Below are 144,179 nucleotides of genomic sequence, written 5' to 3' on the forward strand. Positions count from 1 at the left end.
ATGGTGTGGTGCACTGCAGAAAAGTCGGAACGCCTACGCCACTTTATTCGCGATTACATCTACAGTTGAAATGCTATAGGACAAGAAAAAAAAAAACGCGTTTATTAACCGGAAGGTGTCAAATTCCCCCCCAAAACGTTTCTCTTTGTTACACACCGAAGCTCTCCTTGTGATGCATAAGGATCTATAGAAAAAAAAAAAATTTTTTTTAGCGAAATGCTACATTACGTAGGTTTTCGAGCCGTCAGTGTGGCTGCGCCTTCACTTTCAAGCAACTAGGGGCCATGTTGAGCGAAGCAGCTGTGCGCATGCGCCAGCGCGCGATTGGTCATCAGTGGTATCATACACAGCGGTCATACACGGAATTTTTTACTCGTTTGTGTTCCGCTTATAACTGTACAAATCATATGAAGCGAGAGTGCAAATCTCCCTTCACCTACACAGAAAAGCTCGCTTACGAAACGGTATGAAACGGTATAACGGTATGAAGCGTACGAAGCGAGAGTGCGAATCTTCGTTCTTATACACACACTCTTCTACTGACTTGCATTCCGCGTATAACGGTATGAAGCGTATGAAGCGAGAGTGCGAATCTTCGTTCGCATACACTTTTCTACTGGCTTACGTTCCGCGTATAACGGTATGAAGCGTGTGAAGCAAGAGTGCGAATCTTCCTTCACATATACACACATTTCTACTCGCTTACGTTCCGCGTGTAACGGTATGAATCTTATGAAGCGAGAGTGCCAATCTTCATTCATATACACACACTCTTCTATTGAGTTACGTTTCGCGTATAACGGTATGGAGCGTATGAAGCGAGAGAGCGAATCTTTGTTCACATACTTTTCTACTCGGCTACGTTCCGCGTATAACGATATGAAGTGTATGAAGCGAGAATGCGAATCTTTGTTCACATACATACACTTTTCTACTCGCCTACGTTCCGTGTATAATGGTATGAAGCGTATGAAGCGAGAGTACGGATCTCCGTTCACATACACACACTTTTCTACTCGCTTACGTTCCGCGTAATATGGTATGAAGCGAGAGTGCGAACCTTAGTTCACACACACTTTTTGCTCGCTTATGTTCCGCGTATAATGGTATTAAGCGCGAGTGTGAATCTTCGGTCACATACGCACACTTTTCTACTCGATTAAGTTCCGCGTATAACAGTATGAAGCGTGTCAAGCGTATGAAGCGAGAATGCGAATCTTCCTTCACATACACACACTTCTCTACTCTCTTACGTTCCACGTATAACGGTATGAAGCGAGAGTGCGGATCTCCGTTCACATACACACACTTTTCTACTTACGTTCCGCGTAATATGGTATGAAGCGAGACTGCGAACCTTCGTTCACATACACTTGTTTACTCGCTTATGTTCCGCGTATAATGGTGTGAAGGGAGAGTGAGAAACTTCGTTCACATGCAATTTTACACTCGCTTACGTTCCGCGTATAACGGTATGAAGCTTATGAAGTGAGAGTGCAAATCTTAGTTTACAGAAACACACTTTTCTACTAGATTACGTTCCGCGTATAACGGTATGAAGCGTTTGAAGCGAGAGTGCGAATCTTCCTTCACATATATACACATACTTTTCTATTCGCTTACGCTCCGTGTATAGGCACCCTGCGTATCTAACTCCGGAGCGACATGCGCGCCACCCGCGGCGGCGAGCTCGTCCCTATCATGAAGGCTAGAGCAGACGACAGCGCCCGCACTGCTCTGCCGTGCTGTGCGCGTCGTCACGAATGAGCTCTGCGCCTTTCTAGATCCCAAATTCCGCATAAATACAGCCGGCCACACTGCTGTGTTGTAAGCTGCAGCAATACGTAGAGGGATTCGCCTGCTGTAACAAAATTTTATGGCTTCCCAAAGTGGCATTGGGAGATGGAACGACGGAAGCGTTGAATTCGCCTTTTTCGTCGCGAAAACTAAGTTTAAGCTCCGTTTTCTTTCTTTTTACGCGCGTCATACTACAGAAGTAGGCACTTGTTGAAGTCGTGAAATGCGCAACAGGGACTTTTCTTCGCGCTTGTCGTGCATGCAGATCGTTCATTGCATCATGCAGCTTATTTGGTTTTATGTTTACCTCTGCAGCGAAGATGGCACGGATTGGGTGCTTCGGCGAAATCCAAGGTTATCAGCAGCTATTTTGTGGGAAATGCAAAATCGAACGAAGAATAGCACGCGTCCTACGATTCAAGTATTTGCCCCTCAGCTTACAAAAGACCAAGTGCAAGTGGTTGTTTCAGTCGCTATCACAGGAGTCGCTTTAAGTGGTAAGAATGCAGCGGTAATCCGGACCGGTTGTTACATTTCCTAAAGCTAGCAGCGCAGCAGTCAGCATGCTAAAAGCCACGAGGTAAATATATTTCTTACCTTTAATTTGATGGTATTCTATGGCGCACTGATGTTCGTCTGGGCAACGTACCAGGCTGCTACTTGAAGAATTTTTCAACCCATAACAGCTACAAATCACACCTCTACAATCAGCGGCACGCCACCAGTAGACAACATCCCTGCGGACACGCGGAGAGAGCCTTCATGAAGGGGACGAGGAACTGACCGCGTGGGGCGCTGAACGCAGCCTCTACGGTCGCGGCGCTTAGCGGATGCAGGGTGCCTATAACGGTATGAAGCTAGAGTGCGAATCTTCGTTCACATACACACATTTTTCTACTCGCTGCATCAGAAATTCGCGCCTCTACTATCTCGCACATACTCATCAGCATGCAATCGTGAGTAAGCACATCATGTGAAAGACGGCCTGACAAAGCCGCGCTTTTAACGAGGCGTTCGAACGTGCCCACGTGGCTTTAGAGTAGCGCATCTTACTCAAGGTACAGGCATTCAGGAGGGTTCGATGCTTATTTCACACTTTCATCTCAAACTGAACCATGACCTGAACTGCCCGAGTTGCTAACTCGGCCATGTTATATGGTGTCGTGTCGTCGCCCATCAACCCACCAATCAATTATACAGTGCCCAGGCATGTCACCTGTCCATTGCCGTAAGTCCAGGGGGTTGCTCCTGATTATTTCTTGCAAAGGCGATAAAGGTCGAGGCCAGAATTTCTGGAGACCGGGGCTTTTAATAGCTCTATCGCATTGATAACTCGAATGCTAAAGCTGCTCATAATGGGGATGGGGGAGGACCGAAGTGAGAAATAGGACGAGGGAGGGCCAGGGAATTTCTCAAATGGAGGGTGAGAGTAAAAATTAAGAAATGAGGGTGAGTGTGAAAAGGCAGAACAGAGGGATTTTGCCCATCTTTGTCTTGGCCTGGCGCAAATCACGGCAAATGCGCCGTTGCTTTGTGTCTTTGGATTAGGTGGTCCTAAAGAAAGGAAGTGCTACAAGATTTGCCCTATAAATTTCTCATTGAGCTTAGTATGTACTGGGCCTCCTCTTTTGTTCTTTTCGTCATGGGCTTAGTATGTGCCGAGTATTCTCTTTTATTCTTTTCCTCATGGATGACCTTTCATATGGTAGCAGAATCAGCATAATTACTCGTATCGTATTTGCATACGCGCGAGAACACTGGGATCGTGGGGAGATACGGCGTGCTTTCTAAGACACTCCGCACATTTGTTGTGAACAGTGGTGCGCAAACTGAACAGGAAGCAGTAACTGCTGCAAGCGCGCGTAACATGCATACACCGAGAAATGTGTTCCGTGAAGAACAAAAACGAAACTTTCAGCATCTATAGATGAACAAATTTATTATCAGTTCATTTAGTAACATCAGTGAATTGCACTTGGCTTCGTTAAAACACACTTTCCTTGGCGATAAATACAACAGTTGTGATGAAAGTGGGAGACCCATCTTGAAACTAGCAGTGTCATGTCGCCAAGAAATTCCTGAACTGTGGCCTATAAACGTGTATGCTTTCATACCAGAACGAAGCTATTTAGAACCGACCATGAACTCCGCTTTAATCAATGTAGATGCCTTTGAGTCTAAATGGGCATCACGGCCTTATTTGCGAGTAGACATCACCTGGTTTAACATGTTCATACATTTGTCGCTTTGTTTTGACAATGCCACGGAAAGTTATGCAAGAAACCCGAGGGCCTCGCAAGAATCGTGTGCGGTTGCCATACTTTGTTTGAAGCAGGCGCTTCAAGAAAGCTGCATAATCACACTGCAGATACGAGAACTCCTCTTCATAGTGACATCAGCACTAAAAGAGAGGCTAGCCCACTTATTCATTTGTGGTTTTGCCAGCACGATGTTTTTTGTATCATTTTTAAGCCAAGCTTTTTATTGACTGCTGCAATAGACCAAGCCAGTCGCTCAATTTGCAATAAACCAGTGCAATTGCGCGTATGGTTTGCTGATTGCACTGTAAAAAACTGGCACAGAAATATCAATGCTTAATTTCATGTGCCACACAAATGCTTTTCTATTGGCTTAAATACGTTGGTCGCTGACTTAACGCTGAAGAAAATGCATATACAAGATTGGTAAATTGTTTTAAAAAGGAACAACCTAGTCGAATTGTCCAAGATGTATACTAAAGCTGGCCTCCCCGCCCATCTATGCTCCCAGCCCACTGCACTGGTCTCCTTTTCGACACATGCTGTTCCTAAGACGGATCTCAAGCCATAACGAAAACAAATCGAAAAATAAGTCACTGGGTCTGCCCGCATATGACTTGGTTAACAATTGGACTCGCACTTTAAATAAGTTATCAAACTGTGCAAGTAAGGCATGTCGATGGCGCGAATCGCTAGGCACACACTGAAGACACAACGATGCGACTATATACAGGTGAATGAACGCGATGCCTGAGCGAAGGAGGAAAACGGCACCAGTCGAGTTCCTCATATGTCCTCTTCTATCCAAGCCACGATCTTGCCGTCCCAACCAGGCACATGGTCATCGTCGTGAAGGACCTTATGGGCAGAAAAAGATGAGATGGTAAAGTTGCAGACCTTCTTGAAAATTAATTACTTATTATTTACTACTTTCATTCATTTCACACATTCACTTACCACTTACTCTCATCGTCATTTTCGTATAATCAACAAAGTGGTACAGTCATATTGCACAACCTACACATGTGCTTTGAAAGCGTGCGATGACTGGCATCCTGCACCAGACGAGCATCACTGCTGCCAAAATTATTACCACGGGCCATGGGGTGAAACAATGGGCAAAGCATTTAAAGCAATGGCTGGAATTCAACCCGGCTGAACCTAGTTTATAGAGCAGGCACTCCCCGGCTGTCCTTTCGTGACATTCTTACCTACTACCGCGAAAATAGGAGGATTTACGCACCCCCTGCCCCAAATCTCACAATAACGCAATCTGCTCATTGGCGCAAGCTTACAAAGGCGCACGGCCCCATACCCCATCCTTCTCCAAGGCCGCTTTCCTGACCAGTTTTCTTCTTCCTGCAAGCTCTGTGGCAAACCTGGCGACTTTCTACACACACTACTCACCTGCCCCTCATTCCCTCATCCTCTTTAACCAGAGGTGGCCCTATATTACTGGGACAAGCTGCTCCCCAGTACCTCCTATAAGGACCAGAGCAAGATTATTACATGCGCTCTCCCTCGGATAGCCCTCTTAGGGCTTTTCTTTGCTTTGTAAGAGGGCCCTCCGTAGATAGAAGGGGCTCTCAAATGTCATATAGGGGGGCAACACTCGCACCCTCTGTAATACTGGCAGTAAATGTTTCTACCACCACCACCACCTAGTTTATAGAGCGGAAGCTTGATTAAGCATGGTGAGTCATGGTTTGCTGTCGTTTAACTCTCTGTCTCCGAACGTCAAGGAAATATGGCCGAAACGCTGGTTCTAGCGTTCGACTCCTTCAAGGCTGTACACGAACCTCAATGACATCACAGCCGGGTATAGAAGACACGAATGTGTTGAGGGCAATTTAAGGGGCAGGTCCCAGGAGGCGAGCCAGATGGGCACCGGTGGCGGTGGAGTGAAAGAATAGGCAGGAGACCGGAAGGCTGTGCGGCCTTGTGAGGGAATGTTGTAGCTTTGTACAGATATGTACAGGTGCGAATAAAGTTTGGCAAGTGCGTGAAGTAGAAGAAGAAGCGAAGGAGTAGCAAGCTGGGATACCAGACCTACGCGCCGCACGTGAGAAGAAGTGAGCGGCGCCGGTTCCTCGCGCCGCACCTGAGGTCAAATCCCAGCGTCAGGTCCCCTTCACGAATGGCACAAGTAGATATGACGCTTTAAACTTCCTCCGCAGCATATGTTTGAGAGGAGTTGTCAAGGAAAGCATTGGTGTCGCATTATCATCTGGTCGCCAAATCTATAAAGTGCCGCAATCGGTACCAAGGTCTTTCACCTTCAGGCAAGCTATAACAGCAACCGCCATTTTTGTTTTCCCCATAAAGATAAATCGAACGGAGGTTCGTGCCACAAAAGCATGCTTGTTCGATTCGGCCACGCAGCACACTGTGTTGTTTTTACGCTCGCGGTATATCGATCAGTAAAGAAGATGCCGGGAAATAAAGTTGACAGAATGTTGACCTTCGCACGCCGATGCCGGGAAATAAAGTTGACTGAATGTTGACCTTCGCACGCCCGCTTGCCGCTCGCCTTCACTTCCGTCCGTCCGTTTATTTTGTTTCGTTTCGTTCGTTCGCTCACTCGTTCGCTCGCTCGTTCGCTCGCTCGTTCGCTCGCTCGTTCGTTCGTTTGTTCGCTCTCACAATTTGGTTTGGTTTTATGGTTTTGGTTTGCTCACTCGTTTATTCGTTCGTTTGTTTTTTCGCTCTCTCGTTTGTTCGCTCGCACGATTTGGTTTGGTTTTATGATTTTGGCTTGCTCACTCGTTTATTAATTAATTCGTTTCTTCGCTCGCTCGTGTGTTCGTTTGTTCTATTGCTCGTTCGTTTGTTCGCTCGCTCATTCATTTGTTCGCCCTCTCACTCGCTCGTTCGTTTGTTAGTTTCTTCGCTCGCTCGATTGTTCACTCACTATTTCGTTTGTTCGCTCGCTCGCTGTCACGCTTGTTTGCACTTCGTGTTCTCGTTTCATCGCTCCTCCGTTCGTTGGTTCGCACTTTTGTTCGCCAGCTCGTTCGTTAGTTTGTTCGCTAACTGAAGCGTTCGATCGTTAGTTTGTTCGCTAACTCATACGCTCACTCATTAGGTTGTTCGCTCGCTCGCTCATTCATTCATTCCTTTGTTCGCTCGCTCATTTGTTCGCTCACTCTTTCGTTCCTCCGTTTGTTTGTTAGCTGTCCGATCGTTCGTTTGTTCGCTAGCCCGCTTGTTCATATGTTCACTCGCTGTCTCGCTCCTTCCTATGTTCGTTCCTTTGTTTGTTCCCTCGCTCGTTTGCCGATTCGCTCGTTCTTTCGTTCGACTGCTCACTCGTTCATTTGTTTGCTCGCTCGCTAGTGCGTTGTTCATTTGCTCTTTGTTTGGTCGCTCGTTCGTTTGTTTTTACGCTCACTCATTCGTTCGCTCGCTCGTCCGTTTGTTCACTCGCTCGTTCTTAACTCGCTCGTTTGCTCGCTTGCTCATTCGTTTGTACACACTCTCGTTTGTTAAAAATCCGTTTGTTCATTCGCTATTTCGTTCGTTTGTTCGCTCGTTCATTTGTTTTGTTCGTTCGGATGCTCGTTCGTACGTTTGTTCACTAGCTCATCCGTTGGCTCGCTTGTTCATTCGCGTGGTCGCTGTTTCGTCTGTTTGCTAACTATATATTCGCTCGCTCGCTTGCTCGTTCGTTTGCCCAATTTTTCATTCGTTTGTTCACTCACTAGGTCGTTCGAAATTCGTTTTTTTGCTCGCTCTTTCGTTCCTTCGATCATTTGTTAGCTCTCTCGCTCGCTCATTCATTCATCCCCCCCCCCCCCCCCGTTCACTTGTTCGCTCGCTCACTCGTTTGTTTGTTCGCTCGTTTGTTCGCTAGCTCTTTCCTTCGGTCGTTCATTCATTTGTTCCCGCTCGCTCTCTCGTCTGTTCGCTCGTTCACTCGTTCGTTTGCTCGCTCGCTCATTCGTTCGTTTGTTTGTACACTCGTTTCTATCGTTTGCCTGCTCACTCTTTTGTTCGCTCGTTCTTTCGTTCGCTTGCTTGTTCGTTCGTTTGTTTGCTCGCTAATTCGTTTGTTTGTTCCCTCGCTCGGTAACTTAATCGCTCGCTCTTTCGTTCGCTCATTTGTTCGCCCGATCATTCGTTCGTTTATTTTCTCGTTCGCTCGATCACTAGTTCGTTCGTTTGTTCACTCGGTCACTAATTATTTTGTTCTTTTTTCGCTCGTTCGTTTATATGCTCACTCGCTCTTCATTTGTTCTCTCGTTCGCTTGTTTCCTCGCTCGCTCGTTAGTTCATTTGTTTGTTCGCTCGCCCGTTCGCTCACTCTTTCGTTCACTCCTTTATTCGCTACTCGATTGTTCACGTGTTCGCTCGCTCATTCCGCTCACTCGTTCTTTCACTCGTCCGCTCGTTCATTTGTTCGCTCGCTCACTCGTTCGTTCGTTTGTTCGCCCGTTTTTTCGTTCAGTCGTTTATTTATTTGTTCGCACGCTTACTGTCTTCTTTTGTTCATTTGTTCACTTATTCCTATCGATTGTTCGCTCGCTCTTTCGTTCGCTCCTTCTTTTGTTTGCTCGCTCGTTTGTTCGTTCATTTGGTCACTCGCTCGCTGGTTCGTTTGTCTGCTAGCTCGTTCGTTCGTTTGTTTGTTTCTTCTTTCGCTCATTTATTCGCTAGCTTTTTCGTTCGTACATTTGATCGCCCGCGCGTTCGTTTTTTTTTTTTTTCGCTCTTCATTGGTTCGCTCGCTCGTTCGTTCGTTTGTTCGTTCGTATATTTGCTCGCCCCTTGTTTGTTCGTTCGTTCGCTTGTTTGCTCACTCGCTGTCTCGTTCGTTCGCTCCTTTGTTCGTTCTTTCATTCGTTTATTTGTTCGCTCACTCGCCCGTTCGTTTATTTGCATAATTGTTCTTTTGCTCGCTCGCTCGTTCGTTTGATCGTTCGTTTGATCGTTCGTTTGTTCACTGGCTCATTCATTCGACGTCCGTTTGTTCATTCACTCGTTTATTCACTCGCTCGTTCGCTCTATCGTTCGCTCGTTTCATTTTCGCTCGCTCTTTCGTTTGCTCGCTCACTCTTTCGTTTGTTCGTTCGTTCGCTCGCTCGCTCGTTCATTTACGTTTTCTTTATACTCCTTAGTGCACAAGACGACAAGAGAGAAGCCGTTCTATATTGACTTGAGGAACCCCTGTCCCCCAAACTAAGCTGTTAGCAGCGGTACAGTGAAATCCATTAAATAGTTGCCTCCTTCTTGTTACCAAAATAAATCAATGTTATCAAACAGAGCAAACGTGAGCATGCGAAACAAAATTCACATAGGTGCTTGTGCAAGCATACACACATACACAGGCCAACTTCACACTTCCTTCAGTGGCTCTTTATAAGCCTCTGAATTCGCGTCTTGCACTAGCTTCATTCTGGTAGTGGTGGTGACAACAATGTGCCCGCCGAATAAGCCTTACAATATTCACGACGACAATTTCTCGGACTGTGACCTGTAGTGAAAGAACGGCTGCGACCATTTCATAAGATCAGTATATCCAAAACGTTCAAGGGAAGCTTTATTTACACCCACAGATAAATTTACGAGTCCTTGATAAACAGCACGGACAATGCTGACCAGCAACTCTAGTTGTTTTTCAGTAACAATGAAGACTGTAGGGCAAGTCATTCACTACTTACTTATATAACTAACACCATACTACATGCTTCACAACGAGCAATTATACGCTGCGGCACTGCACAGCAGTAGGGAGCATCTATTCCCATCCATGAGTCCGAAAGAAAAGCCACCAGAAGTAAGTGTTACGATATGACGCTTAGGTTTCATGTGGAAGGAGAATGCAAGCGACATGTGACGACACATAAATGATGACCGAAGGTATATAAATCACCTTCACAGAGGTCAAGCATGGCATGGGTGTGTGCTGGGCTTGTGTAATATTGCAATAAGACTCTCTTCATTCGAGTCTGTTAATCGTCTGCTCTTACTGTCAGGTCCGCCAAGCCGTGGCGTTGCTAGAACCACATAGGAACAACGACAACAAGAATCCGACAAAATTAACTGAATCATTTTATATTGCCTGGTGACTTGCCTACCAACTCACCTCTTCTTTTACCATTCCAAACTCAGGATCAAGCGTCTTGAAGTGAAACCTGTACTGGCCGGGACGGTCAAACACTACTTTGAAGTCTCGAAGTCGGATGTCGCTGAGCCTGTTGGCAATGGTAGGGGGAGAGGAATAGAGAGATGAAAAGGGTTTTTCCCTAGTCGGAATAAACGCACTTTCGAATTCGAGATGAGGATGTATTAATTACAAAGTGGAAATCGACATGGGGCAAGTGTGCAATGCGCAGAACTGACAACCATTGTTCAAAATGAATAAATACCATTGTACGATAAACACAGACCAAAGCGGCTACCAGCCAGAGACATTGAGAAGGTTAGAAAATTTGCTGCATACATACCTTGGCGTCTGGCTTGATACGGAAATAGATAAAGGTTAGGAGAGACCCTTTTAATTTTTTTCTGCCGTGAACTCCGCTCGGCTGATAATCATTTCGAACTTTTTTAACGATCCAAGCGTTAACAGCGTTAACGTGCTGTTGACGAATGAGCACTGGGAAGTGAATGCCACCATACCTCCGATTAAAGCTATATATACCACTATAAATGAATAGGGCTTTCTCAATGTCCCAGTTGTAAATAAAAGGTCACCCTGGTTCAGGAGCTTGAACCCGAAAACATCACCACACGTGCTGTTGACGAATGAGCACTGGGAAGTAAATGCCACCATACCTCGGATTAAAGCTATATATATCACCATAAATGAATAGGGCTTTCTTAATGTTCCAGCTTTAAATAACAGGTCGTCCTGGTTCAGGAGCTTGAACCCGAAAACATCACCACACAAGAACAGTCGTTCTACCATACAGTGAAATCACGATAATGGCTTGATGGTGACAGGGAGAGGCCTAACAGATCATTAACTCGAGACGGAAACATCGTGCAGTTCAGTGGAGGCCAACTAGGTGAAGCAGAATACCGACAATGTACTGATTATGATGGGGGAGGAACATCAGCATTGCATGGATACATGCCTTTTGGGTATGGACGACAGGAACGGCGTGACCGACCGCTCGGTGTAGTAGATCACCTTTGTGCTCGGCGGTTGGGAGGAGTGGCCGAGGGATGCCGGTGACTCGATGCGGTAGCCGGGATACTCTGCACATTCGGGATGACGAAAGGCAGAGGGTGACGATCGGTCAACCATAAAGACGCCGAACAAAATGCGTGTAGGCAAGCAGGCTAAACAGCGGCAAGTGTAGCGCACTCAAGTGAGGTTATCTGCCTCATACATGCCACGCATTTACTGGTCTCTTAAACGTTTAACCTAATTCTCCTGTCCAGATGGGGCAGCGCTAAAGAGAGGAGCATTTCAGGCACAACAAACATGCAGTATTATTTATTTAAAAAGACGTAAATTGATTTCCTTTCACTTTACCCGCTTTGTTTGCCCCGATAAGCAGACAAACTAGACAAGTGTTCATATATAGAGGCTGACACGTTCAGCTACTTCTCTTAGATGCAAGTTCTGCAAAAACCCCACTGTAGTCTTCGCACTTGCACACGTTTTTGGCCCTAATGTTAAAGGGGTACAGACACCTAATTTTTGGTGCCCTGTTTTATTCTTTGCAATGATGCGTGATACGTTAACGCACAGGGATCACCATTCTGCATTGCCTGCGACCGGTAATTAATTTATAATTGTATTTCGTTTGCACCTGTCTATGTTTCTTAGAGCCGAGCGCTGGCCATGGCGTCAAAATTCTATACAGGTCACGTGAGCAGTGGAACTGCATTAAATCCGTCCTTTCGTCGTTTTGATTGATTACAAATCAAGAATTAGCCTGCCTCGAGAGTTGCAATTACAACGGGAGAAGGAACAGTGATTATACAATGTTTTCTTCGCGCCACACGTGACCAATACTAAGCTTTACGTATTAGCCGTTGACCGGCTGTTAAAACCGGAACCAATATAAATGAAGGAAAATATAAGTTATAAATTATTTAGTTCCCGCAGGTGAATACTACGTGATGATACATGTACAGTAATGTATCACTTATCATTAACAAGCGGAAAACATGCAACCCAGATATGGTGTCTGTACTCTCCACTTTGAAATCTCTCTACTTTGCATGCCGGCGTCGGAACAAGCGGGCACTTATTTTTTTTTTTTGTTACTGGGCAATGCAAGCGACCATGCAGGCGTGGTGGGATGCATGGATCACATATGTGTCAGTAGTTCTACTATTGGCATGCTGCAAACTCCTGTAGAGAGCATGTGCACCCGAAAGGGGTTTTACAACGCATGCCGACGCAAGGCGGCACTCTGTGCACTCCAGAGGGGCCACGCATAGCAGGAAGACATGCATAGATGTCTAAGAACCTTCTAACGTTGTGATTGGTAGCCGCCGAGGGTCACCCGTCGAGTCGAAGTTGAGCCGGCGTGCAGCTCCATCCCTCAGGGAACCCTAAAAGAAAGAGAAGCGGTAAGAAAAATGAGGAACATAATGATGTGCACGCCGATGTCACGGAAACTGCATAATTAGGAAGAAAATTACGAGGACGTTCAAGCTTCGCCTTAACACTTCAAGTAAACCAGGCCAATTTAACAGTACCGCGCGACCGTCGACCGCCCAGTGCAGAGGTTAATAATAATAATAATTGGTTCACAGGAAGGGAAAGGCGAAGTATCTGTCACACTTGTTTCTGTGGACACCTGAATCGCGCCGTAAAGGAAAGGAGGAAGGTGGGAGTGAAAGTGGAAAGAGAGAAAGGGGAGCCGTAGTGGAGGGCTACGGAGTAATTTGGACCACCTGGGGATCTTTAACGTGCGCTGACATCTCACAGCCCACGGACGCCACTTCGTTTCGCCTCCATCGAAACGCGGTGCAGAGGCGCCGAGTCGTAGTAAAGCGGAAATCGGGAGAGGGAACAAGCGTAGGGGCAGAAACATGCTGTTTGGGCGAATCATGTCTGCTTGGCTGTTCTGTTCCATCGGAAGCAATCTCGCTAATAAAGTTAATGTCGAAGTTCTGAGAGTGCCTGTTCTGCCTGCTGTGTTCTTGTGGCTTTGATTGAAGCATCCCAATCGGAAAAAGCTACAGAAAGTTTTCTGATGTTACGACAGAATTTCTGTGCGGTTTTTGACGGGAAACCTGTTGTGACAACAGAATATTCTGTAGTAACATCAGAAGTTTCTGTAGTTACAACAGAAAAGTGCTACAGAACTACACACAACAAAAATATTCTACAGAAAAAATACAGAACTACACAAAAGTACTACAGAATTGCAGAAAAATCTGATGGTTACGTCAGAACTACAGGATATTTTGTCGTATTTTTGACACATTTCTGTGTTTTTTTCCACTGACTACACTATATACACTTCTCCCCATTTCCATTCTGCGGGTAATGCCTCTAGAAAGTTTCTTTTGAAATTAATTACTGTGCCAAAATTGATATCCTCGACAAATATTTTTTTTTTCAAGAAGTAGAGACTGCGTATAGTTATTAGGCATGCTAAACGTTTTTCCATTACAAATGTTATCCGCACTACATGCAGAGGATAAAAACAAGTAGTGGCTGCTTCTTGGGGCGTCAATGTATATTAGCCGATTGCGGGCAGTGGTTGCGTAACACTAATCAAAATAGCCAAGCAGAAAGCGCTCACTGCAGCAGTTGGAATCGCGGGCATGTCCTTGCTCTCACTTGCCTTGTTATTTCCTAAGTCTTCCGGGCAATCGACGGTCACGCGGTACTGTTAAAGAATTGGCTGGATGTATATGCGATAGCGCCCCTAAAATTGTCTTTTAATTCTGTAAATTTTTATGTAATTTTCTTCTTTAAAATCATAAAGTTATAAAATGATCATTACTGTCACATCAGTACACATCCCAAACGTATACATTAGTATGTCATACGCACCAGAACGCGTTCACTAGGTGCCCTTCTGACACCCTTAGCACCAACCATCCTTCGTGGCCTATGTGTTGCGTGCCCGCCAAGTATGCAAAAAAAAAAAAAAAAAAACAATGGCGATAAATTTATTTAAATTGCATACATTTTCCGAAATATTTTAATTACAGGGACTTCTCTAATTTTGGCTTCGTTTGGACACTGCCCCATTTCGGGAGCTTTAATTGAATGTGGGGTTTCGGAATTATCGAGCGAGGCAATTTTGTTGTGATGTCATGACGTTGTCGACCAATCAGGATTTTTCTCGACCGCCGTCTGCGGTGGCTTTTCGGCGGTTGTTGTTGTTGTGGCTGTAGGAAGAAGGAAAAGAAAATGCATGGGCTCGCTACTGGCTCTATAACTGAGCCACCTCCGCTGCCTCGTGCAGACAGAAGGGGGGAAGTAGAGAAGAAAGGAAAGGAAGAGGGAGAGAAAGACGCGCTCCGAAACAACAGCCGTCGTCCACCACCGAAACGGTGGCGGGTGCAATGACGGCCTACAGCAGATAAAAATTCTGTGGCAGGCTAGCCACCGCCGCAAGCTGCGGTGACCTACCTTCTCAGCCCGATCAGGGGAGTATTCTCATTGCTTTTCGGCGGAACAAGCTGCATACTATATTGTATAAAGACTAAGCAAGAAAGTGGAGAGGGCGAAGGAAGGCGGGCCAAGCTGTTTACTTCCTTGGAAGTAAACCACTCTAGGTGAGAAATGTCCGCCTCTCGTCACCATCACCAGCGTTTCTAGCGCGATCATTGAACATGGAAATTTATTCTGGGTAATTGGCATCTGCATTGTCGTTGTCTTTGTCCTATGCCAAAGACAAGCGCCTGTTTTTTTTTTTCTTTTTCAGATAATTGCATGTCGTAACTTAAAATTTTCACTTTGGCATACTGATCGATGGGAACGTTATCTCACAGGACCGGGAAGTCGCCGCTCTGTAGAGTGACCACTGTGTAGAGCCGGAAGAAATGTGAGATTAGAGCGGGCGTTTTCATAGGGGGAGGAGGCGAAAGGGCCTCGTGGTAAGGCTATCGATATCACTCTTTTTTTTTTTTTTTTTTTTTACTCCAGACGAGGGTAACAGGAACAGTAATCATTTTATAACACTGTGACTGCGACAAGTATAGACAAGCAGCTGAAAGCCACGCAAGAGTGAAAAGCTCACTAACCGACATTATGTTCATATACGCTTAGCAAGACCCTGTTCCGTATTCCAAAACTTCGATCCATTGAAGGGACTACCCGCTGGCTCATGCACAAAAAAGCGGATGCCAAACTCAGCTACTCGCTAGAGCTTCGCCGCGTGAATCGTCCAGATAGACACGCATCCTTAGCAAAAAAAGCTCGATTCGGCGGTAATTCGCTTCTTGCGTTGTGGCCTGCAATCCTACAGAAAGAGAAAGCTATACGGCATCGAACGGAAAGTTCGATCATGGCTTGAAACGCACTTCGACGTCGTAGGGATTGCATAGCATCCAAGCTTAAGAGCAGCTGCCGAAAATCTTTGTTTAGTGATATGAGCAAAACATTATTTCAAAACCTATCTTAAGAAAAAATAACAGTTATATTACGACACATAATTTCGTTTCTTTAGTGTTTTGTGCTTTAGAATTGGATTGATTTGTGAGGTTTAACGTCCCAAAGTGACTCAGGCTATGTGGGACGCCGTAGTGGAGGGTTCCTGATAATGTCGGTCACCTGGGTTTCCTTAACGTGCACTGACATCGCACAGTACACGGGCGCCTTGCTTTTCGCCTCCATCGAAAAGCGGCCACCGCAGCCGGGATTGAACCCGAGTCTCTGGTCTCAGCAGTCCAGCGTCCTAAACACTGAGCCACCGCGGTGGGGATTGAAGGTTGAGGTGAAGCGTTTTGTAAAAAGACTAACATTTTGAAAGCATCTGGTACATTTTCTTGTTTGCCATTTTTCCTTGTTTTTCTACATTCTTCCTTCCTTTGAAGCTATCCTTTGTAGCCGTATGGCTGCGCTTGGGTGGATGTCAATGAGTAATTACTTCATCATTACAAATTACTCCACCTTAGGGGCTTCCCCTATATATTTGATGAACACAGTTCCCACTTCGAGTTATTGATCAATTCACTCTCGCCCTACCATCTGATCTGCTGACTGTCCTGGTTAGCTCATTTAGTAGGACGACTGCCCAGAAAGGCGGTGATCCCGGGTTCGATTCCCCGGCCAAGACAAATTTTCCTTTAACTACGAAGTTTCTGAGAAAGCTGCATAGTTTTTCTTTTTAGCCCTATGGCTGTGCTTGGGTGGATGTCAATGAATAATTACTCCGTTATTTTCACGCACTGTAATTCATGTGCTCACAATTAGTTTCCTGAACAGAAATGCGTAGGATGGCGGTGTAGCTATGTTATCTGGGTTTAACGACCAAAGCCTGCACATGAGCTCCGGATTAGTTTTCACCAGCCGAGAGTCCCTTAACTTGCACTGATGCCTGACAGTCCAATGGCGAAATGCGACCGCCGCGACCGCGGAGCGCTCTCGTGTCATTGGGCGCCACTAGCCGAATGCCACCACAAGGGCATCACCACAGGGCGGATTGAAACGCTTAATTTCTTATCAGACTATGCACGTAGCCGCGAACTGACTAGCGTGCTTTGCAGCTCTTTGCATGACCGGCGTAGCGTACCTCTCACTACGATTAAGGCCCCCACGGCAACGTGGAAATTCAGCTTTTGTTATGGCCTCTCTGCCCCAAAAATCTGGTGTAGAACATATTTATGCAACACAGTAAAAGCCGACAATGTCTCCGCAACAATCGACGACTAAAATAACTTTCTGATATATTCTGGGACAGAACCTGCCATAGGAGAGAATTTTTAACTAATTTACGAAGAGGAACTGGAAGGAGATTACGAACTCGAAGAGAAATATTTCTGATAAATGAATATTTCCAAACATAAAACGTAGCAACAGAGGAGTTATGCGTGCTGTAGGAGCAACCATAAGATGCATCTAATATAGCGGTGAGCTAATAATAAGCGGGTGGTGCTACAAAACTAGCCAGCACACCACCTAAAATAAATAAAGTAATCATATTGCAATTAAGTAACATAGAGACTAATATAATATTAAAATTAAAGGTCTACTTGTTTCTGCAACGCCTTCGGTAAATAACAAGGTCCAGCGAAATCCGCCTATTGCCTCCAGTCAGCTGAATTGGCTTCACTACAAGACATGCGATGCACCAAAAGTTGGCTTTTTTGCACAACAGTAATGTCGCGTGGAAAACGGGTACGCCAGGACAAGCACGACCTGTATTCCCCACATTATTCTCGTTACGCGATTTTAACGCCGTATTCGCTTGGCCCGCGCTTTTTGCACGACTGGCGCGCCGTTAGCGATGGCGGGAAACCGTCTGGAGAAGAGCCACTTGGAAGAACGTCGCATGCCGTTGAGGTATATGGAATGCTAAGATGAACTAAAATGCGAAAAAAAAAGAAATCAATCGTGCTGCACTTCCGAACTTTTTTAGAGAGGGTTTAGCTATTCGGTATAATCAATAATTCGTTATATTCGCTTTAACAGATACAGAATGGACTGCGTCAGCATATGAAGTCCATATCTACGCTAGCGCACGGCGCGATATCTGGACACGTAGTACAAAAAAACAGCGGAGGCCAGGAAATGAAATCAGAGTATTATAGAGCACATCGATGACATCATATTTGGGTCGATTCACAGAGACGTCACATGAGTGATCCAATCATCGCCTGTGCGTACCGTGGAGGAGCAGCCTGCAGCGGCGGCCATCTTCTCCATGCAGGTGACTCGTTCCAGCAGCGTGCACAGCGACTGTTCGATTGTGTCCAGTGTGTGCTGGTACGGGTCGTCCAGCCGGAAGCATTGGCGAAGGCTACTCAGGGCCTCCTGCGTCACACGAAGCTCCTCCCGTTGCTGCACGCAGCGGAGAGCGCGCATGGGTTATTACAAAGATGTGAGCTTAAGCAGAACTCTATTACAGTTAACCCCTTGAAAAAACACTTTGGTAGAAAAACACGCTTTCATTTCTGAAAATCACGACGTTGTGGTAGGAATATCCTTACCTTAATGTCATGAAAGCTCATAGAATACATCTGCTATTTGTACTAGCATTAGCTGAGTAAAGAAATACCTGAAACATTTAGCGCGGATTCCGAGAACCGGGCTTTATTTTAGCTTCTTGCCCACGAAAACCTTGATTATGGAAATCCAGGAGATCCAGGTCGTTAAAGTTCAGTATGTCGATCTGATGTCTTCTGACCTGAGGCTTCATTTCTCTCGAGGTGAACCGCGATGTACAGGCACATAAATGAACTTCTTAAACAGCTGTACTCTTGAAGGATTCTGTTTCTGATTTAAATGAGGGAAGACATCAAGGCTTCCCACATTGGGCTACAGGTTTGAGCATCACACTGAGGACTGCTGTGGCTGTCATTTTCCTTAACACACCAAAGAACAACGCATGAAATGACGATGCTACATACGTTATATTATACACTAATAACTGAAGTGCATTATATTGTTTGTTGTCTTTCGCTCCCTCTGCCCCCTTGCTCACGGGCGCAGTAGCCAATCGCACGTTGGCTGGCCAATCTGTCTGCCTTTCTTTTCTTCTGTCTGTATATAATTCTATCTTCCCGGTTTATTATCTCGCCCTTCCACAAATGGAGAACCAATAATCCATATTAAAGCGACCAATATGCACAACTTGGCCGTTTCCAGTCTGAAAGCGTGGCAATAATTTTCAATCATGAAATGGACGGAAGAAGGAATAAACAAATGAATGAATCGTTACAAAAAATTGCGTTACATTCTGTGAAAAACAATAGCCACCTGAAAATGACAAGGCGCAAAGAAAGATAGATGATAATTACTTATCACTAGTGTGGTGCAATTTGATGCGTTATAAAATCAGAAAAAAAAAAAGCCCTAGCCATCTGTGTCAAATTCATTTTTCTTTCTTCCTATCTATGCACATCATTCTTGGCTGCTTTTTTTCCTCCGCGCAACCATGACTCCGGGGAGGTCAGCGCGCGACTTATTCGACGAGCTTCGTGGTAGGCGACGAGTCACGCAAACGGAGAACCGTCGAATCGTTAGTCACACAGCGGGGACAGTTTACAAGCTTGCCTCGGCGCCAACAGCTTGATCCCGAAATAATGGTCTTCTCGGGCGGCTTCCCGCCGCGGAAGAGTGACTGCCTACCCACGAGTACACGATGCAAGAAAGATAAACTCGGATAAAACATATTGCGATCGTGGAGACAGTGCAGACTGCGTTGCTAATACTGCACGAGGACACTCCGTGAAGGCGAACCGGGCGATCTATGTAGCATGATACATGGCATGCTGCAGTGACTGACTGTAATAAAACAAATGCACTAAAGGAAGTTTTCAATATGTAAAAACAAAATACGACTGCGGGTTTATTGAATGCAACTGTAGCCGTTATCAGAGTTGTGTGAGATAAAAAGAACCTGTTTCACATCCTGCACCGCATCGAACTCGCCAAGAAAAACTCCAAGCTTGCGTCAACTGAAGCGTAAGTGCTTGCATTAAAACTAGTGTCCGTCCGAGTCCCAATTACCATGCCAATATTCAACGAGAAGAGTTGTGTGAACGAACCAAACTGTCACGACTCTATGACTCTATCTGACATTGAAGAAGGAAGTTCGTATTCTGTGTGTATAACGTCTTCACCAGCGTGCTTCACTGCGTACTGTGTACTTTTTTTTTAGAGGGGGGGGGGGGGGGGGGGAGAGTAGAAGGCGCGGGGGAGACTACGTTCTGCACGGACGGACATTACACATAACTATCAATAGTAATACTATCGTAATTATCGGTACCTAGCCGCAGCTTGACAAACACTCCTCAGCCAGACCTACGCAACTACCAAAGCCACAAGTTAGCTTTACCTTGCTTCCGAATGCCCTTAGCGCGTTTTTTTTTTTTATATTTCTTAAATTTCCCTTCTTTACTGCGGCTACATTGCTTCAGTAGCTTTGTTTACCCGTTCGTTTTAGAAGTGAGGGTGTACCGCAAGAGCTCAATGATTAATCTTTTCTTCTCCTTCTTTTTTTTTTTTTTTTTTTATAATGCATAGGGCTGCAATGCGCACAGAGTGGTACAGCCTAAAAATTGTTTTGCAGTGCTTTGGCTACCAGTTTGATAGTTTTAATAGGTTTTATAGGTCTTTATAGATTTTGATAGGTAGTTTTTTATGATGGTGCATAGTGCAGGCTGATAAGAAAATGCTTAAACGCGTAGCCACAACAGAAGTCTTCACTAGCAGTCGTGAAAGGTCACACAACTGTCGAATCGCGCTTCATCTGATGAGCTCACTCAGTTGCATGTAAAATATCCGCGGTCGTAGAAACAAAAAAAAAAAAATCTCTTAGGGGGTAGGGGAGGAGAACAAACTGCGCACTCACAGGAACGCAAATTTTTACTTCACTGCCAGCGCCACTGCTTGGCATTTGGCAAAGCCAAAGTAGCTGAGGCGGTACTATACAGGACACGCACCTGCGGGCGGTGGTTGAGCGGCAGGGGCGTCGTCCGGTCCAGTGGCTCGAGCGCGGTCGCGTCGTCGCGATGGTCCAGTTCCTCCTGCGGTCATTAATTACAATATCACACACGCGCGCTGGCGCGCAATTTCGGCGCTCGGCCACTGCTCCGCGCGGCAGTGGCGACGCAACTTATTGCGCAATTATCCTCCCACATTGGAACGTCTGGGCGACCGCCAGCTGCATGGATCGTGGAATGCTCTATAGCTGTGGCGCAGATAGTGAGCTCGATGTATAAAGATAGCATAAGTGAGCCAGGCAGTCCGTTCGGTCTTGGATGGCTGCAACTCCGGTGTATACAGGCGAGGGTGTGTACGTACGTTTAGAATGTTTATGAGATTGACCTTTTCCGCGTCCGAACGAAGATATTGGACTCACAACGGCCACTTCCTGCTCGCTGTCGAGCATACGCACGTAGAAAGCATAGACCGACGAAGATTAGGACAACAGACAAGAGAAAGTCAGACAAGAAGAAAATGCTGTCTTGCGTATCGCGTTAGATAAACACCGCTCGTGTCACTTATATTTTGAACAGAGAAAAGAAATCCATGTCCTAATTTCGTGACATTTGTCCCATGGTGGTATTACGAAACCTAGACACGATAAGCAGTTATACGATAGTATGCATTGCAATTTGTAATGTTACACACTACGTTATAGGCACACACGCAGTTCTTTCTTGTCTCCTTCTACGCCGATATTTTGCCTTCTGCCTTAAAGACTGAGTTCGCTCCCCGCGGCTGCCACATATAAGCCGATTTCCTTTGGCGAACTATGTAGTAGTGCACGTTTAGCCAGCAAAGAGAATAGGACTATATGCTACACTTACCTCGAGCTTAGAAAGCAAGTCGCATTTCTCCTTGAGCTCTTGTTGAAGCAGCAACTGAAAGAGCACACATAAAAAGAAATAGTAAGATCACCTCCATTCTGAAATAAATATATGTAATGCACGTTAACAGAACATATGTAAATTGCATACCGAAGAAATGTGTTCCATTATGTTCATTTTTGTTTGTACTGTTGCTATCTAAAAGTGACTTGACCCATTCCTTCATGAGCCTGAAGAAGGCTGTAGGCCTACAGTATTAATTAAAAAAAAAATGTACAAGTAATCTGATGCGAGTGCCTTTAGGGCCTCAGCAGATTTGCAGCGTTAGTTAACATGGCATCAAATTGACCGTTTATTTACTGTTTCTCTTATTGCGAATAGTTGGCGGGGGAAAGCTGCCAGATATTTTGGTTCAAATAGGCCCTACATGGGGAACTTCACATTTATTAAAGCTGCATTCCGGCACACAAGAGGACCATCATATGCGCACAAGCTTCAGTGAACTTAAAAAAAAAAAAAAAAAAGGTAACCCTTCTCTGCATAAGGAAATTTTGACGCCTATGTCAGCGAATTTGCCTTGCGCTTTTGTCGGTATAGTGGTGTCGTGAGTAAGCCTCATCACATGACGGACTGCACGTCCTAATCGCGCGGCATTTCATGTGTAAACGAGGGATGTCTCGAGAACAGAATTTTCTCATCGTTGGCACTTTGTTTTCCTTTTTATTTTAGGAGGTTATTTTTGCACCAGTCAGGAGATTAGCAAGGAAAACTATTGCATTTAGAAGTCAATAAGCTCCTTTCGACTTCAGTATCAGTGAACAGATCTTCGGCAAAAGGATCACCAAACGGGGCTTACGTTTTCTTCATGGACCCGCCTTGTCGTGTCGCATTCGGCGCCGGGAACTTTTGAGAGCACTTCATCCTGAAGGTAGAGACTCTGCACCGCAAGAAACGAACATTGGAGTAAGGTTTAGGATACCGCTGTTTAAAGCCAAGAAGAGAAAAACTTCAAGCAACAATGCCAAGCCATTGCTCAAAGTTGAAATGGAAATCCTGCACTTGTTACAGTCCCAACTGCAAATAACGTGTCAGTGACTGAAGAGTTATGTCATTCCAAAACGCGGCCAACCGGGCTTAACTGCCCTAACACCTAGCGCATACTAAAACTGTGCGAAGGTGGGGAGGGGGGGAGGGCTGAAAATGACGTAGATCTTTGCTATAACTCTGCTATTAGCCACTTAAAAATGAAACAAGGTACGCACAAGTTCGCTCACCACCGACGTATGCCAGAAAGTCGAGTCATCAACCTTGCCACATGCATTTACGTAAAAAAAGTACGTGAATGTAAACCAGACTGACTACACAGTATTGAATGCAAAAAGAAGGGGTGGGTGAAGGGGGGGGGGGGGGGGGGCTGCTTCATATTCTAGCGAATAGTTTGGACTGCCTGGAATGCCATTTGTGATAATAAAAAAATTGTCATGCCTAGCGTTAAACTGGAATGATCGCATCGACATTCTAAGATGTGCCTACTTGCGCATTACCCATTCTCGACTGCACGCCTCTTTCAAGTGGCCACATTCACCAGCCGCGGCACGCGTTGTGACTGCCGTGTGAAAACAGCCACGTGAATGCAGAAATCTGCGGTGGAGTCACTTACAGATTCTGGGTTTGAAGTTGCGTCGCACTGGACCTCCGTTGACTCCGTTGTAACTTTCGCGGCTCCCTGCATTTAAAAAGAAAAAAAAGAAAAAATAAGAAAAACTGATAACACTGTAGCCTACGAAATCAGTGCAAGATGAACATTTATTTCAAAATGAAGGCAAAGGGGCACGAGGACTCGGGGCAAATTTTTATGCGTACTTCGTGAGGAAGGCCTAAACCAACGTAATTTTCAATGTGCAAAGTCAGTTTTGTTGCCTATGAAAATAAGTAGTTTCCCAGTGCTAACGACTTCTCGAGTTCCGCTAGTTTATGTAACGAGCTATTCGTCGGTAGTGTTCTTGGTCATCCTGTGCTTCGGGCCAGTAGAGCACAAGACATAATAACGCACTTCCTATGCAGGAAGGGCATGGTCTAGGTAGGGTAAATCAAGCCACTTATAGGGAAAAATTTATTTGTGTACAAAGAGAGAGTGATAAATGACAGCACCAATTAGAAAAAAGTTTAGGACATGACGGCCCTTAGCGGCCCTGCAGTGATTTGCTTAAAATTTCAGCACTATTAACAGCGCATCCCATATGTCTGGATATTTCTGCAGCACCTCGTCGATTTGAGCGCTGTCATTAAGCCAAATTGGCGTCCTTGATTTCGAAGTGCCGCTTAAGTCCCCGGCCGAACACGGCTGGTGGTTACCGTCCTGTCACCCCATTAAGTAACCGCTACTGGTGCACGCCAACCCGACAGACATTAAGCCCCACTGCTCGCTTGAACTATTTCAAGTTGAGACCGGTGAACATGTAATAGTTCACAGTTTTCGGCACGTACATTCGCACGGTGACTGCCACCGCCTTTGTCTCGTTCGGTCTTTGACTTGTCCGAAGGCCTCAAGCTGTGCCGGCCATGGCCCCTGAGTAGCTGGAAAGAAACAAAAGACAAGGAACGTTGGCATTTTTGTCCTTAGTTGATCACCCCACGATCTGAAAGCTTCAAGAGAAGTCCGCACAGACTTCATTGTTCTAAATCTATACACATTGTGTTTATTACTGTTCATGATTTAAACACGTTTTATGTAAAATGCACCCTTAGTTACAAGACAATAATCGCGAGACCATGACCTCGTAAAAAGGGGCGCGATCATCTTGTTATTGCCTCCCGCGCCTGAAAAATGACTGTCCTTTGTTGTTATGCCGCTGAGGCACCGCAGTAAAAAGATGGCTTGGGCCTCTTTCACGTCGATAAAAGCGCAGTAAATTTATTTCCCGTGTTGCCGCAGTGAAAACAAGACAAGGGGTGAAAACGAAGAGGTGCTAAGTACGGCGGGGTTCGTGAAGAGAAAATGCAATTCATTTTACCCAACATCCTTACTTCTCTTTTTATCAGGCGCGCTTCCTGCCTATTATACCGAAATCAAAAGCACCCTTTTCTCATTGCCACGGATGCGGAGAAAAAAAGATAAGAGCTTCTAATCCAAGATAGAAGACAAAAGATAAAGCATTACACCGCCATCAACAACAACAAACGCAGACGCTGCCTCACGACAGGGCGCACCACGCGGGAGATGCATTTAAAGAGCTCCTCTCTTTAATGACTGCGCTCCGTCTTCTGGCCAGGTGGACGTCGACCTGGTAGATAGACACGTACACACCGACCGCCGCCGCCGTCTCTTCCTATCGTCTTTCCACCGAGCGTGTCTGAGACCACTTTCCGCTCCTTTCTTTGCTTTAGTTTTGCCCACGAAAGTGAAGTAACCCGCGACGGCTGAAGCACAGCGCGTTTCCCAAAGCCGCCTTGTTAAGCGCATTGCTTCTCTTCTTCTCTCCCTTTCAGCGGTGTCTTCTTCGGCGCTGCCTTCAGTCGGCCGACCGGCGAAAGCAGCGTGTCCTAAGTTGTGACGGCCGCAATTTGGGCAGTGGAGCGCGACACGCAGGGCGTTTCTCGCGTTGCGTCAGCAGCTACCGCGTCCCGACGCTATTGAATGCAGTACGATGGAAGGTGAGAGCCTCAAGACGGTCCGACGCTGTGGTATACAATAGCCGCACCTTGTCCTCCAGCGAAAGTGGGTACAGGAAGCTTCGCAGACAGTAGCCATGGCACTGATATATCTGGACTTTCGAGTCCCGCAGGAAATTTAAGCTTCCTAAGACACTTCGGTGCGGAGGTCATTATGACAGTTCTTCCTCAATTTTCTATTTCGCTACCCTGAACTAGAAACAAAGTTTGCGACCCGAACCTTAACTTCGGCAAGGCTTCAACTAATGCCTCAGGCTTTTCCAGGCGGTTCTATGACTTCACGTTCTCCGTTTGGCTTATCAACCTCTTGGTTTAGAAGCCTCACGGTAGCGCGTTTGATCCTTAATGTGAATGTTGCCTTAACTTTGGGGGCGAAATTGCAGCATCCTTAACGAAATTCATATGTACCGTCTTTGCCAAAAATAACCAGGCTGCACGGTTTGCTCCTTAGCCCCGTAGTTAAGCGTTTATAGGACATGCCAAGTTATTAATCACCTGTACGGAAAGGAAGGCCCTTACTCTTATCTATAAAGACCATTTTTTGCCTTTTGGAATAGATCAAGGGTTCCAAATACGGGTGAGAAGCAAACCCTGCAGCCTGGTTACTTTTGGCAAAGACGGTTGTTCTTTCACTGACTACAGAGAGTCAAAACTAGTTACTCATTTGCCATGCAGTATTTGAGTTTGTACAGCACGAATAACTGCTTTGAGGCGGTAAACCACTCGGCTGTCAAACCGGTTCGACTCGATCGGAATGCACGCAAGCTGTTCTAATCACTGCTTCGCCTTATTACCCGCTTATACATCTCACTGTCATAGCCGCACATAATTGATAGTAGCATGGATTTCAAAGAATAAGAGACATTGTCAAAAATCTGCCCCGTTAAGCTGCCGCATTCTCCTTATTCCAACTCGTGCAACGCCAAGCAAGCATTTCCATCAGAAGTTGTAGCACTTACATCGCAATGCCGGTTGCGTATATCTTGAAGCCACACTCGAGACACACCCTAGTCAGCAGCCACCTACGTAGCAACACTGGACTCCATGTACGATCGAGGGATAGTGGTCACGTAAATCCATAACCAGAGAATTTCGAGGAAGTACTCTACGAATGCGCGCTCAATAGACGACCACGAGAAGATCCGAAGGTGCAGGCCCTCGGAGAGCGTGGGCGGGAAATCATCATGCAGGACATGCCGAGAGGATGCGACAACGGCGTAAGGGCCCGGAAATGCGTGCCCGACAAAAGGAAAACGTTTTTTAGTGTCACTTAAATGACATATTCAAAAATACGCTGCGAATTCCTTTGGCAGTGACTCGATGATTAACCGGTCCATTCATCAGTAGCTCCGTAGGGAGACGTCGTATAGCGCGGAAATCTGAAACGTCATTGATGATCGCTTGGTATTATTTTTCGAAATATATCGTTCTCAAGAAGTGTGCCTTCGGGGCGAAGAGTGCTGATGCGGCAGTGAACAGCCACGCTGCGCGGAAGTGCCCGGATAGAAATCGCAGAACGGCGGCAGAGCGAGGGCGAAGCGAGGCCGCTGCCACCGTGGGAAGTTGCGTGTCGCGGTGGGGCCGTGTGTGCACCAACGGCCGAGGAAAGTGGCGCGCCGACGCAGACCCTGAGCGTGGTGCGGCGACAGGTGTGCATTTGAGAGCGCCACTCATTTTATACGGGTGGCGTTGGTACTCACGATGGAAAGGAAACGAGATGTGACCTTGCTGGCAAGAATTCTTCAATCGGTGTGGTGTGGTTTCATCATAATTATCACCATTTCCACCAGCCTTACTACACGCGCCGTAAGGCAAAAAACCACTCCCATGTAAATGCAAAAGGGTCTTATGTCAGCTGCATCCACAAAACTCCCGAAATATTCGTAATCTCATCCGCCCACCTAACTTTCTGCCACCCCCTGGTATACGCTTGCCTTCCCTTGAAGTCCTGTCTTGTAACCATTGAAGAGCAACTGCTATAGGTGTGGTTTGCTTCTACTTATCTGCTGAAGTGATGGTGAATGCAAGAGCGTAGTTTCACACCAGAATTTTCGTCAGTTTTCTAGGTTTCGTCGACGAATGAAACTCCATGTTGGGATGAGCGCTGTATAGCAGGCCTTTGGCTTTTTCATCTACATGTGAAAATCCAGCTTGCTCTTCTAGATATCTAAGTTCTGAAAGAAAGCCATAATAACCGCAGTAGAATGAGTGAGTGAGTGAGTGAGTGAGTGAGTGAGTGAGTGAGTGAGTGAGTGAGTGAGTGAGTGAGTGAGTGAGTGAGTGAGTGAGTGAGTGAGTGAGTGAGTGAGTGAGTGAGGGAGTGAGTGAGTGAGTGAGTTAGTGAGTGAGTGAGCAATTGAGCAAGTTAGCGAGTGAGTGAGTGAGTGAGTGAGTGAGCAAGTTAGCGAGTGAGTGAGTGAGTGAGTGAGTGAGTGAGTGAGTGAGTGAGTGAGTGAGTGAGTGAGTGAGTGAGCGAGCGAGCGAGCAATTGAGCAAGTCAGCGAGTGAGTGCCTGCGTGCGTGCTAGAATTTCCTTGTTTACCGTGTTTCTTTTCATAAGGTTTGGAATTATGTGTTTCGATAGGCACGAACAGGGATATGACCGACAGCAATTAGGAATGCTGTAGAGCCCGGTGTACAGCTGGCATCGAACTGCCTTGAGGAGCCCACCCTTCTTCGAAGTGAATATAAATTGTCCGCATTTTTTTAAGAGCTAAGGTAGCGTCAACTCTAACGCGCAGTATACAACGCTCCACAAGCAGCGAACCAAGTCGGCCGGGAAGTCCAACAACCACGACCCGCCAATTCAGAGAGCGAAGCCATAGCTCTTCCTTTTCTCGAGCACTCTTGAAATTCCGGATTCGCTTCGCCGAGGAGCTCGCCTGCTCTCCGGCCGTGTATGCACGGCACTCGGGCTGTGTGAGAAAAAGCGAACGCTGTGCAAACGAACCGCTAACTCCCGAGTCACGAGAAGGAAACACCACGCCTGCCCGCCGCGCGGCTTCACTCCTGCGAAGGCGCGGACTCTGAAACGTGCGCGTGCTCTCGCCCGTAATGTAGGTTACGCGTATTAATGTATGCGGCCGAGCCAAGCGCAAAATGCGGCAGCAGCAGCCCGTGATGAGGCGAGGCGTCGGAGAGGAAATGTCTTTCGAGTGTACGCGTGTGAAACGTCCAAGAAATGTGAAAAAAAAAAAAAAAGAAGTCGGAGAAGGAATGCGCTTAGTTTTGCGTGTACAGACGCAGGTATTCTCCGTCTCAGTGCATTATGTGCGGAAAATAAAAGCAGAATGCAGGTATAACACAAAATTAACGTAAGTGCTATCAAGTGGAGCGACTCGGGCGTAAGGGAACGGTGAAATAGGTGTAGACGTCACTTTTAAGGAAGGCGTTCACTACAAGACTCGCTGTGTCACACTCAGCGATGTTTTGTTGGCAGTGGGAGAAGAATGCTTTTTCTTCTTTTTTGAACCAGTCAGAGGCACGGAAACGGGAACGCCTTTGATGTGCACCGTTCCTTTCTCGAATGTACTACGTATGTATATTTGGAAGAAATTAAGTACACGGGACGCTTTATTCGGAACAGCCGTCAAGCTTTGCCTTACACTCATTCAGTACGTAAATTCTAAGTTGTATTTCAATAACTTCCTAAAACAATTTGCTTTTTAACTTCCTTCAGTAAAGCCTCGCGCAGGCTTCCCTTTCTTGCTTTAGGTTTGTCCATGCATGGGGTTCAACGTCTCAGAGCGACTCAGCCTATAAGGGACGCCATAGTGGAGGACACCGAATAATTTCGACCGTCTGGGATTCTTTCTGTGATATGTGCCGCCTCAATCCTGTAGGCCCGCCAGAACAGCTGTCGCTGATCTTGCGTATTGGTGCTGATGAAAAGGTCTTAGAAAAGAGTAAATGCATGTGAGCCCATAAGTCCATTGGTCACTGCAATCCTCTCGGCCCGCTCTACCAGCCGGCGTTGTTCGGTCAGCTCCGTGCGGGACAAGGCATCTTCCCAAGAGGAGAGGGTGGGGTGAGCTTTAGGTGGAATGCCGCCGGGTGGTTTTGGACAGGCCCAAACAGAATGATATAGTGTAGGTCGGTATTGTTGGCAGATGGGGCATTTTTCAGGGTAGCGGGTGGAGAAGAACAAATGTTTGTGGAACAGATTTGTATACGTGTGAGTCTGCATGAGTGCTGGGTGCGACGGTGGCAGTGTTCTTCTTTGTGAACGGTAATATAGTGTAACGTGGGTGTAAGACTGTAGAACTGTGCTGGCGTCCTCTCTGTGTATTTCCTCCTCCGCTTCCGTCGACATCGCCTGGAAGGTTACTGCTCGGGCGAGCGCGTGCGCCTTCTCATTGTTCCTTATTAAAGCGAACGGCTATCTTGTCTCACGCTTCGTGTGACTTTCACACCTGTCAATCATCCTCAGACCGCTAGCAATGAAATCAATCACTGATAACAATGACAATTATGATTTGGTTAGTGATATTCATGATTAGTCACATTTATGGTTACGGTGTCTGACGTCATACCAGCACAACAGAGATGGTGCCACTGCATACCCAAACATGCATGAACATGCCAGGCGTTGGCGGAACTCCGTGTATAACATAGCGCGTTGGAAGTGCGGGTAAGGCGCACAACGAGACCACCAAGAAGAGAGGAATGCTTTCGAATTGCCGCATGTAAGATACCCCTGAAATTTATGACACGCACTTCCGGTGCTGCTTAGGTTACCAAAAGCAGACAAAAAAAAAAAAAAATACGCGACCAGCTCCGACATAAGGAGGACTGAGCCAGTGCCTTATTTTCAAAACGCTCTTGCTGCTGATAGGGCTACGTAGCGAATCAGATTGGATTACACGTATCCGGCATTGTAGACTAGAGCGTATACCAGTAAGCACCGAGCAACCTAACAATATAGCTGCGCCCTGTTTTCATATTTCGCTTAGGAGGCCACGACGTAACGGGTGAAACCAGTTTGATCTCGTCTCGCCGTACACAGTCGAAGCATGTTACGTATGCAAGGTCCAAGCTCAATAACACTACTTTCCGTCCAAGAAACAACTCCACTCTCTCTATATCAGTGTTTTCCTTTGCCTTTTTGTTTCCACGAGCCAACGAGGTAGTGAGCCAAACGCCGCGTAGTTTCGACCATAAATTGTCGGGACGTTATCGCGCCCCATCAACTCATTTCCTGTCGTTGGAAAGCGACTGCATTTTCCCTGAAACGTAAGTAGGCTATTGACATCGATTTCCCTGCGTTAGACTTCACGCTCAGGCAGCAGTGTGCCGCGCCTGTCCTTCGTTCTCTCGTGTAAGCTACGTTATTGGCTACACCTCTCTCTCTTTCTCTCTCTCTCTCTGTTTCACGAATTTAGTATTTCTCTGTGCGCTACTAGTGTGAATGTGAGCGCTGGCCCTTGTTTACGCGTGGCAGCACAGCAAGCCAGTAAGTTGTGTATGCTCTATTCATGCACCAAGTCCTTGCTGCCCGTGTACGGTACCTAAATTAGTCTTCCTCCTTGGGAGAACTGCGCCTCTTTTTCACTCCCTCTCTCTTCGATTCTTATCTGTGTGAAAGCGGAATACAAAACGGTAGCTGTGTAATTATAACGCAACTCTCAAAAACAAAATGGAAAGCAGGCGCGTTCAATTTGCACGAGAGATCATCCTACTGATTTTATGCATTGGTTAAGCGAGTAAAGAGCAGCGGCCAGTTACAATGTTTCGTTATTTGGCTGGTGCTTTTAAAGTCATTTGCGGTCTCTCGTGCTTCAAGACAAACTTGAGCCATTCATATAAACTGCATCAAAATGAATTTACTCGATATGATGCACGAAAGATTTTTGCTGCAATGAACACGGAGCAATAATCGGTGTAGATAACAAATTTGAAACTTTTAGATGTTGTTGATTCTAAATAATAATAATAGGTACCAAACACTTCCCCGTATCTTTCGAATGCAATTTGTATATGGCTTCTTCTGCATATTGCAATTGACCCGCAAATATTATCTTTTTGATACCTCTCTGAACCGTAGCGCTCCATTTTATTTAGCAAAATGGTGTGATTTACACAGTCAAAGGCTTTGCTGAAGTCCAAGTATAGCCTTAATGCCATAAATTTATTTTCCATGTTTTTTAATGTAATTGATTCTGCGTCTCGATGGAGGCGAAACTAAGTGGCGTCCATGTGATGTGCGATGTCAGCGCACGTTAAAGATCCCCAGGTGGTCGAAATTACTTCGTAGCCCTCCACTATGGCTCCCCTTTCTCTCTTTCCACTTTCACTCCCACCTCCCTTCCTTCCCTTACGGCGCGGTTCAGGTGTCCACGGAGCAAGTGCGACAGATACTGCGCTTTTCTCTTCATGTGAACCAATTATATCATATACTGATTTCAGTACCCGGAGTACTCTTTGTGTGGAACGATATTTCCTAAATCAGAATTGATGACCTCTTATGAGGTTATGTTTAGTACAGAAACGCTCTATTCTTCTGTCCGCACGAGGCAGCGGAGGTGGCTCAGCTACAGAGCCAGTAGCAGGCCCGTGCATTTTCTTTTCCTTTTTCCTACAGCCACAAGAACCGCCTTTTCGAATCCGTTCAAGAAGAGCGGCAAAATTGAGACTGGATGACCTTTACAAAAAGTGTTTTCAGCTCCCCTTAATGGATCACTGTAACCTTAGCTACCTGCATGTAATTTGGAAAAATACCTGTAGAAATAAATATGTTAAAGATATGCGAAATCATAGGCGCGATCCCATCTAGTCCTTACTTAATGGTCTTAACTTGTAGGTCATCAGCATCCCTATCTAGGGATATATTTAAGACCTTCAAAACCTAGTTACTTCTGCAGTAGAAGTAGGTTTAAAAAATAGAATGCGGAGGTTTCGGAACACACGTATAGTAGCTGTAGAAATTTTCATTGTGTTACCTATACATGCTGAGTCATTTAAGAAATTCGCATGTTCTTCACGCCTTATTAGAGCATATAATTGATGACAATGTAATCGATGATGTTTGGTATAGGCTTCCAGTTTACGACTAAGATTAGTTTATTCAAAGTAACCTCGCTTTTATGCCAGGCTGTCATTATAAGAATACGTCTGTAGGAGTCTTCTTTCGAATACTTGTTTGCCTTAATTTATTCCTAAATGACTTGAATTCTACCTACTTACTGTGATCGCGACACTTAACGAATGGTTGAAACATTTTTTCTTTGATTTCAGTCAGATTAAGTAGGTTTCGAGTAACCAAAGTTTTTTTCGTGATTCTTAATACTCTTATGAAATGTTTTCATTGGGAAGGAGCCATGATAGGGCTTCAAGTTCCAAGAATTTACCATAAGAAGCACTGGCATCTGTAGTCGTCAATAATTTTTTCTAATCAAAACGCATAACGTTCTCTCTGAAGTCTCGTAACGTGAGTGCTGATATATCGTGATCCAGCTTCTAATTTCTCTGTTGCATCCTGTCAATCATTAAAACAATGAACATACGATCGGTCCGGTCACAGGCTACTACTTAGCAAATTACTTCGTGGGCACGAGAATTTGTGGTCAAGATGTCTAGCAGCAATGCAGACCCAGTCGTAATTTATGTTGGTGATGTTATTTCATTCCGAAGACGAGAACATTGTAAAAGCAGTGGAGACTCGAGAGTCGGGTGTCTCCTTCATGACATCAATACTGAAATCGCCACCAAGTGTCAGCCGATACTAAATGTGATTAGCATGCGAAGGCGAATTGCCAAGAAAACCAAAATCTATGGAATGCTACCATTCTGCGGCCGATACACAACGCCGAACATGTTACCATTTCGACTGCACAAAATCCATGGGCCTCAATAGCAGGGAGGTGGGTGTAGGTCTCTGTGACATATCGTTAGGCATAGACACAGCGCACTCATATATTTCGCCACGGGAACTACAGATGTAAAAACTACAAGCAGAAGTCACAAGCTCCTCCGATACTGGTACACCGAGGAAGAGCAACAAGTAATTAGAGACTGGCACTTAACTTTGTACGTCATCCTACGAGTAGACGGCAAATTAAAGAGCGCGGTCCTCCTGTGCTGTCTTTATTCACCACAGAGTACCAGTTACGTTTACTTTCAGTTGTGCCTTCACCGGAGAACTGGGCATGACGCAAGCGTCGATTTTGTGTTGAATACGCTTATTGCGAAACTAGGAAAAGAATAGTCCCTGATCCTCATTCGTCCTTGACGTTTGACGTCGCGCGGCAGCCATACACTTCTACTCTCATATCCAAGTAGAAGTGCTTTGGACTAAAGCGCCATCTACCTTTTCGTCGTGCCCATGCCGAAGGTTATTTGCCACGGTGTGTGACTGTAACCCGACTAGCTGACAGCGAATGATGCCTATGCGCTCTTCGAAGTTCTCAGTCGGAGCTCGTTCGAGCGAGCATAGTCGCCGTCTCAGCGTGCTGTTTAATTGCCTTCCGAGTGCCAGCGGCGAGTGTGCTGCGTGGCGGAGGCGTATGACCGCGGCCGCTTTGTCGCCGCGATGGATGCGACGCGGGGGCAGCAGCGTTGAGGCGGAGGCGGCATTGTACGAGCGTGCGGTCGTTCCTTTATGTGCGGCGCGTGGGAACGGCCCGCCTCCTCTCGCGACGGCAACCGCCGATCAACGAGGCCGCTTTGTGTCTCCGCACACGGACGTCCCTTGTTCTTCGCGCCACGCAGAACGCGTCCTCCTCTGCACGTGCCTGCTCTCTCAGCCTTTGACTGGCGGACCTCGTTCTTCAAACGTCACGGCTTCCGCCGTTGATACGAGCGAAATCGCGCGGTTAACCGAAGTGCGCGAACGTTTCGCGATTCAAGGTATAAACCCAGGTTGTCAAGTTTACATTTCGTGAGGGGACATCGCAAGAAACGAGAATTGATAGGAATGGTAAAGTGCACCGCTCACGGTCTGGACGGATAGCAGGGAGACCAGAGTACCCGGGTTCGAACCCGACCGCCGGCGGCTGCGTTTAGATGTAGGAGGCACGGAGAGGCGTCCGTGTGATGTGCGATGTAAGTGCACGTTAAAGATCCCAAAGTGGTCGAAATTTCCGGAGTCCTCCACTACGGCACCTATTTCTCTCTTTCCGCTTTCAATCCCGCCTTCCTTCCTTACCGCGCTGTCCAGCTGTCCAAGCCGAAAGTGTAACAGATAGGCAGGCGCCATTCCTTTCCTATAAAGGAATTAAATATTACTAAATCAGGAAGGGGATGGCTAGTTCACCTGGCTTCGCAGTGCTCCGAATAGTACGTGCAAAAAAAAAAAATCCAGCAAAAAATATAAAAAATTAGCCGCGGTTGAACTCCGTTTAAACCGAGCGCGAAGTCTTTTTTTGGCATGATTTCTCATTGTTTTGCTTTGCAGTGTAAAATTGTGAGGCTGGTAGAGTTTTTCAGAATTAAAAGTTTTGAGTTGCTTTGGGTTTGTGGAGAATTAGAAGACCCCGTATCAATCTCACTTCTCGGTGGACACCTACACTTGCAATGAAAGGCAATCACATTAGAGGTATATGCACGTCTTCGGTTAGAATTCATATCACAAACTAGCCTCCAGCTTGACTAGCAGGTAGGTGCTAAATTGAAAGCGAAATGGTATGACATCACCCCGAAAGCTACACAAAGAACGATTGCGTAACAGTTCTGATACGAAATAATGTCGGATGTACTCATTGGTAGGCCCACGGCCCTCTTTACGAATCGTCTAATGAGTGCTTCTCATTTTTTTTTTTCCTCTGCTCTGAAGTTCAAATATGGCGTAGCGTAGCTTATGCGAGTTATCACATATGCCTGCATAAGTTTGATCAAGCTTCTTTCTTTCAAACCTCCGCCCTTGAGTGTTATTCTCCTGAATATGCCTAGGACTTGTGCGGCGTAGCCTTTCAGTGTTTTTAGTATCCTGTCGTTGTATTCGTTCTCTTATATATGTAACTCTATAGTACAAAATGCGTGGGAAGAAACAGCAGAGACATTCACAGTGTCGCAACTCGAAAGGCTAAGCCAGAGAATTACAGGAAGAGTCATTAGAAATATGGTAGGCCTGCAGACAGACAGAGGAATGCAACAAAAGTCGAGCACCACACAGATATACCGAGATAAACTATCTCCTCCCTTCCTCGAAAGAGGCAAAAGAGAGCAGAAACACTCAAAAAGCCCTTCGAACCACTTTACGGTTAGACAGTTGCATACGTAGATGCGGCGAGTGGAAAGTCGGGTGCAGCGGTGGTCTCAGTAGTCGACGGCCGAGGTGCCCCATGCAGTATCGGTAGCCACTCTCAAAATCAGCAACTCTGAAACAGCTCAAGAAATTGCAATCGCGCTCGCTTGCCTAGGAACGGAAGCAAAATTCATAATTAGCGATAACGAAACAGCTATCTACAATTATGCAAAGAGCAGGATCGCACCGGAAGCGGTGAGAATCCTGACCAGAAAATAGCTGAATAGAAAAGTCAGCTTAATATGGACTCGCGTGATTCCGTTCTCTCAACGGTAGGGTCCTCTGAGCAGCGTCACCTGGCTGCAGATATCGGAAATGCTGTAAAAATTAATAAGAGCGCGTTTAAAGCAACCCGTACTCCTTCCCTAAGTGGCGCAATATTAAGCTGTTTGCCAACGTTACATGGGTTACAACACCCGTGAAGTATTTGGGTGTACCTCTAGAATTCTATGAAGACAGCAAGCCATTTTGGCGCGCCCAAGTTCAGGAAATACGGGAGAAGGCTGACAAGTGGAAAGGAGTGCCGCTGTCTATCTTTGCACGAGCCACTGTGTGTAATCTATTTTTTGTTGCCAAGGTGTGGTACGTCATGCAAGCACTTCATTGTTCTAGGTTGAGTGTTCAAAAGCTACACCGAATCTTTGCTGTGTTTGCATGGGCATCAAGCTGGGAAAGATGCAGTCGGGATAACCTGTTCCGGCCAATTAAAGACGGAGGTCTCGGGCTTGATCACTTATTTGTGCGCCAGCTTGTACACAGATTTATTTTCTTTCGCGACGTTACCGACCCCTTTTTGCGCACTGTGTGCCAAGTGAGGCTCGCGCGGGCGTTGCCCAATTTCGTTGTTGCTACGGAAAGCATGCCAGGGCGTCTTTCTAGTTTTTTCAAAGAGATTGTCAGCAGTGTTCGAATTCTGTCAGCTCGCTTCTCGACAGAATACTTAAGTTCAGTGAAAAAGAAGAACCTGTATAAAGCTGTTTGTGACGACTTCTTCCCTGTTCCTGTGTACAGAGCCTTGTATAGCGGCCGTCTAGGTCAAGACGTTCTGAAGCGTGTCAAAAGAATGCCAGTTTCTCCTGGGGTAAAGACGTTTTTCTTTAAGTTACATACAGGAACATTATCGGTACAAACTTTTTTTGAAAGCAAGGGCTTTTATCTGCCATGGGGTTCACTTTGCTTAATATGTAAACAGCCAGAGACAATAGACCATGTATTTCTGCACTGTTGGGAGGGCGTCTATTTTTGGGACGTGCTGCAACGAACTGTTAAAAAAGAATTACCATTAGACTCATACGGGATTAGATTCCTGCCAACAGAAAATAATGATGGGATTCCACTTGATACGGTTATGCTAATAGGCCTGCACAGTCTATGGCGGTCCAGAATGGCGGGTTTTCACTGTGACCCTGACGCCCGCCCTGCAAGGCTCTACTTCCGCGAGAGTATACACGCATTGGTTGAAATGCACAAATTGAAGACCACTGTGCCAGACTGGATTTTAAGAGTCGAACCACTATGCGAGCTGAAGGAATTTTAACTTGACAAAGGCAACTCGTATGAGCCTGCCGGCTTCTGTATTAAGTGTCATGCTTGATTGTAGCGCGTTTGATTGTAGCGCGTTTTTGTTGGTTTTGTTGTGTGTTGGTGATGACCGGCAATAAAGAATAAAAAAAAGTGGCGCAATGGATTAACATTACTAACCTGAGCACTTAGCGAACAGAATATATGTTCGAATCTTGTATTTGTATCTTTTTCTGAATTTGTTTTTTTTTTTTTTAATTCAACAATCAAATAAGCTACCAATATCTTTCCTGGGGGGTGTTACCCTTTAGGTTGCATCATGTGATTTTTTTTTTAAATTCTTAATAGCCACAAAACCAGTCGCGAATACAGCCACGAGACAACAGCATGACAACGCTAACACTAATTATTTTTAACGTAATCATTTCCTGCCTTTTGTGAGTGTATGTTACCTTTAGGTTGCGTTCAGACACACTTCTCGGTAACAATCGCTGTTTAACCCGCTGAGAGGCAACCAGTGACGAGAAAGAAGTTACGGGACCCTACCGTTGATAGATAGATGGATTTATTGAAAGGAATAGGCAGAGAGGTTGGCCCGAATAATTCAAATCTGGCCTGCTACTCTGCACTGGGGAAGGGGAAGGAGAGAAGAAAGAAGGTCATGATGGGTGACGATGTGGGAGAAGGCATTACGCTATGGACTCCAACGCAAGCGTCTGTTCATGGTAACGAGGCGGCACACCAGTTAGGCCGAGCTCTCTACATCCGGGTAACTGTGGAGCCGTCCGATTGCCAGAACATTGACGAACGTCTAATAAATTATACAGGCATAGTCGAAAATTATAGCCAAAGCTGAAAGCTGGTGCCACTACCGGTGCCACAACAGGCGATGGTATGGCGGCGTCTACAAAAGGGGATTACATACACCCGGTCTGTGCCTATCACGTCTGGAAAGATGAAAGACAGGACAATAAATGTAAACAATGTGGGGATAGAGCGACCCTCAACCGCGTATGTTGGGAATGCGCTAGCTCCTCAGGGGCTAAGACAAAAATAGATAGTAGAGAAGCCTGGGAAACCCTTCTGCGGAGCGAGGGCCCAACTCTGCAGAAGCAAGCCTGGGGAAAGAGGCCGCGAGGAACCGAGATGCCTGCCTCTAATCGCGGAGGTGGCGGGGAGTAGACGGCCTCCATTCTGGTGGAAATAAAAGTTGTTCGCGCGCACGCGCACGCGCGCACACACACACACACACACACACACACACACACACACACACACACACACACACACACACACACACACACACACACACACACACACACACACACACACACACACACACACACACACACACACACACACGCACGCGCACGCGCACGCGCACGCGCACGCGCACGCGCACGCGCACGCGCACGCGCGCACACACACACACACACACACACACACACACACACACACACACACACACACACACACACACACACACACACACACACACACACACACACACACACACACACACACACACACACACACACACACACACACACACACACACACACACACACACACACACACACACACACACACACACACACACACACACACACACACACACACACACACACACATCAGTGTTATTTGACTTTGCAGGGCTCTGAAGCTCCGGATTAGTTATCTTTGACACTAAAAGGAACCACGCTGGCATTCGCGGAACTATTCATTGTTTCACCCGCGCTCATGCTGCTTCACGTCCTCACCGTGCGGACGCTACCAGCGCAAGGAGGGTGTTCAGCGGCTGCAGTGCTGAGGCTCAGTGCGCGTTAAAATGTCGCGTTGAGACAAATCAGGAAGGCCATAGTAAAGAGCGCCAGGCTGGTGAAGCACAGCTTGTCAGCTAAGTTACATAAATAAGAAAATCGCGTCAGCCACGCGTTGAAGCCCCATGGCTCTGTGTCGTCTTCAACAAATGTTAACACGGTATCAACCTGGTATCTGCACGAGTTAGCCATCGCCTACATGGGCTGAAGACGTGTTGTTAAAGTCACTGCAAGCAAACGCATTTCATTTTTCTGGTTATTGATACCATATGTATTTGAGCCAACAAGAAAATGCGTATCATGCATTCCAGCTACTACTACGTGTAAAATGTATACTTCTTGTGGAACCATACCCCCGTGTATACTATTCGGGCGTTATGCTGACAAGGTTCTGGCTAGAAAAAAAACAAGCATGCAACAACGAAGTGTCTCACAGCGGCGTGGACTTGCACAGATATATGAGGCGGCCTTTCTGTTAGTGATTGCTAAATATTGCGCTGTCGGCGTTTCTTGACTCGGGACAAGAAACGAACTTGACAGCCCACGGCGCAACGATCAGCTAATGGTTAGCGTGCTCTTTCAGCATTCACTGCGAGTGAATGTGCTTCCATATTCTCAGCTTCTATCGGACACCAGAGAAAATACCGAATCAAGTTAGGGTTAGGTGCTTTGAAGAAGACAGACATCAGATGTCGCAGAATAACTTATGAAGAAAAATTAAGGAACTTGCAAAAGGTAACTAACGGATTCGATACTATTGAAAACGACATTACTCGAGTGTAACAAATCAACGGGTGAAAACCCCGACGATTCAAGGCCGTCCTGAATCTATACAAGGCAGTTGACGCGAGCTACCAGTAGTCGCCTTAATGCACACTTAATTGCACACAGGTCTCGCGTACGTGTTCATAAGTTTGTTTTAAAAACATAACATGAAAAGCACGGATGAGAGTTTCATCCCCTACATCTCCAGGCCCCTGTACGTCTCCTGTAGAGTGCCCCACGGAGCGCGCAGCAGGCATCTATGTCTCCGGAAGACTGCCATCAGCCAATCGCCATGCCGTCCCAACTCCGTCCTTGGTGCATTCCTTGCGCGCTCAGACTTATCTCGCAACGTACAAATTAAAAGGCGTCGAGTGCACGCCCTCACGCTCCCACCATAAAAAAAAAAAAAGAAACTATAGGTAAGGAAGAAAAGAGCCCGGCGCTTTACGCATCTGCTTCCCAAAATTTCCTACTGTCGAGATGTAGGTTCCTGCGGCGCGCGCACACCTTTGGTTGTGCGGAAAAACGATGAAGCTTCGAAAACTTCGTGCGAAAAAGCGTTCAACCTGGGTGGTCCAGGTTTGGTAAAAGCGGCGGTTGACTGCAGCAAGTGTGTATGCATGCGTGTTGGCAGGCGGTAGGGGAGGAAGAAGTGATGCAGAATGTGGCTCGGAACATCGCGATCAGCAGGAGCAGCCTCGATGAGGGAGGCAGCTCTCGGCGCGTTCCCTTACGTTTTCATCAAGGGCCAGTGCTTAGAGGGAGCGGCGGCTACAGCGTGGTAGAAAGCGAGCGCCCGAGAAAATGTTCCTTAGGCGCGCTGCACAAGTTTGCTTCCCCCCCCGCCATGCCTCGGCGCTGACTAGGCGGGCCTCCTAAATGATCGTGATTACGGGGGAGCCGGCGTAGATCAGTCAGTGGGCCAAAGGCAGGCTGAGTTTCTGTGTATATTATGTGTGCGTGTGAGTGCGTTGGGGTAGGAGGGGAGGGGGGGGGGGAGTAGCGAAGGAACGAACGCGCGGTGCACGATTGTTGTTCGACTATACGTCTGTATTAGAATTGCGAGTTGGGCCGAACTTCCGGCTGTCACTGGGAGGCCTCCACACACTGCGGGTAAAAGCGATAAGAGAAAAACTTTGGAGGAGAAAGGCCCGCTGTGCCGCAAACCGGATGTCTCGTAGCTCATGAAGCCCTGCAGACGTCCTTGCCGTTATTGTGACCCTCCAACGGCGGCGACGCAGCGTGGCTCTGGACCGCATATAGCGCCTTCACAGAAGTGTGGCTGAACGAAGAAGGTTAAAATTATTGATGCACTCAGGGCTGCAGTCAGTCGTACCTGTGATCATGCTGTGAGACCCAGTGAATGCTCCATGCGATCGCTGGATTCGAGGCAGTTACTTACGGACGACAAGTCTTGTATTTTTGCGCGCCTTTCGATCAGCACTCCGTCGTTACACCAGTGCCAGAAAAACTGCCCCCCCCCCCCCCCCCCCCCCTTTCTGGATCGAGAAGACAATGAGAAAGCGTGTAAGTCTAGCAACCCGTATGATTTATTTCCGTTCATCGAGAGATCCTCGGCTTAGTTGAATGGTAGTACGGAAGTGATCGCCTCAAGCCTCGTCATAAATATGCCTCTATACACTTATACAGATTTGTATCGCTCGAAGCGCACAGTGAATAGCGGACGAGAGGGAGGGTCCGATGCGCGGTTCCGAGATATCGTTGTGCGTCACTGCGGGACTTTTGCCTTACCCTGCCGCCTTCCCGATGCCAAGACGCTAGAAATATAGGTGATCGCGCCCAGGTTAGAACGACAACTTCCGGAGCAAGACTGGAGCCCCTCCCGTGCTGGGACGAGTTCGTTCAATATTCATGATCGCTTAGTACATCCGTTTCCTGTCTTAAAACTCCACGAGCGAGACGAAAAATAATAAAAGAGGGGAAACAGCGAGAAACTTAACACCAGACGGCCTTATCTCACCCGCATTTCCCGCCTTTCTTAATTTGCATCGGCAATACTCCAAAATTTACAACAATTACTATACTGCCAGCTCACATGGAAAGATTTCTTATTGAGATGAGAATCCAAACTTTTTTCGGCATAAGCGAGTTTAGATCAGTGCAGCATGAACAAGTGTTTGTACTGTCTGAATGCCAAACGCTTCCCCGCGCGGGCCTCGGTTTTGTTCTTGTGAGCTGACATTCATCCTTTCATCACCCAGCCCTTTCTCCGAGAGGTAGCAGCTCTCACTCCTTTGCCCGCTCACAAAGGGATGTTATTTTTCCCGGAGTGTAAGTCATTAAACAACCACATTTATCTATCGTGCATGGGACCATGAAGGAAAGAACTCGGGTTTGCGCCGAGGAACTACACCTCTAAGAATACAACTATGAAGCCGGTAGCAGCGCACACAAAGTTCATTTATATGACAAATTACACACCGCTTCGCCACACTAAAATCAACTAATTCACCTACAGCATAAACGTAAACAAAGGTGATATGATTATAATTGACTTTATGTTATTTTAACATAGCTTCAACGCGAATAATACTAGTTTTCATTGTAAAAAGCACCGGATAGATAGAATAGTTTTCGTAAACTGTTGTTCTTGTGCGCTTTGTGTCATCGACGTCCTTGATAAAAGCTGCGCTTGTGGCGGTAAAATCAATATTATAATCCTAATAAATTATTGTTCATTTGTGCCACCACTTCGCTTTGCACCCATCAACTTTGCACAAGGGTTTCGGAGTATATGTACAACGTTTGTGTAAACCATAGCAGCGCTACAGTTGACCTCACCAAAAATTGGACTAATCAATTGCGTTCGCTGTATTTCTGAGCTTTATTTTATCAGGAATGTGTTCTCACATCTTAGAGCGGCAGCTGTACTCAATGCAAAAGTCGAACATCTTGTTGGGCCATACATTTCACCTTCAGCCGTCCTTCAGCTCAAACCTTCAGAGTCAAACCATAGCCACATTAGTGTTATATCACTGGACAGCTTATGCCGATTAAAACTGAACTACACTAATCACGCATAGTAATTAATTTCGATTAATTAGTCCATTTTCACTAAAAATTATACTTTACCTTACAAAGAACAGTCATATACCATTGAAAAGGTATCGACGAGTAGAAAGTGAAAGTATATATTAGCGTACATATGTCATTCGATCATGGATGTAATCAGGACTAAACCCGTATAATTACTTTTTTTTCTTATTTCGCGCCACTGTGTGATCAATACTGAGAAAAAAAAAACACAGCCTAAAGCTGCGTGTTCTTACAGCTTCTTGGCGACCAAATGGCGTTAACATCGAACACGCTTCGACGCCACAAAGTCGGGGCATTAAAAAAAAAGTCTCAGTAAGAGGGTTTATTTTTTTTTTTTTTTTTAATGAACTTGTATATTTGAGACAAGCGTTCCGAATGACTGTTTATACTTGAGAACATTAGATACCCTGGTGATATTTAAAATAGTGATCTAGTTAGTGTTCCGTGTCGACTCAACTCAACTGTCACGGGAAGCGCAAGCTCTTACACCTGCGCAACCTTAGTGTGGAGAGAACAATAACCCCCCGACAGCGGTTGTACACTGCGCAGAGAGTGTTCGCGAGGGCAGCGATGCAGCGTGTTTAGCCGCTCCGTGCAGCTGCAGCCGTACGAGAACGCGACATAGTACCTTCAAGCCACGAGCCTTGCGTGGGCTTTCCGTGTGAATACGGTGAAATCGAGTGCGGCAGTAACAACAACGCGTCCGGTGTACCAATTAGCGAGGCGGGTTCTCAAACAGCGGCGCCGTTGGTTTTTGCCGTTGTTCAGAACGGCTGGATTGCATGTTTCTTCTGCCTCAGTGAACGGAAATAAGGGTTATTCGATGATCACGAAGACTCAAGACCATTCCCAAGCTAGACATGATTCTCGTACACTTAGTACGAGCTCCAACTCCCGCCCTCTGTATCGAACACGCTCACTCAGTGCGTACACTCAGCGACGAACACGTGAATAGGAGATGCGCAGAAAACGCTCGCCTTAAATTTTACGCCTTACATTTTACTCCACGGCGCGCACAGTTCGTTCGGATGAGCCGTCGCCTGAGCCAAAACTGGGCTCAGGGGGAATTCTGTCGGAATTCCGCCTTCCGTAATTCGGAATTCCGGAATCCCGGAAACGTTCCGAACGTGGCAGGAAAAATGGAGGCACGTAGTTGAGGCTGTGTCCCTTCCCTCACGAGGCGGTTCAGGTTTCCATTGAGAAATGTGACAGATGACAGATACTGCGCCCCTTATCTCTGCTACAAACAAATGTACGATTTAAGTATAGGTGTCCGCTGAAAAGTGAGAAAGATACTATACCTTCCTTTCCCCAAAAATCTACCGAAACAAAATTTTTTTTAAGGATTTGCGGAACGAAAAGACGGTCTTAAAGGCGCTATCACGTTTACTCTTAAGGTGAAGTTCAAGTCTCCCCCTCCCCCCTCCTTAATTTTTAAAATCAAATTTTTTAACAGCACCTATAGATGTCGCTGCGTGTATAGTAAAAGTGTAAAAACTCGAAACGGAGGTGTCTGCCAAAAACATGAGCAGGAGGAAATGGCACTAGCTTAAACATCCCTGTTAGCCCCATTGCAGGAATCGTTCGGGGTAAGTTAAATATCGATTTCTCAATACGCGTCTCGCATTATGAACTGCTACAGTTCAATGAGATCGATAAAAAGGGAAACATGTAGTGAAGAATCAGAAGGAAGAATCAGCATGACCTTCCAGGTCCAAAGTTTTCGTATCGATATTGACGAAAAACAAAGCATGAACACACTCATAATTTCATAACATCTAATAAGACACAGAGTGACTTCAACATATAGAATTATATACCCTGTACTTGTTATATACTCTAAACGCAGTTTGGCTCCGATATAGGTCCTCAACTTCTACGACATTGGCGATCGCTGCGTGCCGCGCCTCTGTTCGAATTACACGTGACGCGACGGCGGCTGTGCACTGATGCACACAACTTCAAAAGGCCCGCCTACCGAATTGTACTTTAAATGACGAGCCTTTCCTTCTAACAACCTAAACGCTGGAAAAGCCGTACAGCCGTACACCGACGGCATGACATTGCTTCGATGCCAATGGGTACTCGTGGAATTTTTACGTCACCATCGGCATGTAAAGGCGTCCCAGTCCGGTCAACTAAGTAAGAAAGAATTGACATTAGCGCATTAGGGCAAAAGCCTGGTGGAGGAGAGGAGAGGAGGGAGAGGAGCGGGAACTGGCGACGGCGCCACTTTCTTTCGCAACGGGCGAAGTTTATTCTCATCTTTGAGCTGTGCGCCGTCGATAATCGTCCCTTGGCGAGGCGACCTTGCTCGCGGGGCTTGGCGAAAGGGCCCGGCACCGCCCCCAGACATAAAGCGCACGCTTTAACGGCGCGACGCTCCCGTGGCGCAACAACAGCGCGGAGATGTTTCCGGAGCCTCACTACACGCTTGATCGTTACACCCTCTCTTAGCATTCCCTCTTTACATTCCTCGTTGTAATGTAGACATTGCAAGCGTGCTCCCAACAGGCTTGACGATGTGATTAAAGGGCAGGGGAACTTTTAACGAACGATACGAATATTTAATGCTTCGTGCGTGACGTCGTTCAGCAAGTAAGAAATTAAAATAATTAGGGAGAGAGACCGTCCGTTTCCGTCCCCTGGCACTTAAACTTAAAAAAAAAAGAATTACAAGAGTTCAACGTTGCTGTACTAAATATTGAGCGAAAGCATTATCTGCGGGTGACCGAGCATTCTGCTTTTCTTCTTTCTCAACCCACATATAAAGCCCCGCTTTAACCAAGCCGTATGAACGTGCCTTAGTGGCCCATAGGGGTAACGTGAATGCCAGGGTCCTAGCAGGCTGATTCTGACATAACCGTCCCATGTGAAACGAGAGACCCAAGTTAGCAGCTCCTGCCAGCCCGTGTGTCACGTGGGGTGTGACGTCACAGCGTCACGTGGGTAAACGTAACTGCAACCGGGTCACGCGAAGGCTTGCAAGTGCGAGTAGTATTGTTTTCGCATTAAAAAAAAAAAAAAAACAGCGCTCGAGGATTTTTTGTACACAATAGGGAACGGAATGGACAAATGGTCATGCAGCTCCCTTCTTCCAAGTCTGTTTTCCGAAAAGTTATCATGGTTTTTGCTTTCATTCAGTTAGTGCACCATTTCTGTTTCATGCTTTTGCCTCACTTTGACGGCAGGCAAACGACTTTGTTCTTTGTGCATGTGATGCCGGTGCAATGCAGCTTGCTATAATACCCTTGTACTGCTCGACGATTACAGCAGTCTTCAACGGACAGATGAAATTAACAGGAAGCCGCTTCGGTCCTAACGTAAAGTTCAATCATATAACGCATAGCAAAACCGAAGGTCGGCGATTCAGGCCTCTATACAAGCGGACGTTGACAACACTCGACATTTTAGGCCTTTAAGTCCGGAGACGTGCCCTACTCGTTCCGAGTTCGCCTAAGCTGAGAGTTGCTCCGCGCTTTTCACCGTCTCATTGTGGCCTGGACAGTCCTCGAGATCGTTTTCCCCATAGACCCCGTTGCATGGGCCGCGCCGACTATATTTATATGCGTGTAATAAGGGGTCCAAATAGGCATAGCCCCCTTAACGCGTGCCTCACTTTGGCGACTAATAGCAGGAACGTATGGGGACTTGCGCGCATTCCGCTCACGAATTTCTTTATTTACTTCCTCCCCTGGGGGGTCTACACAGGAACAAGATAGAGGTTGTCTCCGTTTGTCGCCCGCACCTAACAACAGCGCAATAGCCGCAGGCAGCGTGCAAGGCGCAGTTTCTCATATACGATACGGTGTAGACCACGCTCTCTCATTGTCTCGGCCCGAGATCGAGTTCTCTATAAAGGGGGGCGCGATGGAGGTGAAGGAGAGTGCCGGTGCGGGGTGGCCTGAACCTTTTGCCCGGGTCACACGACGTGCCACGGATGATCGCGCGCGATCTCGAAGCGCCGTGGATGCCGCTGCCGCAGATACAGCGTCGGGCTATAAATACGGTGGGAAGAAGAACAAGGGGATGGCGGGAGTGGGGTATGCCACTCGAAGAGACAGGGGACCGTCGTGGAAGAGTTACCACACCGATGCGCGAAGGGAGCGACGCCTGGAAGCACACGATTTTGTAGCAGCGCTATATAGCGAAGCCGTCACTGCAGACGTCCTCGCAACCACGACGGTGCTTGCGAGCACTGCTGGCCAGCACGTAGGCGATTCCCGCGTTGTTTTCGACTGCTGCAGTTGCTCTAGTTGAGGCCGCGATACGGAGCCTCACTGTGGGTCAAGTGGCGATATCCCGGCGTGTGTGTGCCCCGCCCACCTCTCGTACCGAGTTTAAAGCTGCGGCGCGAAGGTCACGCCGACAAGAGTTGATGGAAGAGGAGAAGAGGAAGAAAGTAGTAATTGAAAGACTTCGCGCTGCTGTTTTCTTTTTTTTTTTTTTTTTCGTTGTTTCATAGCTGTTGAACCGCCCTTAACAATACGGTTACATCGCTCTTATTTCATTTTTTCTAACGCCGTTTTCTTTGCATACTTCGGCTCCTCGCTGTGGGACAACCTCCCCGCTTTTGTTCTCAAAATCTAAGTATAAGAAGCGAACGGCACATAGTATGCGGCGGCTACGCAAGCTCTCGTTCTTTCTTGACGGACGAAATTATGACGTATGGGCTGCGAACGGGGTCAGCGAAGGGCAGCATTTGATCGAGCCGCGGGATGTAAATGATTGAAAAACGCTCGCAGGGCTGTATGAAGTCATCATCATCTTTCTTTTTTTTTTTTTTTTTCCTTCTATACCCTCTAAGAAGCGATGTGCCGCTCGTTATTTTTGAGTGTGCGCGGCGTGAGAGCCAAAGTCGACTTAAGATGAAATTGTGGGCGGTGAATCGCGACCACAACAGCGCGTTTTTCTTTATTATTGTCATTATCACACTGTATATCACACAGTAATAATCACACAGTATATCTCCCGTTGTATCTATATGGGGATCAGAAGCAGATCGAGGCCATGGTCCGAGGTGTACAGCACAAAACGGTCAGTTGGGTGTACCGCAAACACCGTTGTGGTTGGGTCATTTAGAGCGCCTTCACACAACATAATGCCCATATCAAAACGAACGCCTCTGACCTGCCTGCGTGAGTTGGACTCACAATTTCGAAACGCAATAGCCTCTGCGCCAAAGCATTCCTAGCCTCTTGTTCGTGGAAAGCACACGTGCACTTAGCTCCCTTTTTCCAGCTTTAAACTGCGAAGTATTTGTTGCGAGTTTCCAGATGTTTTAGATAGTACCGTCAATTACGTGGTGCAGACGTTTATGGTGTTCATACGGAGGGCACAACTGGTTTCAGCATGTAAATGAAACCACGGAAATGAACTACATTTCACAGCTTTCTGTTGGCGGCAGCGCTGAAACACACGCCTAAATTCTGATATTGAAACGTTTGATAGCCGTTGCTGTTAGCACACAGACCAGCAAATTCATAGTCGATAGCACGCACTAAATTTATTTCTGAACGAGGACTCTCACTTCAGTGAAAACGCAAGAGTTAGACTTTCAAGTAAGGGTGAATTCAAGGGAGAGCTCAGCAATGACAAAAAAAAAAAAAGTACTCAAGAAGAAGAAATATAAACTGAGCTTGTTGTGGTGTGTTGTTTCTTCTATTTTATTACACGAGACAATCCCGCTTTGAAAAGGTTAACTCATAACGAAAGGAAAGTATTTATTCCTGAAAGCAGATCATCATGCTGTATTCATTCGCATCATTCGCATTTGATCTGCCCCTTCCTCGTTTCATTTCTGCCCTATTGTTAAAGGCAAAAAAAAATAATAATTAAAGACATCTATATTTATTTCGTTCATTTTGAAGTGCACAAATGTTTGTTTTAAAATGACACCGGCAGCGTTATCGATGTTACGTTCCTCCACGGTTCGTTTCATCGTCCGTATGTGGACCCGGCTTTGGTGCCAGCCAAGCAGCCGGCAGAGAAAAAAAAAAAAAAAAAAAAAAACTAATTAACGACATACGTCGAAACCGAGTCACGACTGACCTTGCCGCGCCTAGGTCACTTCTTCGTGACCACCACTTTCCATGCAGGGAAACAACCAGTAACAACACCACAACGAACTTGCCGCGGCTTCCTCCGTGCTTGACTAGGCGCATGCACGCGTTCTTCGCTATCAACGCAGAACACAATGGCTCGTTTTTACTGACCGCTGTCGGCACGCGTCGTTCAAGAACATCTCGACTCAGCAACAGGCGAAGCACGCGTAGAAGGTACACGACAACGGGCCACATGCCATACGTGCAGGTCAACAGATCAGCCATAACCTGCATACGCTCCGCACTGGTATATATGCGACCAGAAATAACGAGTTGCCTCACAATGTTCCTTTAACCCTGTCATAAAACAATGAAAAAAAGAATACCGAAGCACGCAAAGTCGTTAGCCTTTGATCCGGGCACAATGCAAAAGAGTCAAGCAAAACTTGCGCGTTGCACAGAAAGAAACAACAAAAAATATGTTTTCCTTAACTAGCAACCTTATTCAGCTAGAACATGCAGGTCAATGACCTTTTCGTTTTTACCCCCATTCATACAATTTGTGCGCGCCGCCACCGTGGTTAGCTCCATCTGAAAACACAGACACTTATACGCATGATAAGTCGCGAGCCGAGTCGGTTGGTGACTAGCGAATGTGGCAGAAGATGCTTCACAAAAGCAGTAACATATGCTATGAGGATCTTAAATAACTGATATATATTCCAAGGAGGAAACTATTCATATTACGCGTACTTTTAATATATAGCTAAAAGAACCCTAACATGAAATACACCCTCCGCGCGGCCTATATAAATCAAACCCGGGACCTTCGTTTCAGCTCCCTAACTTCACAGATGCTGATCCATCGGTGCAGGCGTCCAGAGATTCGATTACTGCACAGTGCCATTTTCTACAAATTCGTTTCTCCGCGCTCACTTATCAGAACTCATTTAGTTCTTATTTTACGTCGCAACTTTGAAGCTGACAATGTTGTTTCGGGGCTTTTGCGGGGCATGGCCGAGTCATCGCTATAAAATCTCTTCCCGCTCTCCTGGTACATTCTTTATATGCACTTATTGGGTGCTAAATATTCAAGTTATAAGTACAACCGATCACGTACTGAAATTTATGCGCCTGTTAAAGAACTGCAGGCGGTCGAAAATAATTCGATGTAGCTACATCTCTGTCCCTTCTTTTCTCTCTACAAAGAAGATGGTGAGAGTCCTTGTGGACACACTATCGGACGGGTCACGCGAACAGCGTCGGAGAGATGCTCAGTAGAGGGGAAGGAGTATAGGGCGAATATTTGCGGCCGCCACTTTCTCGAGGCGTCGAACAGGGCCGCCGCGACGTGACAGGTCCTTAGCGGTAGCACACATAGCGCACCGATGCCGTGGGCGTGCGCATGCAGCCCTACCGAGGCGGCGATCGAATGAGTCGCTTGTTAGGGTCAGCTGGAATTTAGGTTGCGTGCGAATTGGACGTCGAGTATCACTCGCTGCTTTCGGGAATGCGACACGCAGTGCGCCTAAGATGCGGGCAGCTCGTTTGCAGGCGCCGCTGGAAGAGGTCATCCCACAATCGCACCCAGTGCTGCTCCAGGTGCTGCGGCCGGAACATAAAAGAGAACGTAACATAGGCTGCGGCAGATAGCAGCTCGGTGCATTAGGCGAAATTGAACAGGTGCGCGTGCTTTAAGCCACGCACGCGAGAGCGGTCAGGTGAGCTCTGGAAAGCACCTTCAAGCTTTGTGACCATTGTGTAGTCAAAAGCAACTCAAGTCGGCATCGAAGCTCCGTCCACATCAATGACAAACGTCAACTGTTTTCATTGTTACGTGTCATTACGGGATATTACAGGATTTTGATCCCTCTGACTTAGAGAAAAAGCTTGAAATGGTTGGTTTCTCTCACTGCTGTCATTGATTAGCGGTCTATTAGAACGCACTGCAAGGTATGGGTGGTTGCTGCCAACTGCTGCTTCTTTAACTAGTATAACCTGAGCTTGAGTGGACGTGTGCAATAAATACTGACAACCTGCACTGAATGCCTGGATAGCTAATTGCTCTCTCCCGCTATGTTCTCTCTCTGCCTTAAAGCGAGGGATGTTGTTTAGAGACACTTTCCTTTGCCAGGCCTCACCACCCTGCATAGCAATAAATTCACACCCTCGGACAGTATGTGCACCGCAAATTTCCTTGCAGCAGAAGGTCGCGGTCAATCACAGGTCGCTATGACAACATCATTATGCATCATCATCATCATCATCATCATCATCATCATCATCATCATCATCATCATCCATCATCAGCATCAGCATCATAATCGTCATCGTCGTCGTCATCGTCAGCCGAACTGTACCCACTGCAGGGCGAAGACCTTTCCCATGTTCCTCCAATTAGCCCTGTCCTGTTCTAGCTGCATCCAACATGACCCCTGCGAAATTCTTAACATCAACCTCCGCCGCTAACACATTTCCATGCAGACAGACTTTCGGATTAGGCAAACCAGCGAGCCTACATAGAAAAGAGTGCATGTAGGTTCCCTAGGACCAATAATATTACAACATGCATCCGACACAAAGCCTACTTTCTGTTTCATAAATTGTTTGTACTGAAGCGGGAGCGAAAAATTAAGGGGACGCTCACGCTTAGCCTTAAGAGTAGACGCGACGGCTCCTTCGAAAAATGGTTAATAGGAAAAGAAAGGCGCAGCACCTGAGACACTTCTCGGCGGAAGTGTCCTTCCCGTAAAGGAAGAAACGACACCAACAACATCTGATCCGAAACTTGGACAGGGCGACTGCTTTTAGACCAAGTGAGCTGTTCGGCACACGTCGTTCAATCGGCACGCGTCAGCTAATCAGATCCTCGCGTAATATCGGTGGTACAACACCTAAACTCGCGCACAAGATCGCTTCGTCACTGGTCTGATAAATGGCTCTGAATCAAGTTCCGACCAATCGTAATATTGCTCGAAGAGGCTTGAAAATTCAGCGAGCTGTTTGTGACACCCACCGTAGCTTTCAGTGGTTTGCAAACAAACTTTCAATAAACACATATTTCCGATGTTGCATTGTGCTACCGACGACCGATATATCTTAACACAGCGCGCGTAGTTTATACTAATTTTATAGCCATCGCGGGGCGCGCTCACCAAAACGGGCATTTATATATATACGTAGCTCCACCCCATTGGAACGAGCGACCTCGGGCGCGCACGTCGCCGTAATCAATTCGATAACTCTGCTTCCTCCTCCTCCCGTCCATGGTGTTCATCTTCTTTTTTTTTTCCGGGTCGCAAAGCCGCCCCATTTCCTGCCGATATCGCACGCGGGCCGGTGTGCACGAAATTTATCGCCGCGGAAAGGTGTGGGAAGTACCTCCGCAATCCCGTTTGTCTTTTCCGGTTCGTTTTCCTTCTATCGTTTTTTTAACATAATTTCTTTCTTTTTCTTTTATCGTTTTAGACAATTCTATTCGGTCTGTTTTTTTCCTCACCTCTTTATATTAAGCCCAACCCCGGTGCATGTTCCTCCCTGCCCCCTATCGGCGTAATACGAAGACAAATAGGGAAGAGCTTAGGGTGCAAAGTCTCGTCCAGCGAAAACAGATAACTTTTTTTCCTTTCATAATAAATAGCGAAAACTTGTTCTACATAGATTACGCAATGCTCATTTCTTTAAGAGCCGCAAAGGAATGAACCGCGCGCAAGGAAAAGCGCTCGGTGCTTGACATAACCCGGGAAGAGGCAAGTTAAGATCGTCTGCAGTTCTATGCTGCTTTCCGAGAGTTACGGCACTGTGCACTTCATTCAGTGCTCAGTGAACAGTGTTGGAGTAGGTGAAGCGAGCGGCGAGTTTTGTAAACTGGATAGCAGGAGAATAAATTTTTCTTTACGAAGAGTAAATATTGGGAGCTTGCCTCTGGCAGGTGACGTGGCTAGGGCATTGATTGACTGGCCGAACTTGGGCCATGGACGCCGGCGCAGTCATTGGATCTGTGCTAATCAGTGCCACTTTGTAGGCAGCTCACAGTACTCTAAGGTGTGGAGTATGTGCAAACATTAGGCATATTGATTGAATGCATTCACATTCACACATTATTGGCACATTTTAGCCTACACGGTGTGCGCGTAGAAGGCGCCGCGTGAAGAACCAGTACTTTTCTAAGCCATTGCCATAAAATACGCAGCATAGTATTCCGCTTAGCCATCACTGCTTTTTGCTGTTTTTCCCCACTCGCCCCTTCTTCCACCAAGAGCGAAAGGGCTATTGTAGCGATGTAACATCTCACGGAAAAAGCCATTGCGTCACCGTGAAGCCGTGTACACGGTGCGTCGAGAGCTGTGTCGGCATAAATAAACGCTTTTGCATAGTAATATAGAGGTTCTGTTCTATCGACATTTAATGGATTCTATCTGGCGTAGCGCACCATCCGGTTCTGCAGCAGAGCTATTTTGTCCATTCAGGAAAGTTACCGACAACTCAGTAATCTCTAAGTAATTTGTACTTCGCAACTGCAAACTGTTATAGGGCTCAAGATAAGAGAATCTGCCGCTGAACGCCGTTCACAAAATCCCTACTCTTCACTGAGGTCGTCACGTGTGCAGAAGGGGTCATCCGACAAAGAAAAAGACCAAAATAAATGTGGTTGAATGAAAAACTGGAGAAACGTGCGCGCAGTTAAATTTCGCATGCCCCCCGCTGTTGCGATCATGCTTGTCTGCTTGTTGTGTTGTGGTAGGCGCAGGTATCTTGAGGACCATCTACAAGATTCGGACGACTTGAAGCCGTACATAACGGCCCGCTCTAAGAATCGGCGCAGTGCCACAGAAACCAATAGTACGTGACCCCGCACCGCTGTTGTCGTTGTATACACGTATTCGGGACGATGTAGACACCGTAAATCTTCACCCTTGGTGCTCGTGAATGCACTCCCGGTAAACGCACAGGTCTTGCCGGTCAAAAAAGTTTCGAATTAGATAGCTGCGGGAACAGAACTGCAGATTAGATACCTGCTGGATAGATGCAAGCTATAGATGGCTACGGGCTATAGAACAGCTGCACGACAGGTACCTGAGAACTGGATAGCTGTGCAGCTAGGTATCTTCAGTCTAGATATTTGCGGGCTAGATAGCTGTGGACTGGATAGTTGGGGGTCAGGTAAATGTGAGCAAAAGAGCTTCACGATTTGAGAGCAGCAGAAATTATGGCCCAGTTGATAATGGCACGTTGCTGAGCGCGATGTTGTGATTCCAAAAAGCGCGGGGCCGTGTTTAATACGGCCGAATATGCAGACATTCAGGCTATATATTGGGATTTTGGAGGGCGCAACAAACCCTCGGATTATAGAGGTTAATCCTGACACCACTTTATTTCTCGTTCTTTAAATATAGATCCTAAAAATGCATGTATATTTTTTCTATGAAGTCAACGCTTTGACTGTTTGCTATTGTTTAAAACAAAGCCCTTTGTTTACTAAAAAAAAAATTATTCTGTGATGCGGTGCACAAAGCTCTATGCGTTTGACTTTAACTAGAGACAGTAACAAAAAAATACGCGTAGGCAGTGGCAAAACTAAGCGAAATGTTAAGGCACGTTTCATCCATCCCATGGACTTCTGACAAGTTTTTGCTAAACCAGACTGAGAATCGTATATGGCGCTGCAGTCGAGCAGCCAATCAAAAAAAAGAAGTGACAAATGTGTGCCTCATTCCAGCCAACTACACAACGTGATACACAAATCTAGGCGACAGAAGGACAAAAACCTGCGCCACACCACTTTCGGAAGATACTAGAACTTTAGCCAAAATTCTCTGACAGTGTGTGCCTGCACGTGAGGAATAAATTTCTGATAATAATTTCCAAGAAAGATTTACCCCGCGGTCACGACTAAGAACGCCGCCTGCCAGTGGCCTCACTTACGCCTGCTTTATTTGGAAAATACAGTTTATTACCTCTATTACTGCTATTCTCGGTTAGCTCTGTGACTTTCAAAGAAGGGTACGTTTACACCTGACATGTTTATTTTTTACCATTGTTGCCAGAAAAGAATTTTGTTGCCTTCTGAAGTATAAGGGTCCCCGCACAAGCATCCATCTTCAAATACCGAACGAACTCTTGGGTAATATGACATCAGCTTGCGCTTAAGGTTAGTAAACAAGTGCTTGAAATTGCGGAGCTAGAACCCAGACCGGGCATGGCTCTGTTCACTATAAACACGTCTCCCAACGCAAGTACAACATAAAAAAAGGTTGAGAAATATTTAATTTCCTGGACAGCATTTCATTCAGCATGATTAATTTATGCACTACATATGCGGCTGCCAGTGCAGTTTTCGAGTAAGCCTGGTATCTGTAGACTTTCTTCATCTTCTGCAACACTTTTCACTTAGCGCAGGATGCTGTTGTGTTAGTGTCGAGGTCACTGCGTATGTCAGCAAGATCTTTAACCTTAATTATAGTTCTATACACGATATAGTCGTCAGCACACATGCGAAACGATTAACAGAGAATGGATGCAATGACATTAGTATATTAATAAAAACAAAAGCATGCCGAATATTGAGGCTTAGGTTACTCCAGAATTTATTGAGGTGAACTGAGGCAACTTTGCTTCCAACCCCATACTCCCTCCACAGCAAGTGGAGTTCACCTATCGATTCCCATGCTACATCTGCGCAGGTATCTATTATATAATCACATAACTGTAATAACTATCCTCGAATGCTTTTTGTAAGCACTACAAAATTACTTTTCGCGGCAGCTTATGATTAAATAGATCCCTCTAGGAAACTCCCAGGCTTCTGCAATGAGCGTATCCCTCAGTACAACTTCACACCGGCTTTTCTCAGTCTTCAATCACTCTTTCTTTCTTCGCCGTTGTAAACTGATATGGAGTGACCATTTTCAGAGTTCTAATTACACAAGGGTAGATGAGATAAACTATACGGTTCCTGACATTTTTTATCGCTCCCTTGTTACAGGTCCCTAGTAGCCCATTAACTTTTCAGATCGGTCCGTTAATTAAGCATTGTTCGAAGTGCGGCAGCTTACGAAGAAAGAAAGCAAGCAAGCAAGCAGCATTGCTAAGCTCGGTGTCCTCAGTTCGGTCTTTATGGGTCATGCGAACAACGCTCCGTATAATTACCTGCTGCAATTACAAGTTCCCTCCCACACTGGGCCTTCTAAACCGTTAGCCGTGCGAGCGAAATTAAAAAGGACAATTGTCGGAAGTTGGCGGACTCGCCGAAAGCACCACACGGTCAGGCGTCCTGATTGATAGCAAGGGCGTCGTGAACGTAAGCAGCTATATTTGCACAAGCGCTCGCGACGTACCGCCGAGTGACTGCTCTTCCGTGCTGCACATTTGTCCCCCACACACATTGTAAATGGGCAGCGCTGATTCGGTGGTTACGGCGCTCGACTGATGAGCACCAGGAGACCCCAGGATCGAATCTCGCCCGCGGTGGTCCCATTTCGATGGAGGTTAAGTGCAAGAGCGCTTATGAGCTTTGCGCTCCCATCGCACGTTAAGGAAGTCGAAATTTATCCGGAGGAACCCTCAACGGAGCCTCTTTCGCTCCCTCCCATTGGACTTCCTCATTCATCAGTGCCCTAACGGGAAGGCAGCCTAACGGCTCAGGCGTCGTCGTGATATATCTGCAGCTTCGCATGCGCTGCACATCAATGAAAGGTAGGATGGAAATTGCTGGCTGAATAATGAAAACAAAAAGAAAAAGAAAATTGGCAACGTAAGTTGTACGGGTAAATGTTTTTATTTTTATGTAGGCTTTGGACTATATTTATAAACCGGATAAACATAGAATACATTTGACAACCCTTGTGAGCGAAGCCAGGCTTCGCGAAATTAAATACCATGAAATGTGTGATCTATAATGCACTACTATTAACGAAGTCATATCAATGAGGCACGTCAAGCATGGCGGTTGACATTAATCCGACAGTTTTCGTTCTGTTACTCCCCAAATCATTACCGAGCTATGCACGCTCGTAAACATCTTCAAACGGCCTTTGTTTGTGAAAAACAAGTAGTGACGCCGCTTTTAGCAAGCAGTTAAAGTTTTGATCTTTGACATGAAGTGATACTGTGACATCAAGATTGAGGCTGTCGACTGCTTCCCCAGAGCGGGAATTACAGAAGCCCGACTTGGAAATGCAAGAAATAAATGTACAAGATGCACTGAAAATTACCTACAGATGCAGAATATCAAAATTTTATCAGCAAATAGGCGGCACATGAGGTCGTTTTTAGTGCCCGTTGAGTAAACAGTGATATCACTGGAGGCTAAAAAAAAGAACCCACTGGCTTACATTGAGCCACCAATATATAAAAGATCTTACACTTGCCTCTGATCGCACGAGAGAAACAAAATGCGGAGTCGCACTGACTCGTTTCATCCCAAATCTAAATCCAACATTGCATCGAGGTTACAACAGCTAAAATCACTATACACGGTATGTGTCAGCTGTTGAACCCCGGCCGTCAGGATTATAGTGATTATAATCGATCCAACAGATCACAAGTGGCAGAGCTTCTAAGAGCCACGCGGCGATACGGAACCGGCAGCTAATGGATCTCGAATTCAGCTTTTAATGCAGCCCTCATTAATGCGTAATCGTCAGCCGCCCATTGAGCCGGTAGTACCACTGGGCCTTACAGACAGACAACAAAAAACAAAAAGAGCACCGCCACCATGACGGCTGCACCACAGCAAGCATGGTCAGTGCGCGCGCACGTACACACATGCATATGAACGTGCTCACACGCAGTATAAAGCATTGCCTTTCAGACTCAAAGGGAGAGAACAGGTAGAAGCCGAGGCACTCTGTCGGCCTTGCTAATATCAGAGCGTGCTGCCGTTAACGCCGCCGCTCTGTGTTGCGCCCCTATAATACAGTGCAGTGTTGCGGTTCCAAGAACAAGTTCCACTCTTTCGTTCACTAAGCTGTTTTCGCATAACCAGAGAGCACGGTTGCGCGGTTAGTCAGGATTTCCAACGATACGATAAAATGCCCTCATATCCGTCCTTATATCCGGCCCTCATATACGGCCTTCGCTTCGATAAAGGCAGCTGTGAGGCTTCCGCAGTGTTGCACGGTACTGACGAAGGTGAGCACGAATGCTCCTATTCATTTTCGCCGGGGAAAGCGGCGCGAGAGGGCCGGGCCGCAACGAGAACTGGAATTCAACGCGGCGGCTTGCGCAATGGTGATTCCGGTCGGCCGACGACGTTCGCGCTTGGGAATGCCGTCCCCCCTTGTCCTCATCACGCTCGCCCGCGAGCCGCAAGGACGCTGCGCGGGAAGAGCGAGCTGCAGTGACGCCCACGACGTCCTGTGCGCTTGGGAAGCCTCGTTGACTTGCTCGGTCTTAACGTCCACGGCAGCTCATACTACCCGGTTGTGACCGTTGCCAGCGCTGCAGTACTCACCGGTTGACCCGTAGCGGAGACGATGGATTGCCAGCGCTGCAGTACGCACCGTTCGACCCGTAGCGGAGACGATGGACGGACGGAGAGCCGTACTGAAGTCGCGCGGCTGTTCAAGGAACAAGTGCGGTCTAAGAGTGAACTCGGTTCGCCTGAACTGAACGCATTGACGGTCGCTGAGAACTGGCCTGTTATGCCTGGCTGAATTGTTGAAGTGTTGAAAAAGATCTCCCGTCATTAAGAAAGAAAGAAAGAAAGAAAGAAAGAAAGAAAGAAAGAAAGAAAGAAAGAAAGAAAGAAAGAAAGAAAGAAAGAAAGAAAGAAAGAAAGAAAGAAAGAAAGAAAGAAAGAAAGAAAGAAAGAAAGAAAGAAAGAAAGAAAGAAAGAAAGGATCCTTGCGGCAAAAGTAATGAAAGACTGCGGAAAGTAGGATGGCTGTGGAGTTAGCTCACGTGTCGTCATTTGAGGTGTGTTAAGGACGGGAACTGCACTTACACGTGCCCTGGCGAATCAGTGGAAGGTTTAAATAAGCGCGATTGTTTCGAATCTTTTGTAGAAAATGTAGCGGCGACTTAAGGTTTTTACACGGAAACAGAGCACGCTGCCGTGGAGAGAAATTTCGTTCTTTTCTAGGAGACGCTTTCATTTTCGCACGACACCCAGGTTTCCTTGAAAGATTTTCTTCGGGAATTTCTGTGCAGATGTTTCATGAGGTAGTCGCGATTCCGTGATTGCAGCCGACAACAACGTGAAGACGCGGCAGATGATCCGAAGATTTGTCCAACTATTTTAGATAATAGGCGCCACATAGTCAGTGTCGCAGCTCGAAGCTAGTTCTGGTTATGGATTTTCAAGAACGTGTAAACTGCTGCGGGTGATTAGAGAGGGAGAAACATGGGCAGTGAGAAGTTGAACTCTAAGATCAACGTACGAGCCCAGGCGAATGACGATCACAGGAACATGATCATATTGCCGCGTGACCACAAACTATAGGAACATATAGGGAGGGGGTGGAATGAGAATAACCTTAAATAAATTGCACAGCTTACACTGTAACTCTAGTCTACTCCCCCTCCCCCTTCCCCTGCTTTCTTTCTTTTTTTTTATGACGCATTGTTGCAGAGGTCTGGCTACGGAGTAGAAAACGAGCACTTGAGCTGGCATTTCGGTCTGTTCGTTTACACCATTCACAGCCAATCTTGCCACAAAATTGAGCGGATATGCAGGAAAACCAACTCACATGTTCCCTAGGTGGAGCAACCTTGGCCACTGAATGTTTACGTACAGAACTAACTGCGCGGTGGTTGTCCGCGCACGAAAGCGAGCTAAATACACACAAGCACCCCAGCCAGTGCATGGCGCAAACCGCGACCAAAATCACTGTGTTCACTGCAAAATATAAAAAGAGAGTTTGACAGCGAAAAATATGCCAGAAGCATCCTCTTGTGGCAGTCATTGAGGAAGACAAAGCAAGGCAAAGAGACAGATGCTGTCTTAATAGCGCTCTGACGCGGGACATGGATGTGTGGCTGTAGGAGCATCTCTGAATCACTGTCATTACACCGCTGCCGTCAACACGACCTTGCCTTTGCCCTTTGTCTCCAACTAGCCTAATGATTTTTCCTTCTCATCACACCCTGCCTACCATGAACTGCCTGCGTCTTGGTCGCTGCTGCGAGCTGTACGAATGGCGCAGTCGTCTTGCGCTCATCTTGGCTCGTTTAGAGCGCAATGTTTGTACGGCGTTACGCGGTTCAGGCGTGCCTTTTTTATCTTATTGCTGTTGTGTGAGCGCCTGTCGTCCATTTTAGGTTTTTTGTGCTTGATTCGTTATCCCCTAGCGTCATCGGCCCCCTGTGGTGCAATTGTGCTCGACGGCGGACGACAAATGGCTTGCTTGCGCACGATTACAGGCATTTCGAACTGCGTAATGATTCGGTGCATCACTTGCGCGTGGACAGCGTGTATGTGGGTCGTCACGCAGCTTCGGAGTGTTCACGCCGAGCGGAACGGCAAACATTTTCATTTCGTTACGCACACATTGCGGCAGCGGCGTACTTGATGTGTTCTTTCGCCTCCGTTTTTTTTTTTTTTTTCTTAACTGTGCGGCCTCCCGGAATGCACTCATTCCTTCAGCGACTTTGTACTCAAGAAACAAAAAAAAAAAAAAACACAGTTCTTAGTCTATTTTGTTGTTTCATGCGTGTAAGTACGCAGAGGTAATGTTAACGGTATAGCGTTAAAAGTCCCGTCAGAAAGAAAATCCGACGTTGGCTTAATTGTGAGTTAAAAATTACAGGCATATAGTAACTGGTGGCTGGCATGACCGAGGGACTCTGATTGGACGTAGGGTTGTTGGACGCCGCATGGCCACATGAAATGGCTGATTTGTCAGGAGCTGCCAACTCGGGCCTCTCCTTTCATACGGAAAGGGGAGATCTGAATCGGACTTCTAGGACGCTTGTCCCACGCTATCCGCCAAGTCAGCCAGGCCAGTTCCTTGGTTAAGCGGGACGTTATACATATGCGGGGTGGCCTTTCACATTCGACTGCATGATGAGGAGTATGCGTGAGACATTAGGCGATGAAATTAAGGGATTACTAATCGATCGAGTAGAAAAGTCTATGTACGCGAGCATTGATCTGCGAGGATACTTGAAAAACGGGGGCGCTTTCGCGTGATACACTAAAAGGCGGAACTTTGTCTTGAGCTCAGTTACTTCCCTCTTTGTTACAAGAAATTAACTGAAAAGTTTTACTTCAATCCGAATATCTATGACACGTTTATGGCAGGAAATTCTCTGAGAAATCTGACGTCTATCCGAATAATTTTAAGGCGCAAGGGTCGTGAAGTGGCATGAACAGGAAGTGTAGACAGGAAGTGGTAACAAAACTTTAACCTGAATTTGTATCAGTATTGGGACGCAACCATTCATTGTACAGCTTTCAGGCGGCACGGTGTCATTACATTCCTTCTTATTCAGCATCTACCTGCTAATCAAGATGGTGGCTAGTTTGGAATAGAGATCCGAACCGACGACGTATGTACATTCAAATGTACGCCGTTCATTATAAGAGTAAGTGTCCGCGGAGTAGGTAAAGAGCCTTCCTTTCCCCCAAAACCAAACGAACTAGAGACTTTTAACAATGCCAAACTCTGTGCCACTCCTTCCGTGCTAAAGCGCCAATAGTGGTATCACACTTCTTTGAAGGTAACAAATACATCACTGTACCTTAAGCACTGTTGCCATGAAAAATCCGCACGTCTCATACTACCTGTCTATAAAGGTCACTGGCAAATGGTATAAAGCTGCTAAAGAAAGACAGAAGCGCAACCTATATGAATTCTTCAGAAAGCTGCCGGTGACATCCTGCAGCCTCATGTCTTTTTTCAAGCTTGAGCGGCTCGAGATAGCAGTTGGTCTGAACGTGGGATGCGGCGTTACTTGCCGGTAACAGCGAAATTTCAGAGAAACTAGAATCCCCGACTATGAAGTAGGAAATTTCTAAAAAGTGCCAGAATAATTATTTAGCCGTATCGTCTCAGTGCGAAGGTGTAAAAGCAGTGCAGGCTGAAATCGGTAAACTAGTCACGCCATGAGAGTTTATTTTTTTGTGAGAGAAGCGTGTTTTCTGTTCCGAAAAACTCCGCACACACGAACTCCAAGCGACCCCGATACCGCGATTATGCGTTCATTTTGGGATTCTGAACCCAAGGGCCTTCTACGAGCTCTCGAGAAACAACTCCAAGTCCTCGCAGCGCGCAACTAAATAATAAGCACAGAGGCGTTAACCGGCGCTTCACCCCAGCTCGTGCATCGATGGGAAGATCCAAGGCAATCCAGCAGCCGAAGCCAAACACGGCTACCGGCCTGTTGGCTCGTCTGTAGCACGAGGAGGCAAATTATGGACAGCCGACTCCTGTTTGCGTTCGAGGTGGCAGCGGCATTCACGACTCGCCAGGGGCTATTACATGCTCAATAATTCTGCCCCCCCCCCCCCCCCCCTTCCCTTTCCCAGACATCTCTCGTGAATACGCTTCAGGCACGGTGTAATATCGCCAGCGGAGCGTGCACGGCTGGCCTTTAAGGGCGCGAGAATATGTGATCGCTACTGGCAGTTCTTTAATTTTTTTTTATCGTTACCGTTATTATTATTCGAGAACCACCACGGCGACTGGAGGAAAGACAAGCACTGACCTGGTGCAGCGAACGTTACATTTTTGACCTACGGCTGTGAAGTTGTTGCGGGGACGTGATGAGAAGATCGCCCACAGTGCGAAGGAAAAGTGCGGACGACGTGTGAGGGAGCAGCGGTAATTGGTGCTGATCGGTTCGTGGACAAGCCGATGCTATCTATGCCTGTGGCTCCGGGCTCACACGCGATGCAAGCGAGACAAGACGAGTGGAAGGTGTCTCGGCCAGACGCAAAACAGTCATCCCGTAAACGCCAGAAAGAGTGAAAAAGATGCGCGCGATGTGTGCGTCAGAAAGTTCGGCGAGGTAGTACGTTCCACATATGTGCATAGCTGCGACGTTCAGTATAAGTGGCAGTGGCCTAACCTAACCAAGTAAAGGGGGGGGGGGGGGGGGGGATTGGTACACCCCCTAATTTTTTTTTTTTTTTTTTTTTTTTTTTTTTTTTTTTAGCGCTGCATCTTCCATCCACCCCCTCCGTTCCGTGTTTCTTTCTTCGCCTATTTGTTTTCGACCTCCGCGTCATAACACCCTCGAAAATATTTCTGATTACGTCACTGATGAGCGGCAAGCAAAGCAGCAGCACTGTCTACTATGGACACAAAGCGAGAGTGTAAGCTATAGTGTAAACACAATGAAGGAAAGGGCTCGAGATGCGCCGAAATCCCACGCGTATCCATCTCCACTCGGGCCGGCTTTTCCGCGAAGCGACCGCCACAAGTACGAACAAGACGGATTGCCTCAGCAACATGCCATCTCCTGCCGAGCGCTGATTTCATCTCCACCAGCAATGGCTGCGGCTGAGCCTATATTGCGGTGGGTGGACTCGTCTTGGGTACAGATCGCTGTAGATGTCACGCATGTCAATATCTCGGTGCCACTGCAGTGCCGGACGAGTTCAGTATTGTTTTTCCGGTAGTAAAATGTACTAGAGAATTCCGTTTCCTAGATTGTTTTGGCATATATAGACTGAAGTTTGACAAGTACGGTGCCAAGTTTGAATCGGCAACACTCTGTCCCACATAGTTATGACCCAAACGTGAACACTTCGCATATATACTGGCACTTATTCTGGTTGCGGACCGCCTTGCACCTACGAGTAGCGCTTGGAACGTGGTTTCTTCGAGCGAGTTCGTGCCGGCAAATAGTTCCTAAATGCTTCGTGAGTTTCAGCAAAAATACGTATATTTACTCAAATCGATCGATAGTCGTTTTCTCATCAGAGCACAACAGGTAAAACGACGAATTCTGATGGTAAATTTCAGCACTGTCGATTTTTCACGAAACCGCTTCGTTGTTCTGCGGTTCACTACATCTCTTTTCCGCCATGGTGCCCCATGAGGTGACACCGCTGGCGACATTCACCAGCGCCTGCACCGACGGACGGACGCGAGCCCGTGAGCGCGGAAGAACACGTTTTTCTGTTTGTTTGTTTTTCTTTTCCGCGCGTGCCGCAACGTCACACATTTTTAGCGATGCCACTGGCTGGAGAAGGGTCCCATGAAGGGTCCTTTCAGGGCTGTTTGCCGCTTTTTCTTGACCTGTATCCGACTATATTCAGGCACGCTACGCTAAGACCACGCGGGCATATTCGTACTTAAGGCTATTAAAGCGTGCCTTTATATGGTCTTTCAAATCACACCGTTGCTTATATGGCTGTATGCGAACGAGTATATGTGATAAGTGTAAGATTAACATTTATTTAACATCTTGAGGATGTTGGGTGCGCCGGCAAAAAGCCAGTGGAAAGGATGAAATAGAGGAACACGTTAAACAATTGTTGATTAAGGGAGTAACAAGGTTCATGTACGCAACAAGGACGAGCAAGAGTAGCCGCACATAAAGGCGCTATCGGGCTTAAAGACATAGTTTACTTGTCCACCAGTCTCTCTGTCTCTCGAAAAAAGTGGGGATTGGGGATGGGGAGGGGGTCTCGCTGCAGTGTGCTGAAAAAGAAAGTTACGACGTGCCCTGCGCAGGAGAGTACACACATACTGCAAACTGTTCTCACCTATTTCGTAAAATCCACATTCCCCGGCGGCGCACAGACAGCTCGGTCTAGTCTGCACAATTTTAAGACCCATCGAACAAATCTCAGTACGTATGCATATATATACATACACCGTCTCAGCACTCTGGTCGGCCCACCACTTGCGCTATCACGAGGACGAGACGTATATACGACCACGTGGCAGCGCCACTCAATCGCCGCGAACGAACTCGAAAACTCGATTAGGCGTGCCTCGGGACATGCATGCATCGAGACGTGGCCGCTATTAACGGCAATTTATCCGCGTTGACCCTCGTTCTGTGGGCACGGGCGCGTTCTCTACTTATTTTCCTGATGGCGGTCTGCTCCGTTACATTCCCTCGGGGGAGCCTCCCTGCCCGGCTTCGGCCTCTTCACTGAACCTTCGTGTGCGTGTCTCAGATCGTGAGGCTGGTGAAGAGTTTGACGAAAGGGTCCTCGGTTCGGGCTTATAGGTCAGTGGCGCGCCGAGACAGCGAAGCATGCCTCGAAGGGAGTCGTTTGATTTGAACTCGAAGCCAGTTAGCGGTTGAAATGTTTGATTTCAGAAGGAGGTCAACATGAGATAAAGCGGCTGGCTCAAACAAAACCACAGAGGGCAGACAGTTACACAAGCGCCGCCAAAGTGGCGCTGACTGAAAGCTGTGTCGACAGAGTGGGCTCGATGATCTAGCTAAAGTACACAAGATGTGGATGGACCCATCTGCTTTTGCACTCTTCCCTTCCAGGCAGTGAAATTTAAATACTTGGTAGAGCTGTGTAAAAAGGCTTCTGCTGTCTTATCAAGTTATAATTGGCAGTCTAATGCGGAAACGAGGTGGGATTCCTTCATTCTTAAAATGGGAAGGGGGGGGGGGGGGGGAGCATCACTTTGGCAGTGCACTCTTTGCTTAGGAGCACACTGTTTCGTATTGCCTACCCTGCTTCTAACCTACCATCTCATCGTTATAGAACAGCACGCCAGCGCCGAAAGGAGCGATACATAGACTGCGGTGCAATATCTATCGGCGATAAAGTTGGCCCGATTCCGCAAAAGAAGCCCATGAAATCGAACCCTGTCGATCTCGTGCGGGAAGTAGAACCGGGAACTGCTTGTTGTCGGACACTCACTACCTGTACTGTGCCCGCAATGGAATGGGTGAAAAACAGCCTTGCCTCTCGCCGTTATCGTTAGTACTTCACGTGCCGATCTGTGCCGATCATTCACACTTAATATATGCATCGCAGCATTTACAATGCATATGCATCGTTCCTCAGAGAACAATTTCGGGGTCAATTAGCGTCTCACGCGCCTACCAGCTGCATGAACAGCGCCTATATCTGCACCGCTTAGAGGACGCTGATGAGTTTTTCTCCCCCGGATCGTTCGACCTACATCCCGGACACTTTCTCTCCGGTATCTTTCAACGCGTCGAAGGAGAGCCCAAGAGGAGGAGACAGGAATGTAGGCTGACATTACTGCAACCGAGCAAGGTATACGTGCTCGGAAAGACAAAGCTTGCCGCGAGCTAACGGCCCTGTCCGAAGCAAGATCCTAATGAAATTCTCCGCTCCGGACTAGAGCTTGGTGATTGGGGCGCCATGGCGCAAAAGTAACAAAATAAAAAAAGAGAAAAATGGTAGGCTAGGTACCCGGTGCTGCAGGGCATCCTTTCTATGGACGAGAAAGAAGAGCAGAGTTTCTGAGCCGATATGACCGGCAGCCATTGTAGAGGCGGTTGTGGCAGGGCCCGATCTACACCTGCCATCACGCGCGGCGTGCGGATCACGTTCATGCGCATTCCGGCATCGGCAGACGCAATCACATCCGAAGAACGGGTTGCAACTTGTTTACGACGAAGCCAGCTGTAGCCCGGATGGGGTTTTCTTCGTGCAAACCGTATTTAAATGATGTTAGTCATCCGGTCTTTCCGCTACGTAGCGGGGGCGTCGCAGGCCTTTGATGTAAAAACGCAGAAGCGCTGGCAAGCACACTCGGCATGTACTGTCTTTGTCAAAATGTTTATCTATTTTTACGCGAGGCTGCAATCAATGAGGCGCGCAGCCTATAGCGGACTACGCGAGATCACTTGCGGCCCTCTGCGGCTCTTTAACGCGCCCCGAAATTTCAGCACGGCGCTGTTTATGGTTGGTTTGTGGGGTTTAACGTCCCAAAGCAACTCAGGCTATGAGAGATGCCGTAGTGGAGGACTCCGGAAATTTAGATCACTTGGGGTTCTTTAACGTGCACTGTCATCGCACAGCACACGGGCGCCTTGCTTTTCGCCTCCATCGAAAAGCGTCCGCCGAGGCCGGGATTCGATCCCGCGTCCTTGGGAGCAGTAGTCGAGCGCCGTAACCACTGCGCCACCCCGGCGGGGGGGTGGCGCTGTTTATGTATTTCGCATTTATTGAAATGTTGATGCTTTCCTAGGTATAGGCTATGTGTGACAAGCCACCAGAAATGACTTTACACAGAGCGTGCTCGTATTCGCTCTCACGCAAAAGGACCGCGCGTGGGGCCTTGTGGGTAACGAGAGACGCTCGCATGTAATGAAAACAAAATGACGTTAAATGCACCGTGTACGTATGAGCCCAAACGCCACAGAACGAAACGACCGATCTCTTACATGCAGACACGTCCGGACCGTAGAGGCCAGTTTCTTCCCGGCTACCCGTCGTTGCTGGCGCTCGAGCTGTCTTTCTCACGGTTGCGTGTGCCCCGTTGGACCACCATCGCCGTTTGTTTGGCGACACAGCGACGCTCCTTTAGCTTTCTTGTTTGAAGCCCGGCTGCACCCTCACCTACGGTCTGTTTTGCCGCAAACCGTCTTATTCCTGCACCGCGGACGGCAGTCGTACATAGCAGTAATTAATGCTCCGACGTTTCAGATAAGACTGCTCTTCGATGTCGATAAGCACGCTCCTTTCTCACGACCGGTTGAGATCTCAGGCCTACATAAGAGAGAGAGAGAGAGAGAGAGAGAGAGAGAGAGAGAGAGAGAGAGAGAGGGGTACTCTAATAGTGAGAGCGTAACTTTTATCTCGTTCCACGTGACTTTTTTTTTTTAATGTGGGTGTCATTAATACCTGCGTAGTGTCGGTTACCTGTACAGTAGCCTACTTATTGACAGATCTTACTGATATTTTATTTTCGACTCACTGCACCATCATCGTGCGCAGAAGCAGCTTAATTACGCTTGCACTAACTTCCTTTAGATATTACTACATTTCGCTGCGAAATCCAAATGTCTGGTGTAAATAACAGCGCCTATTCTCGTCCAGGCTGCACGTATAGCTGTCGAGCTTATCTAATAACATACGGCTATAGCTTTCATATGTTTCCTTGAAAAGGGTAAGTAGAAAAAAATTACAAGCAAACACTCAAAGAGACAACTAGGTGGTGTTGAAACATTTCTTCCCTGTTCCGCGATTGACTATGTTTGCAATCCCATAATTTTTTAGCGAAAGTGGTCGTCCAACCTGTCGCCATTTATTAAAACATAACATCAACAGCTTTGGCTAAGTTGCATCCTTTGGTCATAGATCATTTTTATATTTGTTTGTTTCTTCCTCAAAGGCCCCATTTAAGAGGTATCACATGAGGGGGGGGGGGGGGGGGTAGTTATAAGAGAAAACTGTATTTCGATACTATTCTTGAAATGTTCAATGTGTGTTAGTGAGGCGATGTGGCGGGTAAGGTAGTTAATCCATTGCAGCGCAGTGAAAAAAAAATAAGAATCTCTTGGGACGTTGTCGGATGGACGCGCAGCGGTTCGGCGCTGGGATAAAGATGCCGAGATGACCGACAGGCTAGACTGATAAAAGCGCTCTGGGTTGATAAGCTGTGGCAAAACTAAAACTAAATAAAAATAAACAAAAATAAACAGAAAGGCGAACTAGTTTGCGGCGCAAAGCTAGATTATGAAGTTCAAGTTTGGATCTTAATAGGGTTACATTTGTGGCGACAGGAGTAATTTGAAAGAAGGAGTCGTGAAGCAGGATTTTGAATATATTCCAGTAAACTGGCTAAATTAGTTTGGTGAGGATCGAATGGGCCTACTTTTAATTCAGGTCTGACAAGCGATGTGTAAGAGCGTTTTTTTACAGAAGGGGATGCTAATCCAATGTTGTGCCGTAAGTAGCCAATGACGAGATTAGCAGGGTACTTATATGAGCAATGTGACTGAACCAGGATAGGTCACTGAAGATATGAATATCAAGGTTTTTGATAGCGCCGGTTTGAGTTACAGAACCGTAAAGGTAACAGATTGGAGATAAGTAGTTATGCCCAAGGTGGAGAGAGAAAAGTAAGGTTTGAGTTACAGGAGAACCGTAAAGGTGATAGATTGGAGATGAGTAGGTATACGCCGATAGTGGAAAGAGACAAGAAAGATTTCATTGACATTAATTTCGGGAGCCAGGTGTCGCACCACTTTTGCACTTTGAGGAGGTCATTTTGTGGGACAGCAAAATAGGATTGCTTATTTATGGAGCGGTATATCACATTCGTCGGCAGACAACTGCATGTTAGATGCTGTTAAGGTAGGTCGTTAAAATAAATTAGGAAAAGTAAGGGGCCTAGTACAGTACTTTGGGGAACACCTGGCGGGGTATTGGAAAGAGTGCATGTATTGGAGTTGGCGACAATAACCTAGAGACGACTTTTAGGAAATTGTTTATCCAATTTGGTACATAAGGGTCTAAGTTAAGGTACGCCAGTTTAAGCAGCATGTGGCTGTGCGGGACTTTGTTGAAAGCTTTCTCGATTAAAAAAAAAAAAAAAAGTCATCTGTAGGTGCGTTAAGGTCGAGGTTGGTGTGAATATCGTGAAGGAAAAGAGCAAGTCGAGGATTCACAAGAGTATACCTGACGGAAGCCGTGGTGATTGGAGTGACGTTTAAGTGAGTTAGTCTCTTTTGTTTTCCCTCCGAAAATGAATTGGCTCCGTAAATCACGCACGTATTCTATTCAACGCGTGTTGCATCAATGTTTCGTTGGCACAAACGAATCATCTTCCAGCGTTCAAACATAAACTAATAATTCATTAGGCAGAACGGTGTGTTGCGCCATTCTGATAACGTACGGTTCGCACATCAAGTAACGTTGTCGAAAGGGAAACAAAGGCATTATCAACGAGCGCGTTAGTGTATGAATAGATATGCCAGGTGCCTCAAGGGAACCGGCCACCAACTAATAAACTTTTTGAGATATGAACACGGCTTCTAGGGCACGGTTATACCAGCACTGGCGAATATCAGAAAACATGGGAATAGGGTTAATTGATAAGATCGTTAACTAATTTCTGTTAATCAAGTTCCAACTGTTAATGTTATAGGCATCGAGTTTCAATCAGAGATTAGCATACTATCTGGCCATTGCTTATAGCCCCGTCAGCTCTTAGCATTTAGATAAGGCGATTACAATATAGGTGCTGAAGCTCAACAAGCTTTGGTCGTTTCGCGCCAAAAGAGGTGCGCTTTCGAAAAACTGGAGCTCTAAGCACTGCCAGCACCGTCCATCAATGGCGCAAATGCATCGTCAACTTCTCTGGCGCACGAGGGTTGGAGCACCGCAGCGCAGGCGGGACAGAGAAAGGGACGGGCATTTGCGCCATTGATTGATGGCGCTGCAAGCGTTGCTTAGAGCGCGGAGTTTTTAAAACAGTCCGTCTTTTGGCGCGATATTACCAAAATTTGTTGAGCCATAGCCCGCATGGTAATCACGTTTTGTAAATGCTAATAACTGATGTCGCTATAAGCAATGGCCGGATACATATAAACATTTGCAACTTGGAACCGATATTGTAATAATTAAGAAAACTAATTATCAGAAGTTACGTAACTTTTTCAATAGTTAACACCATTGCCCTGTCCATCAATACTGGTTCAAACGTGCCGCACAAGCCGTCCTCACATGTCAAAAAGCCCACTTTTTTTTTTATATAAAGAAAATTAGTGTTCTGTCTCCTTGAAACGTCTGGTATAGATAAGTCTATGCATGGCTATTACACGTATTCCAACTGAGCGAGGCATGGGAATCATGGCGCATACACCGTACATTCCACTTCGTGGGCGTTGTTCTCCCCATCGCTTCTTCACAAGAGCCACCGAAACGTTGCTGAGCAGCGTGATGATGCTTCAGACCATTAGTGTCAGAAGGCACGTGACAAGCATGCGGTCATGAATGCATTTCTGTCGAGGGCAGCAAACACCGGGGTCAGGAGGAGCACCAGATGGTATGCAAAAGCAGGCGTATAGCAACAAGGAACCCGCGGACGAGGCGTGCGCCGAAAGCGAAGAGAGACCTTGGATGGATGCCCCGCTGCTGCTACACACACCGACGAAGCAGTGCCGGAGGACGACAGCAGGGCCTTGGACGAGAACCTGTCTTCCCGCTGGCGCCCGAGTAAACAGACGGATAGAGCGCACATACCTCTGGGCTCTGTCGTGTCGCGGGAAGGTGGGGTTTCCGAGCTGTTAGCGAACGTCAACCGAACCTCTGCAGCGCTACCAAAATGAGGAACTCAGGTTAATGAGCGCGCTGGCGTGTGCGTGTGCGTGTGTGTGTACGTCTGTATGCATGCGCGCGCGCCTCTGTGTGTGTGTGTATGTGTGTGTGTGCGTGTGTGTGTGTGTGTGTGCGTGCGTGTGTGTGTGTGTGTGTGTGTGTGTGTGTGTGTGTGTGTGTGTGTGTGTGTGTGTGTGTGTGTGTGTGTGTGTGTGTGTGTGTGTGTGTGTGTGTGTGTGTGTGTGTGTGTGTGTGTGTGTGTGTGTGTGTGTGTGTGTGTGTGTGTGTGTGTGTGTGTGTGTGTGTGTGTGTGTGTGTGTGTGTGTGTGTGTGTGTGTGTGTGTGTGTGTGTGTGTGTGTGTGTTGCGCCATTCTGCAGCGCTGCCTCGAGCACTTGCTTTTTGTTATGTGTGACATGGCAGGCACATACTGCATCCTACAGCACCATACCCCGTCCTCATCTCTCTATCTCTATCTCTCTCCCTTTCCCTCTACCCTCTACCCCGTTCTTAAGGGCGTACTTTACGACCCAATACAGGTTCTTCGTTTTCCCAGCGCCGGTACCCGGCGTGCAATATGTCTCGCGGATCGAGCCGTAAGATATTGCCCTGAAGGGGGGGAGGGGGAGGGGGACTAAGGAGCGCACAACCGTGTTTTTCAGATCGCAGCAAGAATCGGCTCACTTTTTTTTTTTTTTTTGTCGTCGTCCGCCCTCACTACACAGCGGCCGAGAGAGACGGTAAGTTACACAGTCCGGTGTCGCCGGCACATGCTCCGGCTAAGTGCTGTATTTTAGGCGACGTTGATGTGTTGAGTCTCTGTCGCATGGTTTCCCCCTTGTCACTTTCAGTTGCCTTCCAATATGGTCCTCTATGTATATCTTCTCCTTCGCCCGCATCAGATGAAGGGGCACTGTCAAGCGTTTATTTTTCAGCTAGCCAGCGTTCAACTTAATTCATTCCATGTGATGGTTGAGAAATATTTTAATAAAAAATGTTCCAATCCGTCACAGACTGATCGTCGACACACTCACTCACTGTGGCTGTCACTGCCGTCATCAGCGGTCGAAGGTAGAACAGGTGCCGCATCATCGCTATCCCTTTCGACCCCGTGTTCGCTTTGCCCAACGATTCCTCTGTTCTTTTTCCTTGAGTGACTACCATCCATTTCACCAAGTGGCAAGTTTGTAGTGGCGCTCGAATCGACACCAAAGTTCGAAGAGAACCAGACTGGAGGGCTATTCGATAGAAATAAACAGTCGACGTTGCTGAGCGATCATGATTCATCATGCTAGTTATAATAATGGGGCTTTGATCCGGAAAATGTCGCATTTCAGCATCAAACTAGAGGACAATTTGAATATTGGAACACAAACCGAAATTTAGGGGCGATACTCATAATATATATATATATATATATATATATATATATATATATATATATATATATATATATATATATATATATATATATATATATATATATATATATATATATGTAGTAGTAGTAGTAGTAGTGCAGTAGTAGGGCGCTTGACTACTGTGCCCAACGATGCGGGATCGAATCCCGACCTCGGCGACCGCCTTTTGATGAAGGCGGAAAGCAAGGCGCCCGTGTGCTGTGCGATGTCAGTGCACGTTAAAGAACCCCAGGTGGTCGAAATTTCCGAAGCTTTCTACTACGGCGTCTCTCATAGCCTTAATCGCTTTGGGACGTTAAACCCAACAAACCACATCACTAAGCATTATAATTCCAATCGACTTCCAATAGAATAGTTGTATAAAACTTCCCACAAATGTTTTCTTCTTATGGGCCAGCTGAAGCCTGGACCACCGGGGGGCTCCTGGCCATTTTCGGGACGAGCTGTAGCCCGGAAAACACGGTACAGGGGTCTTTTGACAGCAGCCCATCCCAAGCCTAATGAAAGGCGCCTTGATTAACCGGGGAGAGCGCCGTCAGTGGCGCACAACGCGCATTGCGCCCGCGCTCTTGTACTGCGGGGATGCCCAGCTGCTCTATTCTGGAGGGAGTGCATGGAACCCGCGCAAAGAGGAGGGCGGACGCGTGGACGTGGACTTGTGGCGCCGCGAGAATAGGCGGGCCCTTCACACTCCGGCATCTTGTTGCCGCGCTGCGCCTCACTCAACTCGAACGGCATATATACTCTTCACCGTTCCCACATAACATTGCGGTTTTCCAGATGGCGCTTTATTTCTTTTCAGCATTTATTTTTTCTGTCGCGTTTCGGTGGGGGATACGCCCCTGGGAACAATTAATACGTCCCACCAATGAAATGTGCTATTGCGATTCCGCCTCAGGAAGTGGGAAGAAGGCTGGCAGTAAATTTCCTGCACCCCATGCAAGGACGGCGCGCGGCCTCATCAATGGCGCTGGCGTGCAAGCGCCTCCAAGACAAAACAAAAATAGAACAGAGAGAAAGGGCGGCGCACAGGAATTCGTCGAATGCCGCGCCCCATCGACTGTCTCTGCCTGTACAGCATCAAAGTCTCCGTGAGTCACGTTGTAATGATAAGAGAGATAACGCAGTAATCAACAAGTAATAGTATAAGTGTATTCCGTGTGGCATCCTAGTTGGTTGTACGCTCTTAATCGTGACCCAGTATTCGTAAAGCTAGCGGTGTCCTGACAGAGTGAGATTTGTGCATTTCACGCCATTTCCGCTTTTTTAACATCATCGAGAACCACGTAGAAATTTTCGACGTGTAAATGAGTTCCATGAGCGGTGGAAAGCCATTTAGTTCTATACTGCACGGTACATTACCAGGGGCGCAGTGTGCAACGATTCTTATTGCAACTATACTTCTTTTTCTGTTCTTGACTACGCCCTGTGATTCCGCGGCTGATGCTAATAAGCAGGAACCCTCGCCGGCACAGAATCAATACAGACCTCACGAAAAGAACAGCGCACAGACAAAAGAATGCACGAGAAAATGTTACGAATCCCTTCTGGCTCTTTATCGTGAAGCAAGAAAAACAGGTAAGTGCTTTCATATTAGGATATCATTATACAGGCTGTAATACGCACCACAGGGAAGACACATTTTGGAAATGAAGAAAGCATTTCAATATTTGCTGAAATTAGTGTATCAACCTCCGCATTGTTCCCTGTGTTCCCTTCTGTCTCCTCTTTTCAAACAAAAAATTACAACGCACTGCTTTCTATTGCAGTACTAAAATACGGAACGCAAGCGAGAGATACGCCCTTCCTAACACCGCGAGGTGTTTACGACTATGCTGTCCCATAAAAAGAAAGCGGCGGTGCATTCAACGCGCCGAGATGCAAAATCCCCGGAGAGAATTCGGGCGTGCCTTACTATGAATCGTCCAAACATTTAGCGAAATATCCTTGAGAGGTCGAAGCCGCCCGCAAAACGGGGCCTGCATGATCGACTCCCTTAAAGGCTTCGGCAAACACTGTTCGTTGCCACCACTTTTCGAGCACACTTCCTCTTCTTGAAGACGTTTTATTGCTCCAACATGTGTCGACAGGCAATAATCGATCAGCTTGATTTATGACCGTCGTCTTCCTTGAACAGCGCGCTATTTTCGCCCAAGCATTCAGGCTACCGTGCTCCGGGATTAAGCATAATGTTGACGCTATCATGTCGCTACTAAAGGGGAAAACTGCGCCACTTTATTCCCTTCCCCTCATTTCTTTGAAGGGGGAACATAATTTCTTCCTCTTTTTTTTTTTTTTTTGCGCTCTATTGCTGTCAGAAGCCACTACACAAACAAGACTTGGCCGAATCGATCAAAGCAGCTCTTCAACGCGCCTAAGAGACAACGTGTGCATGGTACTTGCGGTAGCCTGGTCACGTAACAGTACCAAAATCAATATAGAGTACGACCCAAGTCCCATTTTTACAGCTGGGAACTTACAAGGCTCCAGTTTATACTTTTACGATGCAAATGACCCGATGTCAGATTGCGGTGCACGTGAACGATCCGCGCGCTCTTCACCGCGCCCAAGAATATCACGCATGGCCTGCGATAACGTTCCGCCGCATTTGAGAACCAGTGCTCCATGCCCCAGTGGTTTTGCGCGCTCACCGCATTTCGAAACGAACGCATCAAGTCCTTTTCTCCTCTCCTCAAGCATAGCAGTATATCAAAACCAGTAACCAGTGTATCGCAGTAACTACCCAAATGCGGCGAGCACGACTTAAGAGCGTCCCCGCGCACTTCCTCCAATGCGACCTTTGCTTATCAGTTATCAGCGTGCACTGTGCGCGCTGTCTAGCCGGTATGCAATGAAGACATTAACCGCGGTCCGTCCGACGAATCCTTGGCGTGCGTCCGTGAATTAAGTCACCGGACAGCGATGACGACGATATTTATTCAAAGGCTAGAAAATGGTTCTTGCATCGCGATTAACCTTGGTTCAGCGATGTATACACGAGATGTACTACAAGCGCCCTATGACTTCTTTTTCCTCCCGTACTACAAGCGCCGTATGTATAATTGTGACTTCTTTTTCTTCCCGGGTTGTCCTTTTCTGCTCGGCCTTAATGTTTTGCTGATTCTCTGCTTTGGGCTTGCCGCGGCTGCTTTCGTGTGGTCGCCTGCGAAGGCTATCACCCTTACCCCGCGACTGGAAGGACAGAGAGAGATTACCGACCAATATCTTTCCCACTCGTCGACAGTCCGCGGCGGTTATGTACGTTTTCCAGCCTGCCGCAGCCGCGCGCGCTCGCTAGCGCGAGCTTTATCTCGCATTTGTAGGCAGCGCACGTGAAAGACGAATAGGAACTGGTTCTGCGAACGTCGAGTTACATGTATGGGGGCAGTGCGAGCAACGTGAGTGCACGCCTGCATGGGAATCTTTGCAGGAAGAGTTGACGACCCGACCGCTCAGGGCCGTATTTGATCTCTGCGGATAATTAGCCATTCAGCGCGTAGAGGGCAATCAGTAGCGGTCTTTGTTCCAGCCTGGCGCGCGCGCGGCGAAGAACGGCTCAGCGTGGGCTTCCTTGAGTGACGCTGGGACGGCGACTAACTACCCTTGCATACATAGCTCGTGTTTCTCGTCTTCAGCAGCTGGAGGTATACGTGACAGCGGTTGAAGTTAAAGCGCCCCACAGCGGGTCTCTACTGCATTAACAACATTGTGCCTCACGTCCAGAGACCGAGGCAGCACTAGACAGATGACAAAGGCCACGTTTTCTGCAGGCTGCCCAAAGAACAAGCGGCCACGCTCATTATACTCTAGGTGCGCAGGCCTATAACTTTCGGTTGTATCATTGTGATGTGCGCAGCGCTAGTCTGTGTTTTTACATCCAAAGAGCTAGCTGCTCATTTTCGGTTGTGTGTATGTGTTGGGGAAAAGGGGATGAGGTAAAAGATAATTTTTGTTCCCTCTACCACATTGCTGGCCACCTATACTCGCCTGGACGAAGAAAACGCGCTGAACGCAAGCATTGCTACATCTCTTCTCGAGGTACTTTTAATCGTCTAGACATTTCTTACCCCTCTTTCCTTCGCAGTGATCAGCTTTTGCTCAAGAATAAGATGTCAAAGTGAAAAAAAAAAAACACTTTGAAGCAAAACTACAGCAGATAATATTTCGAAGCAGTGCAGCGTCGCTTCCTGTTTACGACAGGAAACTCTCACCGCTGCAGCGCCTATAAAAAAACGGTTCCTCGCCGACGGCTTCTTCAAATAAGGCAAGCCGAAAATGAAGTACAGTAAGAATGTGAGAAGACCAAAGGCGTAAAACTACCTTTGACGACCGTCCTTTACAGCGGAAGACACGCTGTGTCGAAGAGGGTGTGTGCCGTAGGCCCATCCCTTCTGATCTGAGGAGCCCGGAACACGCACTTATGAGTGCACACAAAACTCGCGCACGCGGGCTCCGACTGCCACATAGGGCGGAAAAGTTGCCTATGCGAAGGCGGCAATTTCGAGCGGAATACACATTCAGTCCGCGGAGTACGAAGTGAGAGAAGGAGAGCGCCGAAGAAGAGACCCAGGCCGCGTGACGCAATGCTTCCGCTCCTCTGTTCCACCTGGCTACACATTGCGTTTACGTCCTCGCCTCGTTTCACCCCGCCAGCAAGACTCTTGTGTACTTGTGCTCTTTTTCCTTTTCTCCTTGCCCTGTTTGCTTGGCTGGCGTCACCGACACGCTTCTGAGGCCGCGGGCGCTAGACAGCTGGTCTGCGATCAGTTTTTCTCCGCCGAAATCGCGATGGTCGCCGACCGCCGCTGCCTCGGCCCACCTGCCTTATAGGACACAGTGTAATGCATTTCCGACGCTGAGACGAGTCACTGGTTTTCTAGCCACAAATTGTGTAAGCAACCGCATCGAATATATGCGGCTGGGGCCCCTTTTAAGAAGACAGAAGAAATTGCGAATATTTGTATCTGCAATGACTGCAAGCTTTGAATGTTCATTCTTTGTTTATTTTTGTCCTGAATATTTATTATCTCATGGCACATTCATTTTAGATAATTCTCTGAGTCGTTTGTAAATTGATGAAAGTGTAGTACTGACTAGAAAGTAATCCATCAGCTAATAATTTATCCCTACCATTTTCTTTCTTAAAGACAAAGTGGATTTGTCGCACACATCCAGCCATAATAGTTGCTTCTTCTAGAGTGCTCTTTTCCCGTATCTTCGCCTTTTAGCATTTACAACACTGGAGGGCTGCAACTTCTGTTTCCGTGTTTCCGGATAGCTGCTACTTCCATAATACAATTACCATACTTTTTTTACGGTGATAGGCAGGATACAAGAAACAGAAAGCAAGAAAGTGCGTCGAATAGAAATGTCATCGCTTTCCTAGCAAGAGTATGGGTACAATTAAACGAACAGACGCACCGTACCGTCTAATTAAGACTTTCAGCGTTTCCTTAATGCTAATGCCGCTCAAAGTAGTTGTATAATCTATCCGATTGTCAGCTCTGCATTCACTTTCATGGCACCCCAGCAATTGGGCGTAACATCCTTACGAAAGAGAGAGAGAGAGAGAGCTGAATTAAATGAAAACGGCTGGCTCCAGGTGAAGCAGCTTCGCTTCACACCAAATTGGGAAACAATCACTAAACTCACAATCTCTGGCGCACATTTTGTTTCCTACACTTAAAGATAGTCGCACAGAAAGAGAGAAGATAAAGTAGCGGTGCAGTTGCACCGCTGTATTCGAATCGACAAGGTCGACGCTTACGTAAACTTTATAAGATCGTATTGCGGTTATTAGTTGCATGATAGAGATGACACTGGCGTAAAGCGGAAAGGCGCTCAGTAGAGAAACACACGGTTGCCCCGGGTACGTACTCAATGTGCTTTTCCTTCCCATTGGAATCTAATTACAAAATGCGTGAACGTTCACTGCGCTGACCATCAAAACAAACATAATAGGCCCATAAAGCAAACGTCAAAATTCTACAGGAGAAAATCATCTAGCACTCGAATTTGAAATCCTAAAACGTGAAAGCTGTGACAACCATCCCGCTCCCAGTGTTCTCGATGTTATAGCTGTGCCTGTCGATACAACGTAGGGCACATGAATCAAGTTGATCACGGCAAGGAGGGAAAACTTGCTCAGATGAAACTTGATAGACCTAATGCCACCGGACGTCCTGTGGGCCAAATAAGGATTCGACAAGCGAAAGACAGGCGTTCGAATCTTGTGCACATCGGCAATACATACAGGAAATACCACGCAACAGGGACTCATCACCGAACCGCGCACGGCCGACGCAGCCGGGCACGCTCTATCGCTCGCGCGCTTCCAGTGTCTCTGCTCGCTTAGCCAGAGACGCGACGCGGCCAGCTGTACGAAACGCGCTGCGCTGCGCACACCTACCTTAAAGAACATGTCTCGGCGCCGGTATTCCAATCGCGCCGCCTCTGCCGCCTCGACGAACTGAAAGGGGGGTGCCAGCAGAAGACGCACGCGCTAAAGACTGCCGGTGAAGGAGAGAGGCTTCCTTAGCGGCCCGCTGGCGACGCCGGACTCGACGTCGGTGCCGAGCGCGCCAGCCGCCGCTCGCGTCGGCTGTGGCGTCGCCGGCAAGGGCCACAACGGAGGGGATGGAGAGGACAGGAGAGGAGAAGTGTACATCCACCTCTCCCTCCGTTCTACTCCACGTGCGAGAAGAAAGGGTCGCCGACGCTGTGTTGCTGCGACGGCGGCACGACAGGACAGAAAGGAGCAGCAAACAGCCCTGCCATAAGTTGAACGCGTCGCTCCAGCTGCTCCCCGAGACTTTTTTGCCGCCCGAAAGACTCCGGCGACGCCACGGGGCGACGCGTGCCCGCTTCGAAGCTCTTTTTGGTTTCCGTTTTGCCGTCTCTGAGCGGCTCTGTTTTGTCCGCAGATAGGTAGGCTGCGCGGCGCGCGTGTTGTTCGGGGATTCGGATAGTTACGCGCGCCTGAATGCTGTTGTTACGTCCCTGCGGTTCCTGCACACTGATGCCTTTGTCACCTCAGCGATAGCCTCCACTCCTGGTGCGGCTTTTGCTCAGCGTCAGGGGGCCTAGCACAGGTCACGTTTTGGAGTACGCGTGCGAGACTCTCTTTCTTTTCGGTGCGAATATGCTGAATCCTGTTGCCGACCGGGGCCAGGCGTGCTTTCTTTATCTTTCTAATTTTGTTCTCGTGGCTCCTTACTGCACCTAACCGACACCCGTGCACCTTCGTGTTACCAAATATTTGGGTTAGCGTATCGGATGTTATGTAGCGCGGTGACGTGAAAGGCTCCGTGCGCTATAGAAAAGATAAACGCCCAATCACACGAAAGACGGCGCGCACATTTAAATGTCTCGCTAAGCCAACAAGCTTTGATGCGGAGATTAGCTACATTATGTGCCATTGGTGCAGATGTAAATTTAAAGAAGAAAAAGAAGGGGGGAGGGGTGCAGCTGTTGCTTCTTTATAGCCTAAAGTGTTCTTCGGCTAGCTGACCCGGCTCCTTCGCTTCTTGTGTCATTCGAGCGTTGTACATGTAATACTAGTTTCAGTTAAAAGAATTTTCTTGACAGGTTCCTTTTTCGCTTGTACTAAAGCGGTTGTGCGTGTTGCGTTGCTTGCTTTAACACCTGTGAGTTTTTAGCGCTTTAGAGTGGTTACGCTAGAGCAAGCAGCCGAAGCCGCTATCAGGGCGTTCATTAGTATTCATGTTGATGAGAAGTTTCAGCCGGCTGAAAGAGATGAGAAGTTTCAGCCAGGAATGTCGAAACTCGGTTGTATTGATGGGAAGAGGTCTCAAGCCTCACCAAGCGATAACAGCTGCTGTCGCCCTAGCCTTTTCTTTCCTTATTTACTTATTTAACTCTGACACTCATTTTCTGAGTCAGAAATACAAACTGTAAATGAAGTGTGCATATGCTGTTCGCTTGCCGTCTTCGCTGAACGGCTGTCCAATCAGTCATTTCGAGTGAGGGAAGCTTGGCGGCCTGCCAGCTCGTTAGAGCAGGTGGTCGTTGTGCTCCTGTGCGCCGGTGTTTTCAATATGTGACCGCGCAGACTCGAAGAGGGACTGCCGAATCAAGGGAAGTAGTGTTCATGGAATAAGTATAAAAACGTCGCGCGAAAGGGAAAGGACTTCAAATGCTTTGTTTTCGTGAGGTTTTCATATGAAGGGTTAACGACCCTGAACAGGTATGTAACCAGGTAAACCACAACTAGACTTTTCGCCTTCACCGGGGATGAAGTGGGCCACTGTCACCACCTCTATCTTCTCCCTGACCGAGCTGAGTTTGTGTTATGAAGGCGAACAAAATGCCTTGGATTGGATAACATAACCACTCTCTTACTCAAATGTTCCATATCACTCGTTTTTGCCACCAGGGGCAGTTTTTTATTTTGGCATTAAACTTTGAAACTGACAGTGATGCCATGTATACACCGCGTAAATCGCCTGTCAAAATGTTTGTAGCGAAAATTTTGTTGTAAAACATTAATACAGTTCGCAATGAAAAAAAAAAAAAAAAAAAAGGAAAGGAAAGAACGCCTAAGGAATTCAGCGAAGACGGGTGTCCTATTTGTAGAAAGCCTAACTGATTGAAGCACTGCTCGTGCCTCATTCTGATTCCCAGGCAGAGCCCTGGCCCTCTAATTTGGCCTTGGTTTATTCTTCAAGCCGGGCCCACCCCAGGCCCGAAAAATTACTTCTTTTAGCTGGCCCGAAAATCCAACGGGAAGCCCGACCAATACCCGGACCGGACCCGCTCTCATGAGCAGCTCGAGAGGGTAATTGCTGAATTAATACTCCGGTCTCGTTGCGGAACAAAAAGAGGCGAAGAAAACACAGACACAGCGCTCTGGCTGTTAGCATAGTTTATTCGTCCTTAGTTGTTTCTCAGCGGAAGTAAAGAACACAGAAGAAAGAACCTACAGTGCTGGAAGCGAGATCTTCAGACATTCCTTCTCTCTGAAAGTAATTTGAAAATAGAACATACTGCCAATGTATGTTGTGGAACTAATGGCTTGAATCTCAGTTCGATCCAACTTAATAGGTAAACGTATTTACCAATTTGTATCGTTTAATGCTGAGCTAGTGTATGTATACACACAGTTGTGTTCTTTTAACCATAGTTTTCTCTACTACCATCTCCGCAAGGGCCCCAGTAAGGGGGTTAATAAATAAATAAATTTGGTCTGCACAGCTCGGTTGCTTCTCGACTGGAAGCACTCGCGCGCATGTGACTTATACCGTTCATTGCGCATCGAAGGCCTTTTTCTTTTTTTTTTTTTTTTTTCGAAGCAATTTCGCACAACTCTACTTTGCGGGATGTTAAACCCTAAGTGTAAGTTTATGAATAAGTGCGGCCAACGCACGTGCAGCTCGACAAGTCCAAGCTGGAGTATGCACACCAATAGACTTCTTCCCTTATCGCGAGACTAAACATGTAACCGGACAAACGATGCACGATCAGATACCAGGCGCGCCAGCTTCGTCTTACCCTGGCAAATTCGCGCTAGCTCGGTTAGGCAGCGGTAAAGCTTTAGTAGTAATAATAAAAACTAACCTGACAGGAAAATTAATCATGCAGGAATCGCTAAATGCAAAGAAGGCGGGCAGATAGGCTGTTTTTCATGACACAAATAAAATCAGCTTGGAGACACAGCCGTCGGCAAAACAAACGGGTTACGTGTCACAAGGCATTCGATGAAACTATCCTGATTATGGCTTCATTGCAAGGCCGTGAAGAACTGCTTTACTTCCCGTTGCTCAATACCCTACCGCGTAATGCAATTTTTAGATAATCCCCAGTAAGTACTAGGCGGGATGCTTGATTTTGCGATTAAAACCGCGGAGTTGAGTGGACTTTTGCTGCTGCTCTTCAATCACAGCAGAAGGGCCGAATGACCTGACTCGTATTCTTCAACGTGACCACGCGATCACGTCTGAAGTTATTGTACAGTGAGGCGTGTTGTTTAAGATCGGTATACAAATGATGCAGTGGAGCTTCAGCCTGACTGTCCGAAGCAGCCAAATCATTCATTAGTTGTTAGCGAATAGCAAGAACATAATGTTAAGAACCTTGAATAAACATTCAATTGAAATACACGGATAAAGGAAGGAGTGGTCGCGGCTTTCTGTGGGAACCAGCGAAGATATAAACCTTATATATTGAAACAGTTCTGTACCGAAAGGACAATCCACTTGTGTGATGTCATGTCAACGCGTAGAAGACATTTAAATTGGCGCTTTCGAAGTTGCTAGTCTCTAAAAGATTGTTGAGGGCGTAAGTTTGCTCAGAAAGACCGTACAGTGATTAATTCCACCGGGCCGTCAGTGCCTAAATATATGTGCAGAAACTGTTTCCGCGAATTTCTGGGCACAGCAGTAATGTAGTGCACGCCAGAGTTGCAGGTTGAATTCTTGTTCTCGTGTACAGCGGAGAGCCATGCATGGATGGCGGCGTAACTGCAGCGCCTGGTTGTATTGAACTATTCGCAAGCGCCTGACTGGCAGAAGAATATATATAGGGACTTAATTATTGTCACCGTGTTCCATAAAGAAAGGCATATACACTCATGGGATTATTCTCTTGTGTATATCGGCGTGTCATGCGACAGCTCACTAGTTAGACGCTAATAAACATGAAGTTGTTGTTGTTTACCTCTTTTCTACAAGAGAAACGCCAATTGCACCCCCCCCCCCCCTTTCCTCCATTTTTTTTGTTTTATTTTTTTTATTATTATTATTTTATTTTTTTTTGCGCACGCGAGCCCGTTCCAGCTTATGTTATATGGAGTTTAAATTGCACATGACAGTCCAAGTAAGCACGGTTATCAACTCGACGACATCCATGGCTGTAAAATAAGGTACCTTTTTATTCGCTGACGTAGCTTCAAACCCCAAATATGTGCAAAACAACCCTGACGACATATACATATACCAGTGAAGGGCACAAATAAGGCATCCGTTATCTCACCGCTGATCAAAGCTCCAATCAAGTGGATGCAGTCGATCGCCAGCTATACGTCGATTTACGACCCACGTGCAACTAAAACATAATTTAAACACATTCGCCAGCCCCTACTTCATGCATCACGTACATAACTTGGTCACAAAGATGATGTTATCGTTCTTCGCGGTATACATACAAGCGATCGTTTCTGTGGACGGCGCTCTCGCGTTGCACCGGACGAGCAGAAACAGCGCGAACGAGGGACAGAGTCATAAAACTCGGCTCCTGCTAACGCCACGGCGAATAGCGGCGGACACGCGTACACACCACGGGGCGTGATGAGTACAAGCAGAGCGCTACAGGCTTGCAACAGCGGCCAGCATCGCGGCGCCCATAGAGGAGAACTGCCTACGCGGAAGCGCACGGCGCTGTATACCTGCCCCTGCAGCGGACCCCAATTCCACACCCACCCGTTAATGAACGCGGTCGGGTGGCCGGGTTAGGTGCGCTGGGGCACCTGATTCATCTTCTCGCAACGTCGCACGTACTTTGACCGTTATTTTCTTTTATTTGCGTATCCACGCATTTTGCTTTTCATTTTACTTCGTGCCTTGCGCGTCCCTAGCAAGGCGTGCGGCGTCAGCTGAAAAGTAAAGCCAAATGGATAAATATAAGAAAGCTGGAAACTACAGCGGCAAGAAATCATCATCGGCAGGTTGCGCCGCTGCATTGCGCCTTCTTTAGTTCTGATCTGTGCTACAGGCGTTCAGGTTCTGAGAAAAGGAGTGGCACGTTCACGTGACCACATATATATAGGTTGAGTTGCCTCCTGCGCCGAGATTCTCTGTTCTCCACATCAAGCCAGAATGGCAGAATTTGGAAAAAAATTAATAACTTTCCTGTAAAAATAACGGCCTGCGTTGAACTGTACGTATACAGACTCACGCCAATCTATTGCTCCGGTACAATAGCATGCAGGATAGCCGAGCATGTACCCTTACATCTTCTCTACGCTGCTCTGTTGCTTTGATGGAAGGGGAGGGGGGGGGGGGGGGGGGGTCACAAAGTAATACGCTGCCTTCGAAATTTTTCCCTCTGCTGAGTGATACGATTGGTGTGTCATAGTTTGAGCTGTACTGCTCGCAACTGCTCAAATCATTGGTACATCGTTTCAGGCTGTATGCGATGTTTTTGTTTTGTTTTGTTTTAATTTCGTTAAGCCTTCTCGTGTTCGGTCACACTTCGGATGCTCTCTGTGATGCCACGGCGAAAAAGCGCCGTGAAAGATAGAGAGAAAATGAAACCTCGTAGACAAAAACTGAAAAGTATATCTCTTACACATATGGATCTCAGCGAACGGAAATGTGTGGCGAAAATTTTCGTCCAGCACTGTCCCTGTGGCAAAGTAGCTTAAAACGGCGTTCGCCCCCTTCATCGTCGGCCTAAACACCAGAAAAGTACGTAAAAATGGTTGACGCGCATATAATTGCCGTTAATTTATTTATTATTGTGTTAGCAATACTGCGCCAGGTTTCAGCCCGTCGCGTCGTCCCGGGAAGGGCCACGTTTGACCTTGAGAGACCCTAGTTGGCAGCTCCTGCCAGCTCATATGTAAAGCCCCGCTTTAACCAAGCCGTATGAACGTGCGTTAGTGGCCTATAGGAGTAACATGAATGCCAGGGTCCTGGCAGGCTGATTCTGACATAACCGTCCCATGTGAAACGAGAGACCGAAGTTGGAAGATCCTGCCAGGGGACCACGGACACGGATTTAAAAATAAATAAAAAAAAAAAAGGTTAGAGAAGAAGGTACACTACATGCTGAAGCATAAGCGTAGCCATGGAGGTATTGCTAACGCAATTCAACCCGGTGAAACCAGAGCTAAACCACAGCCAATGTTTTTTTTTTTGTTTTGTTTTGTTCTTTTTAATTGCAGAAAATAGAAACGAACAGCGAATGCTTTCTTTAGCATAGCAGTCGGCACACCCCATTCAACAGTATCAATTTTTTTTAACAATCTTGCAAAACAGAGCCAACCATTGTTGCTACAAATCGAAGTTGTAGCGAACATGTGCGCGGGCACTGAGCAAAGGTAGCTGTAAGGAAACGTCAAAGACACTCGGGTCGAGCTGCGTTTGTAAATGCTTGGAACTACCAGAAAGGATAGGAATAGTCACTTCATTACAGGAGAGGCCATCAAATCTGGCGACAGACTTTACCCGAACGCAATTAGATCCTCTGGCTGCAGTCACCGCAAATTTCACTTCTACAACCTTCGCTGTGCCAAAAGAGTTCATCACCCGAGGAGGTCGCAGGCAGAGGAGAAAAGTCAAGCCGCAGAGAGCATCTCTTAACAAAAGCATTGAGCGGAATTTTCCCTTAAGCTAAGTACCGTTTAGGATGTAGTGCGACGAAGACAGAAGCGTCTCTGACATCGACCAACGCGAAGAGAACTTTCTCGCCTTTAGAGTGCAGTTGGTAACCGCCAAAAGCGCGTATTTCCTCCTCGCGTTGTCCTCTTCATCAACAAACCTTCGTTCTTCGAGCTCATCCATAAACTTCAAAAGCACATCGTCTTTTTTATGGGGCGACTTAAAAGCAGTCATCTCTGTAGTGGGTGTATTCCTGTGTATGTCGGTTTAAGAACAAAACTGTTTAAAAGAAAAAAAGAAGCAAGGAAACGGTTCCATGCAAGAGCAGGACGTTGCCCTCATCCAAGTAAAGGAATCACGTGCTAGCAACTCAGCCGCCCCCCTCTCGATAGGGCAGCGCGCGCGAGACTTATTTTTGGTGGATGGTGGTGGAAGAAGCCTGGAGGTAATGCCCCGTGGCCGCAGCCGGCGACAAGCGCGGGGCGCTGACGGCTGCTCTGTTTCACTCACTCGTCGTCGTCCTCCTGACGCTGATGAGACGCGTACACTTGCTAGACCCGGCGGGGAAGACACCCGCGCTCGCTGTAGCGAGAGCGACGAGTCTTCTTTTCGTCGCGCCGCCTGACGGTTCTCCTCCAACCTCAACAATACTCCCCCCTCTCTCTCCCTCTCTCTCTCTCTCTCTCTCCACACACACACACACACACACACACACACACACACACACACACACACACACACACACACACACACACACACACACACACACACACACACACACACACACACACACACACACACACACACACACACACACACACACACACACACACACACACACGCACCAAGCAGCGAAAAAGAGGCAGCGCTATATATAAATAGGGCGAGATATTCGTAGAGGAATATAAACATGCTGCATTAGATATAAATATGGGGTGAGAGCGGTAAAGATACAGATATTGAAAGCGATAAATGTTAGCAAAACGAGAGGTAAACATGAAGGGAAATAGAGACACGGATCCGGAATGCAAATGTTTTCGTGTGCTCGTTAGTTTTGAAATTACTCTGCTCTGGTTGTGAGATAAGCACATTCTGTTGCGCTAGCATAAGGAAAGTATAGAGTATTCTTTTTTCTGTTTATCAGTGTGAAATAGTTCACCGGGATAACTGATTTGAATGCAGAGGGACAGACAACCACATGCTGGTTGAATTCATGCGGTTGCATGAATTCGGAGGTCGTGGGCCCGGGTCCCAACGGGGGCATGTGGTTGTTTTAACGTGATAGCAATAAAGTTGCCGGCGTCTATTTAGGCATTACGGGCGAGCAGTCACGGCTATGGAGCTGTCAGGTGGTAGCTGGCAGCTGGCTTATCCTGGCACTAATTCTTCGATGGTTTGCGCGACTTAACGAGACCACGTGATATCAGAAAGTTAGCAGGAACAGCCAACTCGGCTTACTCATTTGAGGAGGAAAGGTTGGATAGAAATCAATCTTCATGTGCTTCATATACGGCTTGCTTAAAGCGGGTCTTTATATGTCAGGTGGTCTCCTACCCCATCGTGTCTTATCCGCCATAATGTTTCTTCTAACTTGTAATAGTTTATCACCGTGATTACATTATTATTCCATATTAAAAGCAAAGCGCCCGCGTGCTGTGCGATGTCAGCGCACGTTAAAGAACCCCAGGTGGTCGAAATTTTCGGTCCTCCACTGCGGCATCTCTCATAGCCTGAGTCGCTTTGCGATGTTCATACTGGTCAACGCACAAGTAAATACCTTGTGTTTTCCTTGGTTACAGTGGCTGTGGGCTCCTTTCGTATTTACCTCGGAGAGATGGTGTGTTTGTCATCCTACGACCGCGAGCAGCCGAGAAGGAAGCGACTCTTAATCCTGCAGTGCAGAGGAAAGCCAGGTCAGGGAAGTTCAGGCTGGCAGAAAGAAAACAGCTGTGACTCAGAGGCCGCTCCACCTGTTCGCATGGGAGCAGCGCCGAGAGAGGGCGGCCGGCGGGAAACTAAAAGCTCAGCTCAGCCCCCGAGTCGAGGCCGCTGCCCCGCGTGATTATCACTGAGCAGGCAAGGGCTTCATAGCACTAACTACGACGCCAACGGAAGCTGCGTTCACGCAAGGGCAGCGTTACAGCGGTTGGCGTCGGTACAAGAGGAAAACTTGGTAGACGTTAAAAAGAAATTGCGGCGAAGGCTGCCGTGCACGGTCGCAAAGCAAGTGTGCGAAGTTAAGCTGGAGACGACAAAAATACTAGGGTAACTTTACCACCATTAACGTAATCTCTCTGCGGCCCCAGAGAGTCAGCATGCACACCCTTGCGTGGAGAAAGCCAATCATCGTCTTGGTGCAGGCTTAGTAAGAAAGCAAAACAGAATCTAATTGAAGACAAGAGAGCTGAAGCGAGTGGCCCAATTATAAAGAAAAAAGAGTGCCTGAGCAGGTCGTATGCACCGAGATAAGAAGCGGTAAAAGCGGAAGTACACAAATGCATTGAAATGCATGCTCCAAACTGTGTACTACTTAAACATTTCTCAGGAAATCTGAGGTAATTTACTGTACAAAATGACTGTGCAGCTGAAGGCTTTTTTTTTTTCGTTCGAATGCGACTTGTGCGCACATAAATGTAGCGCGTGCTCACAAAATAAATTTGCATATAGTTCCTAAACATCTACGACGTCTATACGCAAGTGCACGAGCTGTTAATTAAAGTAAAATAAGGACGCGCACGAGTTAGGTACCATGTTAATTATCATACCAAAAAAAGGTTATAGACGTCCAATTCTTCGTTGAAAAAATTAACTGCAGTTCTCGTAGCGGAGGAGGTGCTTGAAACACTAGTAGAATCCTTCATTCTCTCTCTCTCTCTCTCTCTCTGTGCGCGCGCGCGCGCACACACACACACACACACACACACACACACACACACACACACACACACACACACACACACACACACACACACACACACACACACACACACACACACACACACACACACACACACACACACACACACACACACACACACACACACACACACACACACACACACACACACACACACACACACACACACACACACACACACACACACACACACACACACACACACACACACACACACACACACACACACACACACACACACACACACACACACACACACACACACACACACACACACACACACACACACACACACACACACACACACACACACACACACACACACACACACACACACACACACACACACACACACACACACACACACACACACACACACACACACACACACACACACACACACACACACACACACACACACACACACACACACACACACACACACACACACACACACACACACACACACACACACACACACACACACACACACACACACACACACACACACACACACACACACACACACACACACACACACACACACACACACACACACACACACACACACACACACACACACACACACACACACACACACACACACACACACACACACACACACACACACACACACACACACACACACACACACACACACACACACACACACACACACACACACACACACACACACACACACACACACACACACACACACACACACACACACACACACACACACACACACACACACACACACACACACACACACACACACACACACACACACACACACACACACACACACACACACACACACACACACACACACACACACACACACACACACACACACACACACACACACACACACACAGACACACACACACACACACACACACACACACACACACACACACACACACACACACACACACACACACACCAAAAAAAGGCATTTTCACTTGATTTATTACGTTAGCTTCAAAACACACCGTAAGGAGAAAAATATTGATGGGCGGGGACACTTAAGTTCCGGCTTTAAGGGAATGACGCGCCAGTTTTAACGGCTCCCCTTGCGCATCTTAGTTCATGCACATGCAATTCCCTGCTTGCTTAACCTCTAATCCCTAAATTTGTTCCTACCCCGCCGGGGTGGCGCAGTGGTTACGGCGCTCGACTACTGTTCCCAAATACGCGGGATCGAATCCCGGCCTCGGCGGCAGCTTTTCGATGGAGGCGAAAAGCAAGGCGCCCGTGTGCTGTGCGATGTCAGTGCACGTTAAAGAACCCCAGGTGGTCGAAATTTCCGGAGTCCTCCACTACGGCGTCTCTCATAGCCTGAGTTGCTTTGGGACGTTAAACCCCACAACCCCTAAATTTGTTCCTATAAGGTCGTAACACGTCATATCAGATGAAAACCACCCAACATAGAGTTAAACCCTCACGTAGACATGTCGCATGGATGTGCCGGCGTTGCCTATAGTGGTATTATGTCTGCACTCCCGAACGCGAAGGCTCGAGGGTTCGATTCCACTCACCCATACATTTGAAATGAGAAGGCCAATTTATCATGTCCTGCCAAATCGGCTTGTCCCGTGGTGGCTTGACGTCACCCAACCCTATATCACTCTAAAAGTGTTTACACCATTAAAGTTGTAACGCTGTGCCAGGACTAACAACCTGTGAGTTGATCAGTGGTGCTTCGTGGTGGAGCAGCTTTAGCTTTAGCTGTACCAATGTCCTGTGTCTACCGTCGAAAATAGGGTGGTGTTTTCTGTTGAAGCCACAGCGCGCGGTAGCCCTCACAGTGCCCAGGGCACTGCTGCAGCGGTTTGTGGCTTTAAAACCGCACTTCTTTATCTTTTCGCTATATGCCCCACTTTTATTTTACACAACGCAGATTAGCCAAATGGTACAGGTTAACGACCTAGCCGCCCCTCTTCCCCGCCCCTTCTTCATGTAGGGAATTGTTACCCCGCATACTCGAGTGCCCTTCTTACACCTAAGAAAGGTGTAAATTTTAAACAGTGTGCGGCCATCCTGACTGTGTGAGCTAAAAGCTACCACCTCGCTGCGTCATGCCGTGTTTTTTCGCTTTCAACGCCGACGACTTATATTCTGGCGAGCGGAGCCTTTAACGCTGTTCCAGTAAAGCTGTCCGGCGTCCAGTTCCTTCTGCAGCCTCCCAGAACCAGCAGCCACCTATTATGGTAGGCGGGTGGAAAGTGGAGGGGGAAAAATCCCCGCGCAGGGAAAAGGAGCAAAAGGCCGGAGAATGGCTACCACAGCAAGAAGGACCCAGACGATGGACGAAGAAGGTTTTGACGCGGGCGGTGCAATGCATGCAGTCTGCCGGTGGGTACTTCTCCCCCTTCCAAGGTGGAGGATGAGGAGGAAAGTGAGCTGAGAGGAGTGAACAGGTCAGGATGGCGCGCGCTGACTTCCACTTTGCCGCTGAGTTGGTTGTGTGCAAGCTTCTCTAAATTATACGGCGCTGTGTGGCGCTTATGAATGGGTGTCGTGAAGCAGAATGTTCAACGAGTGGTGTACAAAGAATCGGAGACGTCCTTCGAGCCCGGCGAGCCGAAAAGCCAAGCCTTTTCAAACCGAAACATTCTGGTAACCATGTTTTTTCATCAGGACATCGTTTACAAATGCAGTTTGTTTGTTTGTTTGCATTTCGCAGATTGCACCACAACAATATATATGCCCGTAGACACTCTATCGCGGCACTTCTAGTTCTCTGCTGTTTCTGTGGGGTTCTCTGGGTCTCTGTGACGCTCTCTCTGATATTTAACAGCAAGATTCGACTACGCATCGGAGGGTTAGGGCACTTGTATCAGTATGCCTATAACCATACCTTCTACAGCTGCCTCACAATTAAATGTGATATCGAAGAATGTTGGACTTCGGAAAACACGGCAGCCGCAGACGGGTTATCCTGCTCTAGATAAGAAACCAAGTAGGAGCCTGCAAGTGTAGAGAAGTACACAGATGACTAAATGTGTCATAAAAATGGACGTAAATTAAAATGTGTGATGCGCCGTTTCGAGCAAAGTGAAGCGGAAGTCTAATGCTGCGCATTTCCGTCGGATAAATCACCTGTCCATTTTTGTTATACGTAAGGCCCATATTATAAGCTTCTGCTGTTGAAAACTCACATCGAACGCGCTGTTTCCCCGCCCTGTAAAGAGATCTTTACCTTCAAAGCCACACCGACGCCATCTCTTGTGACGCAGAGAAAGCACCTTAGAAGGCCGCCGCTCAAAATCTAGGGCACCGCCAGTTGTGCCTTTCTTCTTTCATTCCCTCCTCTTTCCTGCCGTGGAGAGGGTAACGCGGCCTTTAAGACCGTACAGTGTCCGATCCTGGTTTGTGTCGTGGTTAGACGCGGCTCGACCGAATCATAGCGTTCTACAATGCCGCTGTTTTCCAAGAAGTTCATTTTGTTACCTAATTAACCGCAAAATAAACAAACGAACAAACAGGACAGGAGGTCAATCGTGTTTAAAAAGAAGCTGAGCTTTTTTTTTTCTTCTTTGCTTCTTTAGAATTCACTTGCTTGAAGAGGTAAAATTTACGGTCTAGTCCGTGCTGCACCTTTATTATCTCACTGCAGGAATGCACGCATGTTGTTCAAGGTTGTGATCCCCATGCATAAGCAAGGAACAGCACAAAGAACGGCGTCACTAAAGGAACTTTTGTGCGCTCTTTTCGTTACGGCCGCAGTAAGCACCCACGCGGTAGCAGCGATGACATATAGTGGACGGCATAGAATCCTTGCGTATTATTGGACTCTCGTCGCAGGCTGATATTATTATTTTATGCTATTTTAGTATTTACTTCTGCCACGCCTTCCATGTAAGGTAGGCCTGGCGGATGAATCAACGATTACGCTGTAGCATTGGCACAGGCATACTTACAGATATTTTATGCACGCGGCTCGAGCTAGCCAGATACACGCAATCAGTCACCAATCAAGTAAACTAACGTGTCATGCCGGCGCGGACAAGAACAAGCGCAAGGGAGGCTGCGAGCGCATGGCGAAGGCAGAAGACAGCTCATCATAAAGCAGGACACATTGCGCTTTCCTAAATGATGAGAAACAACGTTTTCAACCTTTTAATGGCTCATTCATGTTCGCGGATCGTGTCCGTCCGTCCGTCCGTCCGTACGTCCGTCCGTAACGCTTTCGTTACGTGGGCGGCGGTAGTTGGCAGCTGGCATGGCCGAGCGCTAACTGGACGTTGGGCTTCCTGACATTACGCTTGACAGGAGCTGCCAACTCTGGTCGCTTATTTTATATGGGAGGGTGATATCACAATCAACCTGCCAAAACCCTTGCTTTCACGTTATCCCTAGGCCACGCAGGCACGTCAATACGGCTCGGTTAAAGCGGGGCTATATATGTTGGCTGGTAGCTTACGCTATTACGTCATCGCGAAGGTGGGAGTGAAAACAGAAAAACAGGTGGCGTAGTGGAGGGCTTCGGACCACCGCGCGATAGAGGCTTTCGCCTCATCGCAGTTTAGTGATCCAAAGTGGCCCCTAGAATTGTTTGGCCATCTCGCGAGGATATTTTTCATTCACATAAGGATGGAATTTATTTCTAGTATGATGTCAGTTTTTTGTAAATGTTTGATTAAGACGAACGTTTCCGTCACCGAGTTCCTTCCATATGCTCGATGAGAACGGAAGCAAGCTGATGACAGAATGCGTTAAAATCTTGACCTTGCCTTTATTCCTTCCTTAATATTGCCTTTAATTTATCGCTATTCAAATTTCGCCCCGCCGTGGTAGTGAAGTGGTTAGGGTGCTCGACTTCTCTGCCGAAGGATGCGGAATCGAATCCCGGCCACGGCGGCCGCTTTTCGATGGAACCGAAAAGCAAGAAGCCCGCATGTTATGCGATGTCAGTGTACGCTAGGGAAACCCAGGTGGTCGAAATTACCGGAGCCCTTCACTACGGCGTCGCTGATAGCCTGGTTCGTTTGGGAGGTTAAGCCACATAAACAAACAATTTATTCAAATTGCAACTACAGCCAATGAGCCTTCGTGGCCTGAGGGTAACGTGCCCGTCTCGAAATCAGAAGGCCCCGCGTTGGTTTTTCATCCATGCCAAATTAACTCAATTTTATTTCAGCTCAATTACTGTCCCTTTAATTGCAGGAACATCGGTTAGAAAGTCATAGCCAATCAAACGTTTTTGACTTGCTCCTGAGTTTCTATAGAACAGCTCAGGTGTTCACATTCTCGCGCTCTGGACAAATGGACGCACAAAGGAAGGAGGAAATGTAGGCGTTAAATGGATTACCTGCATTAAAATTTAACAGCCTTGTTGATGGAGCCCTCCAAGCTTCCTTGTTGTCTCCTCCTCCTCCCCCCCCCCCCCCCCCCCCTCCGCCTCGCCTCCTCTCTTTTCAGAATGGCGATGTTAAGAGACGAAAGCCATATTGTTATTCAGGCTTCACCTCATGGCGTAATGCTATGCGGAGAAGCCCTAGTAAGTTTGCAATATGTAATCATATTTTTTTATGCTTCCGCACGTTATTTACCGCGCTTGGCGAGCAAAAACGAAAGACACGCGAGTGATGTCCATTTTCATCTTTCCAGAAAACCTTTCTGCGTTGAAAATCAACTGAGAAAAGAGAAGATGTCACCATGCACCCCCTGCCCGCACATGTGTCGTGCGGAGAAGCTTACGCTAGTGCAAGAAGAACCTTTAGGCGTCGTTCATCTTCAGGTTTCAACTCTGGATTCCTAAAATGTTGCAAAAATTGAAAAGAAAGAACTGTTGTGTTAAGCCTTTCCTATGGCATATGTGAAACCAACATGATTTTTGTTGGTTCTCCTCAATAACGAGCATGAGACGTATTAGCACCGTTATATAGGTGATTGTTTCAGGAAGCAACTATAGTAGTTACATATTGAAGCTGTGAGTCTTAAGGCTCAAGGAACAGGTGGCGGTCTCCCGCGGTATGCGAAAGGATCTGTGTAGGAGCTCAAGAATGGCAGCCATATCTGTAACACGATTCAGAAAGGAGGCCCATGAACCCCAGCGGGTGTGACTGCGCAGAGAGGTACCAGCAACGCAGTAGCCCAGCCGCTGCTTCTGGATTTTTAGACGTGACGAAGTGAAACCAGGGAGACATAAGTTTTTAAGGGTTTCTCTGAGCACGTATGTTGCATCAAACAGGCACTCTCCACGCTTATGGTAGAACTGTCAACTATGAAAGGTGCAGATTTACTTGTATTTCCGCAAGTTTCTGGTCGACAATTCGTGGCAGTCGTCTGAAACTACGGGAAACACGCCGCTTTCAAATCAGTCCGAAAAGTCGCTGTAATACCTTTATTAATCATTCCATCGTCATCCATAGACATAGGATCTCAGTAACGGTTTTCACAACGAATAAGATTAAGCGGGACCAGCCGCAGCAATAACTTTACCTACTTGGTATGAGTTCGCCGCTTTTGAGGCTTACAGTGGGACAGGCAAGAGAGAGTCACAAATTTCTCATTATAATGTCGACGCTTGAACAGAACGCGCGACTTCACTGGTAGTTAACTGGCTGATGAAATTTTCAACCCTCCACCTGAAAGATTTACATGGAGGCCGGGCAAATCATCATTACTGACATTTCAGGAACACGAACAAGATAGCGCTGAGATGTACAAGCGATGCGCTTAAAGTACGTCTTCATTTTTGGCATTGCCCAGTTACGCCCATTTATTTCCAGATATCCTCCTACCGTTTTTCTTATTCCCTATAACAGCCATCGTACCTTTTTCTATTCAAGCTAATGCACCGCGACTCTCTCTAGCAGTTTGGGGATGCGACTTTCGAACATAGCAAATTTTGCAAAAGGGTAGCAATTGTGTGATGAACGCTGCGTGGTTAGCATAATGGCATGTTATACGTTTAACCTAATATGCCGTGCAATTATGCTATATTTTAGGTCAGATTTAGAGCGCGACGTTATTTCAGCCTAGTTGTTTATTTGATTCGAAACCACACAGAATGGATAAATCAAGATAATGGTGTTGCTTTTTCGTGTGGGCGAATACCATTATTGCCCTGTCTTACATACCTCCTAAATCATGTGGCAGTATTAGCAAAGACGCGAGTGGCACCGACCGCTAGCAGTGTTATAAACTTATAAAAACAGCGCCGGTAATAACTAATAACCAAAACCATGGTTCTGTTCTGACAAATTATGATGCGCGGCTAGAACACCCCTTTGTGCAGCAGAAATTTACTAAGGATACGACATGCCTTCCTGGGCTATGTTGTGCCCGCAAAACCTACCTGCAAAATCTATCATCAGAGTGGGCTGCCGGATGTGATGTCATAGTGAGTCGTTGGTCATTGCTGATAGGAATTAATAATAATAAAATACAACGATAAAATGATAATGATTACTACGGATAACAAATAATTCTAGAGATAATTAGTGATAAGCTAATTACAATAGCAAATAATGATAACCTAATTAGTGATACGATAATTAGTGACACGTAGCTAGTGACAGGTAGTTAGTAAAAGCATCGCGGCAGCGCTAATCTTTTCCCCATTCTCTCAATACAGTTTCTGTAGTCATCTCTAAGTTTATTTATCGCTTTGTTTAGTTATAAATAGTGCAGTCCTCGCAGGACATTTTAACTAGTAGAGATCCATCATGTATAAAACAGGAAGAGCTATACCTCAGGCAAGGAAAAAAATAAAAATGCATTAGCATAGCCTTAATGTTACCAGAGATCACCCTGAAACATAATTAAGCACTACTAAGACAGCAGTGGTTTAGCAGCAAAGAAAACGTTTAATAGAGGCCGCACACTGCTCGATAGTAAATAATTTGCTCTAGACACAGACATTTATAATGATAGTTTGGTTTGGTTATGGCCGGACGGACTCGAGTGGCGCCGCTCCTGTCCGGCCGTATAGTTTGGCATAGTGCTAAACGTCCTAAAATGACTCAGGCTATGAGACGCGCCCTAGTGTTTTTGTCGTACTTGGGTGATCAGTCAAGCGTCCTAAACAGAGACCCACCGCGGCGGGTCGATAATAATGATGATTTCGAAACTTTGTTATCAGTAACTTGAAGATTTTAATTAGTTGCTGTTTGGAGAAAGAAAGAGTACACAAAACAGGCGCCCCGCACGCGAGACGGAATTATTGTGAGACTGATTGTCGGCCCGTTTCAGAACATGGTGGGACATGAAACAAACTGCAATAGTGGGCCCTATAACCAACCATCGGAAGAGGAACATAGTCGCTTCAATTTACAGCTACAGCGGTGCTGCTGCTTCACAGTGGATGCGACAATAATTTGAAACTGGTGGCGATATGACGTAAGCAGGCTCTTTTCTCCGCCAAAACGAAGAATTGGTAGCACTTGCTATTATCTCACCGATATAAGAAATAAGAGAATTCGTACTTAACGCAATGTTTTCTTTTAAACGCGATAGCATAAGGGGGATGGATGGATGGATGGAAACAACTTTATTTAATAATAAAAAAAAAAGTCTTCCATGGTGGTCCCCTACTAGTTTAGGAGTCCACGGGCTTTTGCTTCACATAGAGCCCGATCTACCAGCCATTTCTGACCGGCGGGTTGAGGTGTCCGCAAAGCAGCCTCCCAGGAAGAAAAGGTGGGATGGGGGATGGGGGGCACTGCCTGGGGGGAAGGAAATTCCCACAGGTAGTGGAAAAGTGAGGATTTGGGCTCGCCACAGGTGTCGCAGTGAGGGGGCAAGCCAGTGTGAAGGCATGAGAGACGGTAGGGGGCAATGAAACAATCCGTCTGCAATTGTCGCCATGTAGCACTGGATTTTAGATTTTAGATGTAATTCCCCCTTATGCTGGCATACCTAAACGACAGCATAATGGGGAATTACATCTAAAATTTGGCGTTGGTGTCGGCGTTGCGAGGAGTAAATCACAAACATGGGGCTGGCAGGCAGTATCTGGCAGCCGGAATGGCCGGGCACTCACACTTGGATGGTTTGTACTACTTAGCGAGACTATATGATACCAGAATTGGAAGGACCTACCAACTTGGGTTGCTCATTTGAGGTGGGAAGGTGGAAGGAGAACCAACCTTCCAGTGCTCTTGGATTCCGAGTCAGGCCACGCATGCATGCTCGTATACGGCTTGGTTAAATTCGGGCTCTATATGTAGGATGGTAGCCTACGCTTATAGCGTCATAGCCTTAAAGGCGGACATTAAGTGTCCAAATAACTTTCTTTTCTGTCTGTGTCCAGTTGTCACGGACTGTTTTCTTGGCATTCATTTCGTACTAATGTTTTCATCAGTTTATTTCATCGCATTTGCGATTTTGTTTAAAGTTCCTACCGCCTATATCCTACGTTTTCTGCAATCAAAAATAGGCCAATTTTCATGTGCCCGAGCGGTCGCCAACCGTTGTGTGGAGCTGCTGTGTGACTGCTGGATCTTCTAAGAAGCGCTAAGTGATAATAACATAGCTCTTTGTGCATCGCAGCACAAATGTGAGCGCAGGAGCTCTGTTTCAAAACACGCGCACTAGTTCGACCACTGATTTAATGGCTCGTGTATTTTTGATCCAAGCTTCGTGGATGGTAAGAAATCTGATACTTATTTTCGCCTAGAAATAGAGAGATTAAAGATATGACGACAGTAAACTTAAAGTATACCTCCTCCTCACGTCGAACAGGCCCTCAGCGAAGCACACATTTTGCTACGATTCCTACTATCTCTTAATTAATTGGGAAATCTGTCCAGTATACTGTGCCAATTAAACCGCAATACAATTGCTTCTCGAGTCTTTTCGATCCGCCACAGTTAATAAAAATTCTCCTCACTCCCTCGTATCTCACGTGCGCAGTGCCGCGAATAGCCGTGCTTGGTAACCGCAATGTGTACTGCGATGCGGTGAATTTGTGGACCAGGTATTTAAGAAAACAGTGCGCGCATCTTCAGCGCAGGTAGATACAAGCGCGACTGGAGATATAACACGCCGCATTCGTATACATCGCTTGGAGGTATTCAATTTTCGCGAATAGGCGCCCCTATCTAGAGCACGTGGATCGCATTTTTCCTCGTTGGCACTTTAATGGGCGACACGAAGATCCTCGAGGAAAATCACGATTCGGTTTTTTATTGCCTCCTCTTCGGCGGAGCGGGCAACGTTTCCCCTTCCGGTGTGTGCACATAACAGAGCTCTCCCGTTCCCGCGCACTTTAACCCACAGCCGCCGGCCTCTCTCAGATTGCCTCTTCCTCGCACCCCAATACATACGCTGTCTATATAAAAGACGTCTATTAGAATAGCTGGCGAAATCGGCTTTGCCACGATGTCAGGCGTGCTGTTTCAGGCATCGGCACGATTTCCTCAGCTGATTAAAAAAAACAAAAAAAAAACAACAACAAAGAACGCCGTACAAAAAGCCGCCACTGGAGGTCTGTAATTGCCAAAAGCCAGCGCCACCCAGAACTCGCGTATTGATAATTAAAAGGCTTGCGCGGCTCCTAAATATAAAAGATAAGCAGCGGCTCAGACTTGTGCGCCGTGCAGGGCTTTGCCAAAACGGTCACGTACAGAGCCAAGTATAGAGAAGGTGGAAAGTGTTTATAGCCAGGATCTGGATTCGTGTTTGGTGTTGTATAGACGCGTACAGCCGTTGGATCCTTTTCTGTTCCCACGGTGTTTTGGCAGCTGTAGGAGTAGTGCGTGTAGAGGGAAGTAGATAGTTTATAACCTGTCACCGTAAGTTTGGCGTCTTTCGCAGGTTCCTTGTTTAAGTTGTCTTCCTCACATTTGAGATGCTACCCTAGCACGAGGAAATACCCGCAAGTTTTCTCATGCGAATTCTCGAAGGTAGGGGGGGGGGGGGGGGGGGGGGGATGTCATCGTTATCTTTTGCCGCAAAGGCGATGATGCGCTATCATTGCCGAAACATGTGTCCAAGAGGTTGAGAACACAAACATCCTCGGCCATCTGATCAACAGCTGAGAAAACATCGTAACAACCTTGACGAACAACTTAAATACATTCGGATACCGAATTGGCCGAATGATCGGTCGCCGCAACCACAAGAAATCATAATGATGATAAAAAAAAAATAAAGAACCACCCTGCCTATTACAGGCCGTTGTGATCTTCAGGGTCGCCTCCCTGCGTTTTGATCGATGGCGCAACTTCTCCAACTAGGTGTCTACAAAACAAAGAACTAGTTGATGCTCTTTACTCGTCCAAACTGCTAGACTCTCCCGTACGAACATAACAAGGCGAACCGTTCAAAATCTCCACATTTTATAGGAGCGCACCAACGAGGACTGGGTCAACCTGCTCAAGGCAAGAAGAGGGGAAGTCAAGGCAATCCTCCTGCCTTAGGAAAAATGCACTTAAGTCAGACGGCCAGAGCGATGGCCATTCTAAAATTTCAAGCACATAAAGAGGCACTTTCTACCTAGATGCGGCGGTACAATGGACGGGCTTGCCACTGTATCAGTACTACTTAGTACAAGAGCATATGGATTGTTACTGTAAGTGAAGCAGCGGTCAGTAACGGTACCCCATCAAAGTAGAGGAGGCTGGTATCGCCTTTGCGGCTACTCAAGCAACGATTACGCGCCATCGATTGGCAAGCTGCATTCCGAAACTTTGTTGAATTGATGATCACTCCACTGGCAACCAGCATCTTCTAAAATGAAAACATATAACAGAAATTTAAAACAAATAACCTGAGTACCTGGCCACCGGTGGTCGTGGGGTAAGAGCACAACCTATGGCCATCACTCTCGAGTCCCTCCTTTTCCGCTGTTGAGCTAAAATGCTCAAACATTGTCATCACATCTGCAGACACCCTGCAACGCTGCATACTCGAATTCAGAAGGTGTCCCATCCGGCTAAGAGCCCCAGCAACAAAACGTTCGCCTCAGGCAACCACAAACACCGGCCTTTAATCACCTTTCTAGGTAACGCGTCGTGGATCCAACATCTGAGAGTAAATTTAGAGTTGAGGAGAATGCGGCCTTATATTATACAGTGTGGACTTGCCAAGAAAATCAGCTTAGCTAGCGACTGAGCGATTGGACCTCGAGCTATCGAGCTAGAACCTCGGATACCAGGAGCAACTCTTCGAGAGAGCACGGACAGCAGCGAAGTCTTATGGGGTACCGGGTATGGCAACTCAACCACATCAATCCCGCTCACAAAATATCTGTTAGGGTTTTTCATCAACAACAGCAACCCTGTACTGTTTTAAGCATGAAATACTTTCAGCTCCCGTGGTCGGCGACCTTGAGGAGACCTCGAGTCAACACCAAAACCGAACATCCGAGAACCAATTTCCCGTCATCCGGGCACTGGTTCCCTTCATCCTAGAGCCGAACGTGACATCCGGGCACCGAACAAGATTTAACGAGACGACTTCCGCTATCCAAGACTTCCGAGCCCTCTCTAAGTATGGCGCCGCGGTGCCACACACTCACGCAGGTATAGCACTTCCGACGCCCGGCGTCGAGTAAGCAGCAGCTTGAAGCGTGTTCAGACATCTTGGAATCGAATCTTGCACTGTTCTGTGGCGCCAGCTCATCAAAAAACTAAAATAGACGCTAGAGGTGCACAGACGATCAGAAGACTGCATATATATTCCAAGCGATGCCACTCTGGTACGCACGGGAGTGAATACAAAAACTCATATGACGTGGCTTTGGGAATTAACGCAATATCAGACTGCAGTGGGGTGCGACAGACCAATTAACCCTCTGTCGACATAACCCTTATGGCCAAGCCCACACAGATACTATTATTAGCCAGCTGCTTATGCTGAATTGTCGCTCATGAATAGGACAGCAAGAGGCTTTTGACCGCGGAGAGTGCCATAGGCAAATACCAGTCAAATCCACTTAAAACAATACATAAGTACCATGGAAGTAACATTTTTATGACCAATAATTTTTATAAACGGTTCAAGCAAAAAATTGAATTGAGTACATTCGGAACATTTCATGAGAAGAGAATAGCCTACAATGTTTATTTCCTTGTAGGCGAAAATCTTTATCAGCCATCCTTGGTTCATAGCATGTTTTGTTCACATCCCTCTGCAGAGTGCCTGGAAATTGAAAATATTCGATTTCAGAACCTCCAGCAAAAATGAACTCCCGCAGAGGACTTCATTTTACACTGGTTTTGCACTAATATATCATTTGCAATGCTTGTTTTGCACTGGTTCCTGTTGAGCGTCGCTGAGAGCACAGGTTACAGCTGATACGATCGCGTTGTCTGTGAAACCTTCATTTTTCACTCATACGTCGTCAGCATGCAAAAATTAGTCGCCTCGACAAACCGCCGTCATCGTTACATCAGTTGGAGCTTCGCGAACCTTCGCGTTCCTGGAATTTCGAAAGAATCCCGTTTTCCAGGAGCAATTATCGACAGAAAATGCGGTGATTTTGGGGCACTGAATTAACAGTGACAGTGGAAAGGAAAAAGAAAACCGTGCTCGCCAGGCGCGTGCACTTAGTTTAGCGACTGAATGGGTTACGTGTAAGGCATGTGGCCTAGGCAGCGATGCACTGGCGCGAGCACCCTGGTGCACTTTCCTTGAGAATCGCCCTTAGAAACGTTAATACTAGACTGGTCGGCTGAATAATTCGAAAATTTAGTATTTATTGCTCCCGTACGCCGCCGTGACGTGTAAGAGTCTCTGGCGCGCAAGACGTCCGTGTGTGCTTGGTCACGACAGTTTTCAGGTTGGCCCTCAGTGACCCTCGTTATAAGTGGGTTTGAATGTAGTATGAGTACTTCGCGAGGCTGTCACACCAATGGGTGGAGTAAGCGAGGAGAGTGAGTTTTTCTTTTTTTTTTGCGCATAGGTGTTATGAATTTCTCGTTTGTGTTCATGCCTAACAGAAAGTCGCAGAAAGTATGCGACGTTAATGGTGAGCGTGGCAGGCGAGAGCATAAGATATATAAGTGTTATTGCGTGTGTGTGTGTGTGTGTGTGTGTGTGTGTGTGTGTGTGTGTGTGTGTGTGTGTGTGTGTGTGTGTGTGTGTGTGTGTGTGTGTGTGTGTGTGTGTGTGTGTGTGTGTGTGTGTGTGTGTGTGTGTGTGTGTGTGTGTGTGTGTGTGTGTGTGTGTGTGTGTGTGTGTGTGTGTGTGTGTGTGTGTGTGTGTGTGTGTGTGTGTGTGTGTGTGTGTGTGTGTGTGTGTGTGTGTGTGTGTGTGTGTGTGTGTGTGTGTGTGTGTGTGTGTGTGTGTGTGTGTGTGTGTGTGTGTGTGTGTGTGTGTGTGTGTGTGTGTGTGTGTGTGTGTGTGTGTGTGTGTGTGTGTGTGTGTGTGTGTGTGTGTGTGTGTGTGTGTGTGTGTGTGTGTGTGTGTGTGTGTGTGTGTGTGTGTGTGTGTGTGTGTGTGTGTGTGTGTGTGTGTGTGTGTGTGTGTGTGTGTGTGTGTGTGTGTGTGTGTGTGTGTGTGTGTGTGTGTGTGTGTGTGTGTGTGTGTGTGTGTGTGTGTGTGTGTGTGTGTGTGTGTGTGTGTGTGTGTGTGTGTGTGTGTGTGTGTGTGTGTGTGTGTGTGTGTGTGTGTGTGTGTGTGTGTGTGTGTGTGTGTGTGTGTGTGTGTGTGTGTGTGTGTGTGTGTGTGTGTGTGTGTGTGTGTGTGTGTGTGTGTGTGTGTGTGTGTGTGTGTGTGTGTGTGTGTGTGTGTGTGTGTGTGTGTGTGTGTGTGTGTGTGTGTGTGTGTGTGTGTGTGTGTGTGTGTGTGTGTGTGTGTGTGTGTGTGTGTGTGTGTGTGTGTGTGTGTGTGTGTGTGTGTGTGTGTGTGTGTGTGTGTGTGTGTGTGTGTGTGTGTGTGTGTGTGTGTGTGTGTGTGTGTGTGTGTGTGTGTGTGTGTGTGTGTCATTGAATTTGAACACGTGCGATGGCCTGTAGCTGGTACTTGTGCGTCAAAGTTGTCTGACATTGTACCTGCTGTGTGTAATATTGCGGGGGTTTCGTTTGAGAATGTGTTTTGTGATGGTGGTGCTCGACAACCAGGGACACTGTATACGACGCAAGTCGATAAGGCGAAGACCGCTCGGTGTGCAGCCAGACGGTTGAAGCGAAGGCGAGACGCTGAGGTACAGTCATTAAAAGCGAGGAGATGAGTGCGCACGCTATCGCATCTCCTTTTAAGGCGAAGCTTAAGCGTTCTTCATTTTTTTTTTTTTTGAGGGGGAAGGGGAGTGGAGGGGGTGAATTGTTTCATATTGATGCAACTAGTGACATGCAATGAATATATGTGGAGGTGATGTTACGCTGAGTAGTTATATGTCAGGACACCGGGACATGTATTCATGAGGTAGAGGCTATAGGATTTGGCGGTTTGATTCGGGTTACAGAATTTGACGTACCGATGGGACTGAAACAATGAGGAATATCGTAGTGGAGGGCTCCGGATAACCTCTTCGACCACCTGGGGCTAAGACTTGAATCCTTGAATCAAGATAATGCGTAAAATGTAGCTACAAGCTGCGGATTTGATTATTACATCCATATATTTGATATTTCAGCCATCGCAGAGCTCAGGTGGGACTTTCAGGAGTTTAACAATGTCATCACATCAGCATCGTCCGAGACTAAGTGGGATCTTTGTATAATCAGAATTGTTAGTAAACAGCCAACTAGCGTTGTGAGTTTCATCATCTTATGTGCTTTCTCCCCGTGCAGTACCTGCATCGCTAGGAAGTAAGTGATGATCTTTATCAGCGCAAAGCATATTTTCATGATCAGAGGTTACGCACACTGGTGTAGCTCAGTACAGCGAAGGTAGTCTTTCGAATTTTTAGGAGTGGAATAGCGGAAACAACGCCGAGTGGTGACAGCTTATTTTGTTAAATCAGATATAAAAATTGCTGCTTCTGTCGTAATTGACATATATAGTATGGTTGAACCTGCCGCAATGGACAAAGAAAAAAACGGATGAAGGCTCAGCTCGATTAAGCCCGGATATGCGCAGCGAAAGCTACCTAACAGATTGTTCGTAAAGTTCGACTCGAACGTTCTCGTCGCCGATGCACTGGCTGCAAACCGTATGGTGCAATCGGCGACTCGGCGCGTTTTCTTGGCATCTTCTGAATCTTCATGCTCCATTTCCGTCACCTCCCTCTCCTCCCTCTTCTCTTCTTTCCTTCTTCTGTGGCTCGTAGCAGTCTAGTTGCCACAGTTACGGCGCGTGCGCAGTATGACTAGAGACGATTAATTACCCGAAATGCGCCGCTAACTAGCCTAGTGTAGCTGTCGCTAGAATAAAACTCCCTTTAATTGGCACTGTGCGCTGTGCAGCCATATTCTAGTTTACCAAAAACAAACCAATATCATATTTAGTCTCTCTTAAAAAGCGGTAGCTCAAGAAATTGTGAATTTAAGTCGCCTCAGTTTTTCTTTACTTGCGTGACATTCGGAAACTTATCGCCCGAACCAATAAGGACAGTCAATTCGGCTTCCTCTCAAACCCGTGTCATATTCTTCCCATCAGCAACATTTCAGAAAAGCGTTATCTTCATCTTATATCAACAGCATGCATTCATGACGTATGCGCAGCCATGCGTCAGGAATATCATGTATGGCTCTTCGAACATGTAGGCTCGCAGAAACCCGGCGTTCTGAACGACACCTTTGCTTGTATGTGCTGCTTCAGGCTTTAATCAGCTTGCTGAAGTCTGCCACATATATGGCAGATAACGAACAAAGCGCAGTAATAAGCAAAGGTTCGCCTGAACATGTTTCCTCTGGTGTGTTTTAGTAAAATTAGTCAATTGAGTGTTTGATATTATTGGCCCTTATTCTCATATCACGTTACTGAAGCCCAGCGCTTGTTTTGGCACTAAGCAGACCGCCACGAAGCCTGGTAGCTTCCCAGCAGGCTTTAATGCGTTGGTGCATTCAGAAAACAAAAATTTTCACAGTTTGCTTCTCTTCTTGATTTCTGGGCATTCCGTCACATCCTCGCAAACACAGAGCTTAAGAAAAGAACGCAGCAAAGTATACCGCCACGCACTTTCAACACGTCATCAGATACCAGATCAGTGCCTCGGCGCGAAAACGAAGATAGACGGGGAGCCGGGAGATACGTGCAGGACCTTCCAAATGACCCTATGTGGAACTGGAAAGAATTGCGCATTCCCCGGCACCAGTACCTGCCGCCTATGTGAAAACAGTGTACTCTGTGCGTGTGTACAGTGGACGCACCTTTTCCTTGAGCAGCAGCAATTCCCGCTCGGTCTGCCACATTTCGTTCTCCAGCTGACGGACGCGCTCGCCGCACGACTGCCTCTTGCTGTTGGCCGCCCGGCGACAGCAGGCCGATGCTCCCGCGTCGGTAGAGCAGCAGCCCGAGCCCGCTCCGGGCTTGCGGACCGCAGCAGCGCCTGCGAGAGAGGGCAGTTCACGGTCCAGCGACGCGCTAATGGCTCGGCGGCCGCACGAGACGATGGTGCACGCAGAGTGGACGCCGCGAGCGTGAAAGATGTCCCCGCCACTCATTTTGTACGAGCTGGGCGGAAGTCGTTCATCTCACCGCGTGCGGTTTTCCCTTTATCATCTACTGTCCGCAGGGATGAGACTCGATGAGAAGGAGCGTTAGCATTAGCGATGCAACATCGTTCCGAGATTAGTGCGCTGTCTGTCAGTGCAAGCTATTTTGCGCAATCAACTGTTTTTATTTGCATAGGAGTCGTCATTGAGTGAGTGAGTGAGTGAGTGAGTGAGTGAGTGAGTGAGTGAGTGAGTGAGTGAGTGAGTGAGTGAGTGAGTGAGTGAGTGAGTGAGTGAGTGAGTGAGTGAGCGAGTGAGTGAGTGAGTGAGTGAGTGAGTGAGTGAGTGAGTGAGTGGGTGAGTGGGTGAGTGAGTGAGTGAGTGAGTGAGTGAGTGAGTGAGTGAGTGAGTGAGTGAGTGAGTGAGTGAGTGAGTGAGTGAGTGAGTGAGTGAGTGAGTGTTCACCAGCTGTGCTAAGGCAATTTCTCTAAATCCAACAATCTCAAACTCAAACGTTACATAAGCTCTACGGCCGTGCAGTTATGCTCCAAAAAGTTCACGCGTGTCATGCAAACACATGTTACAAAGCTGATTTTAGGTGCAACTAGAAAAAAAAAATAGTCTCCTAAATGTCGCTTAAGAGGAAATCGGCGAAAGTCTGCCCTTCCTCTCCTTCATTTGCCTCTCATCTTTTGCCTCAGTTGCGGTCATTTCAAGTCGTCGTTTTACATATTGGTCATTTTGCCGTCAAGATCAGTCATGCCTAGTTGTTGTAATCATTATAACTCACCGCTAAGCATTTTTACTCGTTTACAGTCACTTGCGGTCATTCAAGTCATCGTTTGACATATCTGTCGTTTCGCAGTCATGATGAGTCATTGTAATCATTATTACTCATCGCTAAGTATTTTTACTCATTTCCAACATGTTGCGGTCATTACAAGTCGCAGTTTGCCGTATTGGTCAATGCAGGTCATTTTAGTCATTATAATCATCGTTATTGGTTATTAGCAGTAGTCATTAACTTTATCGATGTCTATAACTTTTATCCATTAACTGTCATCATCAATAGTTCTCTTCCTCTATATCCCTCCTCACACGTTCGCTGTTTGCAAGTGACACATCAGTGCACAGATGCGACGCACAGACTACGCGCAGACTTTCGCTCCACGAGCCTAGGAAGGCTTTCGCCTTAAAATGGTGCAAGGCACGCCGCTTTAGAAGCAGCAAGAATGGCGTGAACTCTCAGCCTTTGTTGCCATAGTCAATTAGAGCCAGTGCCTAAATTTGGAAGGCGTAACTTTAGAGCCGTTCCTCTGAGATCAGCGTCAAGTTATGCTGCCTGTCATATTACAGGCATTGTAAAGACATTACAAAAACAAGAAGACCAAAAACAAGCGCCTGTACCTGCGCCATATGAAGGCTTGTCCAGCACCCGGAGCTTCCTGGAGATGCCGGCGTGCGTCCTCCTCTCCTGTTTCTCGGGCAGCGTCACCTCCGACTCGAAAGATGAGAGGCTGTCGGTACAGCTGGCCCCGTCCACCTGCCTGTCCAATTCCTCGGGCACGTTCTCGTCCTTTGCCGGCGGCGCTCGCTCCGACGTCGGACAGGCGCCTTCATCGTTACCCGTAACTGTTTTTCCAGAGGTCTCCTGCGTGCTGTCTTCACTCGCGTCGAGCGTTTGCACGAAATGCGCTTCCGCGGAGGTGCCGAGAACTCTCACGGGAGTCTCTCTCAGTGTTCCGGTAACTTCGGTTTCCATTTCGTGGGCAGCGGGCGTGTCGCGTGGCCCTGGAGACTCCGAGATGGATAACCTGTTTACGGTGCTTATTAATCTAACCGTCGCAGGTATGGCTCTGTGAATGCCCGCATGGTCTGAAAAGATTTCTGCGTCCACGTCGAAACAGGTCATCGGTGGTGAGAGTCTTTGGCTGTTGAGCGACGACGGCTGCTGCGTCTTCGAAGCATAGTCCGAGTCGCTATCTTTTTCTTTGGCATAACTAGCTGTATGAGTGTGGTCTGTGACGACCTTTTCTGTACATTCGGATAGTTTCTCTGGCGGAACTTCTATTTCTTTGAGGTAGTGTTGTGACTGTGGACTGCTACTCGACTCCATTGTCATAATGTTAGAAGACGACAGCAAAGAATTACTGCTGGGGACATCGGATTCAGCACGTTTTTCAGGCGTCGTCGGCAATACCTCCTGCGCGGGTGGCTCTGCCCTGACAACGACATTTAGGAGAGCGCTATCATCCTTCTTTTCTACTCCGGCGTCACCCGCTTCTTGCATGTTCAGCCGGCGAAAATTTGTTTTGATGTACTTCCGGAGCGCTCTCGGAGGCATTACATAGGGCCTTTCTATGCCACTATGATCTGTTCCGTTGTCAGAGCTGGAACGGCTTTCAGGAACTGAGGAAAATATCTTGGCTTCTGGGGCACTCCCGTCAGCGTCCCTTGCCAGCTGGCCAGACCGGGAGCTTTCATTGGGTGGTTCCCGAATTACAACACGCTGGCTCTGGGTCGCCTTCATGGCCACCTGATCTAGATCACCCTGACTGAAGCACGTCTTCGGAGGCGTCTGAGCCGGTAAGTCATGCAGCGAGGTAAGGGATGTGATTTTGAAGATGTGTCCTTCACCGCAATTCGCGGCGTCGGCGTCTTCAGCCGATTTGAGCCTCGGAAGAGTGGAGCATCGCGATTCTTCGCTCGGAGCAGACTCTGTATTGAGCTTAGGCGAAGAATGGGAGCGCATGAAGCGTGGTAGGCTGAAGCTCCAGATGCGCCTCTGACATCGACTTTTCGACTTGCCTTTGCCTCCTCCCGTTTTCGCGGTCGCCGGCGCTTCTTCCGATCCAGGTAGATTACCTGCCTCGGACTGAGAGCTGGCTGTTTCAACGCTTCCGTCTTCGGAGCTTGTTTGTCCAACAGTTACCGCCGCCACGACCTCATTTGTCTTCGAAGCGGTGAAACTGGTGGCTGGCTTGAGGAGGACCTTAGCCGATGCTCCGGGAGCTGGCGGCCTTCCGTTCGTCCGCTCGTTGCCATGGGCGCCGCTACTTGTCGTGCAACCATTCTGCGAGATGTCGCTGGTGCTGCGACGCAGAGTACCTGGCTTTTGAGCCACTGGCTTCTGCACACGAGGTGGTACCGCTGGTACGGGAGCCGCTGTGAAACGCGGTATCCTCGTCAGTGCATGCCCGTCCAAATGAGGCAGACCGTTAGTATTGTGGTCACCACGCGTGGCGGTTTCGTTGAGGGGTGCGCGCTCAGTACTGGACCTCTTCATTGTCCGTAATCCTGATGAGGAGGAGGTTTGGCTCTTAACACAGCCCTCCTGGCGCTCTCTCTTGTCGGCGTCACTCTTGTGTTCGTCGAAGCGCCTTTTCGTAAGCGCAGCGGTGACCGTCGGTGGCGGGAGCATGGGACGAGTGGGACACGACTCTTCAGGTTTCGAAGGCACGGAAGACACGCGTAGGGTGAGCGGCGGGCGCTTTGCCGCTTGGCCACCCGTTCTGTCATGACTGTCGCTCGGGACGGGGCCGGTGTCGACGCTTGGAGAACACTTCCTGAAGGTCCTAACACCGCCAGAATGATGGGGAGAGGTTTCACACCTGGTTGCAGGCTTCGAGGTCTTGAGGTCCTTAGTCCGTACATTGCAGATGACGGGAAAAGGCTTGCCGCTAGCATTTGTGGCCATCCTGATGTCGGGAGCTTCTGGTCGGCAACCAATCCTAAAAAGAAGAGGGCAAAGGGGGTGTAAATAAGCAAACATGAATAAATGGATTTAATGGGCGTAATGTGACATTTTTATCCGTTTTAACTGATTACGCAAGAGATAAAGGTAAGAGTTGTTCCCATCTATACGGCAGAGTCGCGGCAAAAAAATACGACGAAATATTCGTCGACAAGTTATTCCATGATATTATGATGTCACTTGATATCACGGAAGAATTAACTCGCGACACCAGATCGCCTCGTATTACCACAGAAAATTCCTATGGTACTGCAATAATCTTAGTTGTTACTATAAGAACAGGCGTCAAATTAATCCACGAGTATTTATTGTGATAAAATAACATTTTTTTCGTTCTGTTATTCGATACTAACCCCTCTGTAAAAGCAATCTAACTTCAAGTACCATGTGTCAATTACTTCATTTAAAAATTAAGACGTTCAAAATCGAGACGCTCACAATTTTCACAAAGTAGGTATTGAGAGTACTGATTTTCCTGAAAAGAATCTATCTGAATTACCAAAGTCAATATGCAGGACGTGTTTTTGAAACCCTATTATCTAAAGTTGCGGAATGCATACTTCAACATTTTCTGCTTTGTAAATGAAGATTTCGATAAAGCAAGATCGAAGTTACAGAAATTTTCTTATAATAGGTGATGTGCTTAACCTCCTGTGATACACAGTGGAGGTGTCGACTGCGGCAAAAAGAACGAACCCATAGCTGTAAAAAAATGTCGATGAGTGGCCAAGCTATTACGTCTTCATACATGACAAAATTCATTTTGAAAAGCAATTATAATGCGTTACTAATTACTTTCCTCAACACCGCGACATGTAATTAATCTATATTACCTCCTCCCCCCCTCCAAGAAAAAAGTAAATGCAATCACTTCTACAGATACAATCACCTTTAAATTACTTTCTAGTTTTCATCCACACAAAAACTAAGTATTAAATATCGTAACCGAAACAATAACCTCTCTCCAGGCGTGACGCAAACATTATTTCACCTTCATGCCAAATTACGTCACTGGCAATCACTCCTTTCGTTTTGAAAGCACGCTCCATTGCAGACACAAGACAATGGCAACAAAACGACGAAAACAGAAGCATGGTCGTTTAAGACTGAGATTAGCGGCGAACCCAACGCCTTGCTGACCTGCGGAACTGCCTCCACTGTTTGAGGCTCCCGAAGCAGGTTATTTATTGCTTCCGTGGTCCCAGGAATCGACCACGGCAGTTTGCGCTTAGTAATAACCCCCCCTTCCCCCCTCCCCCTGTCGCGACTACTGTAACCAGGCGCCCTAGCGCTCTTAGCCAACACAACAAGGAGTGCCACTGGGCGCGCGACTAGTTTTAGTGTGAAAGCCTTAATCCGCAGGTTCAGAGCCTAGCAAAATAGTCTAATGCTTGTATGTCCGCTTCATGCAGGTGCACACAGAGGAATGAGGCAGATGCTGCGCTTTTTCAGGCTATGAGAGACGCCGTAGTGAAGGGCTTCGGAAATTTCGACCACCTGGGGTTCTTTAACGGGCACTGACATCGCACAGTAGGAAAGGCGCAGTATTTTTCGCACTTCTCGGTGGGCCTCTGAGTCGCGCCACATGCGAAGGGAAGAGGATGGGAGAGATTTTAGTCCCGTACTGATGGGCTACGGAATAATTTCTACCACACAGGGACTTTTACGTGGGATGGCATCGTTGTGCCAGTTTTGATCAGTTAAGAACCATGCCAAACAGTGCTTTCGCACGCCTTCACCAGTTTGAGCGTTTAGTTAACCAGCGGCTAATTTTTGTACTCTGTCTTGCGCCATCTGTCCCTTCTGCGGCCTCTTGACGTCCTGCAACTCGCAGTTTGGGAATGGCTGCGACTGCTCAATAAAGATACCTGCAGTAATTGACCCGGCTACACTGGACACCGGCGAACTCAGGCGCATAGCTTTACTTAATTCTCTTTCTTCATGGCTATACTTTACACTGGCCCAGACCTTCGGCACTTCGTACCTGCTTTCAACGCACCGTACCGGGTATAAGCAGTAGTGCCTATAAAGAGAGCAGTGGTGCACTTCAGTAAAAGCATTTTCAAAAGGAATACTTTTGTTGCGAAATTTCTGCCCTAAAGGAATTCATTACATTACTGAATTACTAGACCAGCAAAGTAATTCAATTACAAGTTGCAGAAGAAAGTGATTAATTACAGCAGTTTCATTACAGTCACTCAATTACTACCATGTATGCCATGTGTGGCATGCATTTATATGGGTGCATATATTTTGATGGGAAACAAAAAAAAAAAAAGAAAGGGAAGAACAAAAGGACAGAAGGAAGGAAGGGAAGGACGAGAGAGAGAGAGGGACGGAGCAAGAAAGAGAGGAAGGAAGTTAGGAAGGGGGGAAGGAGAAAGAACAAACAAATAAAAAGAAAGAAAGCGTAACGGCACCGTTCTGACTAGACTCGAGATCAAGACACCGGGCCCTTTGTAGAACTTTGCTGAAGAAAAATAGTAGACTGATCAAGTGTGGAATTGTTTTTGCCTGTGCTACAGCGTTTCCTGAAAGAGACGAACCAATTTTCCCAAACCCTCATTCTGCTTCGGAATATGATGGGAAACAAAAAAAAAAAGAAAGGGAAGAACAAAAGGACAGAAGGAAGGAAGGTAAGGACGAGAGAGGAAGAGGGAGGGAGCAAGAAAGAGAGGAAGGAAGTTAGGAAGGGGGGAAGGAGAAAGAACAAACAAATGAAAAGAAAGAAAGAAAGAAAGAAATAAAGAAAGAAAGAAAGAAAGAAAGAAAGAAAGAAAGAAAGAAAGAAAGAAAGAAAGAAAGAAAGAAAGAAAGAAAGAAAGAAAGAAAGAAAGAAAGAAAGAAAGAAAGAAAGAAAGAACAGAATAACAGTAGCTGAAAGGTTAAAAAGTTGGCTTCAACCCTCAATCTTAGATTATTTCTTTTTTTTTTAGGAAGGGAGAGGCTATGACCGGCGTTATATAGGTGTTATTATTCGCATGCCGCGATAAGTTTCATGCACTGGCTGGACCCTTAGATGCGATACTCATTCTTAGAGAAATTCACGGTGGCATAACAAGCTTTGCAACACCCCACACAGCACAGTTAAACTTAAAATCCCCTTGCTTTAACTCTTTACGTACAAAGGAAGGAAATTTCCTGCAAATACGTCCAACATAGAAAGTCTCCGAAGAAGGCTGTTTCGTTGCTTTTGTATTTCTACGCCAAGTTTGTGAAATTCATTACTGGAACGATTAACTCGGATTACAGACGTTAAACGAGACTTTTGACGCTGGGAGAAGTAACGTGGCAAGTCTCCTAACTTGGTGGAAAAGTCCTTCTTGGTCGACACCAGAATGTCTGGCCGCACGTCCAGCGTGGTGACCGGTCCATCTTCTCCTGGAAACTTGATCCGCTCCGGGCCCTTCCCGTTGGCACTGAACGAGTGCAGGAACTGCTTGACGGACTTCATTCTACCATATCTGCGAAGGCAAGGTATGCACTGAAAATGTTATGCAGAACAGAGAGAACTAAGCAAGACTTCCTTAAAATGACTACAAACACTGATACATTGATGTGTTACTGAAGAAAGTGAATACCCATATGGATATTTTGCTTCAAAGAGAGTTGAACTTTATTAAAACCAGAATAGCATAAATATTAAGTGTGCATGGCCACAAAATGTCTCAATATTACTCGAGGGGATAGCACAGCCATAGTTTATCCACGTTGGGAATATCAGGAACACAAGGGTTCGCATCTGAATTATTTACTATTGGCATGGAACAACCATCCATTACTGTTGAGCTTAAAACGTGGATTCAGCCTTTTTGAGTGTTTAGTTTATTATACAAAAGTAAAACCGCAGGGACTCAACAAAATTTAGTTTGATGATCCTAACAAATAGAAAGAAACACTCTTTCTTTATTTTTTTTAACAGCATAACATAACTATTTAGCAAAACACATCAGAGCAATAAGAACTGACGACAGTGATAACATTAATTAAACACGTTTGGTCAAACACTACAGACAACAGTCGCGAACGCAAAGAAATGTGAACTAGGGTGTGTTAAGCAGAAAAAATTTAGTCGTTTCTGAAAGTCCTAAACTGTTTCAAATAAACAGTGCTCCAAGAGTTGCCAAAAATGACACGGCGTCTTCAACTGGTCAGTTTAGTGCGGTGCATGAAAAGTAGAGCACATGAAAAAATAGGTATGAAAACATGAAAAATAAAAAAGAACACAGTGGATTTACTACAAGCGGCCGGCGCAATCATAGCACAAGGATTCGTGGCGTCACAGTTTATATCATCATAAATCGTCTTTAAATCCTTGCAATACCTGTGAAGTTATCTGCTGAAAAAGTGATAGAGTCTTGCAAGTAATTAATTGGGTCAGTAATCCACTATTCGACTGCACTAAATAGTCTAAAATCCAGACAAACGTTCGGCACAAGACAAGCGGCACTCCTCGGAGAATTCGAAATATTCGTGAACTTAGAGCACTAGATTTTCGCCTGAAAGATAGGCTTGACCTTGTTCCGCTCCTGATGACCGGCACTGACAGAGGGAGTTAGTATGAGTGGTCGTTCTATGAGGGACTTGAAACAGCGCATTTAGTACTGAAAAATACGCTGCCGTCAATTGAGAAAGCTGTAATTACATCTTCATGTCTAACACCACACACCTAATCGAACTTTACATATGACATCGAATATGTATGCAAAGTCGCCCGAAGTAGAAGGGAACGATCCCTTTTTAGAAAATTACGAATTTATTCGGTGTGCTTCTGCTAAATGCGAAGGTGACCTTTGGATGCCATACGCCAGCAGCTACACTAGTCAGTTAAGGCAAAAGAGCGCTCTTGTAACAAATAATTACTGAGTAATCATTTACTTAGTGCTCAAACGTCGTCTTTCTTTGCTTTTTTTTTTTTTTTTTATATTGAGTTACCCGTACCTACCCACACTCTGACAGTACACTTTTTAATTTGGCAACAACGCTGGCGTTTTTTTCTCTCTCTTTCTGCCAAACAGCCAACTCCACAACACTATATACAATTTCTTCTGTCTCCTGATGCCTTGTCCATTCTTTCTTCGTCTCCCCTTCCGAAATGTATCTCAACGTACACCCTTTAGGAAAAATAACAAGCCTAATGGCGCTTGCTTCAAAACTGTGTAGCACCGTTCTTGTTTAATCCGTGGTAGTCCCAGCATTTGTGGAGGTGATGACGAGGTTTCCTATTATCTTCGATAGATATGAAAGGTTGACTGTGCTTGGCGAGCCACACAGCTTGGAAATAGAGGCGATCCCAAAGGGCTGGTCACTTCCATCAAAAGCTGAAAAGCTGGAACAATATGTAAGGATTCTCTGGTTTGGTTTGGTTTGTGGGGTTTAACGTCCCAAAGCGGCTCAGGCTATGAGAGACGCCGGAGTGGAGGTCTCCGGAAAGTGCGACCACCTGAGGTTCTTTAACGTGCACTGACATCGCACAGCACGCGGGCAGCTTGCTTTTCGACTCCATCGAAAAGCGGCCGCCGAGGCCGGGATTCGATCCCGCGCCCTTCGGCACAGTAGTCGAGCGCCGTAACCACTGCGCCACCCCGGCGGGTAAGGATTCTCTATCATACTGATTTTCTCCTTCACTTCTGCCAATGGTAGCTGCTGTATGTGACGTCAGGACAGATAGCTAACCTAAGGAATTTTCTGGCACCGGTATGAATGGCCGGCATGAAAAGTGGCAAAAAGGGGAAAATAGTGACCTTGAAAAGGGTGGGGGGGGGGGGAATGGGGGGGGGGAGAAAGCCATGTTGAAGTTCTCGCCACAAAATGTCTTGATATTTACTTAAAAGCGTCTAATCAGATAATGCGAGGTCACTGGTTTAGGACTGCTCGAGACGCGCTCCTCGGGTCTTAGATATTAATGCGAAGGCGCTATGCAGCCCATCAGTGTCAAAGCCGGCGGAGTGCATGGCACGAAATCATGAGTATGATAATGGAAGGTGGTGCTTGGTTAAAGCACCACTTGTCTTCGAATCTGCGAAATCTGCTCTGCCGAAAAACAAAACACAAAGAAAAATTAAGAAAATATAGCAAACGTTGTTGGCCTTGCTTATTTCAGAATCTGGGAGGTTTTTTACAGACAAAATTAAACTAGAATTGCTCGGAAGTGCATTCCGTACTGAAAAATCCGTTATCAGTTTTATACAGGACTCCGTGTACTGTTTTTTCCTTATACAAGAAGGACCTGCATGAAATCAATGGATCTGCCACATTGCAGTTGAGTACAGTAAGATCTCGTTAAGTTGGCCTTCAAGGCAACATAAAAAATGCTCGAATTGAACGAAATCTCGAATTATCGAATTGGCCTGAAAAAGCTGCCGAAAACCGTTTGCACGCAGTAATTATCTGATGAACACTTGTATGATGGCTGTCTGCATTGAGATGAAACTAAAGTGAGAATGACGTTTTCTCCCTGTTTTATCTGCTTCGGTCTGTGCACACTGTCGGGAAGGCCCTCTTCACAAACGATCCCGTCGCATTTTGCGGATGCTTCACTGTAGAATCAAGGGGGTCATGGATTGTGGTGAAGCGCGCAGTGCGATGAAACTGCGGCTAATTGGAATATTTTCATTGCATTCGGTAATTTTCAAATATTCAAATAATTCCGAACATTACTTTTTCGAATACGAATCGAATAACAAGCACATTAGATTCGTAATAGAAATTTCAAATATTTTCACACCCCTACTCATAACTCATAGCCCTTATAATGCTTTCGCATTCTCACACGTAAGCAGACTTCAGTGTGTCTGCCTAATTTTTTCATAGTAAGCAGCGTTCATCTGAAGATCGCGTAAGAAGTCAATCCAGTTAGGTCCTCTCTTTCTCTATGTCCCCCCTCTCCTAAGAATAAAAAATAAAAAAGCTAGTCGTGTCAAGTACAGTACACATGAGAATGGATTCAAGCTTTAAGGCTACACTGCATTGGAGTGGACTGACCCTACGTGTTCGCAATCATGCTGATACACATGCATTTGCGACCGTTTCGGTGGAGGCGAAAAGTAAGGCGCCCGTGTGCTGTGCGATGTCAGTGCACGTTAAAGAACACCAGGTGGTCGAAATTTCCGGAGTCCTCCACTACGGCGTCTCTCATAGCCTGAGTCGCTTTGGGACGTTAAACCCCACAAACCAAACCAAACCAAGCATTTGCGACCGAAAGACCGCCAGAGTGATAATCTTTAATGACCTATTGATACCCAAGCGGACAGCGCTGTCATAACATCAATTCTACATGCCACACGACTCAATCACACTCGATCAAAGCGCACCAACGGTTTTCTAGCAGAAAATTTGCATCGGTCGCAGACTTGTTAGGGTCGTTAAATGTGTAGCTAACGTAGCACCTCTTACGAGCATGGGTCAAGCTTTGCGTTTTAATTGTACGCCCCTGCGTAGTTCACGATGACTCTGGCACACCGGCAAGAAGTTTCACAACCGTTATTATTAGCTTACCTTTGTCATGGACAAAGGTAAGGAAAGCGTAGCAGGGGGCGGCAGAAAGTTAGGTGGGCGGATGAGGTTAAGAAGTTCGCGGGGGTCAAGTGGATGCAGCTAGCACAGAACCGGGTTAAGTGGAGAAATATGGGAGAGGCCTTCGCCCTGCAGTGGGTATAGTCAGGCTGATGATGATGATGATGTCATGGACATCGTTTCAGACAGTGTTATATCTTAAAAGATTTGTTAACGCAAAATGACGCAATATTGGATCATAAGCATACCACTGTGAAGGCTTAACAAGGGTATCTATCTGTACGCCGGCAGGTATAGCTACAGGAAACGGGTTGCAGCAAAGTATAGGCGGAGTAAGATTGCTTCCTACGCCAGTCCTTTCAGTGCGAGAATACTGTTGTAGCCGGATTCTCAAGGGTCGTGACGTGGAAAATGATTTACACTACGACAGCGAATCATAAGTTACTCAGTGTAAGGGCCCACAGCTGCTGCCAGGATGCGTCCATCATCTAGGCATTGCACTTCTATTAAGCAATACAGTGTACGCCTCTGACGCCAAGCCCCCTTCCGGTAGAACGCAATGCAACAGGATGCAACAGTCATCGCATGTCCCCCTAAACAGGCGGAGTGGCAGAATACATATTTCCTGCGCTGCTGTTCGCATGGAAAAGAAAAAAAGAAAATAGGTGGATCAGTAAGCAACTGGAGCTCGAAAACATCCCTCTCCTCTTTTCACCTTCCAACGTTTGTCATGTTTACAACAGAAGAACAGTGATGGGATTACACCAGCAAGACAGAAAGACTGCGCGATCCGGAAACGAGGGTGACCCACCTAGAAGCCCTAGATCCCCCGTGTCCGGAAGCCTCCATCATCCGAGCCCCTAATGCCCTGGCAGCTATACAAGGAGCCATACTTCACCAAACGTCGCCTTCTGAGCGGCGAAGGTGACCGGCAGACAACGAAGCATACTTCACTGCTCAAAGATCCATTGACACGTATACGTGGACGAACAATGACATGCCAGAGACTCACCATTGCTTCGAAGGCAAATCCCGGTGTTCAGCTAACAGAGCGCCACCAACGAAGCCCGCTTGTTTTGCTCAGTCCGTGCAGAGTGTACTGCAGCTCACAAGCTCCGGTTCTTCACCCGGCAACAGCGACGTGCTCTAGTTTGAACGACAGACCCTGTTCTCCACCTGTTTTTCCGACAGTTGAGCGTACCGTGGGCCCGCAAGTACGGCAGGTGCGAGCCAGCCACGCCGCGTCTGACATGTGGGTTAACGTCCACACAGAGGCCTGGCTGACTGACTGCGTGCGAAGCTCTCAGGAGGCTTCGTGAAATAAAAAAAAAAATATATTAAAACAAAGACAACGAATAGGCAGGATGCCCGTGGACTTCGTGAATGGTCAGCTCTTGGAGAGAAAGGTGAAACAAAGGATGCGCCCACAGCGACGCCTGTCCAGCAGCTCCGCTGCAGCCCTCCTCCAACTCCGGGCGTGTTCTCTTTCTGTTCCCACGTTGCTCGCGCCCCAGTGGATTTTGCGCCCCATAAAAGAAAACGGGCTGCTTCCAAGTGCGAGCGTGCTGCTTGCCTGCATACTCACGCACGTTTGCCGAGAGCGAAAATGGCGGCAGCGGTGACGGCCGAGGTTCATCAGGGAGGAGGTTTTCCCACGCGCCCTGCTAGCCGTTCTTGCCGCATGACCAGCTGGGACACTCCTTCCTCCCTCTCCTACTCCGCCAAGAAATACACCTCTACCATGCGTCTCTTTCTTTTTCACGCAAGGCTTTATTGTGTCTGGGAACTTTTGTCCTTCCTTTCTCACTCCGAGCTATCCTACACCCTTTATTTTGTTGCCATTTTTTGCTGCTCCGGTTATCTCTTTCAGTATCGACACATTTTAGAAGACCTTCTCAGCGTTCGGACCTTTTGTTTCCTTCCCGCTTTAGCCATTGGCCTCTTTCTTTGCCGTCTTTACCTCTATTGCACACAAGCTACATATATCAAGAACTTCAGTAGTTCGACAGCACGGTATCTAAGGCTTCTACTAACTAATCTACAGAAAAATAATTCGCTTTAACGCTTTTTGACTGCATTATTTTTCTATAGTCCCAAAACTGTACATTGGCTCAGCCGGTGTTACATGACATTTCAAGGACATCATACCTGCGGTTGTTCTTTTCAAAACAGTGTCTTGATTCTGCGACGTTTCCCTGCCTCATAGTCGTATAGCCGAGTTCATTAATACAGACGTGCTCATAAGTACCACGCCTTTTACAGAGGGCGTAGACTACTTCAATGTACCAAGAAATCCTTAATATATTTGTCTTTCTGTAACACTAGACGTCTAACGCTTCCTGAGACACGTCCCGTTATCACATCTTGGTTTTTAGCGCCGATACCGTCTTCTATTTTTATCTTTGTTTTTGGATGGAACTAATTCGCTGAAAGTGGAATGAACGCTGCTTGTGAGGCAGAAAATACGTCACGTCAGCAAACCCATCATTACAGGAATAGGGAACGGTTTCCCCAATACCCTCTGCGCACTTTCTTGCATAGCGTTGGTACATGATCCCAGAAGTCCGAACTCAAAACAGAGTAAGGGAAGACGATCTAACATAAAGCTAGCTGGGCGCAAGCGCAGACGCTGCTCCATCAACTCCAGCGTCAACTTCACCGACTGGTACCGAATCAACCGCATGCCAGTCCTGACGCGCGTCAGTCAAGTAAACCTAACACTTCTGTTTTACATGATGCGTACGCAGCTCATTCGATCGAAAAGCCGTCGCTGTAATTGGAAAACACGTGTCGGAAAAATTGTGGAGGCCTCGTATGGTGCGTATGAGGAAGCGGCGTCTGTGTCGTGTGCAGCAATGACGTGTTAAGTTGGATTATTGATCAGTAAAGGAGAATTAGATTGTAGAAAGTTAGTCAGTGTGAACTATAGGCCGGATTTGAGTAAGGGGTTTTAAGGCGGGATTTCGTTTTAAAGTGATTAGATTGGACTAGTGTGGATTAATTTGGATTCGGTTGGATTACGTTGCACTAGGAAGGATTGAGTTGGAGTACGGGTGAACTGCTTTCGCACTCAGAACATTTAAGTTGTCTTCAGTTTCCCCTACTTTAGAGGCCAAAATTAAGATTAACGAGGTGTTAATTGGGCGAGCAGAAACTGCATGTGCGTAAAGAAATCTGGGACAGCATACAAAACAAATCATACGAACGCTTATTTGACTTTTGAAAAACCAAATTTTCATCCATTTTTCACACTTTGTTTTTTTTTCTTTGTTTTGTGGGGTTTAACGTCCCAAAGCAACTCAGGCTACGAGAGACGCCGTAGTGGAGGACTCCGGAAATTTCGACCACCTAAGGTTCTTTTACGTGCACTGACATCGCACAGCACACGGGCGCCTTGCTTTTCGCCTCCATCGAAAAGCTGCCGCCGAGGCCGGGATTCGATCTCGCGTCCTTGGGAACTGTAGTCAAGCGCCGTAACCACTGCGCCACCCTACGGGGTTTTTCACAATTTGAAAGCCACGTCTCATCTGACGGAAAAGACCTTCGATGAGGTTGAAGCGCGTAACGGCACCGTTCTGACTAGATTCGAGGGAAAAACACCGGGCCCTTTGTAGAACTTTGCTGAAGAAAAATAATAGACTGAGCAAGTGTAGAATTGTTTTCGCCTGTGCTACAGCGTTTTCCGAAAGAGACGAACCAATTTTCCCAAATCCTCATTCTGCTTCAGGAAATTCCTTTTCTATAATGTTCATCTACAGACATGCCAGTCCCGAGTCCTATCTTTCTGTCATTACAGGAAGTCTTGTTTGGACGGACAGAAGCTTCATGTGGTTGCTATAGAACACTAATCAAGATACCGAAATCGTCTATTTTTCATTTGTCAAATGTTATATATTTGTAAAATTTGTGCAATGAGCCAGTATTACCCCAAACGCAATTCAGAAAAGAGAGAAAGAAAACAAAAACGGGTTTTTAGAAGTCGATCGACCTGTTCCCTAAAGCTGGAGAGAGCAAGCGGGAACAATAACACCAACGCTGGTACTGCGAGCAGCTGCGTGCCCACAAAAAAACGTGCGCTTGTTTGTGACACGTGTTTTGTGACTGGAGATTCATTCATTCATTAACATTTATTGGCAAGGACGGCGTGAGACCAGTTGTACAATATAGGTTACTTAGAATAGTTTATTGCATTTTGTGTAATTTTGTGATAAATTGACTACATCCTTTGAGCAGTAATGTTCTGGGAAATTCAACTATTTTTCTGCAACTGATTATCGGTGATCGGTTATTTAGTTGTTAAAAAAGTCTACAGGGGCAAAACGTTAGTGACAATGTGATTGCGTCAAATGTTTCGGCCGCACGACGGTGCGCATGACTGCCTGGCCTCAGGGGAGGTCCGCCATCTTTTAATCAAGCAAGTGAACCTGCCTTGTTAACGTTCCACTCCAGAAGGCGCGTCTGGTATTTCCAAGAAAACACCTACAGGCGAGGTTTTTCAGATTTTCAGCCTACTGACCAGTAGCGCTTTTCATAGCGCCAGCAACGTAGCAAGGCGCTTCATAGAGCACGTAGAAAATGGCATCGAAGCATCGTGCAACTACGAGCGGGTGCGTAAGGTATTCGTACTGTATAACATCTCCCTGCCCTCTAACGCTTACAGTGCGAGAGTCTTCAGTGTAGCGGTTGATGTCTTCACGAGGATGCGTAAAATCAGCGACAAATTTGAAAGAATAATTCCTGTTGAGAACTAACAACGTATTAAAAAAAAAATCAAGCAAGCTGCACTAGTTTATTGCACTTTGAGCGTGTTTCTGTTATGGGAACAGTAACCGACTACTCTTCTGTATACATTGTTACTCACGCTGAAGACGCTGCGCCGCAAGACAAGGAAGCGCGGTGCGAGCGAGCGGGCGAGCGCGCGGGGCGAGTGCGACAGAGCGAATGAATAAAAATGGCAGCCGCCGGTGGTGTTCTACCAAGGCTCCCGAATTTAGGTTTCACTTCTACTGGGGCGGGCACATCCAACTGCAACAATATTCACTTACTTTTCAGGGCCTGTAACTGACCATTTTAATCAGTTACATTTCAGATGGAGTATTTCTAATCGCAATCGGTTACTTATTTTTCTATAACGTATACAAGACTGGGCCTAGAAGTAAGAAGGAAGTGGGAGAGTTTAGGTGAAAGTTACAATGCCGGACTACGAAGCGAAGTGAAGCAAGACATTGATCTCGGAACTAAAAGACGACACTACGTAAATAATAACTGCAAGGTAACGGGCTGCATGCGTTCGGTGACGGAGAAGAAAAGCGCCCGACGCAGCTTTATACGGCTACATGCGAAACAGCCAAAGCACCACAACGGGTCGCTAAGACGTAAGAGGAAAACAAACATTGACGAACGCTGTTCACCACACGCTCAGTCTGGCCTAGACCCACTCAAAGATGAGAGTTACAGTTACTTTGTTCGGAGACTGCAAACAGTGAGATCTATAACGTGTCCAAAAATACGCACAGCCGGTCCTACAAAGCATTTCATGCGGATATTTACACTCTTGGCGGTCGAATAAAGAGAAGGTATGGTTTCGCTTTATATGCTACTTTGTCCAGGACATCATCGTGCGTAAATATGTGGGCGTCCGCATAACTACTGGAATGATGCGCTATTTGACTGCCCTAGATATTGAACAAAGCGTGAGCGCTTCGTCACCGCCTTTTTTTCGCACTTATTTGATTCTCCGCAAACGCAACATTCGACTCCCGCTTGACCACCGTGAAGACTTGTGCCTGGACCAAGCAAACATTGCGCCTGTACAAACCCCATTTACGATTGTCTCTTCAAAGCTGTCGTCTTCAAGGTCCACCTAGATCCTAGTAGCTCCCATATCGTCGAGCTCACCATTAATGAAATCAAGCGAATAAAAACGAGGTGGCCCTTGGCACCGACCCCTTTCTCTTCACATCGCTTCTTTCACCGAACGAGACGCGCTTGGTGGAACGAACGAAGGGTGCGCACAATGCTTCTGCGCGCAGCACAATCTTCAACGTGCATCCAGAAAACGTCGCCTCCTCCGTCTATAAACGGCGGCGGGGCGCAGCGTGCGTGGATCATCAACGCCCGCCGAGATAAAGCTTAGTCGAAAGAAACAAAGCGACATAGGAAATAAAAGGGGCGCGAACGAGATCTCAGCGAGACTTCGCGCGTGCTGCTGCCACCGTAGGGAATAAAAGGCAGTACGCTTCTCGCATGGATGCGGGCCGTTGGGCGGGGCAGCGGCAGCGGCGTGGCGTGCGTACGAGATATGCCATTGTTGTACGCTGCGCCTTCTTCTTGGATATGTATGTAGCATGCAGTGACACGCATGCAGTGCCGCGCTAGCTGCCTACTTGGAATCCAGATCGTCGGCAGCAGGCTACGCACAAGGCCGCGCCTAAGAGGCCGCTTTCATGTCCGCGAGTAACGTCTGATTTGGCGACGAGTGCAAGTGAAGCAGCGCAGTACGTGGGACAGCTTAAACGTGTTTATTTATTTTTATTGTTTTTTGCAGAAGGTACAAATTAGGGAGAGTGTAGCTAAGTTTTGGACATGGTCTCAGAATACGCAATGTGCACGTATGCAGGTCGCAAAAAACTCACCTCAGCTTAATCATCAGTTCCGTTAGGCGACACCATGAACATGCATGGGTCAGGCGGGAGAAATGGTTAAGCGCCAGATTCGAACTAATTAGATCCTAAGAGATCGTGAGACTTGCGGTATATACTCAGTGGCTTTCAAGTTCGCAAGCTGCAGGGTAACGTACTATTTTAGGCAACATTTAGCCTTGTATGACAATAAATTAAGTACGAACATTATGCGGGGAGTCTGCACTCCATATCGACCGGAGCAATGGTGGCGCTGATCTTATTTACTACATATTTACAGCAATCAATGTGCAATCTGAAAGTCATGTTCGGCAGCTCAAGCCGGCTGGTAATCTAATCCGTGATTTTTTTTTATGCATTTAAAAAGGTAGCCGGCTTTGTTGCGTGATGTTCGTTTGTTCGGGCTGCAATGACCTAAGAGCCAACCGAACATCAGAGTTGAGCAACATAGGTTCTGTGGCAGAGCACTTCACTCATACACTGCGCACAAGGCCCCAGAAGGGTGTTTAGTTTGTTGACTTATTCCTTTAAATTCCATTTGCGGAAATATTTACTACATCAATATAAATAGAAATAAAGTAAATGAGCTTTTGTTTCTACACTGATATTAGTAGAAAAAAAGGAGGAGTTTTCTCTCCTTGTCTCACATTTTATGGCGAAGTTTTTTTTTTTTTTTTCTCAACACTCCCCAATACCAGAATCGAGTAAGGAACACCGTAACGGTCCGACCGTTACGCCACTTCTTTTCTGCTTCTGGTAAGTTCGTGTGATAATGGCAATTAATGATGCACACTTATAGTGACCAAGCATGTCAGCTGGACTAATTGATAGAGCATCCTAATACCCAAAAGACCTCAAAAGACAAGGACGAGATGACTGTAGGGAAAAGCGTCTGTCCCGTACAGAATTGTCTCGTCCTTGTCTTTCCGAGCGCTTTCAACATTTAGGATCTTATATGATTGCCATCTTCGCTGCTCTCTGCTGGCGTCTGCTGCTTCACGGGCGCCCGCGAAGGAGTAAGAGATCAGACTGTCGCTGTTTTCCGCGACAGTAAGCTGCACTTGACTCTTCCTCTAAGTCTCCAGCGCCGCTCTCACAATATTTCATCTTCCTTTGTTCGCGCCACTACAGCGCTAGTGATCCTTCTTAGGCCTGATTCTCACAGATTTTTACGGTGTGGTCCATAGGTGTTCGCGTGAAACAGCCACGGTACGAGATTCTAAGCCGAGAGTTTATGAGGGTGCATTTTTGTCGACCATATTAAGAAACCAATTAAGCCTTAACGGCATAATGATGAAAGCAAACACTGTCATGCCAGATTGCCTCATGCAGACTTTTTCATTCTGAACTAATTCTGCTCTCTTTTGTTGTCGCCTACTGTGCAGTTCATGGCCATTAAAATTCCATGTGAGAGGTGCGCAATTGCCGTAGCTTGACTGGCGGCTGCTCGTGCAGCTCCACGACCGTTCCCGCTGACGAGCTGCTGGAAACCGGCATCAGTATGAACGGATTCGGCGCCGTGGTTGTATTCCATTTCTCTGGTTATAAAATTTTTTACTGCCTTAAACTCCTAAGTGCTTCCATTTAGATGGCGGTAAACAATACGTTTCACATGTATGTTGTAAATAATCCTGCTCGTGCATATGCACTAGCAGAGAGGCCACTTATTCCCACATCAGCGTATTTTTGTGAACAGTGCAGGTAGGGTCTTCGGTCATTTAACTTTACATTAAAGCAACTAAGCATGTCAAAAATGGTCCTTTCTGTATAATTTTCAGTCTCGTAATTGACTTTTTCAGTTCTTTTCCTTCTTGTGTATGAAATATAGAAGATCCGGGGCCAGACAAGCAGTTTGAAATTCATGTTTGCATTGTAAAGCATGAACAGCACTTATATATCCCTTGGTTCTGAGAACTCACTCATCAGCATCAGCGTTTTATGCATGTATATGGTTCACCACACGAACACAAGTTTGAAGATAAATGTAGATAACGAAATGACTTAATACACGCTGGAATTAAAACATATGCAAATGGGCAATTCGCAGCGTTTACGATCGAAGCAATTTTAAATAATTGTTACTGCTAATCACGCGTGCTTTCGCCGCATTCCCACTCATCCGCCTCAGGGGTAACAGTGGCTCGAAGGTACCTTAGGAAGTCAGCGCTGCCAACCCCCAGAGGTCGTGGGAAACTAACCTGAAGGAGTCGTCATTCGCCACGCACCACACCCTGTCCTTTGGCCTTATATGAACCGGTATTTCCCAATGTATGATGAGTAGGATAAAAACGCCACACACATGATCATTAGCCACCTGTATACGATTTCAATCTCCTCGAGTGCAGTTTTGCCCATCACCTCAGCAAATCCGTGCAGCAGTATTGAAAGCACAGCCCGGCCTCGCTAACCTGGCGCCGAATTCACAGAGCCGTTCACACCTGACATCGACTCGTGTTTAACCTGCGCTGCTAAACTGGCAGACCGCATTAACCGACGACACGTTAGTGAATGGGCCAACCAATCATAACCCATTCTAAGGCGCGAGCAGATTCGTGCGTATACGGCCCATGACTGGCTGTGGCTATCTGTCGCTACCAAAACTATGCACCACTTGAAGACAAGCCGCAGTAAGTGCGTACGAGTGAGTACGCATTTGGCGTGCGAGGCTTTGAGATTGAGCGCGTGGTAGAATGTATACGGTTCACAGATCTACCGATGCGTGGTACGATTATCGATTTCAAGCCTAATAATCCGGCGCAGGGGCAGACCCTGTCGCTGCATAGGTGCGGGTATCGGCCGGCAGAACGAGCGACCGGTGCCAAAGGCGTTCGCACCGTCCGTATAGAGGCGGTCGTCGATGCTTTTTATGTGGAGCTCACGACCGTTTTTATAAATATCTCTTTTATTCGCGCCTGATTCATATAGCGGTCTAGTTCAGCTGCTATTTTGATGTCCAAGCGGCAGTTACGTTTCTGTGGGCCCCGCCAAGACACCATTAGGAGGACCGTATTGAACCGCCATGGCGGGTTATTTAACGCGCATTGAAATGGGAGTAGATATGTTTTGTCATTCCACATCATGGTGGGGCTCTCAAAAGGCGCGTATCGCAGCTGGGACTACGGAATCACCTGCAATATGCACTTGTCGAGAGAGAGAGAGAGAAGCCTTGCAGCATTATGCTGAGACTTGAATAAATTTACCGAGAAAGAATTAATGTACATTGCGCACATCACCTTGAGCAGTGCTTAAAGTCTGGTCGGAAGGGGTCTTCAGTGATTCTAGTACAGGTGGAAAGAGAAACAAAGAGGAAGAGAAAGAGAGCTGCTGGTAGCGTGTTTTGCACATCGTTATTGCAAAGGGGAGAAATCATTATTATTTTTTTCAGTCTCGAGTTTAAAAAAAAAAGGATGACAATGTTTCTTAATAAAACTCACTGCGAAACTGTCGAAACGATGGAGAAAAAGATATCCTGATAACCACTGACAAAAATACAAAATAGTTGTCTGCTTCGTATTTATTCAGCAGGCATTTAAGCCTTGACCGGAAAGTTTAGGAATCTAGCCGTTGTCTTCAATATATGAGACTCTGCAAGCGCGTTAATAAACCTGCTTTTTAAGTTTTGCGCTGTGATTTTGCGGAAATGCGGTTCTCTTAGCGTAAAAGAAAATCTCCCTGTTTCCTTATTTTGTCAACGCAGTTTACCCCTCTGAGACTAACCTTCGTGGCACTACATATATGGCTCTCGGTAGCACACCATTTTTGTAATAGAGCGCCTGATGCCATTTCTATGCATATTGATTTGTTGGAAAATCGTGATTGCCGAACTCAGCGTTCCTCGGATCACATGCGCCTTGTTGCGCATTGAAGAGCTGCCCACCAGTCCTCAATATTTTCACCTCTGTTTCGGAAGCACCATGCCAACATCTCAGTTTCTTTCTCGTCCGCATTCCATCTCTTTATCTTTGTTTAATGTTAGACAACGGACGACTAATCACTGTGTTTTGTAAATAACCGGCTATTTCAGGGATATGAGGGGTGGTTCATTTTTTGCTTCGTACTATCAGCGATCGCAAGTCACCGTGGCTTTCGCGACTTCCATGGCGCCAGTTGCGATGGTTGTAATGGGACAGGAAGGGTGCGCTGCCCCCTCCACTCTGCCCTCCTCTATGCTTTCCAGCTAACGGCGCACAGGGTAAACAATTAGATCTTTACTAAGCTTTGTTGAGAAATATGCTGGAAGTTTTCGGTGTAGTGGTTAGTGCCTTGTTTTGCGAAATTGCTGCCGGAGTTATCCGGCAAATATAAACACCTCGTCATTAGCACACTGATGCTCCCGCCATTTAATTGTGGGGAATTATTCCACGACCATGCGGTGAGTCGGTCCGCTATATCGTCATGCGAGTACATCTTCCTTTCCGTGCACGGCGGCCCGGCGTTAAGGTGTTGTGACCCCCTCCGTTATATAGGTGGGTAAATCCGAGGCGCACCCAATGTGGCGTCGCACGTGGGAGCGCGGCTGGCTCTTCGCGCCCGAGCACGACTCGACTGCGTGCGGTAAAAAAAGAACGCGCAGGGTTTTCGCTCTCGTATGGGGGAAATGATTTCCATAACGCGCTGGCCGTCGCGGTGAGTCGTGACCAAACGCCACGCGGAAGGAAGCAGCGCGGCATGTGCCCTGGACGCGTAATAACGGCGCGGAAACGGTCGCGTTGTGGCCGGGTTGCCAGGTGTCCAGATGCGGACTCGCATTATATGGACTCCGACCGGCGCCGTCCGCGCCGCCGTTTCCCCGCGAAGCGAGGAATAACGACTTCACGAGCGAACGGAGAAACCTGTCGGTTTGACGAGCGCTCGGCTGTTGGTTACGAGCTCGTGGGATAAAATCCTAGTCGCGAAATCCGCGTTTCGATGGAAGGGAAATGCGAAGCTTGTTAAACAAGGCTTTCAAAGCTCTGTAAAGGTTCGGTTGTCGTTGCATGAAACGTGGAGCCCTGTTACACCCTTCTTTGTCCACAAGGAGACACCGACACCTAAAAGCTCATAAACAACTCAAATTGAACAAAGCCACGTACGACGTAATTACTGCCCAAGGGCATACGCTCCAAGAATGTTTGATTAGTCAATTTGAGCAAATTACCGCTACTGGATATTTCTTAATGTTTGCAATCACTCCCAGGAAGCATCGCTGATGCTGATTGTCACAGGTCACTCTCGATCGCCATTACATTCACACTCATCAAAAGGCTATTGATGCTCTTTGAGTGGCTTTCGGTACAGCTTTTCCCGCCATGCCTTCCTGTTTTTTTTTTTTTCTAAAAAGCATTATCTGCTGTTCTGAATTACCAATGATCAATGATTTCTTCATGACGTCAAATTTTCGCACGTTATGCATTTTTGCCAGAAAAAGACGAGCTATTGGGCTTTCCATCACATTTCAATAGCGCTTGGCAAAACGAGGACAGATCACAAAGGAACACAGAAGAGGTACAAGCGCTGGGATTCAGCTCTTGTATGTCCTCTGTGAAATGTCCGCTGTGTTACGGTGAAATAAGAAAGAGAGTGTTTATTTACAGTGCTGCGGCAGCGGTACAAGGTGAGGCCTACTACCTCCCCAAAACACCAACTCCTCTCCCTCCTCTTCCGCCACACAGTAAGTACTTCATCGTCATCAGTAGCGTGGAAATATATGTCTTCGTTCTGCTCCGCGCTGCTGAAATGTGAAGGCAATGTCAGCCACTTTCTTTTCGTGGAGAAGAAAGAGACTAACTTTGGTTTAAACGTTTTCTTGCTTTGTCTCGCAAACTGCGTTTGGTGTCATTAAAGATGTTGCTTCAACAATTCGTGAATTTCGATTATTCATTTTTGCCTCCCCAACTTGAAAATATGCTCGATTTCCCTATCAAACCTTCTCACTCATACTGTTCTAGCAGCAGCACTGGAAAGCGAGACCTCCGAGGAACGTTATCTTCTCATTATCTTTCCACGTTTCATACGCCTCACGCAAGACCCGAGCTCACACGGGACACGAGCAAGCATTGCGAATGTTGTGGGGCGGGACTCCCTCTCGTGTAGTGCACTGCATTTTAGCCAGATGGCTCCGCGCGAGTTTCTCGCGAGGTTTCGGGGGGACTCCCCGTTTAGTGAGCAGGGCACGTATCTCTTCCGTTCCCATGCAGTACACGTGACCACCACCTCACCGCGGGGTGCAGCCATATCTCCGTTCTCCTGACCGACCGGAGTAAACGAAGCCTCTTACGACGGAACGTGCAAGGGAGCTGTATGAGAGACAGCAGATGTGTTGCCTGGGAACCTGCCGCTGATGAGGCTCGTTTCAACAGCTAAGGTGGAGAAAAGAACCTGGTGTAGCCGGAAAGAGCAGAAAGCAGCTGTTTGAATAGGATTACCGAATAGATACGGATGGCCGTGTATTAAGCCACTACAAGTTAGACCGCCCTGGAAGTTGGCGTCAATGAAGGCAGCTCATTCACTGTTGTATTGAGGCAGGGGCGGAATTCGAGCTCTATAATGCACTTGTTTGGTTCCGACGATCCGAAGTCAGTTTCATAACGGCTCACAAATCGGCCATAAACCGGGTAGGCCTTACTTTCTCCACGTGTTAAATATATAAATATAAAGATTGAACATATTTCGAAAAAGGTGAGTGATCGTGTTTGAAAGAGACTATCCTAACCTTCAAACTCCTCGTCCACAGATCTCGCTCAGCGCTTGTAACGTCCTTGGCTCGCAACCGGATACTCAGTATTTCCTCATTTGCTTTAGCTACTTTCGTCGCACGTGAAAAGCCCGAACGCGTCTATTGTTATTTTGCTACGCCTTAGATGCAATTAACGTCCCTTCTTCCAACTCGCTGTTCAAACACTAGACGTAGGTACGTTTTCTGCATGCTGTTGTCGAGTGTTTGTCCGAGAAAAGGTAGTTCCTTAGAAGTGAAACCACGTGATTACGTTTTCGAGACGCATGCGTCCTTTCTTTCCTCGTAGATGCTGGGCGACGGAGGCATCTGTTACACACACAGCGCGGCAGATGTTCCATGCATCACCAGGTGCAACTACTATGACACATGCTGTCTGGCATCCTGAGTAAAGAACAGAAAAGAATGCCGGAGGAGGGGTGCATATACTCCGTAGACGTTTCGGCAAAGCTATGGCGTCATCTGGCGACCACACACGATGCGCGCAAGTTTAAACAAACCGTTCACGTGGGCGTTTGTTTATCAGGTGGTAGAGCACACATGTTTCGGACAGACTGACTTGTTTCTCAGAGCATCATCTGAGTGAGGTACTATAGACATTGCCTCTGTTGTTTACCAACCCGTTTTTAAATTCAATTATAATCTTCATCGATAAACAGAAAATTGTAACTTTTTCATTCAAAACTAACAAATTTTTGCCAATCAGGGCGGTTTAACAAACACATATAATCAAAGTTGCCTTAAGATACTACGAACATTACCTGTTTGAAGGGATAGAAAGGATTTGATGCAGCAAAAAGCAAAGGATGTGGTTGATTTAGCTCGGCCACCCATGATCATGCAAGACCATGAGTGTGTTCTTTTCTCCATTGGATGTCAGTGGCGTGCCTACGCATTGATCAATATTTTGGCATTGTTTATAAATTAAGAAGGAGAAACTACAAACCAGTTTCCGACAGATGACATTTGTGCGTTCATCATATGCAAGTCTCACCTTGCGGCTACTTGCAAAGCAGTTTCGTTTAAACGCAGATTCGCTTTATCAGTTGGCTGATTGGTTGGTTTATTGTGCTTAAGGTCACAAAGCTACTAAAGCTATGAGGGGCGCGGTAATAGAGTGTTGCTGATCTTTTAAATCAGCTCGGTTAATTAACATGCACTGACAGCAGTGCACGGTCGACTTGTGATTTGCCTCCATCGAAACGCGGCTGCCGTGGCCATGATTGAACTCATGTCCCTGCGTTCGGCAGTCGACTTACCTAACCACTGCACCACCACGGGGATGACCTTATTGAAGTTACAATTAATTATCATTTACATGGGCTTCATGAAGTGCTGGTGTAAGCGCTCATTTCCAACGCGGAGGTAATTGCATCCGCCAAAGCGAATTTCACGTGTCTAGAGAAATCTCGTGCAAAAGTTGTAGGAACACTTCTCCGCACTTCGCCAATTTCAAGAACCACGAAAGTCGACGTGAACAAAATGAAGAAACTCATCATCATTAGAAGTGGAAATTTGACCGAAACAATTACCCCTTAATTTGTTTGTTTCTGAGAACACCTTGCGCGTTAGCCAAGACTGAAAGGTGCACAGATGAAGTGACACACTGCCCGATTACGGGTAGCCTTCACTTCATGCGGAAACTATTTTGACCCTCAAAATGTACGCAATGAGAACTTACCCTTCTTGGCAGAAAGCTCGTCAAGGCCCATAGTTTCACATGTTGTCACTGCACGAAGTGCTTCTTTCGCAGTGTCAGCTGCTACGGAGGAGTTCTTTGAGCGAAGAATAAATGACAGAGAGAGTTACTCAGCCTTGTCCTCACAGCACGCTATCTATACAAGTTCACGAGACGAAAAAATGCCAACCGGTGATCTCGCAGAAGCAAGTGACTGTGCTCAAGCATTCAGTGGAGCCAGAAGCCTCGCTCGAGGAAGCGAACCAAGGACAGTGAGCTTCTTTTCTTTGTGTCTTCACAGGCGTCTTTGCCTTCACTCGTAAAATTGCTTCGGCGAACAAGTGAGCGACGTTCTTTTTTTCTTTTTCTTCTCTTGCGCTCGAAGTCAGAAGCGCGGTTGCGTCATTACCACGGCGAAGAAAAAACAAACAGCGGCAGTGGTGACAAAAGCTGAGTGTAAAGCACGCACGTCAGAGTGATCGCGTAAGTAAATCAGTGGGTTCACATTTCAAGAGCTCCACCACAAAAAGAAAGTGCAGCTCAGTCAGTGAGCGATGATCGATGTCAGCATTGGATTTGAATAACTGCAGGCTAAAATACTCTCGCCGCATAGCTCTTCACTGATGGCAACGCTTTGATTTCCGTCGTCTTCGGAACGTGCGCACAGTAGAAAATATCAGGGCGTAAAGCGCACGCACAACATGGCCAAAGTACCAGTCACCTCATCATCCGTAGTAAGACGTCCTCGTCCTTCGGCCAAGACAACGTCGCGCGGCAAGCGATTCGAGGAGCACTGTTCTCTGACTCTGACACGCTGAACTTCTTCCCAGGAGCGGTCTTCCGATGCGGGCCTCGTGGTTCCCCTTCGGCTGCGTCTATATCGGTCACTGTCGTCGGGGCTGCTCAGGGCGACGGCGAAGGCGACGTCCAAGCGCTGCCGGCGCAGCACTACAGCGTCCGTCGTCTTCACCCGGCGTTCTCACGATTTGCACGTGATTCCCGCAGCGTTTCCTTTGAGGGGCAGGCAGCCAACGAGCCGCCCCCGAGCAGACGCCCCTCTCCTCTTCATCGGAAGAGGAGAGAAGAGACTTCACTACTGTAGGAGAGGAGAAGACGAACTCTCTCGTGGCTACTCGCCGTCTTCTTTGGGGTGGTGGCGGATGATGATGCCCCGCGCGCCGGCGGCAGCAGCGGCAAATGCAGCGGGGCGTCTTGTCCACTCCTCGGCGCTGCGCCACCCGCACGCATCGTGGATCCTGCCGCGTCGTCGGCCCGCTCTTTTGTTGCTCTCCTCCTCGCCCTCTTTCTCACTCAGCCTCTCCTTCTTAGGGCTGCGTACACCTGCTGGTGTTGCTTCCTGCCTGCAGGAGATATCGCCTTGTCTTTCTTGGCTCATTCTTTTTTATTCCATTTTATGAAAATCCTTTTCTATCTGTTCATTAGCAGTCTCTGGCTCTCCTTTTCCATTCCGTCTCTCTGGGCCTTAGAGCTCTTATGCGACTTTCCATGACGGCTGGGGTCAACGAAAACTCGTCTTCCTCACTCTTGTTCTTATTCTCTCTCGTTTTATTTACTTGCTAGATCACGCCTGTTTGGCTATTTCTCTTTCGTGAGCGCTGTGTGAATGAAAGTGTTTCCATCCTATTGTGCTTCGGTATGCAGATCAGACGAAAGGGGCAGAGTGGGAAATGAAGCAAACAACGAAATAAAGAGCGTCGAAATTGACGACTTCATTTTCATTGTACACGAACAGGAAGGGGACAAAAAGAAGAGGAGGAGAGAAGGCAAACTTTACAACGAGTCTCGTAGATAGCTGCAGCAGATCGCCGTAGATGCGCAAGGAGCGCGTTCAGAGCAAGACATCGTGCGTCATGTTAGGAGCAGCTTTTCCTTTGTGCTCTCGGCTTTTAACGAGTTCCGTCCTTACGGCTAGACGTCATACAGGACGTAGGGGTACCCTTTGTTCTGTCATCACATAACACTAAACTGGACGCATTGTATTTCTTTTCCTTGTGTTTACCCTCCTTACTTATTTTGCCCATGGGAAATCACGTTCGGAAGTAACAAAAGACTAAAGTGTTGGGAATGAATTTCTGAAAATTTGATTTGCGAAACTTCGTTCTGTTGTAGCGGCTCAAAAGCGAAACCCGCTTTCTACATCAGCGCCTCTACGTTGACCGCAGATTGCGATTTGGACTTTACCAAATAGTATACCAGGTACATGTTTGCAATTATTGGGTCGCTCCTTCTTTCATTTCTGACGTCACATCGCAGAGAACACCTTGAAAGCACGCTATTGTCTTAATTACATTTCATTGTTGCAGTTCGCAGATCTATTAATCGCTTCACGGAGCATCAATGATATAAGCAAAACTCTTCATTCTTTTCGATGTAGAACCGGACAGAAAATACCGCTTAAATAAGCCACACTTCTCGTGTTTCTTCCCGACACACATACAGACACACAAACACACACACACGCACACGCACACGCACACGCACACACATGCACAACACACACAGACAAAATGGCCAGCAAAAAGGAAACCTGCTCAACGCTGGAGCGGGGAGCGAGAGCGTCGAAATCAACGGACATGCAGCAGGAGTACCTGGGGTGGGGGCTTAAGTCCACTGAATTTTGTTTAAAGCGCCGGGAAGGGAGCTGCAACCTGTCGGAAAAGGTGGGGTCCCGAAGGAAGGAAGGAGGGGGTCAGGCCGGGGGGTCCGAGGCCATAATTAGGGCACCTGTCGCGGATCCACCTCTCCCTCCCTCCATCTGCCCTCCCCGATACGTCAGGGGAAGCAGCTAGTGTCAGGCTGCCCCGGGCAGGCTACAGGTGCCTCCCCGGGTAGTGGCACAGGGGATGAACAAAAAAAAAGGGGGGGGGGGGAGGGGAGGGCTAAAAGCGAGAACACTCCTGATGCCCCCCTGTGCTTCAGGGCTGGAGAAAACGGGGGGAGGGTAGGGGGCACTCTCGAAGAGCGAACAGCGCCCTAATTGCCGGGGAGCACGAAGCGCGAGTCGCGATAAAACGCTTTCCTGACTGTCTCGCGGCGTGCGTTCGTGTATGTACACGCATGCATGACAGAACAGAAGCGCACACATAAACAAGCGGCAAGCAGAGGCAGGGATTGTACGCGATGAGCATCCTCCCAACCCCACCCTTTTTCGGTGCCTCCACTCCACCGACCTCTTCCGAGCTCCTCTTTACGTGCACGTTACGTGTACGCTCACCAACTGAACGTGAGTGCGTGCATGCATGTGTGTCCAATGTGGCGGATCTTGACTTTCACGCCCAACATGGCTGGCGAGGTAGATCCTTTTGGTCTCGCTGCGGATGTGTTAGCAACCTACGGAAGCCGAGCGCTACCTGCAATGTTGCGCCGGCGTGCAGTGCAGCATTAACCTTCGTAATAGCTCCCGCCGACTTTGAACAGGTGCTGCTCCGCGGCCCGTTTGTGAGATTTATGTCTGGGAAGCCAGGACGTATGCAACCTAAGGCCAAGCTGGACGTTCTTTTGGTTTTGCTATGCTGTTGCCTCCGGACAAAAGTTTAAAACGACGCACCGAAAGCGTATTTCAACTGAGATACACCGATTTTCAGGTGCTCGTGGAAGCAGGTTACACAAAATAATCGGCGAAGGTCGACTTCCATCCTCATCATTTTACAAGCGGGTCGTCTAAGCTCTGTTGTCGCTGAGCTCCGGTTGCTAGGTCACTTCACCGCATTAGAGAAACGGCAGGACGCAGGACGTTCAGAGGTAATTTACTTGTAACCTGAGACGAATCTTAAATTATTCTCTCTGTCTTCATTTAGTTATCTCACGTTCTTGTAATGCCTGGCTAATGATTCAGGTGCATGCACGTCGTTCAAAAGTAGAATTTCGAAAATTTCAGAACAAAAGTTTCAGTGTGCAAGGGTTTAAAATTACTTAGACCAAGTTCGCGGAGTATATTTTAAACTGTTAACATTGGAGAGTAGTAGGCAGGATAGTAGGCCGCACTTTCAAGAATATTTTTCATAATTCTGTCAACCCCGCATAACCCACGATCGGAACAGGAGCCAAAGACAGTTATATTAGATCAACCCACCGTAAGTAAAAACAGGCACTATCGTTATCATTACAGAAAAGGGCACAAAACTGTAGATGTCGGAGACCAGCCATGTTACTGGTCTTATTTTCTAGAAAAGATACAGGAAGTGGTGCTCAGGCATAGTCAGTATCGAAGACGCATATATCTTTGTTGCTATATTTCAGTACATTTCTGTGTCGGTGTTATGTATCAATCCCCGATCATCATCATCATCATCATCATCATCATCACCCTTGAACTGATTATAAACACTCCTGGGGAAACAAAGGCCTCTACCATATCCCTGCAATCAACATGGCCCTGTGCCAGCTACATCCATATAACCTGCGCGAGTTTCCTGATCTCATCTTCCCGCTTAACTTTCTCCCACCCCTTACCTCTCCTTCGAATGCGGTCTGTCAGGCTTAGCGACCATCGGTTGTATTGCTTTCATATTACATGTCCTGTCGATGCACACTTGCTTGCATGGGCCTTCATGCACTCTTCTTGTTTTCGGCTAGAATGTCAGTAACTCGCCTTTGCTCCTTGACCTACTCTGCACGCTTTCTATCTCTTAACGCTGTATACACACGTTTCATTTTCCGTTCCGTAGCTCTTGGCGCTATCCTTAATTTAAGTTGAACCCTTTATGCTAGGCTACACGTTTCAACCGAATAGACGAGTACCGGTAAGACAGAGCTGTTATATGCCTACTGGCAAACTGTCATTCATGATCTGGGAGTACTTGCCAGGTGTGCTCCATTCCAGTCTTGTGTTCCCAGCTATTTCAATTTCAGGATCCGGATCTGCGGCCACTACCTGTCTGAAGTAGACGTAATTCCTTACCACTTCCAGCGTCTCGCCCCTTGTCGTAAACCTGTGCTCCCCTCCGAAGCTGATGAACTTTAATTTAGTCTCTTTCCAAGTAATAATTCTAAGGTCTGCCGCTGTGCATTGTCTGTCTAGGTCATCAATCATCCTTTGCAATTCGTCCTTTGAATTGATTACCGAAGGCAATATCATCAGTGAACCACAAAGTACTGAGAATTTCTCCGATAACCCAGTGCCGTCTTTACATTGGAGCACCGAACGGTTCTGAATTGCCAAAGGGAAGTCATTGGTGGAAATGGTAAGCAGCATTAGCCGTAAAATTGGCTTCTGGGGCAAACCAGAATTTGGTGGCAGTTTATCTGGAATCGCCCTTTTTGTAGGTTGCAAACCCTTGAAATTGATTGCTCAAGTACTTTTCTGGAACATTTTATGAAGGCCCATGGAAACACCGAAAATCGAGTATGTTTAATGCGGTTCAGAAAGCCGACCGCTCTCACTGCATCTACGGACCGTGCACAAATGAAAAGGGTTTGAACAAATACTGAGAACTATTCATCAGCACACTTTTTAAGGCGTATACAACCGTTCTGTGTCCGGGAACAAAGCCTAACTGGCCGTCATTCTAGATAGAAAAATTAGTAAGTAAATGAGTGTGAAATGCGTAGATTTAAAACGTGAGCTGTTACAGGTGAGACAGAGATTAGCCGCTAGTTTTCGATTTTATCTTTCTGCCCTGGCTCTTGAACTGGTTGAATAACTTCGGTTTTTAGGCGTTTAAGAATTTCGCCTAATACGTGACAATACGTGACAAGGAGATTCAGACGACCTCTGTTCATGTTACCGGTTGTCGGTTCAACCCCAACACGATCATTACCTCTCATCGCTAGTGGGCCAGCAGTTAAAAAGAACTATCGCGTGAAACGGAATCGTTTATATCTGTGCCTTGGCTGTTCTTTGAGTTCAGAAAAGAAGTTTTAGGTCATCGCCTCCAGTCGCAAGCGTAAAATGAGCGAGCGCGACAGTGAAAGAGAGGAATAAAAAGACAGCGATTGGCATTTTATACAGCTACTCGCAATTTCGGAAAATTAAGATTAAGGACACCAACTTTTTCCAAAAACCCATTCTACTGCGGGTTACACGAATTAGTTCATTAAAGTTATCTCAACGCAATTTCGCGTTGTTCTCTAGAATGCAAAATTGGTGCTTCTCTTCTCTTCTCTTTTCTCTTCTGTTCACTCTTCTCTTCTCTTTTTTCTTCTCTTCTCTCTTCTCTTCCATTTTCTTTTTTTTTTTCTTTTCTCTTCTCTCTTCTCTTCTTGTCTCTTCTCTTCACTTCTCTTCACTCTTCTCTTCTCTTCTTCGCTTGTACGCAAGCTTTTCGTAGTTTTGTACTCAAAAGAACAGCAAACACACGAGCTAGGAATTAACTGATAGAGGTACAATTACTAAATTGCACATTCCGTTCATCTCTCCGAAAAGATTAAAATAAAATTAACTACATAGGAGGAGAGTTTCTAGTCACTTTAACGTCCGTGACATCGATTTCTTTTTCTGTGGTTTTCAGAGGGATAACGCCCTCGGCCTAAGCCAGACAACGCCCGAAACGGATGGCCATTGTGCAGCTCGCCATGTTGCAAGTGCTTGAAGTGGGGCGACGGGGTGCTTTATCGGTGACTCCGCACGCGACGGTCGAGGGCACCGTGCCTTTCCCGAACCGCGGCCCACGCACGCACGGAACTTGTGGCGGATGTGGCAGGGTCCGCTTCGCTGGCCGCCCACAATGACCTTTATGGGTGTCGACCCGCTTGAAGAACGCTCACTGTCCATTCTTGATCATCTTCCTCATCCTTTTTTTTTTAAAGAAATGGCAACCTTGCCCGTGAACCCACAGGCGCACTGGCGTCTGAACGAAGCAATTTTCCCAAGCCTGTGAGCAGCGTGAAGAGGAGTGCCGTCATGTGCTCCCGAATTCGCGACTGCACCCCTATGGGGCCTCATGAAGTCATCTTTTGTTGTTGTAGTTACATTTTTCTGCTCCTCGGATAGCGCGCACGATATGATCGCATTATTTGGAACGTAAACTGCGAACGCCGACTCGGCTGTTGACGAGAGGATGAGAGAGACTCACGCATTGATAATATGGTTTTCTAGCTGTTTTTTTTTTTCTAAACTTCTCCACGGCCTCAATGGCGACATCATGGCCACTAGACCACCAGACTGTTATCATGAAGCCTGCCGCACATTCCTCCAAAGATCCTAGATAACGATGAAAGAAATAAAAAGCGTCAATTGAATATGGTTTCATCCAAGGATCTGAAAGCCGCGCGTCATGCTAGTATGGCTCTTAGTAATATTTATTATCGTTCCAAATTAAATGTTGTGTTTGCAGAGTTTGTTAAATGATCATGTTTCTCTCTGAACATCGCATTACCTATAATACTAAAGAAATGTTTTTTTTTTTATTTTATTTGGGAGAAGCCACGATGTTAACATAAACACAGGACCAAAATTACCTCGTAAACGTGTTTCATGCCCTCTAGTCCAGCGGCCAGATTAAACAATCCACACCACAGTTCTGCAAAAAATTTCCTTCTTTTGGAGCAGCTAATCGAGACAAAGTAACCAGTGCTAAAACATTTCAGATGGGATTACGTAATGTGTACCTGTGTTAGGTGCACGTTTTCATGCCGATACGTGCATGCATCAGCTGCATTCTCTATAGAAAGTGATGGAGGAGCTGTAGAATCTGAGGCTCCATACATTCTCAGCTCTCACGTAGTTCTCACCTGTGTTGGTGGCACTGGCACTGAAGACGTGTGAGCGACTACAATTAGTTGTATACTGAAGTGAATGTATTGAACAATCACTAAAATACAGCCGGTCGGTGCCTTCTATTTAGCCGAATCGCACTGTAATTTCTGCGGGTAAGATAGGCCAGCTCTGGGACATAGCAGGTACACTTTCCTGCGCATTTCTCACCATTACATCTATTCACACGCTACTACCATCAGAGAACACATAAGCACGCGGAAGAAACGAAGACGCCACTTTCGCTTATCACCTCGTTTTTTTATACCTTTCTGCTGATTTTACTTCGCCAGAGATGTCAAGTTGATGACCATCAAACGGTTCAAGTCACTGTTCTTTGCACCAAGATAAAACGTAAGACGCCGCCATCATCGGCCTCTGCAGGAGTCCGGTCCAACCCTTACGTCGTCCAGCCAGCAGCACTTCATTGCTTGCCCGAGATGCATCTCGATCCTCCCCCCGATTCCACCTCGCTATTACCATGCAGCAGTCACTGAGCGGGGTGTGCACGAAAGAAAATACTGCCCTCGCAATCAGTCTACAACGCACCTGTACATGAAAATTTGGAAGCAGTTTTTTTCTCGAAGCTCGAAATTTATCCCTGATCACCCATGGTATATTCGCGTCCGACACTAAGTGCAGAAAGGATTTCGGCGATCTGTTCCACGATGGCATAGATCAGGACGCAGATGCGTGCGTTCCAGCGTGCTGCGCGGAACTCCTTTGAATGCCCCGGAGAGTGCACCAAGAGGCCGCGTTTCGGCGCTAGGGTGTGTCGCCGTCGTTGCCGGTCCCCGATGGCCGCTTTACGGCGCTTATATAAAGAGACCGGAACAAAGGAACTGCTGCCGCATTTCGTGCCGCGGCGACTGCTGCGGTGATGTCGGATCTCGCAGTCGGCTCCTGGCCGCGGGAGGGGCGTGTGCGCGCTTTTTGTCTTCGGTCAAGGCTGGCGGTATGCTTGCGCAACACCATGCACAGGGAAAAACAAAATTCGTCCAAGTGAGGGAGAGAAAAAAAACAACTGAGGTGGAGGGTCCGCCATTCGGGGGAGAATCGTTCTTTTTGAGTGCCGAGGCTGAAGCATCGTCGTGATGTTGTCGTCGCCCTCTGGAGAGTGCAGCTGCTGGCTTCTGATGCGGCCATTACAGTCGCTGCTGCCCTGCGTGGACTCTATGGCCACTACACAGGGCGGGTCCACCGAGCTGGCGACGCACATTGCAGTCGATTTTGGCAGGGAAGAGCAGATTCGCCTGGACTATTTTTTTCTCCCTACACACCTCTCGGTCAACCTGCAGACTCGATGGTCCTTTTGTAAGGTCCACCACTTTCCCCCTTGCCCTCGCTTGCTGTCTGCATTGTACGACGAGTCTAAATAGCGGGGTACGTGCGTGATGGAGGCGGTTGTCGCGACGCCCGTTTCGACAGAGGGCTATATAGGTGGAGGAAGCCCGCAATCGAGAGTAGAAAAAAAATATATCGCGTTGATATGGCGGTGTATAGGTAGTGCGCAGCCGCCCCCCTTGGTTTGGCATGTATGCTTGAGTCTGCACGGGGCAGCCAAGCACTTTACGCCGTTTTGTGCTCCCTGGATTCACGTTGAATTTGCAGCAGGTGCGCCAAGTGTACACTTTTGTCTTTTGCGCTGGCGTTTTGCCTGGGTGACTTTTGAGGAAGAAAAGACGTCTTGGTCGTTAAGGCTTACTGGTAGCTAAAAACAGAAGGGCAAGTGAACAAAGAGCAGACATCTGGGGCGGATGCGATCATCTGTGCATGGAAACTTGCCTGCCGCAGGGTTGCACTATTTAACGCGTTAGCGTTAAATGGCACGTTACACAGAACACGGGCATGGCTCTGGCAAGTGGTAGCTGGCAGCTGACAAGGCCGAACACTGATTCTTTGATGGTTTGTGCGAGTTAACGAAACAGCATGATATCAGAAAGCTGGGAAGAGCTGCCAGCTCGGGTTGCTCATCTCAGGTGGGAAGGTGGAATAAGAGTCAAACTGGCGGTGCTTTTGAATGCTGGGTTAGGCACTCTACATTCATAGGCCCACGCATGGCACCTTCATACGCCTTTGTTAAAGCGGAGCGTTCTTTTAGGAGAGTCGCCTACGACTCGTGGCTGAATAATGCGTTAGCTCAGTAGCTTAACACGATGGCGTCATACCCTTAAAGGTAGAGAGCATAAGTGTCTTCCATGATTTTTGTTCTGGGTATCGAGGGAAGGCGTTAGAAGGCAACATGTGTTTTTTGCTATAACTGGAAATGTAATGCGTCTTTTTTAATGAATTTTATTGAAGACGGTGAAAGTGTAGTAAGGAATGATTATAACACGTATATATACGAGCATACATACAGGCACAGAAAGTAAATTCTGATCCACAATTAGGACCATCATCCAGAATGGAACGCACGTGACCGAGTTATCCATTGCGACCCAGCGATCGTCGACGACACAATAATTAGTCATACTCAGCTAATTTGAGAAGGTGGAGGCAGTAGTGTTAAGGCTTCCCGAAAAGGACAAGCAAAAAAGACAAAGTTTGTACACGGGCGCAGTGTGCCAACATTTTATTCAGCATGCACACGCTGCGCAGATAGCGAGGGGACAAAACAAGTAACCGCATTAGCCACTAGTACAGGAACAAATAGTCGTCTATACGTTGCTTTCTTAAAAAAACATTTGCTGTGGTTTAGCTTGTGGTTAAACATAGAGTTACTCTAGAGCTATCTGCATGGCCATGCTTAGGTTCGGCTTGAAAGTAAAGATGGATTTTGGGCATAGTAGTTTACTCTATGGTTTCAGCTTTATTTATGTCATAGGGGGCACTTTTGACCACTAAACTGCTTTGAGGGGAAAGCCTCTATCGCGATTTGGTCCGAAGCCCTCCACTATGGCACCTCTTCCTCTCTGTTTTCACTCCCACCTTCGCGATGACGCGATTGCGTAAGCTACCAGCCAACATATAAAGCCCCGCTTTAACCGAGCTTTATGAACGTGCCTGCGTGGCCTAGGAATAACGTGAATTCAAGGGCAGGCTGATTGTGACATCACCCTCCCATGTGAAAGGAGAGGTCCGAGTTGGCAGCTCCCGCCAAACGTAATGTCAGGAAGCCCTACGTCTAGTTAATGCTCGGCCATGTCAGCTGCCAGCTACCGCCTACCATGACTTCTTTCTTCGCTCTTCGGACAGTCACGGACAGGCACCGGACAGGCACGGACAGGCACGGAGAAATGGCGAGACTGTGGCCAATGTAGCTCTCGCTACAAAAAAAAAAAAAAAAGAAACTTACTCAACGACAAACATGTACTACAATAAAACCATGTAGCTCGTGCTGCAGGCCGGATAAATCAATTGAGGAAATCATGCATATATTTATGCCACCGATAAAGACCTAAATAGGAATAAAGGCATGTAGAAAACAGTAAGCAAAATCTGTTGCACATTTTTCATGAAGTGTTTAGCGGCGTAATATCTGGCCTCCCCTGCTGATTTATCAGCCCTCTGACTATGTTACGCGGCTTCATGGTATTTACATATGCTTTTTTCCCCAATATTTCAGCCAGTGGGCCAGTAATTATCTCTTCAGGTGCGAGTGGTCAATATGGTTGTTCATTTGTTGCCCACCTTATACTTATAACATGTGTGCTTTCGCTATGATCAATACACTGTGGGCAGTCTGCTCCCATGTTGTTGCATTCGCGTCTTTGTCTCGCGTCCACGTCTTTTCCGCCCATACTCAATTTCCAGTTAACAACATAAATCGAAAAAAAAAATAAGTTCAAATCAATTGGTGAAGCAGTTCACACCTAAACAGGGCACTGCACTAAGCGTACAGAACGCAGAGAAGGCTCAACAGCCGAGCAAACATTACATTGAATGATTTGACATTAGATTGATTCGACGTAAGCGGAACTGCAATCAAAGCTTGCACCACATTGATTTCAGCCGTGGCTGACACTTTTCACTAAGGTCGAGGCCGAAACTTATACGTATACAAGGTTTCTTTTTTTTTTTCAATTATTTTTTTCCTTATCCCATATTTAAATCTGCCTGCTTCAACTACCAACTAATGAAACCTGTAGTGCATACCTAAAAGAGAAACTGTTGTTAAACCATGACATGGTAGCGCACCAGAGGCACATCGCGTTATATCTAGAATCGGAGGCCGGTCATCGGCCGCATACGGCGCCCACAGCAAACGAGCTGTAGGGCCAATTAAAAGAGCCAGCACATACATACACG

The 144,179-nt window shown here is 47.0% G+C and overlaps 1 protein-coding gene across 1 annotated transcript; it reads right to left on the minus strand.

The window, feature by feature from the left end:
• Positions 1 to 3,718: 3,718 nt before the first annotated feature.
• On the minus strand, positions 3,719 to 113,125 carry LOC146186081 (uncharacterized). Its single transcript, XM_084606998.1, has 13 exons — positions 112,977 to 113,125; positions 107,325 to 109,648; positions 105,633 to 105,811; positions 23,946 to 24,035; positions 23,119 to 23,184; positions 22,315 to 22,395; positions 21,459 to 21,512; positions 20,589 to 20,672; positions 17,809 to 17,982; positions 12,485 to 12,569; positions 11,135 to 11,258; positions 10,141 to 10,249; positions 3,719 to 4,913 (listed from the first exon to the last, which is right to left on the minus strand). The coding sequence occupies exons 1-13, from the start codon at positions 113,123 to 113,125 to the stop codon at positions 4,842 to 4,844; spliced, it is 3,591 nt and encodes a 1,196-aa protein (XP_084463124.1). The 3' UTR covers positions 3,719 to 4,841.
• Positions 113,126 to 144,179: the final 31,054 nt, after the last annotated feature.

The sequence above is a fragment of the Amblyomma maculatum genome, chromosome 6 (assembly GCF_055883805.1).
Source record: "Amblyomma maculatum isolate TAMU_Amacu chromosome 6, ASM5588380v1, whole genome shotgun sequence".
Lineage (NCBI taxonomy): Eukaryota > Metazoa > Arthropoda > Arachnida > Ixodida > Ixodidae > Amblyomma > Amblyomma maculatum.

What these genes read in the sequence shown, in the direction of transcription:
- LOC146186081 (XM_084606998.1), bottom strand. Translation starts at nt 113,125, where the DNA reads ATGAAGTCCGTCAAGCAGTTCCTGCACTCGTTCAGTGCCAACGGGAAG. An exon ending in CAACTTCAAACCCAGAATCT is followed by an intron (nt 22,396 to 23,118) that starts GTAAGTGACTCC and finishes CTTGCGGTGCAG; the next exon opens with AGTCTCTACCTTCAGGATGA. An exon ending in GGCGGGTCCATGAAGAAAAC is followed by an intron (nt 21,513 to 22,314) that starts GTAAGCCCCGTT and finishes GTGCTCTTTCAG; the next exon opens with TTGCTGCTTCAACAAGAGCT.